Consider the following 135772-nt stretch of genomic DNA (forward strand, 5'->3'; position numbering starts at 1 on the left):
TCAGGTGAAACCTCTAACTTTCTAATGCTTGTAGCCAAGACAGAAGCATTGATTCACCTCTTATCACAAAAAATGAAATTTCTGAAATGTTAAATCATCCCTCTGCTGTATGCCTGTGCTCCAGCTCACACACAGCATTCTTTATTGCACGAATCCTCTTGGAAACTGCATGGTTAAAGTCAAATACCATTGAAGTTATGGTACACAAGTGGCAAAACAACATTTGAACCAGGAATCAAATTTTGTAGTGCAGGGTCCTAGGGATTCACCCCAGGAATTAGAGGGGGCAAGTTCAGGCAGCTCAGAAGACAAGATTTCAGGATTGGGGTTGCTTTAAAACAAAAGAGGAACCTGACACAGAGACAAACTGCTTTCCCACAGGTCTCGTTGCTGAGGTTCTCTCCTGTTACTCATTTCCTGGACAAAGTCAAGAGCAGATTAGAAGCAGAGCTCTGATCCCAGCAAAGGCTCTGAAATAGTTCCCTGTTTGTGAGAGCCCTGGAGAACATGATCCAGCAGGGACAAAAGGGGGCCTGGGACAGACCCCTCACTGGACACTGCCCAGGCTCACCCAGCAGGCTTCTCTCCCCTTTCCCAAGTGAGCATTCCAGGGAAGCTCTTGAAGATCCTGACCCAGGGACAGCAGCTGGTGTGTGTGAGGCAATGTGAACCCACAGTGTGTCTGCTCCAGTGAAATTCTCCAGGCTGTGAAAGGAAAGGTCAGACTCTTCTCTTTCAATGCAATCAGTGTCCCCCTCATTGAGGTGGGAGCTGCTGACTGATTTTGGTGGGGGAATTTCAGTCTGTAGGGTATTAAAGCTCTAAATATTGTGGGGAAAGGGAGAGGGGGAATACTGAAATGAGTGTCCTGCTGAAGGAATCCAGGAGCTCAGTGATATCAACTGACACATGACAATACAGGTCAGATTCAGCCCAAAGACCCTCACCCTGATATCTCCACAGGCAATCCTTTCCGTCTCCAACTGTTTTCCTCCTCCAGTTCTGTGCTATCCAAAGCCAGGAAGGAGGTATCTCCCTGGCTTTTGTGCCAGGCAGTCATACCCATCTCCCACATCCTGCTAACAATCTGCCCTGTCCCTTGCCTCTCCCTCTGCTGCTCCACATGGAAGCTGGGGGTGGGAAAAGATGGGAAAAGCCACGTGTGGGGGACAGCAGTGTTGGTAAGGTGTGTGTGTTTGTCACCCCTGCAGCTGTGTGAGGGGAAGGAGAAGCAGCAGAGGTGTCACAATGAGCACATTGTCCCCTGCCAGAGACAGCCAGCCCTGCCTGCTGGAGCCAGCCCGGTGGGAAAGTCTCCAACGGGAGCTGGAATGAGGACAAGCACTCCAACTGGACCCAGTGTGACAACAGCCACTCGAGCAGAGTCCCTGTCACGCTGCTCCTGTGCCTGTGTGCAATGGTGGGGAACGGGGCTGTCCTCTGGCTCCTCTGCTTCCACACCTGCAGGAACCCCATCACCATCTGCATCCTCAGCCTGGCCATCGCTGACTTCACCTTCCTGCTCTTCATCACCATTGCCCTGGGGATATTTTATGGCCCAGAGAGCTTCTGCCACCAGCTGGGCTCACGGGGTGTGACAGCCTGGCTGAACGTCACCATCCTCTTCTCTTTCACTGCCCGGCTCTACTCTCTGACAGCCCTCAGTGCTGGGACAGCTCTCTTTGTCCTCCCTGTGTCCTGCTGGCCCTGCCACCGCTCCCAGCGCTTCCCGGTGCTGCTGTGTGCTCTGCTCTGGCTCCTCTCCTTCCTGCTCACCGTCACCCCCTGTTTCTGCCCTTTGGTGCTGGTGGCCTTGGTGCTGAGCTACCTCTTCTCAGTGCTCACCCTGATCTGTTCTGCTCTAGCCCTGCTGGCCAGGCTCCTGTGCTGCTCATGGAAACAGCCCCCACGGAAGCTCTGTGCCCTGGTCCTGCTGCCTGTCACCTTCTTTCCCTTCTTCACCGCTGATTTTGGGTTCTGGCTCTTGCTGAGAGCCTTTGACCCCTCTGTCTTTGCCCTCAGCACCTCTGTCCTGCTCGCCTGTGCCAACAGCAGTGCCCACCCTCTGATTTACTTCCTGGCTGGGAGCTGTGCAAAGGAATTCACCCTCTCTGTTAGAGTTGCCTTCCAGAGGGCTTTTGAGGATGTGCCAGAGCCCCGGAATAGGGACAACACAGTGGAATCGTCATAAAGTGGAATCCTCATGAAATAAAATCACTGTGAAATAGAATCATAAAACATCCTGAATTTGAAGGGACTCATGAGGATCACAGAGTTCAGCTCCTGCACCTGCTCCCTGGCTATCCCAACAATCCCTCCCTGCTCCTGAGAGTGCTGTCCAAATGCTCCTGGAGCTCTGTCAGGCTGGTGCTGTGTGCAGCAGGGGAACTCCTGCCTGGGGTGGATTCTGGATGATGTGAGGAATCATCATGGGAAGGTTTGGGTCAGAAGGAACCTTACAGATCATCACATTCTGACCCTTTCTCCATGGGCAGGGTGTCAGAGACTGAAATAGTTCATGCCTCAAACATTGATATAAAGTTTTGCTCATTATAACAAAAAGTGTATAAAGAAGCTACAATCAAAGAAACCTCCCTGAAGATACCTGACTGGGACTTTGGACTGAGTCAAACTGCTGAGATTAGATAAAGGGAAACCCTATTGTTCAATCATCTCGGGCTCAGGGAAAGGTATGCATACACAAAGGCCAAAGCCACCAGCTGTGCTGAGAATCATCCCTGGCTGAGTTTGGGGTGGGGGCAGAGCACAGCTCACAGAAGCCAGGTTGACACAAACTGGCCCAGCTGTGGAACCCCCAACCTCACTGGCCACATCCATGGGACTTTCACATGAGAGGCAGCTGAGGGGGAGTCACAGTCCATCAAAGACCCCCCAGAGTGCTAGGCCTGGCACCACAGGAGTGCAGGTGATGCAAGCAGAGTCTGCTGCTAGAGGCTGCCCCCTCCCCCGGGGGGACATGCCTGGACATTGCCCCTGGCCTGAGTGTATATTAACCCATGGCATCCTGTGCTTTTGGGGGGGACCATCACCACCAAGGAGACCAGCTGGAGAGGATCAACGCAACATTGTTGGGATCCACGATGGTGATATTTTCTCTTTCCCTCTTTCTGTCCCCCCCACCTCTTTTCTTGCTTCTCTTTTTCTCTCTTTTCTTCTCTCTCTCTCTCTCTCATATTTTCTATCAAATAAAACTCAAAATATTGACTGGCATATGGTCTCGTTTGTACCTTAATTCGGGCAGAGGTATTTCTAAAGAACCTTAATAATTGGATCATAACACAGGGACACCTTTGAAAGATTTTGTTTTCAAGTCTTTGCTTTGAATCTTTCCTTTTCCACAGGTCTGAGCTTTCTCAGCCTCAGAAATGAGCTTCCTACCATGTGGAATATTAAAATTGAGTCACCAAGAATCAGACATTCTGCAAATGGATTTTCTTGGTGTGGTTGCTTAAAACCAGCATGCAGGTGGATAAGAAATCTTGGCACAGCAGTGCAGAACAATTCCTGAGTCATTCCTTTCCATCTCCAGCAGGTCCTGACACACGGGACAACTGAGGTGTGGAAAATTCACACTGAGCCCTGTTGCCAAAACGAGTGGGCAGGTGTTTGGGCTTGCCTCTGGAAGGCTTTCCCCAAAATGCACACTGAGTTTGGGGCTGTGGGCTGTCTTGTGGGCTGTCAGGACAAGGGGCTGGAGCTGGAACTGCCTCTGCTGGGTTCTCCCATTTTCTCTGGGCTGTCTGGATGGTTTTAGCTCTGCTCATGTTGCAACTGTGACTTGAAGTTTGGCTCCACTTGAGGTGCGTCTGAGGGAAGTTGTGGCTGCCCCTGGATCCCTGGAAGTTTTCCAGGACATGTTGGATGGAGCTCGGAGCAACATACTTTAGTGGAATAGCAATGTACTCTAGTCCCTGCCTGTGGCATGGGGTCAGAAGAGGATGGTCTTTAAAGTCCCTTCCAACCCAAACCATTCTACATTTCCATGGAAAACAAGAAGCTCAGGTAGAGAGTGGCCTGGGTGACACTGGAGACAAGGAAGGTGCTTGGAGCTAGAAAAATACATGGAAGGATCATGATCCTTCTGCACTTGCCTTGGGAGAAACTCCCTTCATGATGGGAGTCCTTTCCTGGACAAGAGGTTGTACCTCAGAAAGTTTCTACTTTCCAATGGACATGAAAATGGGAGACAGGGAGAGAAAATCCCTCTCATATGGGGAAGTTGCTCTGTTCTGTTAATCATTAACAACTCTGTTAATCAATGCTTCTTAGATGTTTAACCTCACATGTGTCAATGTGGTGGTTTTGATTGGCCCAAAACATCAGGAAAGTATTTTTAACATCTAGTTGAAATTTGGACCCCTCAGAAGCTGTTGTGGTAGGCCTGGGGATGTGTCTGAGGGGTGGGGAGTAACACAGAGATGGCTCCTGTGTGTCCTGAGTGCAAGTTCTGCAAGTTTTTATATCAAGTCCAGCAGAGCCAATCTCTGATGGCTCTGAAGGTGATGGACATGCTGCTGGCCAAGTTTGGGCCAATTGGAGGTGCTGGTTACACCTCTGTGAAAACATATTTAAGAAGAAATCAAAACAAAGCAGGCACACACTTCTTTCACTTCTTTGTAGTTGGAGGAGGAGGAGGTGGAGGTGAAAATATGTGAGGGAGAACAGCATGGAGACGTGAAGGTCAGTGAAGAAGGTGGGGGAGGAGCTGCTCCAGTGCTGGAGCTGAAAACTCTCTGCTAGCTGTGCTGAAGGCCATGGGGGGAGCAGGAGGTTCCCCTGCAGCCCATGGAGTCCACAGGAGTGCAGAAATCCACCCACAGCCCACTCCAGAGGAGCAGGTGGATGCCTGGAGAGGGCAGTGATCCAGTTTGGAGGCTCGAAAGAGTTAAAGCTACAGAGGCCTTTTCAAGGAAGAGAAAGGCCTTGCTCCTGGCATGGAAGCAGCCTGGCCTCAGCTTGGCAGAGTCTGCACAGCAGTCTATGGACAAAGAGACTCATGTTGCAGCAGAATTCGGGCAGGATGTTGCTCATGAGATTGGACCCACGCCAAAGAAGTTCCCAGAGGACTGTCTCTTGTGGGAGGAACCCCTGGCTAAGTAGAGAACCCCTCTCCCTGATTGGACTGACCAGAGAACAAACCCCTCTCAACCTGCCCCCTGTCTGTGTTGTGGGCTTGGAAAGAGGGAAAGGGGGGTGAGCAGAGAGACTGCTTCTTAAGAGGGTGGGGGTGAGAGCAGAGAAACTGCCTGATGAGAAGGAGAAATAAGTATAGATAAAGAGTATTCGTAGTAGAAAAACTGTGGTGATGAATAGATGTATGGACCTGCTCTGTGGACTGAAAAAAATACCCCCCCACCCCCTGCCTCCCTACCCAGGTCTGGTGGTTATAAAAGAGGAAAGGGGGTGAATACTATAGATTCTTTAGGGGGGGGGGAGTGAACAAAAACTGTATGAAAAGTTTATTTTTGCCTTGCATTTATCCTCCAACTCTATTAGGTAATTAAATCACTGTTTGTAACTTTAAGCTTGGAGCCTGCTTGCCCTTTTTCTTTTTCTGTGCATCCTCCTGCCAACCAGTGTCCTATCTCATTTGACTCATGAGACTGGTGTGTATTTTTTATAGTTTTCTTTTTGTAGCAAGAGAGAGTCGAGGTGCCTGGCGTTTAGTCAGGGCTAAACCTTGACAGTCTCCAGAGCATGACTCACCACCCAAGGCTTTCACTCTCCCTTCCCTTTCCAGAAGCAGTGGCACGTTGTCTTCCCCTGGATTTAAGGCAGTGGCAAAAGGAGGGACAACTTCCCCTGAGCAAGAGATGGGTCTGCTGCCCAGATCTCTCCCAGGAGGAATGAGGAGCTCTTGGCACTGTCAACATCATCCCAAACATTGCAGGAATGTGCCTTAGGAAGAGCTCTGGTATGAGACAGGTACCTGCCCTCCTCACACAAGACAGAGGCTTTAGAGTGGGAAAAACTAAGGAAACGAGCAATTTTTGGACACTGTTCACCAGGGATGAGCTCTGCAGTGAATGGATGTTGTTTATTCAACACATTTTGGGGTCAGAGTTACCATGTTGGAAACAAACAAAATGAATAAATCCAGATCTAATTATGGGGTGGTAACAACGTGAAAAAGACCAGTACAACCTGGATTTTGGCTCAAGCTGCTGTGCAGAGTTGCTGTTCAGCTCCTCCTGAGAATGGCCAGGTTCAGGATGGAGGTGCTGAAGGGCTTCCTTGGACATTGGTGCTGGGGAACCAGAGGATGGCCTCATTCTGCAGAACAGCAGCATAACCCCCTAATTTCTGCACAATAAAATGGTCCAAGCACCTGGTGATGTGAATTTCCTTATTTCAAGCTCTTTTTTGGTCACAGGCACCAGAATTCAGTGGAATTCACCATCGTCCCTGCACTTTACTCAGAATGATTTAATTATGGAATGGAAAAATATGACAAATTCCCACTTAATGGGCAAGGGAATGTTGCTGTCCCTCCCCCAGCTCGGCAGCCCTACCTTGGGTCAGTTTGATCTCTTCCCATGAGCAAGGAATACAGGGCTGGCTCTGTCAGACAGACGGGGAAGGATGCTCCTTGAGATCCCTACCTTTCTCCTGCCATCTAGAGGCCCCAGCCCCACAGAGATTTGGGAAATTGCTGCCCTCCCATACAGGATATGTCCCCAGGACTTAACCTGTCACACTCTGCCCAGGCAAGAGATCCCCCAAAACCCCACGAAACTCATCTGCTGAGCCAAAGGAGATGGAGTTTATTCCCTGAGGCTGAGGCAATGAGGGTCATTCAGAGGGAATACAGGAACAGGACTGAGCTCAGAGCCATGTGCCCACATGGTCCCATATTTGTGGGTGTCTTTGAGGTGACACATCTCCAGGTGCCTCATGTCCAGCAGTGCCTCACAGAGCTGTCGCCTCCACCACAGCAGTGTCCCCAGGGCCATGGCTGCCCTCCTCACTCCTGGCTTTCTCCTCAAACAACCTCTGCAGAGCGACTTTGACGGAGCGCTGGAAGCGACGCCGCTGCCAGCTCCCCACCAGCACATAAATCACAGGGTTGAGGCTGCTGTTCAGCAGTGCCAGCAGAAAGTAGATGTTTCCAGGGAATAAAGGGCTAGAATAAGGAAGAGAGAGGAGAACCTCCAAGCAGAAAGGGATGCCACAGGCGAAGAAGAGCAGGACGTTGAGCAGGATGGTGACAAAGAGCCTCCCTGGGTGTCTCCTCTGGGAGCCACAGCAGAGCTTGAGGAACAGGAGCAGGTTGGAAACCAACATCATGAGGGAAAAAGCCACGGAAATGGCAAGGGCTACCCATGCAAGGATGAACGCAGAGTGCCAAATAAAGGTAAAGGTGACATAGAAGGAGGACACCAAAACCCCCATGAGAACCCAGAGGGACCCACTGACGATACCCGAGAGGTGCCGGGGGCGGTGGCAGCGATACCAGATGGGGCAGAGGATGGAGACACAGCGCTCCATGCTGAGGGCTGTCAGCAGCCCCAGGCCGCTCAGGTCAAACAGGTAGCATGGGAACTCAAGGGCACTCACAAAATTCCTATAGTGATCAATAAAACGAAACAAAGACGTGCAAAATATTGCTAAGGTCAGAAAACCCAGTATAAGCAGGAGCAACAGGAGGAGCAGGCAGAAGTCAGCTACAGCCAGATTTAGGATGTAGACAGTGAAAGGGTTCTGCTTCATGTGGAAGCCCAGGAACCACACGACCATCCCATTCCCCACCAGCCCACAGAGGGAAATCCCCAGACCGACCCCAGAAATGGCAATCTGTGTATATGGAATGCCCAAGCATCCACGCATCATAAATTCCTCCCAGCCCAGAGCTCGATAAATTGTAACATTCAAGGTGAAGTTTGTTGTGCGGGTCTCCTCCATGGTGGATGATCCTGTTCCCAGTGGCAGCCTTCTCCTTCTTCCACCACCTTCTAGGGGGACATGGGGAACCAGAGGGAAATAAGGGCCATCAGCATTCCCAGCACTTCCCATCTGCTCACACAGCCCCACACCAGCCCCAGGAACAACCCCCACCCCTGCAGTGCCCAGGACAAACTCCCACCCTGTCTAGTCCCATCCCTAGAAAGGAGGCATCACCCACTGCTCCATCCCTGGACTCCTACCTCCAAGTAGGAACAGCTCTGTCACAGGAACCCCAGGGGAAAAGGATCTGGTGGTGGCTGCTGGGACCACAGGCTCTGCTTCAGCCTCATCCCTCGTGCCTGGTGTGCAGCCCTTAGCCCAGAGATCACATCCCATGGTCAGAGCCTCCCCTCACAATCTCACCACATCAGTGACAGCTTCCCCTCACATGTCCCAGGGACAGAGATCTTGTCAGGAGGAGGTGGCCACGTCACCCCCTTCCTCTCCTCCTGCCATTCTCTGCTCTTGTCCCACCATGTGAGGGGCTTCTGGCTTTCCCTGTGTGGTGGTGGATGGTGGGTATCCATCAACACAGGAGGGGACATATAACATTCCCAGGATGGCAGAGAGGTGAGAGAGATGAGCCAGAGACCTCCAAGAGTGAGAAATCCCTGATGTGCAGACCTGCAACAGCACAAGTTGCTCAGTGCCTCTAGTGACATGTATCTGGCACTCAAAGACTTCTCCCAACTTCCTTCTGGGACACACTTCCAGGAGTTGCACCTTTCTCCATCTCCCTCTCAGGGATGGACCTTGAACTTGTGTTCTCTCCTTGTTTCAAGTCTTCCTCTAGCTCCAAATCCTGCAGCTCCAGGCTGGACACCCTGGAGGGACCATGGACCTTGTGCATTAACAAGGGTATCTTTGGAGCACATCAGTCTGGGGGATGACAAGCACAGGATACAACTCCAGAGGAGATGGAAAATGCATGAAAGAAGGGCAGAAAACAAGCAACAAAATGCCAGTCCCTGTGCTGTGAAAGGCTGAGATTGTGTGGCAGGAACCACTTGGAGATAAGAGCACACTGGCAGCACCATGTACCCCACAAACCTAATCTCAGAGGAGACACATGCTCAGCAGGGGAAATTGGGCTGCTGATTGTGGTTAGATGGGATGTGATGAGAGGCTGTGGGCAAAGCCCTCGTGCACTCCTGTGTCTGGGCACTGGTGATTTCCCACAGCAAGTGGACACAAGGCCAGTGCTTGTCCTCATGGCTGCTGCTCAGGGGCTCTGTTGGCACCCAAGGGGCAGGGACTGGGTTCACAATGAGGTCTGGAATTTCTGAGGGGTTCACAAAACCCTGTAGAAGCTGAAATGACCATAGTGGAGCAGGCTTTCCATGGACAGGATCTTCCCTCACCAGAGGAGTATTTTGCCTCAAGGTTCACAGCATCTGAAGGGACATAATATTATCTGTGCTGTGCTCTCCTTCTTCATTGTCTTAAACCCAGTAAATGGTGTTTAAAATTATAGAACTTGAGTGTCTGAATTAATAGGATCATAGCAGATCAGCAGCTCCTCATGAAGAACTGGGGGGAGGAGAGGAAGGGGGTGATGTGGCCACCTCCTCCTGACAAGATCTCTGTCCCTGGGACATGTGAGGGGAAGCTGTCACTGATGTGGTGAGATTGTGAGGGGAAGCTCTGACCATGGGATGTGATCTCTGGGCTAAGGGCTGCACACCAGGCACGAGGGATGAGGCTGAAGCAGAGCCTGTGGTCCCAGCAGCCATCCCCAAATCCTTTTCCCCTGGGGCTCCTGTGACAGAGCTGTTCCTACAGGAGGTAGGAGTCCAGGGATGGAGTAGTGGGTGATACCTCCTTTCTAGGGACAGGACTGGACAGGGTGGGAGTTTGTCCTGGGCACTGCAGGGATGGGGGTTCTTCCTGGGGCTGGTGTGGGGCTGTGTGAGCAGATGGGAAGTGCTGGGAATACTGATGGCCCTTATTTCCCTCTGGTTCCTCATCTCTCCCTAGGAAGTGGTGGGAAAAAGAGAAGACAATCACTGGGAACAGGATCATTCACCATGGAGGAGACCAGCACAACAAACTTCACCCTGAATGGATCTGTGGACTTGGAGGAATATCTCCCAGATCAATGCTTGAGCTTTCCCTACACACTGATTGCTCTTGCAGGGGTCTGTCTGGGGATTTCCCTCTGTGGGCTGGTGGGGAATGGGATGGTTGTGTGGTTCCTGGGCTTCCACATGAAGCAGAACCCTTTCACAGTCTACACCCTAAATCTGGCTGTAGGTGACTTCTCCCTGCTCCTCCTATTCTCCCTGCTTATCTTGGCTTTTCTGACCTTAGCAGCATTTTGCACATCTTTGATTCATCTTGCTCCTCTCTACATAGATTTTGTATTTGCAGTGGAACTCCTGTACCACCTGTTTGACCTGAGCAGCCTGGGGCTGCTGACAGCCCTCAGCATGGAGCGCTGTGTCTCCATCCTCTGCCCCATCTGGTACCAAAGCCATCGCCCCTGGCACCTCTCGGGTGTCATCAGTGAGTCCCTCTGGGTTCTCACTGGGGTTTTGGTGTCCTCCCTCTACCTCACCTTTACTGAAGACTCAGGGACAGTCCTTGCAGGTGTAGCCCTTGTGATTTCCCTGATTCTGTCCATAGTGATGTTGGTTTCCAGCCTGTTCCTGTTCCTCAAGCTCTGCTGTGGCTCCCAGAGGTGGCAGCCAGGGAAGCCCTGTGTCACCATCCTGCTCAATGTCCTGCTCTTCTTTGCCTTCAGCATCCCTTTCTGCTTGGAGGTTCTCCTCAACCTTTCTGATTCTGTCGAGTTATTCCCAGAAAACTCCTCCTGGCTGCTGGCATTGCTGAACAGCAGCCTCAACCCTGTGATTTATGTGCTGGTGGGGAGCTGCCAGCAGCACTTTCTGTGCTCCATCAAACTCGCTCTGCAGACAGTCTTTGAGGAGGAAAGCAGGAGTGAGGAGGGGAGCCACAGCCCTGGGGACACTGCTGGGTTGGAGGTGACAGCTCTGTGAGGCACTGCTGGACACGTGGCACCTGGAGATGTGTCAGAGACAGCCAGAAGTATGGGGACATGAGGCCACATGGCTCTGAGCCAGAGCAGCCTGGCCCAGCCCTGTTCTCTGGCTGTACTCCCCATGCAATGACCCTCTGTGTTGGTTTTGCTTGGCCCAGTTTTTGTTAGTAGGGGTGCCACAAAGATGGCTCCTGTGAGAAGCTTCTGGAAGCTTTCACCATGTCCAGCAGAGCCAATCTCTAATGGCTCTGAAGATGACATATATGCTGCTGGCCAAGCCTGTGCCAGTTAGAGATGGTGGGTACTCCTCTGTGATAACATATTGGAGGAGAAATCAAAGCAAATGTGCATGCAGTTGTTTCTAGCCAGGGAAGGAGGAAGAGGAGGTGACAACATGTGAGGGAAACAACATGGAGACACCAAGGGCAGTGCAGAAGGTGAGGGAGGAGGTGCTCCAGGCACCAGAGGCAAGTTTCCTCTGTAGGCTGTGGTGAAGACCATGGTGAAGCAGGATGTCACCCTGCAGCCCATGGGGTCCAACAGGGATGCAGAAATCCACCCACAGCCCGTGAAGGAAGTGCCCCATGCCAGAGAGGGTGGGTGCCTGGAGGAGGCTGTGATCCAGTGGAAGTCCTGTTGGGGAGATAGAGAGCCCTTGATTCCAGGCTGGAGCAGCCTGTCCTTGGAGGAGTGCAGCCCGTGGATGAGGGAGCCACAGCACAGCAGTTTGGGAGGACTGACTGCCCGTGGGAGGAGCTCACATTGCAGCAGGATTGTCTGTGCTGCTGCTGCTCCTGAGTTTGGAGCTGCACTGGAGGAGTTCACAGAGATCTCTCTCCTGTGGAAGAGACCCCATGGCAATGCAGGGAAGGACCTCTGTCCCTGAGCAGTTGAAGATCCTGGGGATGAGCTGACCCAAAGCCCCACACCCTGCCCTCCCTGCACTGTTGGTGGGAAGGAGGGAGGGGGTGAGAGGAAAAACAGTGTCTTTAAGGGTTTCTTTTACTTCTCATTATCCTCCTTTGACTCTGTTAGTAATAAATTCACTTTGCAACTTTAAGTGGAGCCTGTTTTTCCCTTGAAGTGTTTTCTCACTGTCCTTTATTTTCACTCATGAACGCTTAACTAATTTTTTTTTCCTCCCCTCTTCCCGGATGTGGCAGGGGAGAGAACAAGCAAGCAGCTGCCATAGGTGCCTGGCATTCAGTGAGGCTGAAACCATGGCTGACACTCAGGAGGATGTGGATGCACAGAAATTAGTCTGAGTTAAGTGATATTTAGATATTAGATAAGAAACAAGTTTTAATGACTATGTATGGTTATAATGGATAAAGCCCCTGCTGTGAAGTCTCACCTCAGACACAGAACAAAGAGAGATCCTCTGTGTGTCCTGTGCAGGTAAAGAATTCCTGCTTCCTAATGCTTCCCAATGCTTCCCATTGTGTCAGAAAGTTTATTCCAGACCCTTTTGGTATCGCTCCCCATTCCTATTTCCACCCCAATGCCCATCCCATCCCATCCAGCAGCTTTCCTGGCCTCTCCCTGGCTCTGAGCACAACCTGCAGCTCTGCTGCTCTCCAGTGAGGACATTTGGGATTGGCAGCATCCACACCCTTCCTGACCCCTCCTGACCCCTCTGACACACCCAGACTCCCCCCGGGGCCACCTTCCCCCTGACAGCCCCACTGCTGCCCTGCTCCAGCCGGGACCAGGGAGATCTTTGCTGTGCCACTCAGAGAGCAGCTGGGAAGGGAATGCTGAGCCCCTGGGCCATCCTGCCCATGCCGGCTGTGCCGCTGCCATCCCAGCTCTGGGCACTCGGGATCATGTTTGCTGCAGGGAGCACAAGCCATGCCTGTGTCCCCTCCCTCCCTCCCTCCCTCCACCCCCATTCCCGGCTGGCAGCAGGAGCCAGAGGAAGGCAGCAAGCGCTGGCAGACGGGGTGAAGGCAGCTCAGGGTTCAGGATGCTGTTTGTTGATATCAGACTGCAGTGGGATGCAGGAACCAGGTGCCAGGGGGGTTTTTGGGATCACAGCTGTGTTGGGAAATATCCCTTTGGTGAAATAGTGTTTTAGGACCTGGGAGGGAGGAGGAAAGCCATGCTCCAATGTGCTCCCTGCAGAGCATCCCTCCCACCTGCCCCTGCTCGCTTCTCCTGCAGGAATACAGTGTGGGAGGGAGATCCTGTGGGTATTTATTAATCAGGTGACTCAAGGAAACCCTCAGCCTCTGTCCCAGGGTCCCTCAGCAGTGCAGTCGAAGGGATCAACAGGCTCAGACTGCTGTGTCTGTGGTGGTGTCTTTTTTGCAGGCAGAGTTGTCTTCCTGCTCCTCAAAAACCCTCTGGAGAGATTCCCTTAGGGACCCCACGGGGCAGGTCCTCCAACACCTCCCCACCAGGAAGTAGATGAAGGGTTTGCTGGTGCTGTTGATGCAGTTGAGCAGGAAAAAAACCTGGGAGGACACAACAATGTAGCCAAGCTGCTGCAGGAAGTTCCAGATGGTGAGGAGAAATGTGAAGAGCACAACGAGGAAGATAACAATGTCACGCTTGTTGAGTTGCTGCTGCTGGGAGCCACATTTGGCATTAATGAGGTTGATTGATCTGGAAATGATGTCGGGTACAGCAAAGAGGAGCAGGATAATGGTGAACATGGAGATGAGAGCCACCTGACATTGCTCCTGCTTGTGTGATGGACACAGGGAAGTCACTGTGGGAATGACAGTGATGAGAGTGAAGAAAGCCCAGAATTGGACACTGTCCATCTGTTATGATCCAATTATTAAGGTTCTTTAGAAATACCTCTGCCCGAATTAAGGTACAAACGAGACCATATGCCAGTCAATAGTATGAGTTTTATTTGATAGAAAATATGAGAGAGAGAGGGAAGAAAAGAGAGAAAAAGAGAAGTAAGAAAAGAGGTGGGGGGGACAGAAAGAGGGAAAGAGAAAATATCACCATCCGTGGATCCCAACGATGTTGCGTTGATCCTCTCCAGCCGGTCTTCTCGGTGGTGATGGTCCCCCCGAAAAGCACAGAATGCTATGGGTTAATATACACTCAGACCAGGGGCAATGTCCAGGCATGTCCCCCCGGGGGAGGGGGCAGCCTCTAGCCGCAGACTCTGCTTGCATCACCTGCACTGCTGTGGTGCCAGGCCTAGCACTTTGGGGGGTCTGTGATGGATTGTGACTCCCCCTCAGCTGCCTCTCACGTGAAAGTCCCGTGGATGTAGCCAGTGAGGCTGGGGGTTCCACAGCTGGGCCAGTTTGTGTCAACCTGGCTTCTGTGAGCTGTGCTCTGCCCCCACCCCAAACTCAGCCAGGGATGATTCTCAGCACAGCTGGTGGCTTTGGCCTTTGTGTATGCATACCTTTCCCTCAGCTTGAGATGATTGAACAATAGGTTTCCCTTTATCTAATCTCAGCAGTTTGACTCAGTCCAAAGTCCCAGTCAGGTATCTTCAGGGAGGTTTCTTTGATTGTAGCTTCTTTATACACTTTTTGTTATAATGAGCAAAACTTTATATCAATGTTTGAGGCATGAACTATTTCAGTCTCTGACAGCCACCCCGTGACTCAAACATTGTAATAAATGTCTCTTTTTTAGCAATCTTCTTTAGCCTATGGGTTGTCCACGGAGGTGATGAAAAAAAAGATAATGGGAGAAAAGATAGAAATAGTAGAAGCAATAACATGAGCAATTATACTAATAGGTACAATAGTTCAAAGCATAAATTTAATTGTAATCATCAATTTAATTTTCATTAGTTAGTACCTCCACCCCGCGACCCCAGGAATTAGTGTTTTTAAATGGGTGGTGGGTGTGAGGGGTATTTTTATATTGTATCTCTTAGATGTTAGCTTAATATGTTTGGAAATTGGTTATAGAATTATACAGCTGGTTTTCATTTTTTTTTGGTATAAATGTGGATGGATTTAGCAGGGATGTATCTTTCTTTTTCAATCACATTTACATATAGTTGGTAGAATTTTATAGGTAATATTTCTTTTTTGCTGGATAATTTTATACATCATGAAAATTACTTTTATGATATAAAATTAACATATAAAACATTTTATAAAAATTATTGTTAAGCAATCTTATCTTTACATGAGGGCTATGCTCTGTTTTTTAAGATTCAGATTATAGCACTGTTGTAATTTAGCCTTGAAACAAATTAGAAATTATAGCTTTACAATCAGTGTAATTAAAAAATGAAATTGATTCCTTTTCAAATTTAGTTGTATGATCTTAACTATTTTTTTTTCTTGCATTTTTGAGGTAGAGTTAAAATACTCACTTAGGATATATGGCAGGAGATTTAACAGCCATTGGTTTGAGAGCTGGTAGAAGGCTTTTCTGTATTTTATTTACGTCATTCTATATAACGTTTGTGTTTTGTTAAGGTTTTTTAATTCACTACTTAGTAAATTTGAAAAATTTAGCCAAATTATAATAATTTTAATTTTTCTAAGGCAGAACCGAGATGATTAGTGCATTTTGTATAAATTCTTATACCAACTCTCAGCATTAAATAGGTTGAGACAAATTATGCATCTATAACAACTTTTGCCACATTATTTTTCAGTAAAAAGACAAAATAAGTTGAACAAAAATCAAACATAAGAATATATAAAACATTTTAACTAATGTTTGATCTTTTAGCATGTCACTTGCAATGACAACACGAATAAATTACAAACATTAACAAACTGACAATGCAAGCAATTGTGGTGACATTTTAAATTTTCACTGGCTCTCATGCAGCATCATTTCATGTGTTGGTAGGTTCTTACAAAAGAAAAGTGAAAATGTGGCCCACCAGGCCAATTATTAGAAGGAAACAAAACTTCTTGTTGCTAACACTAAGCGACAGAGTTTACATGAAGAAAAGGTCATCACATTTAGGCATGATTTTGCTGTTTGCAGATTCTCTGCTCTCAAACTCGTTTTCCTTATCTTCAATGCAAGAGTGTTTGACATTCCTGGAAAAGAAAAGAAACAAGCTTCTCCGGCAATACTTTTTTTTGGACATTATTAAATTTAGTGACAAACAATGCCATTGTTTAAAACATTTTGAAGAATTAATCACCTTTTTAGTAACTAAGCATATTTTTAGTAACTAATTGCTTCTTATTCTACTTTTTCTTGCACTAAGTCTAAGCTAGGGTAGACAGGCAAGTAACAAATTAACTAAAGAAAGACAATACAACATTATCTTTCTACTGGCTGCTTGGGATAGGAATTTTCCCCTAAACTTTTTCTACAGCCTCCCAACAGGGGAAGCTGCATGAAAAATACGTAAGCTTGTACAGGGACAATACTATCTTCACAAGGCAGCAGCTTTATAATGGGCTTCAGGGTTAGAACCAATTCTAGTTTTCCACACAAACCACAGACTGGGGGGGGGAGGGTGGTGGGGGGTGTTCCCTAAAAGACAAGAGTTGCAGAAGTGACTTCAGGAGTGAAACCTGTCAATTCTGGCTTTTTACAACAAAATACACACACACACAAAAAACACAAAGTAGGGGCGTGGGTCCCCTCCAAACAGGAGTTTTTAGGCTCCGCACAACACCACGAACAGGAGCTTTCCAGCTCCGCACAAAGTAGGGGCGTGGGTCCCCTCCAAACAGGAGCTTTACAGCTCTGCACAAAGTAGGGGCGTGGGTCCCCTCCAAACAGGAGTTTTTAGGCTCCGCACAACACCACGAACAGGAGCTTCGCTAGCTCCGCACAAAACACCAAGGTGAGGCTTTTACTACAAACTACAGACAGGAAGGCCTCCCCACGAGACACAAGCAGCAGAATTGGCTTCAGGACTGAAACCTGCCAATTCTGGACTCGCACAACAAAAGACACTAAAGGGAACTAGAACCCCCATATCAGTTTACTATAACTTCTGGCCCCCAGAGATGACACTTTAATTTTCACAATGTACTCAGAGAAAATTGCAGTCAAATTTCTAAGTGTTTAAACAAACTAGAATATGCACAACCCGTCAAAGAAAGTTGGTCTAAGAGAATTGTTATGGATGGAGTTATAACAACTCTTATCACCCTTTAAAAAAAAAAAGGTAGTGTTTATATTTGTTAGTATATAGTATACTAACATAGTATAGTATAATTAATAATTATTATATAGTATAATTATTATAATTAAGTAGTATAAAAGGAAGAACGGGAAATTATTTGATGAGAGAAGACAATAGTATTGTGAAAGGCACTTTGGGTTAGAGAATGTTATCCTGCCGACTACGCCAATAAAATGTTATGATCCAATTATTAAGGTTCTTTAGAAATACCTCTGCCCGAATTAAGGTACAAACGAGACCATATGCCAGTCAATAGTATGAGTTTTATTTGATAGAAAATATGAGAGAGAGAGGGAAGAAAAGAGAGAAAAAGAGAAGTAAGAAAAGAGGTGGGGGGGACAGAAAGAGGGAAAGAGAAAATATCACCATCCGTGGATCCCAACGATGTTGCGTTGATCCTCTCCAGCCGGTCTCCTTGGTGGTGGTGGTCCCCCCAAAAAGCACAGGATGCCATGGGTTAATATACACTCAGACCAGGGGCAATGTCCAGGCATGTCCCCCCGGGGGAGGGGGCAGCCTCTAGCCGCAGACTCTGCTTGCATCACCTGCACTGCTGTGGTGCCAGGCCTAGCACTCTGGAGGGTCTGTGATGGATTGTGACTCCCCCTCAGCTGCCTCTCACGTGAAAGTCCCATGGATGTAGCCAGTGAGGCTGGGGGTTCCACAGCTGGGCCAGTCTGTGTAAACCTGGCTTCTGTGAGCTGTGCTCTGCCCCCACCCCAAACTCAGCCAGGGATGATCCTCAGCACAGCTGGTGGCTTTGGCCTTTGTGTATGCATACCTTTCCCTCAGCTTGAGATGATTGAACAATAGGTTTCCCTTTATCTAATCTCAGCAGTTTGACTCAGTCCAAAGTCCCAGTCAGGTATCTTCAGGGAGGTTTCTTTGATTGTAGCTTCTTTATACACTTTTTGTTATAATGAGCAAAACTTTATATCAATGTTTGAGGCATGAACTATTTCAGTCTCTGACACCATCACCCACAGCAGGCGCTCTGGAAGGTGGCAGCGGCAGAAGTGCTGGCACAGCTTGGACAGGACCATCCCAATGGTGGTGTCTGTCAGCTGCCACAGCCCCCAGTAGTAGGAGACCACAGACATCTGGAAAAGGAAACTCAGGTACACCCGGGACATGATAGTGGAGCAGGACACATCCTCCACCAGGAAGAGCAGGGCAGAGGGGACTGTGAAGAGGAGGAAGAAGAAGTCGACGACAGCCAGATTAAAGATTCCGATGTTAGGGTCTTTCAGGCTGAGGAGGCAGATGACAGCCCCATTCCCAGCCAGCCCACAGAGGCAGATGAGCAGTGTGGCACTGTGTATGGCCATGCTGCTGACATCTATCTCACATGGATCATCTCCTTCAGTGGGTGAGGCGGGAGGTGGGGTGATGGTGCTCTCCTCCATGGATGGATGCTGGGCAGGCAGTGGGATGAGGCCCCTGGCTGTGGTCAGAGTGGATGGGGAGTCAGTGCTTGGAGAATCCCAGGATGGACCATGCAGCTCCTCAGCAGCTCCCTGCAGCAGGAAGGATTCAGTAGAGAGCAGTGAGATGTGCAGGGGAGGAGGGCAGTGGAAATAGTGGGGTGGGAGAGGGAGGTGGGAGGGTTGGGATGTTTGGCAGGAGAATGATAAAGAACACAGAGAATAAAAATTTTCAGCTTCCCTGAAGCGGTTGAAAGACCAGCTGGACAAAAAGATAAAAGGATGTAAAGGTGTGGACTGAGAAGGATAAACGTGGGTGGAACCAGTGGAGAAAGAGATAAGGAGGCCTCCCGTGCTTTTGGGACAAGTTCTGTAACAGGAAGCAACAGCACATGGCCAAAGGAAAAGTTCAAGGAGGGTCACCTTTAATATTGCAGCATTCAGTGAATACTGCAATCCTGTACAGTGAATACAGTGAATACATTCAGTGATGATTATTTATTTGGAAAGAAATACTTTTTTATGACTTTGAATGATTTTAATGGATAAAACCCCTGTTGTAAAGTCTCCCCACACACAGAAAAAGGAGAGATCCTTCCATATGACCTGCACAGATAAAGAATTCCTGCTTTCTAATGTGTTCCATTGTGTCAAAAAGTTTCTTCCACTTGATTTCAATACCAAGATACAGAAGGGAAGCTCAGGGCAGAGGAGGGAGGAGCTGGGGAGGGCACTGCAGTCCCATGGAGAGGGTGGCAGGAACAGAGCAGCTGCTGGAGGAGAGGCAGGTGGGGTAGGGAGGAAGGAAAACATTGCACTGAACTGTTGAGTGTGGGGCAGCAGCAGGCAAATGGTGTCTGTCCAGATCAGCACTGCTTCCTGAAATCTCTTGCTGCTTTGGGATCAATATGGTAAAGTGGATCCTCCCAGAGCAGTAAAATGAAGGACAGAGTGCCCAGATCCCCAGAGATCCCCTCTCCTGTCCCACTGACTCCCCTCTATGCCCTCTCGCAGTGTTGCTCGGTGGAGTCACAGGGCAGTCGGGAATTGCATCATTGGCTACATCTGCGATTCACTTCCACTTTCGGTTTCTTTTTTTTTTTTTTTTTAACTGCAAAGGAAGTGGCTTTTGTTAAAAGCTCCACCAGAACTGTGTGAATGGCTCTTCATTTCCTCTCGATCAGAAACACTCCTTCCCTGCAGAATGACCCATTCTCCAACTGCTGTCCCATTCCTGACAGGTTTCTACCATTGCACATTTCTGTTCCCTGAGGGATCATGGTCCCTCCAGCAGCAGAGGGATGCTGGTGGTGCTGGTGGCACTGGAATGCTGGCAGTGCTGGTGAGGCAGCTGGGTGCTTGTGAGGAACAACTCCCATTTTGGGAAGAGCTCTGGGACCATTGCGAAACCTTCCCTGGACTCAAGGGAGTACAACTGAGACAAGGTTTCCTCTTTTTTTTCATTCTGCTGTAGGCACACTCTGTCCAAGAGAAGGACAGAAAAGAGTTGCTTGCAGCCAGGTTATCAGCAGTTAGACCCCACATTAATTACTGCCAATCCCTTTAATGATGCAATAAAAGTAATTAGAGATCAGATTTTGGAGTGCTGTTATCCCCCTATCAGCCCTTCACCAGAGCTCATCCTCCTCCTCCTCATTCCTGTGAGCATTTGTGGTTGTTTTTACTGATCCCACCCCTTTGCCAGCAGCAACACCTTCCACTAGGCCATGTGGCTCCAAACCCCATCCAATCTGGCCTGGAACACTTCCAGGGATCCTGGAGCAGCCACAGCTTCTCTGGTCAACCTGTGCCTCAGCACCCTCACAGGGAAGGATTCCTCCCCAATATCACATCTCAACCCACCCTCTGTCAGTGAGAAAGCCATTCCCCCTTGTCCTGTCACTCCAAGCCCTTGTCCAAAGTCCCTCTCCAGCTCTCCTGGAGCTCCTTTAGCTCATGGATCAGGAGCTGTTTGCACTGGAAAGGATTGGCCCAGTGAGGGGATGTGAGATTCCATAGCTGGGGACACAAACACAGTGTCAGTGAGGAAGAGAGGAGGCAGTTCTGCTCCCAGGGTCTCCACACACACCAGATTCCAGCAGGAGCATCCCAGTTCCAGGACACATGTCAGTCTGGGTGGGAATAATCTCATTTCAGCTTTCTAGGAATTCTGTGGAATTCTTTGTAGGTTGCTGTCTGACTCCCAAGGGAGTGTAGAAGATGAGTCGAATGAAACCACTAACTTTCTAATGGTTAAAGCAAAGTGAGCAGCATTGATTCACCTCTTATCACAAAAAATTACATTTCTGCAATATTAAATCATCCCTCTGCTGTATGCCTGTGCTCCAGCTCACACACAGCATTCCATTATTGCATGAATCCTCTTGGAAACTGCATGGTTAAAGTCACATAATATTGAAGTTGTGGTATACAAGTAGCAAGGCAATATTTGAACCAGGAAACAAATTTTGTAGTGCAGGGTCCTAGGGATTCGCCCCAGGAATGAGAGGGGCAAGTTCAGGCAGTTCAAAAGACAAGATTTCAGGACTGGGATTGCTTTAAAACAAAAGAGGAACCTGACACAGAGACAAACTGCTTTCCCACAGGTCTCGTTGCTGAGGCTCTCTCCTGTTACTCATTTCCTGGACAAAGTCAAGAGCAGATTAGAAGCAGAGCTCTGATCCCAGCAAAGGCTCTGAAATAGTTCCCTGTTTGTGAGAGCCCTGGAGAACATGATCCAGCAGGGACAAAAGGGGGCCTGGGACAGACCCCTCACTGGACACTGCCCAGGCTCACCCAGCAGGCTTCTCTCCCCTTTCCCAAGTGAGCATTCCAGGGAAGCTCTTGAAGATCCTGACCCAGGGACAGCAGCTGGTGTGTGTGAGGCAATGTGAACCCACAGTGTGTCTGCTCCAGTGAAATTCTCCAGGCTGTGAAAGGAAAGGTGAGACTCTTCTCTTTCAATGTAATCAGTGTCCCCCTCGTTGAGGTGGGACCTGCTGACTGATTTTGGTGGGGGAATTTCAGTCTGTAGGGTATTAAGGCTCGAAACATTGTGGGGAAAGGGAGAGGGGGAATACTGAAGTGAGTGTCCTGCTGAAGGAATCCAGGAGCTCAGTGATATCAAATGACACATGACAATACAGGTCAGACTCAGCCCAAAGACCCTCACCCTGATATCTCCACAGGCAATCTTTTCCTTCACCAACTCTTTTCCTCCTCCAGTTCTGTGCTATCCAAAGCCAGGAAGGAGGTATCTCCCTGGCTTTTGTGCCAGGCAGTCATACCCATCTCCCACATCCTACTAGCAATCTGTCCTGTCCCTTGCCTCTCCCTGTGCTGCTCCACATGGAAGCTGGGGGTGGGAAAAGATGAGAAAAGCCACGTGTTGGGGACAGCAGCATTGGTAAGATGTGTCTGTTTGTCACCCCTCCAGCTGTGTGAGGGGAAGGAGAAGCAGCAGAGGTGTCACAATGAGCACATTGTCCCCTGCCACAGACACAGCCAGCCCTGCCTGCTGGAGCCAGCCCGGTGGGAAAGTCTCCAACGGGAGCTGGAATGAGGACAAGCACTCCAACTGGACTGAGTGTGACAACAGCCACTCGAGCAGAGTCCCTGTCACACTGCTCCTGTGCCTGTGTGCAATGGTGGGGAACGGGGCTGTCCTCTGGCTCCTCGGCTTCCACACCTACAGGAACCCCATCACCATCTGCATCCTCAGCCTGGCCATCGCTGACTTCACCTTCCTGCTCTTCATCACCATCGCCCTGGGGATATTTTATGGCCCAGAGAGCTTCTGCCACCAGCTGGGCTCACGGGGTGTGACAGCCGGGCTGAACGTCACCATCCTCTTCTCTTTCACTGCCGGCTCTACTCTCTGACAGCCCTCAGTGCTTGGACAGCTCTCTTTGTCCTCCCTGTGTCCTGCTGGCCCTGCCACCGCTCCCAGCACTTCCCGGTGCTCCTGTGTGCTCTGCTCTGGCTCCTCTCCTTCCTGCTCACCGTCACCCCCTGTTTCTGCCCTTCGGTGCTGTTGGCCTTGGTGCTGAGCTACCTCTTCTCAGTGCTCACCCTGATCTGTTCTGCTCTAGCCCTGCTGGCCAGGCTCCTGTGCTGCTCATGGAAACAGCCCCCACGAAAGCTCTGTGCCCTGGTCCTGCTGCCTGTCACCTTCTTTCCCTTCTTCACCGCTGATTTTGGGCTCTGGCTCTTGCTGAGAGCCTTTGACCCCTCTGTCTTTGCCCTCAGCACCTCTGTCCTGCTCGCCTGTGCCAACAGCAGTGCCCACCCTCTGATTTACTTCCTGGCTGGGAGCTGTGCAAAGGAATTCACCCTCTCTGTTAGAGTTGCCTTCCAGAGGGCTTTTGAGGATGTGCCAGAGCCCCAGAATAGGACAACACAGTGGAATCATCATAAAGTGGAATCCTCATGAAATAGAATCACTGTGAAATAGAATCAAAAAGCATCCTGAGTTTGAAGGGACTCATGAGGATCACAGAGTTCAGCTCCTGGCCCTGCACCATCCTGGCCATCTCCTGCACCTGCTCCCTGGCCATCCCAACAATCCCTCCCTGTGCCTGAGAGTGCTGTCCAAATGCTCCTGGAGCTCTGTCAGGCTGGTGCTGTGTGCAGCAGGGGAACTCCTGCCTGGGGTGGATTCTGGATGATGTGAGGAATCATCATGGGAAGGTTTGGGTCAGAAGGAACCTTACAGATCATCACATTCTGACCCTTTCTCCATGGGCAGGGTGTCAGAGACTGAAATAGTTCATGCCTCAAACATTGATATAAAGTTTTGCTCATTATAACAAAAAGTGTATAAAGAAGCTACAATCAAAGAAACCTCCCTGAAGATACCTGACTGGGACTTTGGACTGAGTCAAACTGCTGAGATTAGATAAAGGGAAACCCTATTGTTCAGTCATCTCAAGCTGAGGGAAAGGTATGCATACACAAAGGCCAAAGCCACCAGCTGTGCTGAGAATCATCCCTGGCTGAGTTTGGAGTGAGGGCAGAGCACAGCTCACAGAAGCCTGGTTGACACAAACTGGCCCAGCTGTGGAACCCCCAGCCTCACTGGCTACATCCATGGGACTTTCACGTGAGAGGCAGCTGAGGGGGAGTCACAATCCATCAAAGACCCCCCAGAGTGCTAGGCCTGGCACCACAGGAGTGCAGGTGATGGAAGCAGAGTCTGCTGCTAGAGGTTGCCCCTCCCCTGGGGGGACATGCCTGGACATTGCCCCTGGCCTGAGTGTATATTAACCCATGGCATCCTGTGCTTTTGGGGGGACCACCACCACCAAGGAGACCAGCTGGAGAGGATCAACGCAACACCGTTGGGATCCACGGATGGTGACATTTTCTCTTTCCCTCTTTCTGTCCCCCCCACCTCTTTTCTTGCTTCTCTTTTTCTCTCTTTTCTTCTCTCTCTCTCATATTTTCTATCAAATAAAACTCATAATATTGACTGGCATATGGTCTCGTTTGTACCTTAATTCGGGCAGAGGTATTTCTAAAGAACCTTAATAATTAGATCATAACACAGGGATACCTTTGAAAGATTTTGTTTTCAAGTCTTTGCTTTGAATCTTTCCTTTTCAACAGGTCTGAGCTTTCTCAGCCTCAGAAATGAGCTTCCTACCATGTGGAATATTAAAATTGAGTCACCAAGAATCAGACATTCTGCAAATGGATTTTCTTGGTGTGGTTGCTTAAAACCAGCATGCAGGTGGATAACAAATCTTGGCACAGCAGTGCAGAACAATTCCTGAGTCATTCCTTTCCATCTCCAGCAGGTCCTGACACATGGGAAGACTGAGGTGTGGAAAATTCACACTGAGCCCTGTTGCCCAGACAAGTGGGCAGGTGTTTGGGATTGCCTCTGGAAGGCTTTTCCCAAAATGCACACTGAGTTTGGGGCTGTGGGCTGTCTTGTGGGCTGTCAGGACAAGGGGCTGGAGCTGGAACTGCCTCTGCTGGGTTCTCCCATTTTCTCTGGGCTGTCTGGATGGTTTTAGCTCCACTCATGTTGCAACTGTGACTTGAGGTTTGGCTCCACTTGAGGTGCATCTGAGGGAAGCTGTGGCTGCCCCTGGATCCCTGGAAGTTTTCCAGGACATGTTGGATGGAGCTCGGAGCAACATACTTTAGTGCAATAGCAATGTACTCTAGTCCCTGCCTGTGGCAGGGGGTCAGAAAAGGATGGTCTTTAAAGTCCCTTCCAACCCAAACCATTCTATATTTCCATGGAAAACAAGCAGCTCAGGTAGGGAGTGGCCTGGGTGACACTGGAGACAAGGAAGGTGCTTGGAGCTAGAAAAATACATGGAAGGATCATGATCCTTCTGCACTTGCCTTGGGAGAAACTCCCTTCATGATGGGAGTCCTTTCCTGGACAAGAGGTTGTACCTCAGAAAGTTTCTACTTTCCAATGGACATGAAAATGGGAGACAGGGAGAGAAAATCCCTCTCAGATGTGGAAGTTGCTCTGTTCTGTTAATCACTAACAACTCTGTTAATCAATGCTTCTTAGATGTTTAACCTCACGTGTGTCAATGTGGTGGTTTTGATTGGCCCAAAATATCAGGAAAGTATTTTTAACATCTAGGTGAAATTTGGATCCCTCAGAAGCTGTTGTGGTAGGCCTGGGGAGGTGTCTGAGGGGTGGGGAGTGACACAGAGATGGCTCCTGTGTGTCCTGAGTGAAAGTTCTGGAAGTTTTTACATCAAGTCCAGCAGAGCCAATCTCTGATGGCTCTGAAGGTGATGGACATGCTGCTGGCCAAGTTTGGGCCAATTGGAGGTGCTGGTTACGCCTCTGTGAAAACATATTTAAGAAGAAATCAAAACAAGGCAGGCACACACTTCTTTCACTTCTTTGTAGTTGGAGGAGGAGGAGGTGGAAGTGAAAATATGTGAGGGAGAACAGCATGGAGACATGAAGGTCAGTGAAGAAGGTGGAGGAGGAGGTGTTCCCGGTGCTGGAGCTGAAAACTCTCTGCTAGCTGTGCTGAAGGCCATGGGGGGAGCAGGAGGTTCCCCTGCAGCCCATGGAGTCCACAGGAGTGCAGAAATCCACCCACAGCCCATGCCAGAGGAGCAGGTGGATGCCTGGAGAGGGCAGTGATCCAGTTTGGAGTCTCAAAAGAGTTAAAGCTACAGAGGCCTTTTCAAGGAAGAGAAAGGCCTTGCTCCTGGCATGGAATCAGCCTGGCCTCAGCTCAGCAGAGTCTGCACAGCACTCTATGGACAAAAAGACTCATGTTGCAGCAGAATTTGGGCAGGATGTTGCTCATGAGATTGGACCCACGCCAAAGAAGTTCCCAGAGGACTGTCTCTTGTGGGAGGGACCCCTGGCTAAGTAGAGAACCCCTCTCCCTGATGGACTGACCAGAGAACAAACCCCTCTCAACCTGCCCCCTGTCTGTGTTGTGGGTTTGGAAAGAGGGAAAGGGAGGTGAGCAGAGAGACTGCTTCTTAAGAGGGAGGGGGTGAGAGCAGAAAAACTGTCTGATAAGAAAGAGAGATAAGTATAGATAAAGAGTATTTGTAGTAGAAAAATTGTGGTGATGAATAGATTATGGACCTGCTCTGTGGACTGAAAAAAATACTCCCCCACTCCCTGCCCCCCTACCCAGGTCTGGTGGTTATAAAAGAGGAAAGGGGGTGAATACTAATGATTCTTTAGAGGGAGGCGGGGGGAGTGAACAAAAACTGTATGAAAAGTTTATTTTTGCCTTGCATTTATCCTCCAACTCTATTAGGTAATTAAATCACTGTTTGTAACTTTAAGCTTGGAGCCTGCTTGCCCTTTTTCTTTTTCTGTGCATCCTCCTGCCAACCAGTGTCCTATCTCATTTGACTCATGAGATTGGTGTGTATTTTTTATAGTTTTCTTTTTGTAGCAAGAGAGAGTCGAGGTGCCTGGCGTTTAGTCAGGGCTAAACCTTGACACTCTCCAAAGCATGACTCACCACCCAAGGCTTTCACTCTCACTTCCCTTTCCAGAAGCAGTGGCACGTTGCTTTCCCCTGGATTTAAGGCAGTGGGAAAAGGAGGGACAACTTCCCCTGAGTATGAGATGTGTCTGCTGCCCAGGTCTCTCCCAGGAATGAGGAGCTCTTGGCACTGTCTACATCATCCCAAGCATTGCAGGAATGTGCCTTAGGAAGAGCTCTGGTATGACAGAGGTACCTGCCCTCCTCAGACAAGACAGAGGCTTTAGAGTGGGAAAAACTAAGGAAACGAGCAATTTTTGGACACTGTTCACCAGGGATGAGCTCTGCAGTGAATGGATGTTGTTTATTCAACAAATTTTGGGGTCAGAGTTACCATGTTGGAAACAAACAAAACAAATAAATCCAGATCTAATTATGGGGTAGTAACAATGTGAAAAAGATTAGCACAACCTGGATTTTGGCTCAAGCTGCTGTGCAGAGTTGCTGTTCAGCTCCTCCTGAGAATGGCCAGGTTCAGGATGGAGGTGCTGAAGGGCTTCCTTGGACATTGATGCTGAGAAACCAGAGGATGGCCCCATTCTGCAGAACAGCAGCATAACCCCCTGATTTCTGCACAATAAAATGGTCCAAGCACCTGGCTATGTGAATTTCCTTATTTCAAGCTCTTTTTTGGTCACAGGCACCAGAATTCTGTGGAATTCACCATCATCACTGCACTTTACTCGGAATGATTTATTACGGAATGAAAGAATGTGACAAATTCCCACTTAATGGGCAAGGGAATGTTGCTGTCCCTCCCCCAGCTCGGCAGCCCTACCTGGGGTCAGTTTGGTCTCTTCCCATCAGCTAGGAGTGCAGGGCTGGCTCTGTCAGACAGAAAGGCAAGGATGCTCCTTGAAATCCTTACCTTTCTCCTGCCATCTAGAGGCCCCAGCCCCACAGAGATTTGGGAAATTGCTGCCCTCCCATACAGGATATGTCCCCAGGACTTAACCTGTCACACTCTGCCCAGGCAAGAGATCCCCCAAAACCCCATGAAACTCATCTGCTGAGCCAAAGGAGATGGAGTTTATTCCCTGAGGCAATGAGGGTCATTCATAGGGAATACAGGAACAGGACTGAGCTCAGAGCCATGTGCCCACATGGTCCCATATTTGTGGGTGTCTTTGAGGTGACACATCTCCAGGTGCCTCACGTCCAGCAGTGCCTCACAGAGCTGTCTCCTCCACCACAGCAGTGTCCCCGGGGCCATGGCTGCCCTCCTCACTCCTGGCTTTCTCCTCAAACACCCTCCGCAGGGCGACTTTGACGGAGCGCTGGAAGCGACGCCGCAGCCAGCTCCCCACCAGCACATAAATCACAGGGTTGAGGCTGCTGTTCAGCAATGCCAGCAGAAAGTAGATGTTTCCAGGGACTAAAGCATCAGAATAAGGAAGATGGAGGAGAACCTCCACACAGAAAGGGATGCCACAGGCGAAGAAGAGCAGGATGTTGAGCAGGATGGTGACAAAGAGCCTCCCTGGGTGTCTCCTCCGGGAGCCACAGCAGAGCTTGAGGAACAGGAGCAGGTTGGAAACCAACATCATGAGGGAAAAAGCCACGGAAATGGTGAGGGCTACACCTGCAAGGATGGTCGCAGAGTAATCAATAAAGGTGTAGGTGAAATAGAAGGAGGACACCAAAACCCCAATGAGAACCCAGAGGGACCCACTGACGATACCCGAGAGGTGCCGGGGGCGGTGGCAGCGATACCAGATGGGGCAGAGGATTGAGACACAGCGCTCCACGCTGAGGGCTGTCAGCAGCCCCAGGCCACTCAGGTCAAACAGGTAGCATGGGAGCCCAAGGGCACTCAAAAAATTCCTATAGTGACCAATAAAACGAAACAAAGACGTGCAAAATATTGCTAAGGTCAGAAAACCCAGTATAAGCAGGGAGAACAGGAGGAGCAGGCAGAAGTCAGCTACAGCCAGATTTAGGATGTAGACAGTGAAAGGGTTCTGCTTCATGTGGAAGCCCAGGAACCACACAACCATCCCATTCCCCACCAGCCCACAGAGGGAAATCCCCAGACCGACCCCAGAAATGGCAATCCTTGTATATGGAATGCCCAAGCATTCACGCATAATAAATTCCTCCCAGTCCAGATATCCATAAATTGTATCATTAAAAGTGAAGTTTGTTGTGCTGGTCTCCTCCATGGTGAATGATCCTGTTCCCAGTGGCAGCCTTCTCCTTCTTCCACCACCTTCTAGGGAGAGATGGGGAACCAGAGGGAAATAAGGGCCATCAGCATTCCCAGCACTTCCCATCTGCTCACACAGCCCCACAGCAGCCCCAGGAATAACCCCCCACCCCTGCAGTGCCCAGGACAAACTCCCACCCCGTCTAGTCCCATCCCTAGAAAGGAGGCATCACCCACTACTCCATCCCTGGACTCCTACCTCCAAGTAGGAACAGCTCTGTCACAGGAGCCCCAGGGGAAAAGGATCTGGTGGTGGCTGCTGGGACCACAGGCTCTGCTTCAGCCTCATCCCTTGTGCCTGGTGTGCAGCCCTTAGCCCAGAGATCACATCCCATGGTCAGAGCCTCCCCTCACAATCTCACCACATCAGTGACAGCTTCCCCTCACATGTCCCAGGGACAGAGATCTTGTCAGGAGGAGGTGGCCATGTCACCCCATTCCTCTCTTCCTGCCATTCTCTGCTGTTGTCCCACCATGTGAGGGGCTTCTGGCTTTCCCTGTGTGGTGGTGGATGGTGGGTATCCATCAACATAGGAGGGGACATATAACATTCCCAGGATGGCAGAGAGGTGAGAGAGATGAGCCAGAGACCTCCAAGAGTGAGAAATCCCTGATGTGCAGACCTGCAACAGCACAAGTTGCTCAGTGCCTCTAGTGACATGTATCTGGCGCTCAAAGACTTCTCCCAACTTCCTTCTGGGACACACTTCCAGGAGTTGCACCTTTCTCCATTTCCCTCTCAGGGATGGACCTTGAACTTGTGTTCTCTCCTTGTTTCAAGTCTTCCTCTAGCTCCAAATCCTGCAGCTCCAGGCTGGACACCCTGGAGAGACCATGGACCTTGTGCATCAACAAGGGTATCTTTGGAGCACATCAGTCTGGGGGATGACAAGCACAGGATACAGCTTCAGAGGAGATGGAAAATGCATGAAAGAAGGGCAGAAAACAAGCAACAAAATGCCAGTCCCTGTGCTGTGAAAGGCTGAGATTGTGTGGCAGGAACCACTTGGAGATAAGAGTACACTGGCAGCACCATGTACCCCACAAACCCAATCTCAGAGGAGACACATGCTCAGCAGGGGAAATTGGGCTGCTGATTGTGGTTAGATGGGATGTGATGAGAGGCTGTGGGCAAAGCTCTCATGCACTCCTGTGTCTGGGCACTGGTGATTTCCCACAGCAAGTGGACACAAGGCCAGTGCTTGTCCTCATGGCTGCTGCTCAGGGGCTCTGTTGGCACCCAAGGGGCAGGGACTGGGTTCACAATGAGGTCTGGAATTTCTGAGGGGTTCACAAAACCCTGTAGAAGCTGAAAGGACCATAGTGGAGCAGGCTTTCCATGGACAGGCTCTTCCCTCACCAGAGGAGTATTTTGCCTCAAGGTTCACAGCATCTGAAGGGACATAACACTATCTGTGCTGTACTCTCCTTCTTCATTGGTTTAGACCCAGAAAATGGTGTTTAAAATTATAGAATTTGAGTGTCTGAAGTAATAGGATCATAGCAGATCAGCAGCTCCTCATGAAGAACTGGGGGGAGGAGAGGAAGGGGGTGACGTGGCCACCTCCTCCTGACAAGATCTCTGTCCCTGGGACATGTGAGGGGCAGCTGTCACTGATGTGGTGAGATTGTGAGGGGAGGCTCTGACCATGGGATGTGATCTCTGGGCTAAGGGCTGCACACCAGGCATGAGGGATGAGGCTGAAGCAGAGCCAGTGGTCCCAGCAGCCATCCCCAAATCCTTTCCCCTGGGGCTCCTGTGACAGAGCTGTTCCTACAGGAGATAAGAGTCCAGGGATGGACTGGTGGCAGATGACGCCTGTCCTTGTCCTGGGCACTGCAGGGATGGGGGTTCTTGCTGGGGCTGGTGTGGGGCTGTGTGAGCAGATGGGAAGTGCTGGGAATGCTGATGGCCCTTATTTCCCTCTGGTTCCTCATCTCTCCCTAGGAAGTGGTGGGAAAAGGAGAAGACAACCACTGGGAACAGGATCATTCACCATGGAGGAGACCAGCACAACAAACCTCACCCTGAATGGATCTGTGGACTTGGAGGAATAACTCCCATATCAATGCTCGAGCTTTCCCTACACACTGATTGCTTTAGAAGGGGTCTGTCTGGGGATTTCCCTCTGTGGGCTGGTGGGGAATGGGATGGTTGTGTGGTTCCTGGGCTTCCACATGAAGCAGAACCCTTTCACTGTCTACATCCTAAATCTGGCTGTAGCTGACTTCTCCCTGCTCCTCCTGTTCTCCCTGCTTATACTGGGTTTTCTGACCTTAGCAGCATTTTGCACATCCTTGATTCATCTTGCTCCTCTCTACATAGATTTTGTATTTGCAGTGGAACTCCTGTGCCACCTGTTTGACCTGAGCAGCCTGGGGCTGCTGACAGCCCTCAGCCTGGAGCGCTGTGTCTCCATCCTCTGCCCCATCTGGTACCAAAGCCACCGCCCCCAGCACCTCTCGGGTGTCATCAGTGGGTCCCTCTGGGTTCTCACTGGGGTTTTGGTGTCCTCCCTCTACCTCACCTTTACTGAAGACTCAGGGACAGTCCTTGCAGGTGTATCCCTTGTGATTTCCCTGATTCTGTCTGTAGTGATGTTGGTTTCCAACCTGTTCCTGTTTCTCAAGCTCTGCTGTGGCTCCCAGAGGTGGCAGCCAGGGAAGCCCTGTGTCACCATCCTGCTCAACGTCCTGCTCTTCTTTGCCTTCAGCATCCCTTTCTGCTTGGAGGTTCTCCTCAACCTTTCTGATTCTGGCGAGTTATTCCTAGAAAACTCCTCCTTGCTGCTGGCCTTGCTGAACAGCAGCCTCAACCCTGTGATTTATGTGCTGGTGGGGAGCTGCCAGCAGCACTGTCTGTGCTCCATCAAACTCGCTCTGCAGACAGTCTTTGAGGAGGAAAGCAGGAGTGAGGAGGGGAGCCACAGCCCTGGGGACACTGCTGGGGTGGAGGTGACAGCTCTGTGAGGCACTGCTGGACATGTGGCACCTGGAGATGTGTCAGAGACAGCCAGAATATGGGGACATGAGGCCACACGGCTCTGAGCCAGAGCAGCCTGCCTCAGCCCTGTTCTCTGGCTGTGCTCCCCATGGAATGACCTTCATTGCCCCATCCCTAGGTAATAAACTCTGTGCATGAAGCAAAGACTGCAAAAATGGGCAGAGCAGTGGGTGCTGCGTTGGTGATGGTGGAATTTGGGGTGTAAGGAATTCGAGACAGGGTAAAATTACAATTTAGGGGGAGAGAGAAAGAGAAAAATGGGAGAGAGAGAGACAGAGGGGAAGGGAAGGGAAGGGAAGGGAAGAGGGAAGGGAAGAGGGAAGGGAAGAGGGAAGGGAAGAGGGAAGGGAAGGGAAGAGGGAAGGAAGGGAAGGGAAGGGAAGGAAGGGAAGGAAGGGAAGGGAAGGAAGGAAGGAAGGGAAGGGAAGGAAGGAAGGGAAGGGAAGGGAAGGAAGGGAAGGGAAGGGAAGGGAAGGAAGGGAAGGAAGGAAGGGAAGGGAAGGAAGGGAAGGAAGGAAGGGAAGGGAAGGGAAGGAAGGGAAGGAAGGAAGGGAAGGGAAGGGAAGGGAAGGGAGGGGAGGGGAGGGGAGGGGAAGGGAGGGGAGGGGAGGGGAAGGGAAGGGAAGGGAAGGGAAGGGAAGGGAAGGGAAGGGAAGGGAAGGGAAGGGAAGGGAAGGGAAGGGAAGGGTATCCCCAGAGTGCTAAATCCCCACGAAAGGTTGAATCAGTCCCACAGTGGCTGGTCCTGCTTCCTCTGGAATAATTGGAGGAAGTGTTTTTCACCTAAGCACACAAAACACCTGGAATTAGCCCTTATAAAACAAACTTAGCTTTTCTGTCCTTTTTCAGTTGACACTGACTGGAAAGCTCTTCCTGTGCCTTAAATAAAAAAATATTTATCTGAGTTTATATTCTGTATGTTTTTATCACCTGATAAATCAAATAACAACAACAACGACAACTTTAAATACAATTTTCATCCCTTTGGGAAAAAAAAGCAACTTCTGGTCTTTTTAACAGTAACAGAAATGTTTCATTTGTCCCAATGATAAAATCATTTGAGATATCAAAAAGATAACAGTTTGAACATGAATCTGTGAGTTTTTTCAAAGCAAATTACCCATATTGCCTTTTCCCAAAAATTTTGGTTAAAAGAATAAACGTTAGGTAGTCTGATAGCACACATAATCCCATTTTGCCCCTCAAAGGATTTGGTCTAGAGAATAATTGTTGCAAATCATGGAATTTATTTACCTTGTTCTGTTTCCTGTATTTTTCCTACTATCCTTCAATTTATTTCTATTGGTAAAGGAGATTTAAAAGCCATAGATTCTGATCCACCCTTTCCAATGAGAAATAATAACTCAATGCATGCTGTAGTTAAATGCAGAGACTGTGACCAGGGCTGGAAGAAATTAAAATAACATGCAACAATATAATAACACAAAATAGTAATCTCCAGTCATGTATTTCATTGAAATAGAAGAAAAGGGAGGATGAAACTCAGTGAATAAATTTTTTAAGCAAGTTGGAAGGAGTTGGAGCCCTTTTCTGCTCTGTGGTGTAAAAACATCCCTCATTCAGAGAAGAAATGAACTTGTAAGATGTGAATCCTTTTAGTCCCTGATATGCTCTTATTAGGAAGCACAGAATGGCTCTGTGAGCCACAAAAGGCTGTGTGTGTGCTCAGACATGGGAATTCTAAATTAGCTGGGGTAGATGGACTCTTCCTCCACTAATTTTATATCTGCTTTCAACAAGAGGAGGGCTGGCTCTCATCTCATCTTCAGAGATCTGGGTGAAAAGCAACACTGAGAATTTATGAATTACAAGGATTTACTGAGTGAGATGTAAATCCTGAGCAGGATTCCTTCCATGAAATTCAAACACCAAGACATTCCACCTTATCAAATTAATATTACTTAAGTCACTGGAAAGATACAGGCACTTTTAATGTGGCCCAAATACAGGTCAGGAATATGCTGTGGTCCAAGTGCTTATGTGCTTTCACCCACCACAGATGGGACTTAAAATAATGGCTTAAAATATATACAAAGTGGGTAACTGAGGGCCAGGTGAGATGAACCTTCCCCAGTACCTCCGAGTTCTTCAGTTCTGCCAAGGAATTCCCGACAGGATTTTAGGAGGACATGGTTATTGTGTCTCGGGTTTCCCGCTCATCCCCTGAGTCTTGGAAGGCCCTCTGGAATGCCAGTCTGAGCGTGAGCCTGAATTTCCGATCCCTGTAGCTCCCCACCAGGAAGTAAATGATGGGGTTGAGGGTGCTGTTGACGCAGGACAGCACGAAGCCGATCTCCGGGGAATACAGAAACTTGTGGCCCAGGAAGTCCAGGAGGATGAGGATGCTGAGGGGCACAGCAAAAATGAGGAAGAGGAGGATGGTGAGCATGATGACGGTGAAGAGCCGGCCCGTTTGGAAGGGCTGGGAGCTGCACTTGACCCGCAGGAAGAGGGTGAGGCTGAAGAGCACCATGAGGGGCGCGCAGACGAGGAAGTCCAAGGCCCCGATGGAGATGAGCAGGCGCTGGCAGACCCTGGGAGAGGGGCGAACGGTACACAAAACATATCCCAGAGTGTTCAGGAGCAGCGACAGGGCCCAGAGCAGGCCGGACACCACGGCAGACAGGTGCTTTGGGCGGTGTGTCCGGCACCAGATGGGGGAGAGCACGGACAGGCAGCGCTCAATGCTGATGGCCGTCAGCAGGTACAGGCCCGTGCCGTACATGAAGAGATCCAGGAAGAGGAATATCCCAAACTGCACCCCCACGTTGAACTGCATCAGGTACTGCACGGTCTCCACGGCGATGCACAGCAGGTACCCGAAGTCGGCGGCCGCCAGGTTCAGGATGTAGACGGTGAAGTGGTTCCTGCGGATGCGGAAGCCCAGGTACCACAGGACCAGGCCGTTCCCCACCATCCCACAGGTAGCACTCAGCAGGCAGAAGCTCTCCATGAACTTGAGGACGGCATAGGATGGCTCCGGCTGTCCCGCAGTCCCGCTCTGGTTGGTCCCCAGAGCCTGGATGGCTGTGGTTGAAAGGAGGATTGGTGTGGTTGAGGGTCTCATAATGGGTGAGTCCAGACCTGGGAGAAGAGAGGGGAGACGTGCTAACTCCAGGGTGACTTCCCATCACGGTGACCTGGAGGGGTTCCTGGGTTTGTTCTAAGGCTTTGTAGCCAGAACTTGATTTCATGGAATCCCAAAATGATTTGGTTTGGAAGGGACCAAGACCCTGGAGTGACAGGACAAGGGGAAATGGCTTCCCACTGACAGAGTGTGGGTTTAGATGGCATATTGGGAATAAATCCTTCCCTGTGAGGGTGGTGAGGCTCTGGCACATGCTGCCTAGAGAATCTGTGGCTGCCCCACCCCGGAGGTGTCCAAAGCCAGGTTGGAGCAACCTGGTCTAGAGGAAGGTGTCCCTGTCCATGGCAGGGGGTCAGAACTGGATGATCTTTAATATCTCTTCCAACCCAAACCACTTTGTGATTCTATGAGAACAACTGGTAGTTTTTTATATTGATGACTGATTTCTATTTTAATAAAGTTCCATTTGATGTGGTTCTCCTGGGTCCCACGTACCGTGACAATAAACATTTTGGTCTGGCAGAGCCCTCCGCTTCTCCCTCAGAAACTGCAAGAACCACATGTGCGAAACCACAAAACATCTCCTCCTCACAGGATATGGGAGTTGTGGCTCTGATAGCTTATTCACCCCATTCCCTGAGTTAGGTCACTGTTTCCTTCCCCATGGTACTGAGATCTGACTGAGAATCTTGCGCGTGGAAAAAAAGGCTTTTAACACCTTTGTTTGGGTCTGATGAGAACAAATAACAGTGGTTCTTCTGCTGTCTCCCAACTAGGTGTTAATTTGGAAACACAAGGCAGAGAGGCACCATGAAGAATGGGTTAAAAAGAGGAGAGGAACAAAAAATGGGGTTTTCTGGGAAGACGTGAATCACTGAACCATGTAGCCAGCATGAATCCTCTGTTCTCTCTTTGTGGTGCAGCAGCACACATGGAGACAGACTTCCAAACCCACCCAGAATGTGACAGACTTGAATCACTGCTGTTCCATCCCAGCACCCCAGGCACACTGACCCCATGGATAGAGGGAGGAGAAGTGTGTGGTGCAGTGAATTTCAGGGCCAGGTTGGACAGGGTTTGGAGCAACCTGGGCTGGTGCAAGGTGTCCCTGCCCATGGCATGGGCTGGCACTGGATGGGCTTTAAGGTCCCTTCCAACCCAAATTATCTGAGGACTCTATGATTTCCTTTAGGGCTGATTGACACCAGGAAACTTCTGGCTCTGCAGAGCTGGATGATCCCATCCTCAGCTCTTATGTACCTTGAGCAGTTCTAACATGAAGATTCTGGAGATCAGCCCTGTGGCTGTTTCTCCCTCACAACCTGCTACAGGGCTACAAATGATCACATTTTTGCAGAAATTAAAACAACCTCAAGTTCTGAGTAGCTTCTCTGCTGCAAGAAGAGAGGAAGGCCCAGTGGTTAAGTGGTTTCCTAGCCTCTGTGCAACCAAATTTCCAGCCTATTTGAAGAGGTTGTGAACATCTGAGTGTTGCTTAAGCTCTGTCTTAGCTCACTGCACCCTCCACAGGTGCATCTCTCTCCACTCAGGATTCAGGGAATGACAAGTGATTATTTCCCAATGTTAAATGCCATGACTTTGTGCCATTGGTCATATCACAAAATCATGGAATGGCTTGGGCTGGGAGGAAACTTAAAGCTCATCCAGTTCCAGTCCCCTGCCATAGGTAGAGACACCTTGCACAGACCAGGTTGCTCCCAGCCCTGTCCAACCTGGTCTGGGACACTTCCATGGATGGGGCAGCCACAGCTTCTCTGGGAAACCTGTGCCTCACCTCCCTCACAGGGAAGAATTTCCCAATGTCTAATTCAAATCCATCATCTTCCAATTTAAAATAATTCCTCCTTGTCCTGTCACTCCAGGCCCTTGTCCAAAGCTCCTCTCCAGCTCTCTTGGAGCACCTTTAGGCATTGAAGGTGCTGTATGTGCATAAAGACTGTCAGGAACAGAAATGGCTGCAGTGGATAAACGACAAAACACCAATAAATTTGCCTCCTGCTTTAACAGAAGTGAAGAAATCCTTCTCTGACTTCTGCAGTGGAGAACACTGCAGAAGTCACTAACCATTCTCATTTATTTATTATATTTCCTTGGAAAGACTGAATTCCTGTCTCCAAGACACATTCAAGATGTGAATCTACTTCCTTCACATACCTAAGACGTGAAAGCTCTCCTCAAACAGCACCAGCCTGAGCCTAGGTGGTCTTTATCTCCCTTGAGATTAAACATCCTCCCTGTGGTTTGCCTGCAAATGTTGCCTGTAGTTCCTGAAGCAGAACAACCCTGACCCCACAAAGATATCTCAGACTACAGACAGAAAGTTATGCTGTTGTAACACCAGGTCTCTGAAAAATGACATTTTGTATTACAGAGGTGCATTTAGAGCAGTTCAAGAGCACTTGTTCATGGAAAAGACCCCCTGGAATGAAGCTTTCCATTTACTGAAAATGATCATGATTGATTCCTGACCTACAGCAAATTTCTATCCAACAGAAGTAAATATTTGAACGTTTTTCCTCCCTTGTATTAGTTTCTGCTCCCTTCCCCAAAGCTTGACAAAAACCATCAGAATGCAACGGCACAGACCCATCTCTGAATTTCTCACCTTTTTGTGGGTTCCTGGGAATTTCAGCACCTGCACCCGGAAATGTTGTCCCCTGGATTGTGTGACATAGGCTGCAGCCTGAGTCCCTGTGTCATTCTGCAGCGCTGGGCTGGGCAGCCACTATTTAAAAAGCCATGGTGTTTTCAGCGTGACCAGCCAGGCAGCCAATCACTCATGGGGGGAAACACCTCCTCTGTGTGTGTATGATCACCCAGATTTGAACCACTTCCCCCTCCCCTCTTTGCAATGTCATGGAAACATTTTTTTACTACTTCTCCCTTCCTCAGCCACTCTTGCAAGAACTATCCATACAAGCCTTGCACTGGTGTTGTGTCCTACTCGAGGCCCTGAGATGCTCTGGATTCACAGCCCCTGAAGGTGATGTTTTACTGCAGCTCAGGAATTGCCAGTCCTCTTCCAGAAGATCTTTGCTGGTCATTTTAGATCCTCCCTCAGCACTTCTCACTCCCTGCTGCCCCTGCCCAGCTGTCACACACACGTCACCACAGTGTTGTCTTCTGACCCACAGCCTCTCCCAACACATTTCAGCACCTTATGGAGTCTCTACTGCTTCATCCAACCTTGCACCCAAACTTCCCACCTCAGCAGTTCCAGCTGCTTGTGCTGCCCTCAGTACATAACTCTGAAGTCAGGAGCTCTTTCAGTGCACCTCCACACCCCACAGGCTTTCAGCACAGTCCTTCAACACCTGAGGTACTTCTGATTTCACAAAATCCCTCCAAGCCTCATGCCTTTCACTTCCAGTTTCACAACTTCCCCCTGAACAGAGCCTCAAACTCAGGGCTCTTCCCCACCTTGTGTCTCCTAAACAGAAGCCACCACCCACCCACAACATCCTACTCCTCTCTATGCACACTCCATGGCCACGAGCCAGCCAGATCCACCTGCCAAAGGGAATGGAAACAGAGGAAACACCTTTCTCCTTTCCTGGCATCCTCACAGGGAACTATTTTGCAACAGGGGAAACACCAGCATTAATCACCCCTTGTCAGTGCTCTGGGCCAGGGAAGCAAAGGGACAGGAGTGTGACACCACCCAGATTGCTGCCATGTGTGTCAGTGGGCACAGGAATGAGCAGCTCAGGCCCAAATTTGCTTAGCAGATCAGAAACACATTTGTTCATCTTCAGCTTCCGTTGTCATTTGTCCTTCCTCTTCCTTTCCCAAAGATTGTAAGACCGTTTTTACTTTCTTACTCAATCTTATTTCCTACAGTGGTTACTGGCAACCTTTACTAATCTGGCCAGGACTCCAGGCTATGGTGTAAAATGATATTTAAATTAAAAGAGTGTTTTCACCCAGAGCATTATTTAATCTCCCCATTAATTTGAGGGTTTCCATTTTCTCTGCATGGATTGCTGGCATTTCATGTTGGGAGACATTCAAAATGCCTCCATAGTTATGGGGCCATTCTGAATTTCAATAAATGTCAGCCAAACAAAGGTATTGGGTAGTGGATGAAACTATTTATTGATGCCCATAAATCACAAGTTGAAAATACACAGCAAACTTTAGAGAAGTGATGAGTTGAAGTGATGCACAAATTCATCAAATTTTGGGATAGTTTGGGTTAGAAAGACCATAAAGCTCATCCAGTTCCACCCTCAGCCATGGGCAGGGACACCTTCCATTATCCCAGGTTGCTCCACCCTGGCCTCGGACACTTCCAAGGGTGGGGCAGCCACAGCTTCCCTGGGCAACCTGTGCCAGGGCCTCACAACCTTGCAGGGAAAGATTTATTCTCAATATCCCACCTAAACCCACCTTCTGTCATTTAAAGCCATTTCCCCCTAATTGATCAGGTGAATAGATCCATTTCTTTCCAGAGGAAAGCCTGGAGTGGTAAAGGCTCAATTGACTTCCAAGATGTACAAGAGCTGACTTCCTCCTCTCTCTCAATTTCTTCTCTGGGCTACCAGTGACAAAATTTCATGGAAAAGAGCGACTTGGAGGGTCATCAAGAAGTGACCCAAGCCATTTTCTCTTTTCTACTTACTACTAAAATCTCTCCGATTATTTTTTTTAATGAGGATTTGTGAGGTTTTTTTGAGATACACAACAATTTAAACGTCCTGGTTTATTACTCACAATGCTACAAAGTTGTGGATCTAAGGGGCCTTTACACTTGGAAGAAAGCATAAAATATTAATTAATGGCAGACTCTGGGAATATTAACTGTACTAGGTCAAATCACATGCTTGTCCAATTTAATATTCACCTGTTCCACTGGCTGTTATTTCCAAGAATCATGGAATGGTTCAAGTTGGAGAAGGCTCCAAGATCAGTGAGTCCAACCATTCCCTCAAGCACTGCCAAGCCCTCCACTGAACCATGTCCCCAAGTGCCACATCCACACGTTTTCAATCCCTCCAGGTTGATGATGACTCCACCACTGCTCTGGGTAAACTGTGCCAGGGCTGGACAGCCCTGTGAGTGAAGAAATTTCTCCTAAAATCCAATCTAAACTTCCCCTGGCAGGATAGGATTAATTTCTCCTCCTTCCCACCTTCCTTTCATTGAGCATCACACCTCCCTCCTCTACCCCAAGAGCCCTTAAGCTGGGAGATTTCCTTGGAGACAGTGGAAGAGCTCTGTATAAACAAGGAATTAAGCCATGGGGAAGGGAGATTTCCTTGGAGAGGGCTGAGGAGAGTTACTTAAACAGTTTTTTTTCTCTCTGCTTGTTGGGCTGTGTGTGCAACCTTCAGTGCCCACAATCCCTCCAAGCAGCTCTAACATGGGCAGGAAAAGCCAGGATACACTTGGTGATACAGGAAAGCAAGGAATTAAATGAGGTGGGATTAAAAAAGTAAAAGGCAACTCCTAAGCAAGTGTTGGAAGCCTTCCAGAAGCTGTTCTGTGTTCTTGAAAGCCTCTACCAGGAAAGGCAGGTGTTGGGGAGATAAAATCTTACAACCTTTATACAAAAAATTAGATCTCCAAACGCAGAAGAGGTAAGTTTTCCAGGATTTTTTCCCTTTCCTCTTTTCTTTCCTCTTCCTGATTTCCTTTCCTCTTTTTTTTTTTCCTTCTTCTTGAACAAATGTGAAAGTACAAAAAGAAATTTCTCCTGAAGTTATCAATCATCTCTGGCTTTTTTTGTCTGGACTCACGTGCAGAGCTGGATCTGCAGTCCCAAATTAGGTTCTTTAACCCTTTTTTCCATTAACCACCTGAGGTTTTAGGGAAAAACCCTTGCAATAAGGAGATGGTACAATTCCTCATCCTTTTTTTTGAAATTATAAAAGTCCACATTGTATTTATTTCATACTGCAATTGATTGCACTGTATCACGTACCTCTAGTCAGTGACTAAAAAGATGATTTTAGAGGTGAGACCCCCTTTAACCGCCTTTCTTGAGTATCTTTTACCTCCAGCCAGTAAAACAGCAAGCACAGGAAAAGTCACAAACTTTCCCAACTTCCTCTTTAGGCTTCACTTTTTTGAGTTTGAGAGCAATTTTGTTTTTTCTCCATTTCAGCATTTCCTGTGCGTGCTTGATCAGCTTTTTGCCTGCACAGGAGTTTCTGATTTTGCTGTATTTTTAAATCATAAAATAGAAGCTCAGGTCAGATGGATCCAACCCCAGAAGGGTCCTAGTGGGTGGCATCCCTGCCCATGGCACAGAGGTTGGAACTAGATGGTATTGAAGATCCCCTACAACCCAAACCATTCCAGGAGTCTATGGCTGAGTCTCATGTAAGGGAAATTAAATATAAAGAGGGGAAGAGCAACAAAAAACCGGACAAAACCCAAAAGAAACAAAAAATGCACTTGATAAACTTAATTCTAATGCTATATATTTCTTAGTGAGGATGTACTTTTGGTAAAGAATTAATTTTTAAAAAGGAAAAAGGTAATGAATTGTTTTGTCTTTATCTTTCCTCGTTTCCAGACTCTGCACTGCACATTGCCCAGTAAATTAGCATGGAAAACTCCAGCAGCGTGAAGGAATTCATCCTCCTGGGCCTCTCAGAGAACCAAGGAGTGCAGAAAATATATTTTGTGTTGTTCCTGCTTTTCTACATGTTCACAGTGGCAGGAAATCTCCTCATAGTTCTCACTGTGACGAGCAGCCGGAACCTGAACTCCCCCATGTACTTCTTCCTCTGCCACCTCTCCTTTGTAGATATTTGCTACTCCTCTGTCACAACTCCCAAAATGATCTCTGGCTTCCTGGTGGAAAACAACACCATCTCCTTTGCAGGCTGCATAGGGCAGCTCTTTGGGTTTCATTTTTTTGGCTGCACAGAGATTTTCATCCTGACAGCCATGGCCTACGACCGCTACCTGGCCATCTGCCGGCCCCTGCGCTACCCCGCGCTCATGTCCCGCCGCCTCTGCGGCCGCATGGTGGGATGCTCCTGGGCAGGGGCCTTCCTGCATTCCACCCTCCAGACCCTTCCCACCGCCCTGCTCCCTTTCTGTGGCCCCAACAGAGTCGACCACTACTTCTGTGATGTCCACCCCCTGCTCCACCTGGCCTGTGCGGACACGCGTGCCGTGGGCCTGGCCGCGGTGGCCAACGGTGGGGTGATATCCCTGGGCTGCTTCCTCATCCTGGTCATGTCCTACGTGGTCATCCTGGTTTCCCTGAGGGGCCAAGAGGCAGCAGGGTGGCACAAGGCCCTGTCCACATGCGGGTCCCACATCACGGTGGTGATTCTGTTCTTTGGGCCCTGCACGTTTGTTTCTGTCCGCCCATCCGGCGATCTGTCTGAGGACAGGAGCGTGTCTGTGCTCTACACACTCATTGCACCCATGCTCAACCCACTCATCTACACCCTCCGGAACAGGGAGGTGAAGGGAGCCTTGAGAAAACTGTGCAGCAGGAAAGTGGGAAGTGGAAATGGGAAGGTGTAGGGCTGTGGTCACTTTCCCAAAGGATCAGAGAAAATCAAGCATCTTTCACTATAATGTCCCAAGACATTGTGCCTTTCAAAGGACAGCTGGCTGTTGGCTCCTGATGTAATTAGGAAGGCACTAAATGTTCATTTATTGATGGGAAAGACATTGGGAACTCTGGTATTCTCTTTCTATTCCTTGTCAAACAGCACAAGTCCAGACCAGAAGTTCCTCAGGAACTGCAACACCAGTGCTTAAATAAATACTGTTAAAAATATTGAAAATGTTGTCCAGCTAGAGTATCCCACAAGAAAAACCCCTACAAAACCCTGATATTAACTAGTTGGGTGGTTTGCTGATGCAGGAACAGGAGGAGAAACTTTCCCCATTCCTTTTTTCCCCAACACAACAAATCCTTTTTGCCCTGCTCCAAGCCAGGCTGGACAGGGCTTGGAGCAACCTGGTCTAGTGGAAGGTGGCCCATGGCAGGGGTTGGAATGAGATGGTCCTTACAGTCCCTTCCAACCCAAACACTTATTCTGCAATTCCATAATTATGCTATAATCCTATCTACTTCTATCTCTGCCCAACAGAACACTATAAAAAATAAATGTATTTTTAAATGTTTTGGAGGTGAACACCAGTGGGGTTTTTTTGGAGGTCTCACTTCTGAGAGCTTCTGTAGTTTACAGAAGGTGTCACTGGAAACCGTGTCAGGCTTCTCTACACTTTGCCAAGAATTCTTACAAGAATTTCATACTTGAGCTCAAAAATTGCTTCTGTGGTTTGCATTGTGTCAGTAAAAATAACCTGCTGAGCAGGGAAGGCTCACCATAAACCTTTATACAATTTTTAAAGTGATTTCCTGTGTTACTTCTTGTTTTAAATTTGTAAGTCAGCTATCTAAGGCATAACATTTGTGATACTTTTTTTTTGTGCTGTCAAGGTGTAATAGTAAGGGCCAGTTAATAAGAAATAAGACTGCAGATGAGAAATATTAGGACAGAAATCAGAATTTATATCCATTTGTATGAATTCATATAAATGTCATATGTAAGATACATCTTTACGCTGATGTCTCTCTCCAGGGACTACACTAATAACTACCCAGAGAACAATTTTAGCTCCTTGCCCACTGATGATTTCTGACAAAACTCCCTTTGCCTCCGGGATCTCATTACTCCTGATAGTCTTGTGCTTCTGCTGTGTGATTTACTTGAAGTATTTCTGCTACAAAAATAATACAGAAATAATTGCACTAGTAGATGCTGCTGGAGGTTGGGTTTTTTTTTCCAAATGGCAAATGCAGAAGGCTGAGCTGTTCTTTTCAGTGCTCAGAGTTGGCAGAGATACAGAGCTGCTTTCACAACTTCTGAGCAGCAACTTGCAGCTGAGAGGTTCTGTGGAATCCCTTGAAGTTGTTTGGGGAGATCACCAGTGGAGCAACAGCAAGTGAACTCTCTGTGGAAGTGCTCTGGAACTGTCCCTTTGTTTTTCTCAGGCTCCACTGAAATCCTGCCATTGCAAAGCAGCATTGCTGGTGAGTGACTCTTTTGAGGTCTAGTTTAAGATTTAGGGAAAAAACATAAAAAAATCAGTTATGGATTTAGAATCCCAGAATCGTGTGGGTTGGAAGGGACCTTAAAGCTCATCTTGTTCTGAGCCCCCCCTGCTATGGGCAGGGACACCTTCCATAGACCAGATTACTCCAAGCCCCATCCAGCTTGGTCCTGAGCACTTCCAGGGATGTCATGCACTAGTGATCCTTGTGTGCTGCATGGGAATGCTGCAAAGGTGGATTTGTGGGTGTTTGTCAGTAAAGGAGGGTCACCAACAGCTCATTCACTACCCCAGTGTCACTACAGGTGTATTGATGAGGTGTTCCACATGACATCCAGGACCTGGGTGTTATTTCTACCACCCTCCTCAGCTAATAATCAGAGCTTGTCATATGTCAATGACACATTCTGACTAGGATATCATTGTTCCTTCAGGGCAGTATTGACTTCAAATTGAAACTGAGCAGAACAAATACACTGAATATTCAACACACAAGAGGTCAGTGTGTGTGTCTGATAATGGGCTCTGTCTAATGATATGGCCATCTGGATCCTTTGGATCCTAAAGCAGCTTTATTTATTTATTTGGCATCATAGACATCTGCTTTCTTACTTACAACCTCCTGCTTGCTGAGTTATAAACTCCTCAGCAGAAATGAGCAGAGAAGGAATTTCCAGGTAGGACTATAAATGGAAAAGTGCATTCCTCTGCTGGTCGCACTTTAACCTCCACAGGACTGTGAGTGTATTTGTCTACTGAAGAACTTTAAAAATTCCTTTAAAAAATAAAGAAGTAGAAAAACAGTGCAGGGGTTTTGCAGCTTCTACTGTGTTAGCAACTCCAATTTCTGCAGTGAGAAACCTCCCAGACCTGGCTTCTGTGCATGTATTCCCAGTTTAAGAGTGGATGAGCTAACTGGAGAGCCCTTTCCTCAATTTACAGGAGTGCTGCTAGGATTAGGACATGGAACAACTCATGCTTGAGCATGGCAGCCTTCGCTTCCTTCATGGCACCTCAAATTCCCAGCAGATAAAAGAACAGTTCAGCATTGTTATCTTGTTATCTGAAAGCAGGATGTGCTTGAATCACTATCCTGGATGTGGCGCCTGGGGACATGGTTTAGTGCAGGGCTCGGCAGTGCTGGGGGGATGACTGGACTCAGTGGTCTTACAGGGCTTTTCCAATCTTAACAATTCCATGATTCTGTGATTTCTCCCTGACAAAATGGGGGCACACCAACTACAATGCAGGAAAATATTGGTCAGAGTGTGTTTGGGGGTGAAGGTCAATGTGGAGGGGCCAGAGACCTGAATAGGGGCAGAAGAGGGGGGGTGAGTGCAAACTCTGCTTTCTGTCATTTATGACATGACACTGTGTTTTCTGCAGCAGCAAATGTATCCTGCTCACACCATCCATGAGCCTTGGAGCTGTAGCACATTGCCTTCCCTTCCTGGTCAGCCCCACACCTGTGCCATGGGAGCCTGAGCTGCCATGATGGAACGGGGCAACTTCTCCCGGGTGACTGAATTCATCCTCCTGGGGCTTTCCGACACCAGGGAGCTGCAACTCCTCTTCTTCACCCTCTTCCTCCTGGCCTATGTAATGGTCCTGCTGGGGAACCTCCTCATCATCGTGACAGTCAGGACTGACCCCAAGCTCTCCTCGCCCCTGTACTTCCTCCTCTGCAACCTGTCCTTCATCGACATCTGCTACACCTCTGTCACCACTCCCCGGGTGCTGGTGGCCCTGCTCTGGGGGCACAAGGCCATTGCCTTTGAGGGCTGCATGGCCCAGCTGTTTTTCCTGCACTTTGTGGGCTCCTCGGAGATGTTCCTCCTGACGGTCATGGCGTTTGACCGCTACACAGCCATCTGCAGGCCCCTGCACTACACGACCATCATGGCCCGCCAGGCCTGCTGGGCCCTGGTCGCTGCCTGCTGGGCCGGGGGCTTTATCCACTCCATTGTCCAGACTCTGCTCACGCTCCAGCTGCCCTTCTGCGGCCCCAACACCATCCACAGCTACTTCTGTGACGTGCCACCAGTCATCCGCCTGGCCTGCACCGACACCGCCCTCACCCAGTGGCTCATGGCGTCCAACAGTGGCCTCATATCCCTGGGCTGCTTCCTGGTGCTGGTGGCTTCCTACATGCTCATCCTGGCCAAGGTGCGGGCTCGCCTCTCCCAGGGGCACTGGAAGGCACTGTCCACCTGTGCCTCGCACGTGATGGTCGTCACCTTGCTCTTTGTGCCCTGCATCTTCATCTACCTGCGGCCCTCTGGGACGTTGCCCTCCGACAAGTACGTCTGTGTCATCTACACCACCCTCTCCCCTGTGATGAACCCCCTCATCTACACCCTGAGGAGCAAAGAGGTGAAGGAATCCATGTGGGGACTGTGGAAGCGCTGCAGAGCTTTCTGAGACAAGTTGGGTTGGCAGAACCCTCGAGTTCCACCCTGTTGTTGCATTTTACTCTGCTCCTGTACACTAATGGCTCAGTGGCTAAAGCCTACAGACTTCAAATTATGTATAAATACATTTATATACACATATAACTGTTAATATTAAAAATATTAAAAATATTAAAAATATTAAAAATATTAAAAATATTAAAAATCCATGCTGAAACCCCCAGACTTTTCTAAACACTTCCACCCGTGTGAGATCATAATTTTCAAATAAATAAATGAATCCAGGATGAGGCTTGTCTCCCTTTCTGACGTGCTTTTCCTGTGGTGTGACAGCAGATGGCAGAGGCGCATGCATCAAGTATCCCCAAATTCACCCACCGACACTGGAAGGTAGAAACGGTGCAGATGTTGCTTGCAGGGTTTTCCTTAGACATGTAAGAACATTTTGAGTCATAATTCTCTCACAGATGCAAATAATTAAAATCTTACAAGTGACAATATATAGAGGAAGGAGAGGGAGTGGGGAGGGACTTTAGACAAGGGCCTGGAGTGACAAGACAAGGAGGAATGGCTTCACACCGACACAGGGTGGGTTTAGATGGGACACTGGGAATTAATTCTTCCCTGTTATGGTCTGGCACAAGTTGCCCAGAGAAGCTGTGGCTGCCCCATCCTGGGAAGTGCTCCAGGACAGGCTGGAGCAAACTCAGCTAGTGGAAGGTGTCCCTGCCCTTAGGAGGGGGTTGGAATGGGATTGTCTACAAGATACCTTCCAACCCAAACCACTTCTTGATTCTACGAGGAAGTAACCCAATCCAGCATTCTCCCTGGGGAGTTTAGGGAAGAAGACTGAGGAAAAGGCAATAGGATTTTGATCTGTGATGTGGTTTTCATAACCAACATTTCTGCCTGACAGTAATTAAGTTTCTGAGCTTCTTCAACCAGTTTTATCCTCTATGAGGGCAGCATCACCAAATCCATCAGGGATAGAAGTTCAGTGGCTGCCATCAGAACAGCATTAAGAACAACATTAAGTTTTCTTAATGATTTAGGATTGGATTCATCCCACCTAATCAATTGTAATCATTAATGTTGGAAAAGCCCTCTAAGATTATCAAGTCAAATCATTCCGTAGCACTGCCAAGACCTCTACTAACCCACGTCCCCAAGTGCCACATTCCCATGGCTGTTAAATCTCTTCAGGGTTAGTGACTCCACCACTGCCCTGGGCAGCCTGTTCCAGGGCTGGACAACCCTTTCCATGAAGGAATTATTCCCAATATCCAATCTAAATTGATGCACAGAAAGTGGGAGGCTTTCCACTTTCCCTGTCTCCACACTGTATTAAATTAGCCCTCACTCCCACACTAGTAGGAAGAGGAGGATCAGAAGCATCAGTGAGTCATTGATCCTTCTGGTTAAGAAAAATTTCCAAATCTCTCTCATCTTTGTGCGAATGAAGTTTCTTTTCAATGGTGAATTTCTACTCAGGATCATCATAGAATGGCTTGGGTTGAAAGGGAGATTTTTTTTTTTTTTGGTATTAGAGAGAAATGTTGAAAATTAAATGTCCTCCAGGTGAATTCAGGGTAAATTTCAATTCAGAAAAATAAAAATGTAACATAGTGAGGATTTTTTAAATTTCAATAAAGCTTTTATAAATATTTTATTTTCAAATCAATAGAAGGCCAATGGGATCTGTGGTCCAGTTATTTTGCTGGTGTCAATTTGTTCACCAGGTATAAACTGGGGATATCAACAATGAATTGATTTGAAGCAATTGTCCCATTTTTCATAAAATAAATAAAAATTCCATATTTTTGGGAGCTGGTGCCTCAATGCAAGAATGGGGCTTGGGGCAACCTGATACAGTGGAAGGTGTCCCTGCCCAAAGCAGGGGGTTGGAACAGGATGATCTTTAAGGTCCCTCCAACCCAAACCATTCTGTGAAGACAAACAATTTAATATAATTTATTTTTCTCCCCAGGAAACACCTTGGGATGACTTTAACAAGGCCTCAGAAGATGCTGTTAAAAAGTTGGTGCCTGACAAATTGCAAAGGTGCAACTTGGCAGCTGAGTTTCTCTGTGTGTGTAAATTGGCTCCAGTGCGCACCATTAAAATCCCGAATTCTCTCCCTCCTGGAAATTATCAGCTCTCTGAGCTCACCCTCAGATTGATTGCCCTCATCTAGAGGACAGTGAAAAATGGCCTCAAAGGAAAAAAATCCTTTGAGAACTGGCGGGATCTCTACAATGTTTTTATTAAATCCCAAGAAACCTGAAGAGATCCAAAGCTAATCAATTTTATTTACAGACTGTGGGACTGAAACACAAATGGACATCAGAGAAAAGGGAGCATTTTCAACAGACTGTAATTAATCTGGGGTCATCATAAGCATACATGGAAATATGGAAATCCGTGTTTCTCCTATATGGAAACCTCAAGGCTTGACAAAGCTGGGTAGTTCCAGAAATCCCAGAAGTAGCCAAAATCAGATCACTTTGGTTGTGTTACACTGGGGATGGCAGGGAGGAGTGGGCAACAGGGCAAGAGGGGTCTAATCCAGCATATCATCAATTAGTGCACATCTGGATTTTGCAAATAGAGTTATTTTTGTTGGTGGTGGTGATTTTGGGTGTGTTTTGGGTTTTTTAATGACTGTTTTTATAACAAAATATAATGCAATATAATTTTATTTATTTACCCTGAGGCAGAACACTTATTTCAAAGACTATCCTGTGTGTCTACTTCTAATAACCCAATTAAGATTATTGCTGCAAATACACAACTTAGATGTATAGCTGAGAGCCAGCAAAGAATAGTCCTGCGTGACTGGCACCTTTAAGGGACCAATGCATCTCGCCCTAAAGAAATTTAGGATTTATGAGAACAGGATCACAGAATGGTTCAGGGTGGAAGGGAGAGCTGAGGGATAAATCTCTTTGTTGTATCTCTTTCTGGCATCTGGGTTTATCACAAACCTCTTTATTGCAAAACTCCATGGGAAGGATGATGTCTGAAGGTCCAACTGCAGCACCCAGGGAAAGGTCTGGACCATGGGGATTTATTCCAGCCACAGCTCTGCACTCCCATGGCAGGATAGGCCTGTGCTGTGGGAGCCTTGGAGAATGCCAGTTTATAGAGTCCTGGAATTATTTGGGTGGGAAGGGACCTTAAAAGTCGTCTAGTTCCACCCCAGCCATGGGCAGGAACACCTTCCAGGGATCAGGTTACTCCAAGCACCATCCAACCTGGCATTGAACACTTCCAGGGATGGGGCAGCCACAGCTTCTCTGAGCAACCTCTGCCAGGGTCTCCCCACTCTCACAGGGAAGAATTTCTTCCTAATATCCAGTCAAAATCCCTCATCTTTTAGTTTAAATCAATTCCCTCTTTTTTTATCCCTGTTTCCCTGTGCAAAATGCAGAATCCTTGATTTTCCAGGAGTCACACCCTGCAGACACAGCAAACAGGCTGAAGAAGTAATTGACAGCCAGAGTCATTTTTGTGAACAGTGCAGAAGTTATGTATTCAAGTATCAAGTATTGCTGGAATAGGAACAAGCCTGTTCCTAATCCTGGACATCACAAGGGAAGTGCTGCTCCCATAAGTAATACGTGGATGCTTAATGGAACCAGAGGGGAATTTTGGTTAGCTCTTCAAAATAAGTGCTGGTCATTTTGGTTCTTTCGATTTCCAGCTCCCTTTGGCAATATTGTGAAAAAACCCTCCTACATGCAATTAAGGGAACATCCAAAAAAGCTTCAGAGACACTCGTCCCCAGACACTCCCTCATATTTATAAAACCTCATTAAAGAAGAGAGGTGCCTAGCCCTGCAGCCAAGCCAGCCCTTGTGCCAGTGCTGGAGTGAATATTCCAATGCTGCTGAATCGGGATTCATCTCTTCCTTAAGAGTGAAATAATTTTTATGTCACATGTAGATAGAAGAAAAATTATTGTTTCGTCTCCTGGAGATACAGACAACTATAAATCACCTGTAATAAATTCTGGGCAGCAGTGAGTATTTCTGTGTTGTTTCTGTGCTATTTCACCTGAATGAGACCCCCATTTTATGAACAAGTGATATCCCTTTTATTTCTGCTCAGTTAAATATTTCTAATGTACTTTAAACTCTGACTTTGGTCCTTCTCAAGTTTCTAGGAGAACGTGAGACCACAGAGGAGCTTGGCTCAGATGAAATATTTCATCAATCTATTTATCTCTGCATCTCTTACAAATGAGAACCAGGTACAATATTCCCACCATCTCAAAATCAATCTCAAAGTCTCCTAAAAAAGAAGGCATTTGGACTGAACTTTGCTTTCACTCCCTATAGGGCTGGTATGTAAATCCTTAATGTAAATACTGAGCTACATTCCATGGAGCAACACATGATAAATGGGAAGGTCCTTTATTGCTCAGTTTAGACTTCTTTGAGTTGGGAAGAGGGGAGGGGGTAAAGTCCAGATAGATCCTAAAAGTACTAATATTATTATGGAGTAAAATGTATAGAAAAAAGTGGGAGGTTTTTAATTGGATGCCAAATTATAACTTTTTTTTAATGACAGAATCATAGAATGGTTTGGGTTGGAAGCACCTTGGAGTTCAGCTGATTCCAACCTCCTGCCATGGGCAGCAACAGCTTTCACTAGATCAGGTTGCTCCAAGCCCCATCCAAAAGCTGAAAAAATTCCCCCAAAATGCATTTATCTGCTGATCACCAGGGATTGAATTCTCCTCTGACAACATCACTTCCTTAAAAATAAGTTTTAGCTTCAGTTACTAATCTAGACCACTTTGGTGATATTATTAATACTAAGTATTTTCTAAATTCTAAATACTAAATTCATTTCAAGATCAATAATTTATGTTGAAAGGAATTTTAGGAATCTGTACCTCACTCCCCTTGCTCAGAGAACCTACAAAGCCCCTCATGTTGCCTGGGCTGTGTCCAACCAAGCTGAACACCACAGGGAAGGTAACTTCAACTTTCAGCTCTTCTGTCTGAGGTGGCAACTTGCAAGAATTAACATTTTGGATTAATCACTGTGAAGCTTAATGGCTACATTTTGCCTTTTTCATGAGGACTATGTGGGTAAAATAGATTTTGAGTGTGGCAATGCTTGGAAATGGTTTTGAATTTCAAAACAGGCAAAAAAAAACCCTTAGAATCTTTAGAATGGGGATGAAATTGTGACTAAGTTGTACTTTCTTTATTCCAGGGAAGCCTGTGCCTCATTCCCACAATAAAAGACAAAATGCAGAGGGTCAACATTTCAACAGTGTCCGAATTTGTTCTTGTGGGCCTTTCTGATGCTCCAGAAATCCGTTTGCTTCTCTTTGTTCTGTTTCTGCTCATTTATTTGGCCACCCTGGCTGGCAACATCACACTCCTCATTGCCATTTGCACAGACTCCCACCTGCACAGCCCCATGTACTTCTTCCTTGGCAACTTATCCCTGCTGGACATCTTATGTCCCACCATCACCGTGCCCAAGATGTTGGGGGCCTTGCTGCTGGAGAACAGGGAGATTTCCTTCTCTGGCTGCCTGTTCCAGCACTTTTCCCTCATTGCTGTGGTGGGCACGGAGATTTTCCTCCTGGCTGTGATGGCCTATGACCGCTATGTGGCCGTGTGCCACCCCCTGAGGTACCTGAGCATCGTGAGCACGAAGCTGTGCATTCGCCTGGCCGTGGGCACCTGGGCAGCAGGGCTTTTGAACTCCCTGCTGCACACCTCTCTGGTTTTCACACTCTCTTTTTGTGGTCCTAACAAAATCCAGCAGTATTACTGTGACATTCCTCCTGTGCTGGCTCTCTCGTGCTCGTCCACCCACAGCAGGGAGTTGGTGATCCTGGCAGTGGCTGGGGTGCTGGGGAGCAGCGCCTGCGTGGTCACTTTGGTGTCTTACATCTATATCCTCCTGGAAATCCTGTCCAAGAACTCCCCTGGAATCTGGCAAAAGGCTTTCTCCACCTGTGGTTCTCACCTGACTGTAGTCTGCCTTTTCTATGGGACCACCATCTGCACCTATGTCCGCCCTTCCTCCACCTACTCCCCTCATCTGGACAGAGTCGTTTCCATGCTCTATGGAATGCTCACCCCACTCCTAAATCCCATCATCTACAGCCTCAGGAACAAAGAGGTAAAATGTGCCCTAAAAAGAGTGATCAGCCGGGTGAGAAGTGCTTTAACAAGATCAGAAAACCTCGCCCAGCCTCTACCATCAGCTGGGTAGAAACTGCAGTTTGTGCCTGATCTTCTCTACCTTTCAGCCATCTAAAAATTACATGCTGGATTCCAAATTATTTTTTCGGGGCTCAAAACTTCTTCTCTGGGCTGAAAACTCCTTCTCTTGGCTCCCTCTGCAGTTAGAAGGGAGAGCTGTGCACTGCCACAACTGGGTGGCACAGCTTTTGGTCATTTTCACAGGAGACGAAGACTCCAGCTGGGAATGTGGTTCTCCACTGAGCACTGAAGAAGCTTAGGTGAGAGCAGGCAAGTGTTGCATGCATATTTTAGAGCAGGAATTCTGGGAATTGGTACTTAGGCACACTTAGATACACTGTACTAAAGCAGTTTATAGGACCATTGCCTCTTTCTGGCTGCATCACGCCTGCACATCCTTGTGGGATATCAACGGGAAGGAAAGTTCCTTTGCCACCATTTAAAGTTGCAAATGGATGAGCCTCATCCATTCTTGGCTCTCAGTAATGTTGGAAATGGGTTCAAAAGTCAACTGTAACAATTCTGGACTTTCTGGGGTTTTCTTTTGTTTCATTGCTTGAGTTGTTATTACTAGTAGTAGTAGTAATATTTAGTATTATTAAATATATTCAATGTCTTGACCTACATCCCCTGTTGGAATTCAGTTTTCTAAGCCCAAGTTTTAATTGCATGCAAGGTGGCCCATGGAATCTCTCCTGCTCCACAGTTCCTGCTCCATAAAAAGTACAGAACCCTCAGCCCCAGCACTGAGTGTTTCTGCTTTGCCACCCACACACCAATTTTCCACTGAATTCACTGGATCTGAACCAAACAGGCAGAGCAGGAAAAAGGAAGAGCAGGAAAAATGTGAGGCTCCACCTTCCTACACTGTCCTTCTAACCCAGTCTGGGATGTTTTCGTCAGAATTCCCTCTCACCTCTATCCTGCTCAGTCCTACAATGTCTGCAATTCCATGGAGAAAATGCTAGAAACAGAGGTCTCCACCTCATCTGAGGTGGAAACTGGAGATAAGTAACCATGATTCCTTTCAAAATCAAACTCCAAATATATTAAACTATGTTTTACAGATCAGCCCTGAAATCTCTCTCCTCTCTCTGTCTCTCTCCTTGTTGGGTGTATATTGTTTGCTGGAATCGCCAGAGTTCCATCTCTTGAGCCATGTTTGCCACTACATTTTTCCCTTTTCCCGTTTTTTCTCCTTGCTGCATCCAATCCTAATGGAAAGAGAGGTGATGTTGCTTCCTGCAGCTCAACCCTCTCTTCACCACCTCTCGTCTTTGTAGAGAAATAATCAGTCATCCTGTAAAAATGCTGAGATTACCTTCATTTGGTTGATCCCAAAGGTTTCTGATTGGATTTGTTTAATAAAATCTCTTCTATTTAGCTACAAGTGGCTCTGGACTTTTTAAATACTTTAATTTTCTGATGAGACTTTGTATTAATTGCAGCCTTAAGGTGTCTGAAATGCAGGAAAAATTGTCAGTGTGAAGATTACAACTTAGAGCAGGATATTTACAAAGTATTTCATCTGCCTAAAAAAAATCCTAGTTCCAGCTCTTCCAGGTCTCTCAGTAGCAGCACAACCAGGGCACAGCAGCTGGATTTGTCTTTATCCACAACTTCCCTTCTGACTAGAACCCCTGGAACCTGGAATCTGGTCCATCACCTGCCATGGCTGTTGATGGCCCCCTTGGGATGTTCCAGGCACTTTGACAAGGTGCTAAGAAATTTCTGCTGACCACAAGTTGTTGGCCAGGAACATCTGCTGGTGCTGTGGTGGAGGATAATGGTGAAGGATCAATCATCCTTCAAATTCCTGCCACAACTTCTGCACCAACCTAGTGCAAGAGAGGTGTTGGCCAAGCCATGAACTCTCCAACCAAGGTGTGGAGAAGTTTTGACAAACTGAACTGCTTTGGAAGTTCTCACTTCCTTTAACAAGGAGGAAAGGTTCCTTCTCCTCAGTGCCGGTGAAGTTGTCCTCAGGGACTTGTTAGAAGGGTGAGGGAGGTCCACCAGGAGCTTCCTAAGAAGGTTTCAAGATCATTACAGGCTTCTTCAGGATGCCCAGAAGGGCTTGTTAAGCTGAAGGGCCTTGGGTGGCTGCTCCCTGCAGGACTGAAGAGTACTCCTTTGTCCAGAGGTGATGGAATCTAAATGTAGCTGGGTGGACAGATGCCTAAGGATGGGTATCAGCTCGTGTGCAATTCCAAACCCTAGACACCTTTAAAAAGAGGCATCTGAATTCTAAGGCAGCAAACTAGAAGCTGATTCCCAACCTGTGTACAGATGGGAGATTTTGATGCTTTTCCTGCCTTGAAAGATGGAGAGGTTGGATTATCAAGCTTACTTCTGCTACGGTTCCCTCCCTCTCCACCCACCAGAGCCATGTGTTCCCAAAAAGATCCACTTTAAAGAGCTGTCTGCTGCCAGTGGACAAAACAAGGCTCACTGGGATGGAGTTATTCAGGAACTTAGTTCAATATGTGAACAATATGTGAGCAATACGTGCATTTTCCCATTTCAACAGCAAAAAAGAATATTGAGGATGATGAGGCTCTGGCACAGGTTGCCCAGAGAAGCTGTGGCTGTCCCATCCCTGGAAGTACCCAAAGCTAGGTTGGACAGGGCTTGGAGTAACCTGGGACAGTGGAAAGTGTCCATTAGAGGTTCATTCTTTATCCTCAGCTGGACTGAGGACCTAATCCCTAAATATTCCTCAAAACTGAGACATCCTCCTTTATCTTCCCCATGCCCAGTAGTCTCTAACACTAGAAAGAGACAGCTGTGATTTTCTTTGACAGCACTGGAAAAATTTAGCAGGGAAGGATCTTAACGCACTCACCCAGTTCCTGATCCTGTTTCCCTGCACGTCTATTTCTGGCTGCTCTAGGAAATCAATACCCCTGGACTGACTCATCACCACAGAGCTCCTCTCAGATTCCTAGAAGTGGAGCTGCCCTGTTAGAATGGGAGTACAGACAGCACCATCATCCAAAGAAATTGAGAAAAAACACCCTGTATCAGTGAAATTCCCTTATGAATTATCCTCTGTGCATTTACACTTCGCTTTTGCCACTGATAATCAGATGTCACCTATTACTTGGCTAATCTCATGTAACTAGTAAGGGACCACTTTCATTTATCTATTCCTAAATGCAAAGGATTCCTGAAATTCTTGATGTGCCCTCAAAAGAAAAGAAAAAAAAAAAGGAAAAAAAAGGTTGTTTTTTTTTTTCCTTAAGCAAAGTCCAGCTATATTATTAACATGTGGATTTCATTGCTTGCCATGCAGCCAGGGCAGATTTTCCCCCCTCTTTTTTTTTTTTTTTCTGGTAAGGTGCTGCCAGATATAAAAATACACAACATAAAAGAGGTTGTGGATTATTTATTTTTCTCCTCTAAAAATAGTATCCACTCATAAAATTCAGGTTAGGCTACAGTTCTGGCTTTAAAACTCCCATGATTTTGGGAATCAAAAAAAGTTGCATTCAGTGTTTCAGTGTCATTTTCACCTCCCTTACCTCCATATTTTTTAATTCTGTGTACAAGAGACAGAATCAGAGAATGAAGGCTCCTTGTGAAGAGACTTTGTCCTCTCTGTAGTCATCTTTTAAACACATGGCTTAAGTGGCTTTAAACTGAAGGAGGGAGGGACTAGATTGGATATTGGGAAGAAATGTATCCCTGTGGGGCTGCTAAAAAAATGGTTGTTTATTAATCCCATTTTAGTTAGATTTGTGTTATCTCACTCAAGGGTAACTACTTAAAATTTTTGAACTTATTCTGGTCATCCAGGCTTCCTTTCTCTGCCCTGCCTAGAATTTATCCTGGCATCAGCAGAAATGTGTGTTAACTTTCGCAAAGTTAGGGTTAAATTATGTGCTTTTTCTTGAAAGGTTAAATTAACACCCAGAATTAGTTTTGTAGCAGACTGAGTCTAGTTCAAATTCAAGTAATAGTTTCAGGTTTAAAAATAAAAAAAAAGTGTGGGGGAAATTGCTCGTAAAATCTAAAAATATTTGGATTTGAATATTTAAAAACAATGCTCATGGCTTGCTTTTCATCAGCTGCTTAAGAATTCATCAGCCTCAGGAGAGTAAGTACACAAAATTTTGTAAGAAATCTCAGAATGAGGTGCAGCATTTGATTTTGAACTTGGAAAACTAAAAGCTTTTGTACAGGGAGAATACTTCCCTTATTTGGCAGCCATATCCTGTCTAGAGAAAGGAATCTCATTTTTATATATATTACTATATTTTTATGGCCTGTTCTGCTCTCACCAAACATCTTTCAGGCCTGTTCTCATCCTGCTTTATTGACAATTTCACTGCTTTCATATATTTTTCCATTATCTTTGCCTTTAGACCACAAGCCCTTGTTCCCCTTCCCACAACACAATTAGGTTTTTATTTCCGCTTAATTGTGTTATGAAATGCTTGTTGGCGGTTATGAGGCTGGCGGTGTTACAAAATACATACACACATTGATACTGAGTTTGGCTTGGCTTGGGGTTCTTTTTCTTTCTCTCACATATCCAAAGAACACAGAACTAACAGGCTGGGAGAGCTGGGAATGTTCAGCCTGGAGAAGGGAAGGCTCCAGGAGACCTTAGAGCTCTTTCCAGTGATGAAAGGGGCTCCAGGAGAGCTGGAAAAGGACTTGGGACAAGGGTTTGGAGTGACAGGACAAGGGGAATGGCGTCAAACTGACAGAAGGTGGGTGTGGATGGGATATTGGGAGGAGGTTCTTCCCTGTGAGGGTGGTGAGGCCCTGGAATGGATTTTCATGGGAAGCTGCCCCATCCCTGGAGGTGTCCAAGGCAAGGCTGGATGGGGCTTGGAGTAATCTGGGACTGTGGAAGGTGTCTCTGCCCAAGGAATGGGATGGTCTTTAAGGCCCCTTCCAACCCAAACCAGTCCGTGATAATCAGGGGTTTATTTAAACACCGGAAATTGTGATTTCTCAGAGGAAGAAAACGTTGTGTGTCCGCCTGTTTCTTATAAAATTGAAGATGCAATCTAGCGCTTCTGTTGCAACATCTGACCGTGGGTTTGGCACAGGTTCCACTGAGATTATCTCACTGTACACTCCTCTTTACACATGCCCTGCGCACCGCCCGCCTCCCTCCCCTCAGGGCTGTATGAGGGCGCAGCCCCCCCGCCGCCATGACAGCCGCCCGCTCCTCCCGCTGGCGTCATCCCCACGCGAGACCAATGCCCGAGCCCCGCAGTGCCGCATCCCGGCAGCGCCGCGGGATGACGGAAAACACCCTGCAGGCCCCCGAGTGCCCGTGAGGAGACATGAGTGCGGGGGCCTCCCCCGCCGAACCACGGCAGGGCCCCCGGGGGGCACCGCTCCGCCGTCCCGCCGCGCCGCGGGGACTACAACTCCCAGCGTGCCCCGGGGCAGCGGCGCACCGAGCGCGCTGATTGGCCCGCGGGTAGCAGCGCAGCGCGGGCGCCCCCACGTGGCGGCTCGGCCGGGACGGGACAAACAGGGACTAACCGGGACACACGGGCAATGCAGGGATAGCCCGTCACAGCCCGGGACTAACCGGGACTAACCGGGAAATACAGGGACAGCCTGGCACAGCCCGGGACTAACCGGGACAAACGGGGAATGCAGGGATAGCCCGGCACAGCCCGGGACTAACCGGGACAAGCGGGGAAAACAGGGATAGCCTGGCACAGCCCGGGACTAACCGGGACAAACGGGGAAAACAGGGATAGCCTGGCACAGCCCGGGACTAACCGGGACAAACGGGCAATGCAGGGATAGCCTGGCACAGCCCGGGACTAACCGGGACAAACGGGGAAAACAGGGATAGCCTGGCACAGCCCGGGACTAACCGGGACAAACGGGCAATGCAGGGATAGCCTGGCACAGCCCGGGACTAACCGGGACAAACGGGGAAAACAGGGATAGCCTGGCACAGCCCGGGACTAACCGGGACAAACGGGCAATGCAGGGATAGCCTGGCACAGCCCGGGACTAACCGGGACAAACGGGCAATGCAGGGATAGCCTGGCACAGCCCGGGACTAACCGGGACAAACGGGCAATGCAGGGATAGCCTGGCACAGCCCGGGACTAACCGGGACAAACAGGGAATACAGGGATAGCCTGGCACAGCCCGGGACAAACAGGGACAGCCCGGCTGCCCCCCGCTCCACAGTCATCCCGAGCCACCGACCTCTGCAGGGCTGCCTGGAGGGAGCCCGTGCTGGGTCTGGTGGCTGGGAACGGGGCCAGGTGCTGCGGCGGTTCCCTTCCCTCTCCCCTTCCTTTTCCTCTTCCGTTCTCTCCCTTTTCCCGTTCCCTCTCCTCTCCTTCCCTCCGCCGTTCCCTCCTCCCTTCTTTCTCCCTTTCCCTCTCCCTTCTCCCATTCCCTCCTCCCTCCCCTTCCATTCCCTTCTCTTCCCAGTTCTGATATTCCCTGTCTTGGAAAAGGCTGTAAAAGGCAAATGGCTCTAGATACCTTTCCTTTCTCCCTCTCCCCTTTTGCAGCTCTGCCTGTCTCCCGACATTCTAGGTGCAGGATTTTCCCTTGTACCCCTATTTCTCTTGGTCGTTTCCCTCTCCTCTCCCTTTCCCTTCCCCTCCCACATCACAGTGGGCTGGAGGAGCTCTGGGACACAGCAGGGAGATTCCTGCATTTCCAGGCAGTCTCAGGCAGGCAGGTGAGGTGGAAATGTCACTTGGAAGGGTGCTGGGAGATGTGACCAGCCTCTCAGTGCCTTTCTTGTTGACTCTAATCTACTAAGATTAGATTAGCTGGAACATGATAGGAAATGTTAACAGAATTCCTGGAATCTTCATGGAGAAAGCTGTAAAGGACAGCATCCCTCACAGGGCAACTGAACTGAAATTACAGCTAATTAACCTTTCATTTATTCTCTGATTTATGGTATAACACATGATTTTGCAGGTGAAAAAAAGATGCTTTTTAAATGCGTCATGACTTTCTTAGTTTGGTTATTGTAAATAATCAGGCAAAGCACATTGTCTGAAAATGAAATGTTACCTCATTCTCAAGGAGGATGAGTAAAAGTCATGAGGTGGTTGGGAAGAGATCCCACCCACTTCCCAATTCATCTCCCTCAAGGTTTGGTTGCTTCTGTAGGTGCTGTTGCTCAATCCTGGTCCTCCCACCTGATAGGAAAGCAGGACCTGCCTGAAACGGTGACATCTGTCTGGTTATGGCCAAGAGTCATACAGGGAAAGGGGTAGAACTGTCTCCTCCTGATTACTTCTGGAAAAAGACACTTCTGAAGGACCTGGAACAAGAAGAGAAAGTTTCCAGCCGTTCTGAAGTAATAGTGGTGTCACTTTCTCTTCCCATTCCTCAGCCTCTCCATGCACTGGTGGTTCTCATGCTGGATGTGGCTCTAAAAACACAGAGTAAAACCACAGATTCTCAGTCCTCTTCCTCCTCCTTTTCCAGTCCCTGCAATTCCCAGCTGTGCTCCCAGTTTGTCATCCCCATCACTGTAGGCCTGTGTGTGGCTGTGTTCTCTGATGTGACTCTGGGCCAGTAGGGTTCAAATGAGTTTAGAAAGTGCTCCTTTGTCTGGATTGAGCTGTTTTCCTGCCCTCTGGACCACAGCAAGGAGGGATTGAACCCTTCCCACCTGGGGAATTTTGCAGTGACATTTTTCACCACAGCAAGGCTGGCGATTCACAGAAGGATTTCCAGCAAAAAAACTCTGGAAGTGGGAGTTTCCCAGGCTGACAGCCTCCCTGTTCCTCTTCAAATGTTCATATTTATGTGGAGGGAAGTAGGGCCTGGTGATTCCAGAGTAGAGGAGAGTAAACACGGACAGGGAATAAAGCTGGAATTGCCTTTTCCAGGCAGAGTCCACTGCTAGTTAAACCTGGCAGAGGCAGGGATGCAGGCACTCGGGAATTCCAGTAAAAGCCTGGTAGCTTTTTATGTGGTCATGCTGAGCCTGCTGGTGTTGGTTGAACAAAATTTCCTGGATTAAGTAACAATGCTGCAATTCTGGCTTCTTTTTCTTAAGCCCAGAGTCACAGACACTCTGTTTTCCTTGGTGACCTCAGAGATATCCTCGTGGTTTTGCATCCCGCTGCTCCCTCCCAGGCTGTTGTTTCAGCTTGTGTCAGCTCATTGCTCAACCTGCACCTCCTGACAGCAGAAATGCTTTGTCAGAGAACTCTTCCTTCCCTTCTGGGCCTGACTGAACATCCTCCATGCTCCTCAGAGTCTCAGCATCTTGGCCAAATTCTCTGTGATCTACCCTTTGCCCTTGGGTCTCTGAGTTCCTCTGTGTTCTTGTGACTCTGGAACTTTCAGAGCCATCCAGTGGCCAGGCCAGCCCTAGAAACTGGACAAAAATGCTGTTTCCTGCCAAGTTCATGGCCTGCAGAGACACACTAAAGGGTCAGCAGGGTGGCTGGAGACAGGGAAAAGAGACAAATGAGGTGTTTGTGTGAAGAAGGCAGTCTCCCCATTTTGGCTTTGGGGTTATTTCAGCTGCTTTGCTCTGAGTCTGCTGTAGTTTGTCTCTTCTCAGAGGCTTTTAGAAGGAACCAAGAGCACCAAACACCAGGCAAGGAAGGGCCCGGCCTTTGCTAAGTGTAGGGTGGAAATTTTTTTTTTTTTTTGGTCAGACTGGAAAGTTCCTGATTTGAGTTTCAGTCTTGGTCATCGCTGCCTATTTAGACAGGTTTGTGGCCATGCATGACTGAGCAAGCTACTCATAGAGCAACTGGGTGGAAGAACTGATTCCTTAGGCCAGGCAGAGCATTCCTCTGGCTGCTGTCTGAGGGGAATCTGAGGGCTTTGCCTCCACAGCTTTTAGTGGGAACATCTTCCCAGGACACACTGACCACGACCTCAGGTGGTCAGGGTGGTCTGCCTGAGGTTAAGGGTTCTGCCCAGTCCAGCAGAACATCTGAAGCAGCCACATGTGATTGCTGAGGACTCCTGTGGCTGCCCTTCCCTGTTATCTCCCTGCCCCATGGAGTGGGTGGCCTGTCTGTCACTGCTTTATTGCCTGCTGGAGTGCTGATATCTCTGGGCATGGCCCAACACCTGCTGAGCTGAGCACAACGACTTCAACGTGATCTTCGTGTCCAATCCTATTTAAAGTGTCACAGCCGTGGCTGGCCCCAGTAGAGACAATTTCCCCTGTTTTATTTCTCTCTCTGTGTAATTTCCTTGCTTTTTCCCCCTTCACAAGTAAGTTTCAAGGAGGTTTTTCCCAGTTTGTTCAGTGTGCAGGGAAAGCACCACTGGATCACTTCCCCACCTTGAGGAATGAGCTGTGGCTAGCTCATCCAGAGGTGACTTTGCAGGGACAACACTCCACGCTCCAGCACTGCCTGGCTGCTCCAACAGAGGACCAGGTCTAACTTGAGCCCCTTGAGCTGCTTTTCAGTATTTCAGCCTTGATGCCAAGGAAGTTACACCCAGCAGGGACGGTGGATGTGGGTGTGGAACCTGTGGAGTTGTGGCTGCATTTTGGCATGAGCCACACCGGTGTTTTCACTGTCCCTTCCCAGCACAGCACAGCAGAGAAAACTCGCCCTGTGCCTCACCTCTGCTGAGAACATCCCTCTACATCGATTTAATCCCTTCACTTCCTCTGAATAAACCATGGAATGAGTTCCTGGAGAGACCTGCTCAGCAGTTTGGGGGTGCCCCCCGCCCATCCTGCCCGACAGAGATCAGCCATGGGCCACTGCTTGCTTGTTTTTGTGGTGTTTTATCAGGCTGCTGCATGTCCTTTAACTGCCAGCTCCTTGTGAAAGCTTGTTTCATCTCCTCATGCTTGAAAACATTTGCTGCAGTGCCTTTTTGGGTGGCTGAGTATAGAAACAGCCTCCTCTGGAAGGTTTAGTGTCTGCTCAAACTCAGTGCTGCACTAAATCCATGGAAGAGCTTTGTGCATCCTCACAAAATTAACTGGTGGCCTCAGGGGAGACAGACCTATTTAAGGTTTGTTTCTTTGATTCCCAGATGAAACTTTTTGAAAAAAAACATTTCACCTATGCATCCCACTCAGAATGAAAGCTGCCTGGTCATCCATGAGGGCTTGAACACTCACCAGTGCTTTCCAGGGGAATTTATACTAGGAAGGAGGTGATTTTTGGGTATATTGAGAAATTTTGCTGTACTTGTTGACTTTAGATGGGTGGTTCTATTTGCAATTTTTGTACAGTATTTGAAGAGAAAGTTCAATACAGAACAGAAACAGGGGATAGGAATGGTCCCCACCCCCTGTTTTTAACACTGTAAATCTGAGGGTGGGGGGAAAGGGTGGATGGCACCATGGGATGATTGTGACAGTAGGGCAAATGTTGTGGATTGTGGCCTGTGGTGGAATGTCAACATCAAAATTATTGAGGCTTTTGCAGCTTGGCAAATCCATGTTGTGAAAGCTCCTGTACGTGCAGCTGGTGCACAGGCTGCTTTTGGAATCAGTGATGGAGCTTTTCCCTCACTGACAGTGGAGTCAATCTGGAAATTAGTTTAAAAAGGGCTGATACATCCAAGTCAATTCACCAGATCCTGCTTCTGGCCATGCTGACAGAATTGCTGTGTTACTAACATTGTTCTTCCTCACTCTCTTGGCTCTAAGTGTATTTTTACAAGGCTTATAAGAAATAAAAATAAATTAAAGGGTATTCTGGGCAAATCAGAGAATCATAATCTCCTACAGCATTTTCTTTAGACTGTGTGTAAAAATACTCCGGAGAGGAAAAAATTCTGTATCACAATTTAGAAAAAAATTGTCTGTCAAAAGAAGGTTTTATATTCCTTGTCTACAAAATCCTGTAGTACAAACTGCTACAGATTATTCTGTGCTTGGGACTTTCTTTTCCTTGCATCAGAAGAGCTTCGTGTTCGGTCTCCAAAGCGAATTTCCCAGCAGAATTTCAAACATCCTTTGTCTCTCTCCCTTTGGAGAGTGTTTCCAGGAACCAGCAGCTCTGTGTGCCCCAGTCATTTGCATTCTGTGCTGTCAGTACCCAGTGAAAACTTGTTGCCTAAATCCCGGGTTTTCCACTTGGAAAAATTCGGGCACCTAAAAGAAACAAACTGAAAAGTTTGCGCCGAGTGCTCTTCCCAAGGAGCTACAAGAAGGAGTTTTCAGTTAAACTGCCAGAGCTAGTGGAGCCCAGATGTTTTTAGTAAACAGCTTTCAAAACTCACAGTTGAGACCAGTGTCAAATTTCCAGACACATGATCAACCTTGGAGCCAAGTTTAGAGTTGCTTTTGTGTTTACATAAAGTCTGAAAGCTGGATGACACTGAAGTTTGTGGATGGAGTGCAGGTTCTCCACAACAAATATTTGACTGGATGCAATTTCTCTTATTTACAGGACTTTGAGCTTTGGGGGGGAAAAAATTACTGTAATTTTGTTGATTTTACATTTGAGGCATATTCAGCACTTTCTTGCTCATTGGAATTGGAACAGTTGTTCATTTTTAAACTGGGGTCTGTTATTATTCTGGCCATTAAAACAGCACAGCAAAGTCAAGCCTTTCAAAGCTAGAGGTGAACCATTTCTACAGGTCAGAAATTAAACTTTGTGCACTCCTGAGCATTCTGACTCTCTGCTCACACCAAGGCAGCCCTCTCACTGAATGTCTAGCTGGATGCCTAAGCCACATGCCAAGGTTTTTGCTCAGGGTCTGCATCAGCAAAAATCTCTCTCAGCATTTACTTTGGGCAAATACTGCCCAGTATTTGTTTAGGAGTCCTGTTTTCAGCCCATCTGGAAAGGTCCTGCGTGAGAAGGGCACAGGTAGAGTCAGGATAAATGATATTAAAGTGGGTGTAGGAGTCATGGAAACTTTCCCTTTGGGTATATCTTGATCTGTGCCTGAATAACCTTCTCTATCATATGCAGACACTCACCAAAGAAGCTCTGATTATTTCTGCATGCTTAAAGCTCAGCTTTACTACCCCTAAATGGGCGGATTTTGGGGTCTGTGCCCTGTGTACAGTAGCTGAGCTGTAAACAACAAGAGAGCTTGCTCCATTGTTCCTGATGGGATATCATCCAAGGGAAAACAGGGGTTGTCTTCAACAATTTGGAGCTTGTGTGGGCAGACAATACACTGATTTTGCCTGTGGGCAGCATGAACATGCCTCTACTTCAGCCCAAGAAAGCAGCTGAGAGGGACATGAATTCAAAATCCACAAATGCTGCCAAGAGGATGGGGAAGGCCCTGGGCAGCTGGGAGTGTTGGGGAGGTAAAAAGGTACTAAAAGAAGGAAAATTTCTACCTAAACAGTAAAGAATTCCTTCCTAAAGAACTTCACAGGCATTCTTGGGAAAAAGCCTGCTAAAAGCATCATCTCACCCAGGCTGGGCTCTCCATCAAGTGACATTCACATTTAGGAAGAAATTCTTCCCTGGGAGGGTAGGGAAGCCCTGGCACAGATTTTCCAGAGAAGCTGTGGCTGCTCCATCCTGGAAGTGTCCAAGGGCAGGTTGGACAGGGCTTGGAGCAACCTGGGATAGTGGAAAGTGTCTCCAGGGTGGAACAGGGTGATGTTTAAGGTTCCTTCCAACTCAAATAATTCAGGGATTGTATTTTCAATGGATTTTCGTGAAGAGCAGCACAAGCTAAAAGGAAGCCTGAACCAGGCCATGAGGAAAAAGTATGAAGTTAAGTCAGAATTAAAACAGCAGTTTGAGACAGGGAGGATCTGGGTATGGCTGAACCTAATCTCCTGTAAGAGCAGAGGGGTGAATTCTTCACCTTGGTTACCAAGACATGACCCCAATGGCTGTGCAACCCCGTGTTTCCTCTCCTGCCCACGAAAATCTGCTGTCATCAAACACAATGCACATTGTGCAACTCCAGAAAGCAGAATTTGGGACTTCCCTAATCCTACTGACGTGCTGTCACGGGTGGCACAGACTGTCCGAGCTGCAGAGGAAATATTCCTGATACAAACTTCGCAATTAGGGAGGTTTGTTTGATGTTCCTGTCGTGAAGACACTCCACTGTGAACACAGGAATAAAGAAAAAAAAAAAAGAATTAAAAGAGTCTGCCCAGCAGCTACAATTTTTTTTTTTTTTTTACATAAGCATTTATGTGGGAGGAGAACAGGAGATTTGAAATGTACCTTACCTGGCAGCCTGCTGAAGCATAGGTATGACCCACGTTATCTTATAGATCTTAATTACTTGTGATGGTTAACCGACAGGAGCAGCAGAAAACCCTGAAACAAAGGGAGGCTGAGGCTCCCTGTTCCCTCCAGGGCGTTTGGAGTGTCTGGAAAAGTGCTGTGGTGCTGCCCTTTACCCACACACAGCACTGGTGCAGTCACGCATGGGACATCCCACAGTGCTGGAAAGGGTCAAAGACCTGATAAAAATGTGTAGAAGGAGCTGTGAGAGGAAAAAAATTATTTAATCAGAGTTTATGGTCTCGGTACATACAGGAAAAATTATTTAATCTGGGTTTACGGGCTCAGTACATACAGGAAAAGTTATTTAATCTGGGTTTACAGGCTCAGTAAATTGTATTTCTGATGGATTTCATCAGGAACATTGGCCTGGGGAAAGCCAGGGTTAAACATTAGCTTGGGAAGAGGCAAGATTTTGGGAGTTCAGTGATATGGGATGATTTCAGTTTAAGCAGGAGGTTTCCAGCCACTTGTAACCTATTCAAAACTTCAGAAAGCAGAAAGTAAAAGACTCCAATGTTTGTTTAAATTAGTAAGCGAACTGAATGACTGAAGAACCCGATGTTTATTGAAAATAAATGATGGCACACACTGAATGACTGGGCCAGCACCAAAAGCAGCTGAAATAGTCATCCCACTACCAGAAGGCTCAGTTTTTTACTTTTGGCCTTCAATTTCTGGATTTAACAAGGACTTCAGAAACTTTTTCCCCCAGCAGAGTGCGGTCAGGCATTGGCGCGAACAGCCCGGGGCAGCAGCAAAGCCCTCGATCCCGCACGGGTGTGGGACACGGTTTGGCGGCAGGCTGGGCAGAGCGCTGGGGGGAAAAAGGGCCGAACTCGGTGATTTTGGGGGATTTTCCAACACATGGAGCCATTCTATGATGGACGGAGGGAGGGAGGGCGGGAGGGCGCGCGCGTGGCGGGAAAGGGCGCGCGCTGGCCCCGCCCCGCGGTGGGCGTGGCCTGGGCGGGTGCTGAGTCACGCCGGGCCAGCAGAGGCGCGCCGGGAAGTCCCGCCCCTCGCGGGGGCGCGGCCTGGCGCGCGCCCCTATAAAAGGCGCGTCGGCGGGCGGGCGGCCCTCACAGCGCGTCGGCGGCGGAGCGAAGCGGGTTCCTGCGTCAACAGTGCTTGGACGGAACCGGCCGCGCTCGGGCCCGCCGCGCCCCCCCATCACCACCGACAGCACATTCACCGCAAGACTCACCGGAGCAACCCAGCCATGGCAGCGCCCCCCTCTCAGGTGCGCCAGAACTACCACCAGGACTGCGAGGCCGCCGTCAACCGCCAGATCAACCTGGAGCTCTACGCGTCCTACGTGTACCTCAGCATGGTGAGAGCCGCGGGGGCAGTGGGCTCGGCGGGGTGAGGGAAGGGTCCTGCGCGGGATAAAGGGGCCGCAGAAGGGCCTGGCCCGGCGGGGGGTTCCTGGGTGCCGGGCGGTGCCTGCGGGCCCAGCTCCTCCTCCTCCTCTTTCTCCACCTCCTCCTCCCCCCTCCGCCTCCAGGCCCGTCTGCGCCGTCCCCTGGGTGTAGGTGAGGCCCTTTTATCTCGGCTGCTCCGCGGGCCCCGCGGCCCTTGCCCTTGGCGGCCCCGTTATCAGCCCAGCTCAGCGCCTCGCCGCCGCCTCTGCCCTTGGGGCCGGGCTGGGGAGCGGGAGGTGCCTCATGAGGCGCTTGGCACCTTTCCCGCAGTCGTGCTGGCCTCCCAGGCACGGGTTTTCCTCCAGGAATCGGTAGGAATCCGTGGTTTCGTTGGGCCCTCTGTTTGCATGTCTCCTTTGGCCCGAGGCGCACGTTTTAGCCATTCCGTGACCTCTGTGCAGCAATCCTGGTGCTTTGGGCGTGCAGGGACATTTAGGCTTTCTAGTGACACTGCGCTCTGTCGTGGCACTTCACACCTTTTTTCTATGCTAATTTGTTTCTGAGCCCTCTTTTGAGCCTGTTTTGGTGGGTGATAGTGGTGCACAAGCACCAGTCTCTTGCCTTGAACCTCCAGGCCGCTGGTTCAGTATGAGAGAATTCTGCAGTAGGTTGGTAAATAATTGGCAGTAGATACAGAACTTTCCATTGAATCCTACTAATGGCTCTGACCAAGAAATAAACAAGCTGTGTGATGGCTTCTAACTGCTGTTAGGTTTTTTTGCTTTCAAAAATGTATTTACTGTTGAATTTATATTTTAGTTCCGCTCACCTTTTGTATTTTAAATGTAATATTAATTTTTTCCCTAAAAATAGAAAGCATATTTCTTAATCTTGTCCCTGGAAAGTCTAGAGGGCTTTATTGCACAAGTACCTAAAAGTTCTTGGCTTACCCTTACCTGGTGTTGCAATGTGATCATTGTAAACAAGCTTGGGCAAACAAAGGGAAGATTTCTCCTTGAAAAAGGCTTTTCAAGGCTGCAGTTTAATGGTGCTCAGACCAGGTATTGGAGTGTCAGGGTGGGGTTTTTTTGTATCTTCAGAGCTGAGCCAAGGACACAAACACCATTTATTTGTGCCCTTGGTAGAGATACAGGTTAAAATTTAATACTAGCTGGAAAAATCGAACGGTACTAAGGGCAGAGTTGTTCCACACTGCCTTGCTGGCCTGGCCTTGGACTGCAGCCATCCTGAAGCAAGGTTTTTGAGCCTGTGAACACTTTATTTTTCAGTCCTACTATTTTGACCGGGATGATGTGGCCCTGAAAAACTTTGCCAAGTACTTCCTGCATCAGTCCCATGAGGAGCGGGAGCACGCTGAGAAGCTGATGAAGCTGCAGAACCAGAGGGGTGGGCGCATCTTCCTGCAGGACATCAAGGTCAGTAGTGGATTTGGGGACTGTCCCCATGCTGGAAGGGGATGAATAGCCCACCTCCTGTGGATTCTCTCCCAGAGGGAGCAGCAGCTGACACTGGAGAGGCACAGTAATGTGAGATGTGTAGTAATTTGATAATTGGTGCTGATGGACTAATAAAAAGTACTTCTAGTATAAGGAGAGGGCGCTTAGCCCCAGTTTGTTTGCTGTGTTATGAGGGCAGAACCAGAAGGCAGATGGTTCATCAGTTGTTAAATTTAACAGAGAAGTGCTCTGTTCTTATTAATTCTCTTTTTTGAGAATTCTCTTTTTTGAGAAGTGGGACTTTAAAGGTTCACTCAGTTCTGTTCTGAGGGTGCACTTCAAATTCTTGACTTTGCATAAATGCCTAAACTTGGCCTAAACAGGCCTTGAGAGTGGTCTAAAGACTCCACACCCTACTGGTCTGTGGGCTCTTACAGAAAACATGTCCTGTGCTTTCCCCTGCCAGAAGCCAGACCGTGATGACTGGGAGAATGGCCTGACTGCCATGGAGTGTGCCCTGCACCTGGAGAAAAACGTGAACCAATCACTGCTAGAACTGCACAAATTGGCAACCGAAAAGAACGACCCACACGTAAGTGGATGCTGAAAACCAATATGGCTGTCCAAGGATGTGTCCTAATTGTGTGGGTTTAGAGATCAGCTGTGTGTTCCTGGTGTGGTTAAAGTTAGAAAAAAATGAACCGGGGTGCAGCCCTTCCAAAGTCCTTTTTTAAAGAGCATTTTTAAGGTGGCATGGACCTGCTTTATTCCCTCTGAAGTATCTCTGAACAGTCTCTATGGAGACTGTTTCTGAGGGGGTTGAGTTCCATCTTTTTAAGGCTTTTTGTCACGAGGCTTTTTTGCCACAAAATTCTGGAGTTGCTTCAGAATATTAAAAGCCCCGATGTTTCAGAACAGTGTCTGAAAACATGGAATTCTACACAGATGAAAGGTTTTGGCAAGGCTGGTTTGAAGTTGCTTAATATCAAGAAGGGATTAGTACTTGTGAGAATCCAACCACTCTTAGGAGTTTCCTGCCTAAGTTAGAGGGACTTTTGAAAACAAACACAGAGGTATCAGTCCTCACTGCTGTGAGTGTGCTGTGTGGTCAGGGAGTCTAAATCTGTTCAGGAGCTTGGCTAATGCTTCCTGCAGTGAGGAAGAGGAGAGGCTTCCTGAGCTGCCTGGCTCTGCAGGGTTCTGGAGCAAGTGAACCCATGTAAGCCTGGTTCCCTTTGATCTTGTTGTGAAACAAAACTAGAGGCTGCTTTCCTCTCCTTTCCCTAGTGAGCCTTGGTAGGATTTCAGGCCTGAATTTAAACCTCTGGTCTCCCTTTCAGTTGTGTGACTTCATTGAGACCCATTACCTGGATGAGCAGGTGAAAGCCATCAAGGAGCTGGGTGACCATGTGACCAACCTGCGGAAGATGGGGGCCCCCAAATACGGCATGGCAGAGTATCTCTTCGACAAGCACACCCTCGGGGACTGTGACAATAACAGCTGAAGCCTTGCCAAGAGCCATGCTGTGGGTTTCACTGGGACTCCTACTTACTGTCCAGCCGTGCATGCAGCTTCAGCTATCTAGATAAACAGTTCCATACTCTGTACCAAATATCCCCCCTCTCTCTTTGTGTTTTATGTACTGCCCTCCAGCCAATAAAGTGACTTGGTTCCAGCTGGCTTTTCCTGTTTAGTTTGGAGGGAGAGCAAGCAGCTGTAGCAAAGGCAGTGGGAGGTCAACTTGTGACATTGGGGGATTTGCAGCTGCTGCTGAAGGCAGAAGTAGGAAAATCTCTGGTTTCTTTAAATTCCTTGCAGGGAACTAAAATGAGGAAATGAAACCAAGGTCCTGGGCTTGAGCCTCACTTTTATTTTCTGAGTGGTGTCTGCTGCCATCCAGCTTTCTCTGAGCACTGTCAGATCTGTGGCAGGGGGGATGTGGAACTTCATAAGGAAGTGATGTGCTGGGCAGATGCTGCAGCTGCCTGTGCTGGTCGGTAGGCCCTTACCCTGCCTTGTTCCAGTACTTTCTCAGTACTGGAAAACACCAGCCAGACAGGCCTGGAAGAAGCACTGTGGGTCTGCATCACACATGATGTGACTTGCTTCAGTCCCTTACTTTCCCTGGAGTATCTCTTTAGGAGTGCAAGTCCTGCCTGAGACTTGGAAGCTCAAGTCCTCATTCTTGCTGTGAGGAGGGAAGTGTCCACATTAACTGTGCTTCTGTTCAGGGCTACACCTGCCTGGTCAGGCTGGTACCTGCAATCCTTAGCACTGAAAGTCTTATTCTTTTGCTAGAGTGTTCTAAGGGTTTTTTAGTGCTTTTGTTCTCGTTGCAACATGAGTTGTGCCTGCTACTGTAGCTGAGGCCAGGAGCAGTATGTCCTAGTCCTGGTTTTAGCCCAGGCTGGGCTCCAGCTGCATGTCCAGCACTTCTGTTTGGGTGAGTGCCAGGAGTGAGGATAAGGCATGTGTCCCAAGGATCCATGGGGCCTCCTTTAGCTGTATTGATCCATCTGCTCCTCCCCTGGGCTTTCACTGGCCTCCAGGATCACCTCCATCAGCCCCACATAGTCACCCTCAGCTAGGGAGATGCCAGAGTCGTTGGGGGATGGACTCTCTGCTCTCCTGGGCTCTTTTGGAGCAGGGGGGTTAGTGCTTCCATTCCCAGTGTCTCTCATGTTCCTGGAAACCTCGGGGTGCTGGTCTGGAGCACTGGCTGCATCTTCCAAACTCAGGCTGCGAGCCTCAGGGCCCAGGTTGCCCTTGTGGGACCTCTCCAGCACTGGAGAGGTGACAGGAGTAAAGGAGAAGCAGAGGGAGGTGCTGCCTCCTGGGGTTTTGTTACTGGGGGTGTGAAAGGCACTGGAATGCTCTGAATTGGGAGTGGCCGAGGCTGTGCTCTCCAGGTTTAGCCAGGGTGGGTGAGAGGCTCTGGAACTCTTCAGACTCTTGAAGCTGCCTTGCTTCTCATGCTCAGGGGACTCTGCCAGGAAGGGGAATTTTGGGCTGTTGGATGCTGTGGACCGCGCTCCCGGGCTTCCCGTGGTGGCGGCTTCCCTGGAGCTGCTCTTTCCTTCTTCTACTGTCACAGCCATGGAGTCGGGACCTTTGCTCCTCTCTGTGGGCCAAACAAAGGTTTCCTTTGCAGCAGAGCCCAGGGAGCTCTGGCTCTTGTCCATGTCGCTGGCCCTGGAAGGGGAGGCGTTGACGATGACATCCCGAAGGGAAGTGGAGCACGCGGCGATGCTGGAGAGCGCCGGCGGCTTCTTGCGCCCTGGGCGTCGGGAAGGGAAAATCATGGGGATGGAGCTGATGGGTGTCTGTGGAGCGCTGTAGAAACCAGGCCTCTCGTAAAAGGGGGTGGACATGAAGGCATCAAACTCCCTCAGTTTTCCCTCTTCACTGTCCCACTGCTCCTGGGAGTCTCCCCTTGGCTGATTGATGCCACAAGGGCTTCCAGCCTTCCCCATGTCGTGGTAGGTGTAATGGGAGAAGGGTGACGTGGGATCTCCTCGCCGGCGCAGCAGGTTCATCCGGGAAGAGGACCTGGAGAAGCTTGGAGACTGGACACCCAGGAGGCGGCCCAGGTGTCCCAGCAAGGGAGTGGAGTGGTTGGCCTCTTCGTTCTCTTTAATCTGCTCCAGGGGCTGGAACTCCATCTCTTCCTTCTGCATGCTGGGAAAGGCAAAGTGAGCTGTTACACAACCACAGGGGGGGAGGATCTCCTGGAGAGGCTGGCAGCACTAGGAATGCTGCTGGCAGCACCGGGAATGCTGCTGCCAGTGGCAAGCCTCTCCCTGTATTGTTGTTAGATATTAGTCCCCCAAAAGAGGGATGCTCATTGCACAGGTGAGTGGAGGAAGGAGGTCAGAATTATCCTTTTCTATGGAGGATGCTGGCTGTTGTGGGTGAGCCTAAAAGCTCCTGAAGTGTTATATCCTGCACAAGACCTGATGCAGATGTTGTGACATTGTGTCCCTACACTCACCTGATGTCAAAAGTGGAGCCCAGGAAGGACGGGCGCTTGTACTCGGCGGTGGCTGCGGTGTAAGGAGGCTGGGGATCAGGCTCATTCCAGTACAGGTCCTTCTCCAGGATGGGTAAATCCTGGTGCATCTCATCCACTGCCATGAGGGACACCTGTGGGGGACAGCAGGAATGTCACACAGGGTGAGTATCTCTTGTGTGTCGGAATGCAGGGCTGGAGGAAGCAGTGCAGCACGGAAGCTGGGCAAGTGGCTGGGGTTGCTGTGGTTTCCTGTCACTTGGGTTGTTTCTCACACACAGATTTGATTACTGGAATGGAAATGATGTTGACGGAGGCAGGAAAGCAAGAGGCTCACTAGTACAGAAGGGCTGGAGGTGCAGAGTTAGTGCATGGCAGAAAGCAGAGGAGGCAGTTTTAGATGGACACAGCATGGGAAAGGCAAGGAGAGGCAGGAATGATGTGTCATTCAAAGGCAGCTGAGGCTGTGTGACCTGGATGCATTCCATGTGCCAGAGCATGGACTGAAGCTGCAGTTGGCCTCTGTGTACAAAGATATGCCAAAAGGCCCAAATTCCCTGGTGTGGATTCGGGGGATCTCTCCCATCACAGGCAGCGAGGTGGGGGGCAGAGGTGTCACAGGAGAATTTAGTCACTGCACGAGTAGGGCTGGCTAAACCCCCTGAGCAATCCTGCCTTGGTGTTCCTCTGTAGGTGAGGCTCAGCTGGAGGATCTTCCTCCCCTTTACCTGCAGGTTCCTGTCGATGAGCCAGTTGGTTTCAAAGTCATCATCATCTTCCCCAAAAGGGTTGATGAGTTGCTCGGCCACCTGCATGTGGAGAGCACACAGCAAAGGTTACCACTGTCATTCCTGCCCCTTTCCCTTCAGGGAGAAGTCAGGTGTGATGTCCCTTGAATTTCAAGCCATGTTTTTCCTCCCAAAAGGGGGTGGGTTAAAAGTGGAGGCATCCCAGGGGCTGTGAGACAATTGAATTCACAATAACTCCCCCCTGCTCACACAGCCCTCTGCAACTGCAGCCTCTTTTCCCCAAACTAGCCAGGACCAAAGCTTAGGAAAGGTGCAGCTGGTGTCCAGAATGAGACACTTGGAAAATTATAAAGTCCTGGCACATCCCTGAGCCCCTCTTGGCTTCCCATTGTTGCCCATAGATCAAAGAACACAGCTGGGTTCCTAGCAAGCTCACACTGGGAAAAACCCTTGGCTGGGCCAGATTCCAGCTCCAGCCATGTTTTTTGGACTTACCTTTAACCAGCCAGCATAGAAGAAGAATTGCAAAAACGTAAAGACAGGCACAAAGAGATCCAGCTCATGGCCAGGATATGCTTTCTCTGGATCCAGGAATTGCCTCCCAATCAGACAGGCCAGGAAGAAGCTGTAAACAGCCACGGTCACCACCTGGGAAGGATGCCAAGGGACACACGAGCGCAGCGTCAGTTCCCAGCATCTCACTTCAGTTCCACCCCACACAGCTCCAAAGGCAGGCTCTGTAGCCTCTGTTAAATCTTGGATTCAGTTGTGACAGGCTTTATGCAAGAGGTTGCACTTCCCTGCAGAAAGCTACAGATACTCCCTTTTCCCTTCAGCTTTTACGTACGCTGGGTGCTATTTCATGCCTTCCCTGGAATGACATCTGTGCAGGTGTCACAGGCCAGTGGCAGCAACAAGCACGTGACATCCTGGATGGACTGGAACCTGTTTCATGGCTCAGTCCATGCTGGCAGGCTGCTTCCAAGTCCGGGAAGGAAACCCTGGCATTGCTATTTCTTCCTTCCTGTTCCTCATGCTGAGCTTTTTTTAATATTTGCCTGCTTGGATTTCAGGCTGTGCTGAGCTTTGTGCTTTTCCCTGTCACCACAAGACTGGAAACTTCCCCTTTTCAAGTTAAAAGCAACCAAGACTCTCATATGTTCCCTTGATACAAACAAGGGGATTCAAAACAGGAATACACTTTCCCAAGGTGTTCTCTGGTAACCTTCAGTGCTGCCCAGAGCAGCAGCAGTTCCTGTTTCACGGTGAAGGACATCCATGTTATCTGAGCAGCTGGATTGTAGGAGACAAAGGAGCAAGGTGGTGCCAAAGTGTCTGCCTGGGCTGTTAAACAACTGAGTACCTGCCAGCCACAGCCTTCCCAGGACCTTGCCTGGGATGTGATCCCTGCAAGGCAGTGCTGGGAGTGGGTCTGTGTGGATTTGTTACCCCTAGAGAGGTGGATGTGTCTGAGTTAGGGAAAGGAGGCTGGGCTGGGCATGTGCTAAGCTACCTATGGAAGGGAGATGATGTGTGCAAGTGGGAATGAGCCCAGGATTCAAGAGTATCCTTCATTTTCCACGGGTGAGTCAGGTATGGAGCACTTCTACAAAGATGGGCTGAGAGAGCTAGGGTTGTTCATCCTGGAATTGAGAAAGTTTTAGGGGGGGAACTGTGGCCTTCCAGTACCTGCAGGGAGCTTAAGGAAAGGAGGGAGAGGGACTTTTTGCACAGGCACAAGAGACAATGGTTTTAAACTGATAAAGGGCAGGTTTAGATTAGATATGAGGAAGGAATTCTTTACTAAGAGGGTGTGAGGCCCTGGCATAGGTTTCCCAGAGAAGCTGTGGCTGCTCCATCCCTGGAAGTGTCCAAGGCCAGGTTGGACAGGGCTTGGAGCAGCCTGGGATAGTGGAAGGTGTCCCTGCCTATGACAGGGGGTGGAACTGGATGAGCTTTAAGGTCCCTTCCAACCCAAGGAAGGTGTGCTTGTAAATGGGGAAGTGCACAGGCAGTGGTGGAGCAATAGGAGTGGGGATTCCCTTCTCACCTGGGTATAGACCAGGGGGATGCTGATCCAGTCATATCCGTAGAGTCTCCCACACTGGCTGCGCAAGGTGTTGAGCTCCTGCAGCAGGGAAAAGGAATGGCCTGTCAGGATAACTCCCCACCCCCTTGCTGGGGATGCAGAGCCTCTCTGACACCACTGTCCTTCATTGCTCCAGCCCTTTCCCTTCTGCTGATACTTCCTCTGGAGAGGGGGCTCAGTCTCAGCCTTGGAGGAATTCCCTGCTCCCTGCATGTCTCCCCTGAGCCCAAGATCCCTTCCTAGCTCACTGCACAGCAGTTTTCCCCTAACAAAATGAGCAGCCAATAGGTGAGGCAAAGAATGCCCTCAGGAGCACCCATTTCTCTCTCCTGTCTATAGATAAATACCCCAGAGGGAGATTTCTCTCTCTCTGGGCAGATGAATCCCCCTTCAGGCCACAGAAACCACGTGACTTTCTCTGTAATGAATACCAAGAAGGATGAGCTGCTCCAGAGTCTTTTTCTGTGCAGCTGGGCAGGGATTGTTGCCAGGTCTTGCCTGTGGAGCATGGCCTGTTGCCCAAAACTATCCAAGAGTTTTTAACAGCAGTGTTTTCTACAGAACCTCAGTTGTTGAGGATGTTTATGACTTCTCCTAGCCTCTTGCAGATACATGCTTCCTTCTGGCTTTCCTTCTGGATCCTAGAAACCTCCACTGGCATTGGCTGCCCTGGAGTGTGTCAAGGACCTGCAACACAGGTGTCTCCCATTCCCCAGGATCTCAAACAGTTGCCTGTCACCTCTGTCACTCACATTCAGGATGCCTTGGAGCAGCACGCTGTCCCGGATCCTCCCGTCATTCCTCGCCTTCACAGCCAGGTTAGAGAACCACACGCAGGGGATCCAAAACTTGTTGTGGGGGGAATTCAAGCTTTCAAACTTCTTGTGCTCTTCTGGTGTCATGAGGCCTGGGTAGGGAAGAGCAGATGGGAGAGGGATGGACATAGAGGGCAGAAAGGAACTGATCTGAAATGAGAATATCTGAATTTCAGGTGGGTGCCTTAGCTCTCCTCGAAATTTACAGGAAAGACTCAGAGCTTTGGGAGACACACAGAAGGACAAGTCTCCTTGTTAAAACATTGAGTCATAAAGGCAGGATATTGGGATTTCACTTTGGATGTCTGCAGCACATCAGATCCGAGTCAGCAGGGAGATAAAGCACTGCTGATGTGTTCATAAACACTTGTTGAGAATGGGATAATTTGTGTCTCTGAAGTGCCTTTTCTTTTTAGGAAGCCAATGCTGTCACATCTCTATGGATTGCCAAGGGAACCCAGCTGATATGGGCAGACTGGGAACTGCTGCACCTTGAGAAGCACCTTCCAAGGAGATTCAGGGAGCCCAACAGTTAAGCTCGGAGACCTGGGACTCAAATTCCCACCTGCCCTGAGGTAGCAGCACTACCCCATTTCCACAGAGCCTTTCCCAAGGCTGTCTGCCCCTAGAGGAGCAGCAAGGAGCAGGACTGACCTGCCCTCACGACGTGCTCCATGCTGGGGAAGCGCTTGTAGACAGCGGTGCTGACAGAGCGCAGGATCAGCACGCTGACCAGGTTGCTGTAGCGCATTAGGGTGCGGCGCAGGAGCCTCCCGTACTCGTCCTCCCCATCCACGTTGCAGGACACCAGGTTCATGATCCTGTCTGGCCACGGGATGCTCTCATACTGGGCCCACCAGCGGGACACCACCAGGGCCACGTAAAAACCTAGAGGGGAGCTGAGAGAGTCAGGCATCCAAAAAGAGCTTCCTCCTCCCATTCCATCTCCCCCCTTTCTCTTCTGCTCATACAGGGGTGGGTGCAGGAATGTCTGGAGGGGAATTCAGTCCTCCATGCTAAAAAGAGTTTGGATTTCATAATTTGCTTCATAGAATCACTAAATAGTTCAGGTTGGAAAGGACCTTAAAGATCAACTTGTTCCAACCCCCTGCCATGGACAGGGACACATTCCACTAGCCTGGTTGTTCAGAGCTCCATCCAGCCTGGCCTTGAAAACTTTCAGGGATGGAGGCAGCCACAAGTTTCCCTGGGTGTATTTGGTGCCACCTGGAGCTGACAGAACCCAGAGCATGCACTGCCAGCCATGTGCTGGGGTATATGAAATGATGTGCTGGGGGATATTCCATCTGAGGAGTTTTACAAAGGAAGAGGGAAGGATCTGCTCAGTAAATCCCACCTGCCTGCAGAGCTCTACCAAACCAGGGAGAAGAAATGCTGTCCCATTCCCCTCCTTGTTGGATCCCAGACAGCTCCTTACCCAGCACGAAGGACACAGGGATTAGCTCAGCGTAGCTGTTGCAGTACAGCGCCAGCTTCTCGAACATCAGCCTTTGGCTCTCACTCAGGATCAGCCTAAAAGGGCAAACAGAAGCAGTTCTCCCTCTCCCTTCTCCTCTCCCCTTCCCTCCTGTGAACAGAGTCTGGTGAGTGCCTGTCCAGCAGGATCTCTGCCCCAGTCTCATGTTTCTCCCTTGTCCTGCTCCAGGCCAGGCTGTGCTGCTGTCAGGCTGAGAAGGTGCTCACCTGTAGACAAGACTGATGGTGAAGTAGAGCGAGATGAAGATCAGGAACTCGGAATAGAGCAGTTTGTAGATGCTGCCTTTCCATTGGAGCAGGAGCTGGGAGAAGGTGCCCAGGCGGGCATCAGCCACGCGGTTGGTGTAGGTCACTGTCATCACAGCTCCTGTGCAGGCACACAACAAGCAGGGCTCAGAGCTTGAGCAGGAGGAGGATACAGGGACATCCCAAGTGTCCCACCAAGCAAGATGGAAAGGAAGGAGAAAACAGAATGAGCTGAGATCAAAAGCCAGGTAAGATGAAGGCAGTGGCACAGAGAACCAGGAGGAAATCTATGGCAGGCAGTTAATTTGAGTTTCAAATTTTTTCCCTGTCCTTGAGCTACACCAGAACTGGTTACAGTGATAAAGGATGTATTTTCTGGTGAATCCTTTTGTTTTTAGTGTTTGATTGTTAGCATTCAAGTAGGACTGGCTGGTTGGAGAGGACAGAGCCCATGTGCTGCCCCCTTCTACAGAACACTTGTGTAAGATTAATCTCAGGGTCACAAACTCTGCAGTTTATGCTTATCCCAGTAATTTTCTTAATACAGTTTTTGTTCCAAATATGTAAATCTACTTGTTGGGAAGCATCTTCCTGGAATACTGCCGGAAAAAAAAAACCCAACCTAAGAAAAGGAAAAACCCCAGAAAGATTTTTTGGGACAGGTCCAGGTGAAGGCATCCCAACAAGCAGAGCTGTCTGGACTCTGCTGATCCTAGTCCTGCAGGCAGAGCAGCCTTCCCTGTTGGAGATCTGCAGGATGGAGTTTGGCCAGGCTCACAGGGCCCAGATTCCAGCAGCTCCACCTCCCTTCTCCTTCAACCATATGCTGCACAATAAATTACAGTGGATGAAAAAAAGGCATCCAGGCTCCTGAAATGCTCCCCAGACATGCAGCATCCCCACTGCACTTCTAGTCTAACTTGCATAAATAATTCCTTATAATCAATTAATAATCTGACTCATATTTGTATAAAGCTGAATTTGTGAAAAAAAAAAAACAACCCTACAAACAACAAGACACCAGTATTATCCATTCCAGGCAGACTGGTGAATGATTCCTTGGGTTAGAAATAATTATCCAAGGTGAAACTATTGGTATTTCTAAATCCTAACATGTCACCAGGCATTGCTATTTAACAGAGGTAATAATGTTAATGATTATGGGGCTCTCCTCTGAATGTTGGGGGTGAAGAAGCACTTCAAGGGACAGTTCACGCCCTGCAGCAGCTGAAGGCAGATAAGTTTGGGCCCATGTTTCTCATTTAAGCATCCTGGTGAGATACCTACACTTTGGTGGAGACAACTCAGGTCCCAGTGAGCTGCTGCTGTGAAGAAAACCAGCAAAGTCTGGATTTCTGGCTATTTCAACCAAGCAGCATCTTTGTCCTGGGTTTGGCTTTTGGTGCTGCCCCTCCTTTGGGACCTGTCATAACTCAGGTCCCTGAGTCCCCTCTTTAGGGTGATACAGAGGAGCAGAGCTGTCCCTGTCCCCAGCTGCAGAAATGCCCATTTCACTAAATCCTCGTGTCCATTCCATATAGATTTCTGGGCACAGCACTTGTAACAGTAGGTTTTAACTGCCCCAGAGGCTGCACACATGGGCTGCCCAGAAGAGAAGAGCATGCCCAAAACCCCTATATTTTTGGGGCCTCTTACACGAAGCTGCCTCTTTTCTCTGGGCATTGGGGCTCGAAAGCGCTCAGGGAGATTCTTCGTTGCGTAATTCAAATACAGATTCACTTTTTTACCAAAGAAGGAAAACTCCAGCTCTTGTCCATGTACATAATGGATGTCTCCCACCTCTACTCTGTTCTTCTCCCATATGGAATATGGGGCTTTTCCCAGTGCTTTTCCCTCCAGCCCTGAATGATTAAGGCACCTCCCTGCCCACCTGCCAGCCTGTGCTGGGCTGCCCTGGGATGTCACTGGGCAGCTGGCATGTTCCATTTGGGGCTGAGGTCTGTGGAGGGAGGTGACTCACTGGCACACTGGAGTCGGGATGGGCAGGAAGAGCCCACCCAGGGAGCTGCTGCCTGCCACTGCCTGCATTCATGCCCCTGCTCATCCCTCTGGATTAACCATTACACCTGGAAGTCAACTGACCTGGAATGCAGTTGTGAGACCCCACAGCAAGCAAGATTCAGGGACATCAGGTGCATCACCCACTGCAAACAGATCCAAGCAGTCTAAGCAGGTATCACAAAGACAACAAGCAGACAGAGCAGAGGGATGGAGCCAGAGGACACAGATAGGCAGGAAGATGCATCTTGGAAGGAGAGAGTGATCCCCCTGCTGCTGTTAGGAGGACCAGATACTCACAGTCATGAGCTCCTGAGCCGCGCTGGAGGCTGGGGAGGTTTGGTCCCGCACGTGTCCCCGCTGGGTCCTTTGTGGCCCGGGCCACCGCCCGCCTCCTCGTGCCCCCTTGGCTCATGGGGGGATTGGACCTGCCCCACACGGTGTGCTAAGGAGCCTGAGACCCACTTGGGAGCTGCAGCCGGTCACTTGATGCCATAATCCCTCCTCATTACAAAAGAGACTCTGTTGTCCTTTGCCCTGTTCCCTCCTAATCTTCTGAGTAAGCCCTGCGTGTTTATAGAGGCGGCCGGAGGAGGGGGAGGCAGGGCTGGCTGCTCTGCTGCTGCTAACTCCTGGCACAGCCATGGTGGCTGCCAGAAGAGAGGCATTTTTCCTCTAATTCTTTCCTGTTTGGTCCCTCTCTCCGTGTCACAATCTTACAGGAACCCCAGGAGATTATGCAGGGCTGGAATTTTCCACCAAGGCTGTAAAGCGCGGCATGCTCAGGGGCTGCCATCTCTTCCCTAGGTCAGTCAAACACCTGGTATGTGCTCTGCCTGGCTCTCACATGATGTTCCCCTGTCATCCCTCACTGTCCCTGGATGAGTTTGCCACCTCTTCCAGCTGTGGTTTGGATGCTGGGGACTTCCACTCTGCCACTGGCTCTCTGAGACTTTTTCTATGTGTTCACTTTCTTTTCCTCTTGTTTCTCCAGCAGTGCTTGAGAGCTGTCACTGTGCTTCCTTGCAGGACATCCTGAGAAACATTGATCCTTGCCTTGTCCTCAAACTTCCACCAAGCCAGAGAACTCCTTCCCTCTGTTTTTCCAGGGTCCTTAGTCCCTTTTTTGCTCCCAAGTCATCCCTCCCAGTTGTGACCATCCTTCCCTTCCACCACCTCCTCAATGCATCCTGTCAATTCTTTAGGACATTCCCCTTCCACGAGGCTCTGAATTAAAACCTTTCCTTACTGAATTGATGTTCCATCATTTAGGCACCTGTGGGACACTGTGGAGAAGGGAGCACAGGTCTGCTCCCTGCAGGTAAGAGCAGCTGGAGATCCAGGCTCCTGTAATAACCAACTTTCCCTTGTGCTTTTGTCTTTGACACTTACTTAACATCAGCAGTTGGGATCCATTTGTCCTAGCTGTAGTTTTCTCCTTCCTGTGGCTGATCCTTGACAAGTGGAGTGGGTTGTTTCACTGCTCCTCTGGGGCAGGTGCTGCCTGGCATCTGTCTAATGTGGGATTTCTGGTGCAGTCCTGGGAACTGTTGCCAGTGGCAGGAAGATCAGTTTAAAACATGGGATTCAGTGCTCTGTGAAAGGGGGTGAGAGCAGGGGAACCCTCCCTGAAGGGAATGTGGTCCACATCCAGGGAAGGAATTGGTGGATGGGCAGGCTGAGAGAGATCTTGAGGGTCTCGGATGGGCAGGCTGAGAGAGATCTTGAGGGTCTCGGATGGGCAGGCTGAGAGAGATCTTGAGGGTCTCAGTGCCTGAACTGTCATCCCCACACATAGCAGGGAGACAAAAAGTCATCAGGTGAGACTGGAGTGGTTGGAGTGCCCCTGGGGACATGGAACAACCCCCTGAGTGTCCTGCTGTTTGTGGAGGGATATGCTGGCATCTGGGGGCCTCTACTGTCCTCCTCTGAGAGCAGCTCCATTGGCAGCTCATATGCTCCACAGCTGCCTTTGGGAGAGCAGGAAATATGTGTGGAATTTAATATTAAAGTAAATAACTGAGGGGCTACCAGCGTGGCAGCACTGCTTGGATCCCTTTCCACATCCCCTTGGTCTCAGACCTGGAGGAAGAGGATGGTCTGAAAGCCTGCTTTGCTCAGAAGCAGAGCAGGCAGCAAAGAGGTGCTGGCATCCATCCTCAGCCTCCCAGCCCTGGAATCATCCTCATTTTCTCCATGCTAAAGATGCAGAGATTTAATTGCTGTACTGGGAGTTGAATCCCTGCTTTGGGAATGCCAAAGGGCCACGCTCAATGCTGAGGCAGCAGCGGCTGGCTGGGAAAGGCACAGTGCCCTCCTTGCTGTCTCCCAGAGAATAGTAAGTGTTTTCTGGGACAGTGGGTCCCAAAGCTTGATGAAATCCCCTCCCCTTCTCCAGTTTCAGTGCTGGGATAGACACAGAGGCAGCTGGCATCCAGGGCGTCTCTCAAAATTACTTTCTTCCCTGGAATCTGATGTAATTTAAAAGAAAAATAAACTGGGAAGTGTCTGGGGAGATGCTGTTTTTCATGGACAGGATTTACTCAAGGATTTGAGCTGGCCAGGAACGTTTGAAGAGGATGCAGTGACCCTGCAGTGCTTTTGTGAGGACCCCCATGCTTGTCCCCCTTATGCTGCAAAATTCCTCACTAATTCTGTGCCATCCTGGGCGGCCTTGGGAGCTGGGGGTGCCTGTCCCTGTGCCAAGCTCCATCTGACCCCTTGCATTTTGCTTTTAGAGGCTTGGAGGGTGACAAATCTCTCCCTTTTCCTCTGATTTTCAGTGTGTGCAACATGAAAATGAGGGAAGGCTCCTTAGCGAGATTCCCCTTCTTTTGCCTCAGGAATTGTGGTAGGGATTAGGTGCCAAAGGGAGGATCAAAAGTGTTGGTGTTGGAAATCAGAGATCCCAGAGGAGCCTTGCTGCACCCTTTGCAGCCAGCTGAGCAAATATGTGACACAGCCAAGGAGCCAGCCAGGAGGGGGTGGATGGAGCCTGGAGTTTTAGGCCATTTGTTTTCACTCTGCTTTCCGTGGCAATAACATCCGGTTTGGGTTTGCTGGGTAAGGGGCATCAGCAGGTCAGATCCTGCTTTCCAAGATCCGAGACAATCCCTGTTCTTCCTTCCTCTCCCAGCCTCCATCTGGCTTTCTTTTTTCTTCTTCTGTTTCTTTTTCCTTTTGTCTTTTTCCTCTCGTCTTGTCTCCTTTCCCCCTTTCCTTTCCCCCTTTCCTTTCCCCCTTTCCAGCTCCTCTTCAGGGAAGAAGAGGGGAGCACATGCCACTCTCCCCCTTGTGACAAGTTATTTTTTCAAGTGGCTGGGATTCAGCATCTCCAGCACATCCCCCTTAAAGCTTCCTGTCAGCACTATCACTTCTTATCCTTCCTGCCTTTGTTGGCTCCTCGAAGCACTTCCACCTTTCTAATTCGAGGATCCTCTGTTGCTGCCAGCCAAGCCTTGGGAGTTAATAATTACAAAGACTAATCACTTCTGGTACTGCCTTGCAGAGCTGAAGATCTTTCCCCTCCTCCCAAAAGCTCCCTGAAGATAGCAAAGGTTGCAGCCAGTGACACAAACATCCCTGTGGATCCTGGCCATGAGGCAGGGCAGGGCTGGAGGTGACACAGACACCCAGGAGATGCTGGGACAGAGAATTGCTCCCTGTGTGGTATCCACAGCAAAATCCTGCAGTGGACACAAGGATCGCCATGTCTGACTCTCCTGCCTCTGGCATTGGGTCTGTCCATGAGGCAGAGGATGGACAAGCAGAGAGCAGGGCAGGAGCTGCCCCTGTGTGCAAGGGCTCCAAGGGGATACAGCTGCCTGGAGAGAAGCCCGGGGCAATGGCAAGGTAGGATGTGATGGGAAACGTCCTCTGAGGGTGGCCTGCGAGGGCAGGGGCAACTTTTGGTTCAATGGAGACACTGTCACCAAAATTCCAGTGCTGCCAGTCCAGAGGTGGCGATGGGATTTGCTGTGGGACTGGGATAACAGTGGAGTGGTTTGCCTGCTTGGTTCCCAGCCCAGTGCTCTCCTTAAATGCTGAGTTTAAAACACTTGAAATCAGCAGCCTTTCTCACCCCAGCCAGATTTCCCCCATCCTTCCACCTTCCTGTGTATTATCCCTTGTTTACACCCCAGGTTTCCCCTCTATAGGGTTTGTGCGGCATGGTTTTAGTACCAGGGGGATGGAGATACAGGGAAGCAGAGATCCAGCTGCAGCGCATGGATGAGCCCATGCTGGAGCAGGGATGCCCGGCGGAGGCTGTGACCCCACAGGGAGCCTGTGCTGGAGCAGGGTCCTGGCAGGACATGTGGAGAGAGGAGTCGGCGCTGGATCTGCCTGTTCCTGAAGGATTAACCCCATGGAAGGAGCCGAGGCTGGAGCTGCCTGTTGCTGAAGGACTGACCCCTGGAAGGGACCCACCGGGGGCAGTTCATGAAGAACTCGCTGCAGAAGTTCATGGAGGGCTTCTCCCGTGGGAGGAACCCCACGCTGGAGCAGGGGCGGAGTGAGGCATCCTCCTCTTGAGGAAGAAGGAGCAGCAGAGCCAGCAGCCCCATTCCCCATCCCGCTGTCGGCAAGGAGGCGGAGGAAGCCAGGCGCGATTCCGAGCGGGGCACGAAGAGCGGAGCGCAGGGACTGTTGTTGGACACTTCCTTCTAACTCCTCATCGTCCCGCGGTGAGTTGATGGGTGACAAACCACGCTAATTCCCGACTCCAGCCCGTTTCGCCCGTTCCGCCGTTCGCCCAGCGACCCCTCCGCGGCCCCGGCGGCTCAGGGCGCAGTCGCGCCGGCATCACGTGGGCGGCGGGGCCGCGGCGGCTCGGGATCGCTCGGGACCGGCTCGGGATTGCTCGGGACCGGCTCGGGATCGGCTTGGGATCACTCGGGATCGGCTCGGGACCGGCTCGGGATCACTCGGGACCGGCTCGGGATCGCCCGGGATCGGCTCGGGACCGGCTCGGGACCGGCTCGGGATCACTCGGGACCGGCTCGGGATCGCCCGGGATCGGCTCGGGACCGGCTCGGGACCGGCTCGGGATCGGCTCGGGACCGGCTCGGGACCGGCTCGGGATCGCTCGGGACCGGCTCGGGGCCGGCTCGGGATCGGCTCGGGATCGGCTCGGGATCCCGTGGGAACGGATCTGGGTCTTGCTCCTCCGGACACGGCTCCGGCTGCGGCTCCGCTTCTGAGCCCTTCGGGCACGGCTCCGGCTGCGCCTCTGGTTCTGATCCCTCCGGCCACGGCTGCGGCTCCTCCGGGCATAGCTCCCGCTCCGCCTGCGGCTTCTCCGGGCGCGTCTCCGCCTCTCTCCCCGGCTTCTACCCCGGGCACGGCTCCGGCTTGTCTCCCCGGCACGGCTCCGGCTTGTCCCCCCGGCACGGCTCCCGCTCCCGCTCCCGGTGCGGCTGTCCCGGGCATGGGGGCGGCGGCGGGCGCGCCTCCGCCGTGAGCAGCAGCAGCAGCAGCAGCAGCGGGACCCAGCGATGTTGCGGGGGTAGGTGGTGGCAGGGTCTGGACGGGGAAGGAGTGGCGACAGTGCCGGGGCTCCGTGTCTCCGTAGAATCCTGGGATGGTTTGGGTTGGAAGGGGTCTTAGAGCAGGGACACCTTCCACCAGACCAAGTTGCTCTAAGCCTCGTCCAGCTTAGACGAGGCTAAGCTTCCAGGAATGGGGCAGGCACAGCTTCTCTGAGAAATCCACTCCACCACCCTCCCTGGGAAGAAGTTGTGTGGCAGCCAGGGAAGGAGATGGAATAAGGAGACCGCAGCATCCCCAGGCACAGGACACGGCGTTTCACTGCTGGGGCAAAGACAAGAAACACCACTTGTGTGTTCTGCTATAATATAACATAACAGTGTAACAAACCACCATCAGATGCTTTCCCGAAGCTTTTGAGGGATGATGGGGTAGTGAGCAGCTCTGTGCTGATGCTGGCCCTTGGGGATGGAAAAGTCAGGCTCTGCTCCCAAACCCGCTGGTAAGAGTTTAACCTGGAGAGAGCCAGAGGCTGCTCGCACGGGAAATAACCCTGTCGGATCAGCACTGCAGGAAACATGTGGGGCCCGCTGGAAAAAGTGCAGATCCTGCACATTTTTTTTGCTTTTTCCACAGAAACCAACTTTAGAAGGTTGTGGGGTGTTGGGTTTTTTTGTGGGTTTGGTTTTTTTTTTGTGTAGGTTTGCATTTCTTGTGTCATTGCGTGACTTTGAGGATGTGATCCATTTTTCCTGGAAAGACAGCTACCAGTCAGCAAGAGAGAGGGAGTGTTTGTGGGGTTTCCTTGCTCTCTGGGGTTGGATTTCAGAGCCCCACCTGGACACTGAGCAGAATCCAGCATAGCCAAGGCTTCCATGGGGATTGTGTTTGCGTGGCGTGAAGAATGAGTTATTCCATCATAGATGATTTTCCAGGATATGTTTTTGGCATTACAGGGCGTGGGTGGGACTGTTTAATTCCTTCATATCCTCCAGTTTTCTTCCTTAGTGTGTGGAAATATGCTGAAATATCTGTCTCCCAAGGCAACTTTCATCTGAGAATTTGGGAGTAATGAAATAACTTTCTTTTTTTTTTTTCCTGTGGGTTAGATTGGGTGCGTTAGTATCAGTAGTTTGGCGAAATGTCCCTTTTCCCTTCTGCTTGTTTTATTTATTTTTTTTATCCTCTGAATTCCTTGCTCCTTTCTGGTGTGATTTCTTCCAAGGGTTCAGAGAGTTCTCCACGTGTGGTGGTGGGCGAGGAGCAGTGGTGAGGAGGAGTGTGGGAGGAGGTGTGTGAAGAGAAGGGCTCAGCTGAGGCTTGTGAGCCACAGATAAGCAGCAGCAGGTTAGTCTGCAGGGCAGTGGCTGTGTCTGGGCAGGATAGAAAATTTCCATGGGGGGAAGGCTTGGACACACTCCCCCTGCCTTCAAATGGAGGGTGATTCCATGAGGAGAGTTCAGTGAGGAAGAGGGGAAATGCAGTGACAGCAGTGCCCTCCCTGCATGCAGGCACTCAAATGATGTTTTCCTCCACTAAAACCTCGCCAGCATCTGTGTTAATATGAGAGTTGACAAAGCCCTGTTGAGCACTGGTGACTCTTCTGGTTTCTTCTTTCTAGGATACCTGTGCTTGCTGGCCACTGAGACTGAAAAATAGGGCTTTGCCCCAGCTCAGGGAAAATGCACTGGTTTAGACAGCTCTGTGGAGGATTTTGGTGGGAAATAGGTGGGAAAATAAGTTAAAATAGGTTCAAAATAGATCATTTCCCTCTGAAGCAGATGCAGAGGGGGGGTAGAGGAAGGCTGGGTTGCCAGCAGAGGGGATTGGGGTCTGAATATTAGGAATGCAAAAGCTGTATTCCTTTTTTTTTTTGCTGCTTCAGTAGGGAAGTCTGACCTTAGGTTTACTGGGAATCTTAAAAGGGAATAGTGGAATCTTGGAAAGCCATCTCCAGGGTGTTTCTCTTGGACAGCAGGTGAGAATGGGATCCCTGGAGGAGCTTTCAGGGATCCCATTAGTTCTCCTGCCTTATCCTGAGTTTAGTGAGGACACCATGCCAAAAGGGTGAAGCATGTCCATAGGGATGCAGGGCAAAGGACCTGGTGCAGCTGTTGCTGCCCAAATTCTGCCCCATCACCCTCCCTGCCTCATTCCCATTGCCTGTGCCTGGATGTGTAGTGAGTGTTGGAGGAAGGCTCTGGATCACCCCCACGTTCATTTTCCCTGTGCTGTTACCCCCCAGCCAGGTCAGTTTGGAGGAAGAGAGCCAGAATCCACCCGCTGTGGGACACTGGAAGCCCCTGATGCCATCCAAAGGCGACAAGGAGGAGCCAGAGAGTGGATGCCAGGATGCTGGAGGTGTGGATGAGCCCCAGTCCACGGAGCAGCTCAACGTGTCCCGGCTGCGCAGCTCCTCGGTGGAGATCCGGGAAAAGGGCTCTGAGTTCCTGAGAGATGAGCTGCACAAAGCACAGAAGGTAAAGCCCAGAGGTTGTGGGAGCTCCTGGGAAGGGTGGCAGGGATTGGAGCAGGGGGGTGGTTTCCCAGACCTAGGGGGTGGTCTGGGAGTCTGGAGGAGGCACAAGAGGAAAGAGACTGAGCTGAGGTTCTTTGGAGCAGGACAGCAGATGCTGGATGTGCCAACATCCAAATTAGTCCTGGAAACCTGCTGCAAGGAAGCAGCTTGAGGCAGTGCCTCCTTGCTAATGCCAAATGAGCAATTCCAGCCTGAAAATCCTGCTGCACTTTAGGGAGTGATGCCTTTGGCAATGTGGAGTGTGGTGCTGGGTTTAGTGACAGGAATTTTGGGTCGGGGGTCTGTGTCGTGGTGGGGAGGAAGGGCTGGGGGTGACAGGCTGGGGCAGGGCATCAACACTCCTGTCTCCATTTCCTCAACAGGAGCTGAAGCTCAAGGACAAAGAATGTGAGAGATTGTCAAAAGTCAGGGAACAACTGGAGCAGGAGCTGGAGGAGTTAACAGCCAGCCTGTTTGAGGTACCACCCTCTTCCTTTTCCCATCATTTCTTAAGCTAAGCTTACATCCAGCTCCTTTAAGACAGGCTTTCTCTGGACTTCCAGCCACCTCCTCCCACAATTTCCTCCTCTCCCCTGTTGTTCTTTCCCACTTGGAGAAGCAGAGCTGGGCAGTGCTGCAGGCAGAGCCTCGGAGCAGGTTCCTGGGGAGCCTTTACCTGGATTTCTTTTCCCTTCTAGCAGCTGTGGGGTGGCATAAAGAGCACAATAGTTACAGTGGCAAAGTGTGGGAATGCCTGGAGCTGGAGCCAAGCACAGCTCCCTGTCCCTCTCCATGCCTGCTCTGTAGTCTGGGCAGCTGCTGTGTAATAGAGATGATTCCCCAGCTCATCCCAGCCCTTGCTAGGGGTGGGAACATGCTGGATGTCCTCATCCACTCTGCTCCAGTGAGTGTCCAGAAAGCCTGTTGGTTGTTGGCTTGGTTTTGTTTTTTTGTAATGTGATTCTTGCCAAGCTGTATCCTGGCAAAATCCCATTTAACAGCAGCTCTGATGTCTGGATCTGTCTGGGTAGTGAGGAAAGCCAGAGCCCATCTGTACCTTTGAAACACAGGGCTGTGAGAGCCAAGGGAGCATCCCCCTCCCGAAATTTGGGCTGCCTGAGCACAGGGTGATCTTGGAGATAATGTAGCCAAGGGCTGTCCCCTTTCTTTGGTGGCCTTGGTCAAGCACTGCTTCCAGACAGCGCTGCAGGGAGGCCCCAGCTGGGACTCATCCTGCTCCCCTCTTCCTGTGGGAGAAGCTGTTAAGCCAGTTTCCACCATTTGGGCCCCACCTGAGCTCCAGCTCCTGCTGTGTCACAGCCATGCCTGGAGCAGTGGGGACCAGCTGCTTGGGAAGGGAAGTGGGAGCAAAGTGCAGTAACAAGGCAGGCAGGAGCAGTGCCCTCACCAAGATGTGGAGCAGTGAGTCTGGATCAGGATCAGAGCCACACACAGCATCCAGGGTCAGGAATCAGTGCAGGGATCACCCAGCAGGGCTGCAGGAAGCCAGGCTGAGGTGGGGTCAGAGTCACAGAGGTGTTGGAATAGGGGCACACACAGCTGGGGTGTGGTGCAGGTGGGTTCCAGTGTTAAAGCAATTCCCAAGGGCAAGCAAGGGCAGGTCCTTGCTTCTGGCATTCTTCTCAGCAGCCTGTATCAGTGAGAGATGACCTTGGCCAGCTAAACTCTTTAACTTACCCAGCTACACTCCTAGAAGGTAGTGCACTCCAGGCTCTGGCACTGGGAGCCTTTTCCAGGAAATTCTGAGGGAAGGCTCTGCACAGCTGATGGAACAAGTCCCCTGGATGTGGCAGGGATGTCTGTCTCCTTGCCTGGAGCACGTGATGTAGCAGATCTGTGACCTGCCTTGTTGGCTGTGTGAGTTGGGGTGCAGCAGGTGGATTAAAACTCTCTCTGGTGCAGGAAGCCCACAAGATGGTGAGAGAAGCCAACACCAAACAGGCTGCAGCAGAGAAACAGCTCAGGGAGGCCCGGGGCAAGGTGAGTGACTCTGTGACTTCATTTTTGGGGTGGTGTGGTGGCATCCCTGTCCAGCCTGCCCACAGGGCTGTTTGTTGGCTGAGGAGAGTGCAGTGCAGCTTGATCTCTCCAAGAGGCTGTGATGCCTTTCCAGCAGACACTTGAGAGAAGGGGAAAAGGCCTCACAGACATCCCTGCAGTCTCCTGCTGATCCAGCTCTCATTTGGGAAATGGATGAGAGAAATAATGGGTTGTTTAATTGTCACATCTGTGGGATGGATGGATGGATGGATGGATGGATGGAGCAGGGACCCAGGGAGTTGGAATTTCCTGACACAGCTGCACCACAGGGCTGCTCAAGTGGCTCCATCTTGAGGAGAGAGAATTTTCTTTGGAGATACTGTTTCTGAAAAGAACCTGGGACAAAATGTGCTTATTGAGGGGCAGAGGGATAGATTCCCAAACAGCTGCTGTTTAACATTCGGGATGATGGTGGGCATCAGGAGGATGGGGAGTGGCTTCATGGCTGGGCTTGTGATTCCCTGTGGTCCCAATGTTTGATGGGGTGCAGCAAACTGGAGCCCAGCAGGTGCTGAGGGTGACTCCTGCCTCGTGTCCCCAGATTGACATGCTGCAGGCAGAGGTGACAGCCCTGAAGACGCTGGTGATCACATCCACACCGTCCTCCCCGAACCGGGAGCTGCACCCTCAGCTGCAGAGCCCTTCCAAAGCTGGCTTCAGGAAGGGCCACGGGCGGAACAAGAGCACCAGCAGTGCCATGGTGTCAGCTGCCAGCCAGAACGTGCCTCCAGAGCCCGTCAGCCGCGAATGCAAAGAGGTGGGTGAGGGGTTTGCTGCATCCTCCCCAGAGCTGCCGCTCCGGGTTTGGGCTTCTCCGTGGTCTTGCTGAGCAGCTGTTTGTGTCTTGTTCCCTTAATTTGTGCTGAGGCAGGCACTGGAGGGTTTCCTTTTGAGGGGATTTCCTCTCTGGGAGGTTGTGTCAGGACAAGAAGCAGTTGAGAGATCCTGGGGAGTGGGGCAGGTCCAGGGAGTGCCAGTGCTGTGAGTGGATGTCAGGAGCTGCTGAGGAGAAGCCAGTTTCACTAGCCAGATGTGGACACAGCTGTGCTGGGAAGCAAATAGGAGGCACTTGGTCAGGAAGAATGAAAATTAGTAAGAATGCTGTGGGGCATCAATAAGAATGTGTCTCACAAGTGATTTTTTTGGGAGCTGCAGCCTCTGCAGTCATGAAGAATTGTTGAGGGAGCACACAGGCACTTGCTTGTTAAAGATTTGGATCTGTAATTTCTTCAGGGAGGCAACTTCCACAGTTTGCAGATCTCCTGGGGTTTCAAATCTCAGGGCTCAGTTTCCAGAGTGCCCAATAATTTTATGTTTCAAGGATGTGATGGTTTTTTGTCCCTTGGAATCCTTACTGGCATGTGTGAGAGATGTTAAAAGGAAACTTGGAATTCATAGAGTTGATGCTCTATGGGAAAGTTCTTAAATTGAGCCTAAAAATGGCAATTTCTGTTCCCTTTTTGCACCTCAAGCTGAAGTCCAAAGATGTGGCCCTGTGGTGCCTTGAGGACCATGCTCAGTTCCTGGAGGGGAGGATTTGAGCCTTTCTCTGTATCTCATGTTTTTTACCTCCCTCCTTGCCTGTCTCTCTAAACCTCTTCCTTCACTGTCTGTCTCTCCCTCTGCCCTCCAAGTCTGGTTTCCCTGCTCTCCTCTCCCTGCTCCTTTGCATCCTCCCTGGGAAGGCTATCCACATCACCTATGAGCCAGGCTGGCAGGCCTTGGGAGCAGATGCTTCCTCCTCCTCCTCCTCATGGCAGGTAACCAACCTCTGGGCACGGGTGGGACCCACCTGCCTCTCACGCTTCCAGCCTTTCAGTTCCAGCTTCCTTTTTTATGCTAATCTCCATTTCTTTTCTTTCATTTTGTTTTTTCGCCATTTGTTTTTCCATCTTGTGGCTCTGAAGCTGTTCCTGGTCCCAGGTGAGCAGTCTCCATGGCACAGAGGGGGTGTGCTGGAATCCCAACTTGTCCAGTTGTATTCACTCATCCTCTTTGTGTTGCTCAGCTTAGTTTTCTTTTTTCCTTTCAGCAGCTTTTGTTGGGCTTTTGTAGGAGCTGCCCTGTCAGTCAGGTTGGTGCTTTGCCCTGTGATCCATCTGGGATTTAAATGCCAAGTCCCAGAGAGTCTGCTATGGCTTCTCAGCTGATCCCATCATTCCTGCTATCATGGCTTGGCCAGGCACTTGATCTGTTCAGTGCTTGTGTGGTGGCTTTCCTGCAACCACAGGAAGGAGGAAAAACCACCTGGAGGAAAATGGGATAGAGAGATGCCTGCAGTTTCTGGCACACACAGAACTGCTGCTGGGTGGGAAATGAGAGATCCTTGGAGCAAGGCAGCTTCCCTCGGACACTTCCACGATGTCTGAGCCTCTCCAGATGCCAGAGCAGATGTTTCATAGGATTCCTGCACAGTAACAAGTACCTCCTGATGTGATATTCCTCTTCCCCGTCCTCTGGGGACACTCGCTGCAGGTGGACTCCATTTTATTTGCCGAGTTCCAGGCCTGGAAGGAATCTCCAACTTTGGACAAATCCTGCTCCTTCCTGGACAGAATCTACCGAGAAGATGTAGGACCTTGCCTGGACTTCACCAAGCGGGAGGTGAGGGCTGGAAAAGCAGGACCAGCTGGCAGCTCCAGAGTGTCACCTGTCTGGAATTAATCCCTGCTCTCCCTTCTTTTGCTGCAGCTGTCGGAGCTGGTGCGAGTGGCTGTGGAGCAGAACACCCTCACCATCGAGCCAGTGGCTTCCCAGACTGTCCCCGTGGGGAAGGTGGCAGCAGAAGAGTATGGTGGCCCCAAGTAAGGAGTGTGTTTCCCCTCCCTTGTCCTCTCCTTGCTGCTGGTTTGCTCCCTGTGCTGGAGTGGTGTGACAGACAGCTTGGGGTCACCTCAGGGTCACCTCACACTAGCAGGAATGATGTGATATTCCAAACCCAGAGGAGGCATGTTATTCAGATATTAAATTTAAGGTCTTTCCAACCTTCCAATGTGTCCCTGTGATAGCAAGGGACATGCAGAGTTCCAACACTCTCCTGCAAATTACTCCCCAAACAGCCCATCCTGTGTTTATCCTTATCAGTTTCCTTTTGATTTTTTAAATTTTTTTTTTGTCTTTGCAGTGGCTTCCGGTCACAAATCGTAACGTAAGTGAAATATTTCTTGTTCAGCCAGTGATCAAAGATCTCTGGAGCATTAACAAGTCACTAACTCAATGCCATGTGGCAGCTTGGAGGCTTTTGCTGAGCTGACCTAACTCTTTAACCCTGTTTAAATTCCAGCCAGGCAGGATGGGAAGGAATCCATTGGCAATAAAAGACCCAAAAGGAATTTGTTCCCCTTTTTACCAGATGCAAAACACTGATTTTTATGGCAGCTTTGGTTAGCTGTGGTTGTGATAGCTGTGGTTTTACACCAGGTGGTAGCAAGCAAGCAAGAGTCACTTTTTTCCAGGATGTTGCAATGCCCAAATACGTGGCTCCTTACAGGTATCTTGTTTACAAAGGTTTTGGTCATCCTGCACCTCCTGGGAATTTTAATCTCCTTAAGTTGTGTTAATATTTGGTCAATGATTACTTCTGCTTGCATCTGGACACTTGGAACCCGTGCTTCCACTCTTGGCTAATGTTTGCCTTGAAAGCAGTGGAAAACAAGCCCAGGGACAGGAGGGCTCAGGAGCTCTCTGAAGCATCTGCTCCCCTCTGCTGTCACCTGCTGTGGCTTCCCAGAGAAGTTTTTTGTAGTTTGGTAGTGATGTTCCTCTTCCCACTGAGTCCCTGAGGAATGTGGTGATAACAGGGCAGTAGAAAATTCTGCTTGATTGCTTAAAGTGGTGATGGGAATCATCTGTCTTGCAAATAACAGGAGAAAACAGTAGAAAATAAAGGCATGCTGCACTCTTGGTGATGATGGTTTGGAAATCATCATGTTTTCACACTCTGAAATCTCAAAATTGGGAAGCCAAGCTCCTTCCCTGTGTGTCCAAGGAGGGGTTGGCTTGTTTTGAGTTCATGGTATGTGCAAATCCTGCTCAGATGCTGGATTTACCTGTTTTGAGGCCAGGTTTGGTCTCCAGCCAGTGTGTTTGCATCTCACCAGGAAAGCTGATACACTTGAGCCTGCCCTGGAATGTGGGGGACATGTGCAGAGACCAGGGGACATTGGTTGTGCTCTGCTCCAGCCTCACCTCAATATTTCCTGTGGTTTCCTCTGGGGCTGTGTGGCAGGGAAAAGGTGCTTTCACCCAAACTTGCCATTTATGGAATATTTCTAGGAGCAAAAGAACATCAGCCATGGGATTCTTTTTTCCTTCTTCACACTGCCTGACCCACGTGAGGCTTCTGATCTCTCACTTCCATCTCTCCAGGTGGCTGAATTCCTGATCTCTGCTGTGCCACTGGATTGCTGAAGTGCTTTTTCCTTTTCCTGCAGGAAATGTGCTCTGAGTGGCCTCCCCAGGACCTGCAAGCACCGGATCATGCTGGGGGATTCTGGAAATTACTACTACATTTCCCCTTGCTGCAGGGCCAGGGTGAGTTCTTCACCTTCCCAGGGTGCTTTGACCTTCCAAAATTATTCCATGTTCTGCAGTGCATGTGCTCCTGAGGTTCAGCCCTGGAACTGAGGAAGAACTGTGGGACTTCAGGTCATTCCTGAGGTCCAGGTTGGCTCTTGGTTGATGATTAAGGAGGCAGATCCAGCTCTTCCTTCAGTGTGTTCACTTCCCATGATTTCATTCAGTACAGGGCTTTGATTGTTTGGCTTTACTGTTATTATTTAATTCCCCTTTGTAAAACACAGTAATTTTCTGCTCTTTAAAGGCTGTTGCTGTTCCAGTCAGATCCGTGCCTGGCTGCAGGAACAAACTGTCCTTTCTGTGGAGGGGAGGGAGAAGGTGGATCGTTTGTTAGTGTTGTTCTTGGGGCTCTGATTCAGTGGAGGATTTTAGAAGTTAATTCCTTCCTGAGCTGCATTTTAGAAGAGCTGATCCCACAAAAAAGTTGGTTTTTTGTGCACAGATTTGACTCATTTTCGTCACTTGCACCAAAGCAATGTCTCAGATCTTTGTTCCTTTTTTCCCCCCTCTTTTCCTCTCTCCCTCACTGTGCACAGATTTGACTCATTTTCTTCACTTGCACCAAAGTAACGTCTCAAATCTTTGTTCCTTTTTTTCCCCCTCTTTTCCTCTCTCCCTCAGATCACAGCAGTGTGCAACTTCTTCACCTACATCCGCTACATCCAGCAAGGCCTGGTGAGGCAGGATGGTAAGAGCTGGCTCCAGTGGGGTGCTTTCCCTGGGGGCAACTGGGAGCTGCTGTTTGGAGTGACAGGAATGGGGTCATGGGGGTGTCTTTGAGAAGCAGATAAATGACAAAAGAAAGGCATGAGGGGAGGAGTGGAGCATCTCTCCCTTGCTTGGTGGGAGCTGGTAAGGGAGCTGGGAGCCCTGGGGTGGAGCTGGTAAGGGTGACCTGATGGGCCTGTCATGCTTCCCTCCCCTTGGGAATGCTGGCAGCACAGCAGAGCAGGAGCTGGTGGCCAGCTGTGCCTTGCTTACTGATTTTTTTGGTGTTTTTTTTTCCCCTTCTCTCCCCTCATTGTGCTTTGCAGTGGAGCTGATGTACTGGGAGGTCATGCGGCTCCGGAGGGAGATGTCTCTGGCCAAACTTGGATTTTATCCCAGTGAGATGTAAGCAGAGCTCTGAGCTTGGAAGGAAACTGCTCCTGGAGGAAGGGCTTGGAGTGCAGTGCCTGTCCTGCTCCCTCCCACCTTCCCTCTGCCTGGAGCAAGGAGCAAGAAGCACAAGCTCCACCTTCAGCTGTCCCACTCCTCCCAGTGTGACTGGAATGCAGCTGCCATGCTGCCCCCAGAGCTGGGCTGGCCCTGGCTGCTCTGGGATGGCCATCTCTGGACTCTGGAGTCTCCTATATGCAGTGTATATCCATTTTTAAAAACTTCTTGGTTTTAAATGCATCCTGCTTTGGCATAACCCAAGGCCAGGCCTGTGCAGGGTGAGAATTCTGGACTTTCCTTGTGAGCCAGTCTGTCAGGACAGATGCTGGCTGGCTGCTCCACTTGTTATTTTGGGATGGAGGGTGCTGTGCCCGAGGTCCTGCTGACCACAGCAGCCCTGAAAATGCCAGCAGAACACAATGCTCTTAGGGAGAGCCATGAACAGTTTGTTTCCAAGTACTTCCTTGTTCCTTTTAAAGGAGCCTGCAAGAGAAGCTTGTTGCCAGCAGAGTCACAAAGAGGGATTTGTTCCTGTTTTTAGCTGGATGTTTGGCTCTGGGTTATCCAGCCTGGGGAATGGCTGGAGCTGTGCACCTGGGGCCTCCAGCAGAAGAAAGGGAGCAGGGAAATTCCATAACTCCCAGCTGGCTGCAGGATGTTTTCTCCTGGACTGGGGAATCTGCTGCAGTTGTCAGAAGCAGATGCCACAGACCCTGTGTGTGACAGTCCCTGGTGGAAAGTCCCCCACGATGCTCCTAAATACAAATGTCACCCACAAACATGCCTTGGAGCTGCTCCTGCTCTGAGGGAGCTTTGGGCAGTCCTGTTCCCACAGTTCAGGCAGAATCCATGTTCCCAAGCTGGCTTCTTTGTGTCTCCAGAAGGAGCATGCCCAGGCTGGGCAGTCCTGAAGCCCAGAGATTCCTTCTCAGTGTTACATCAGACCTGGAGCTGCCTGTCCACTGGGAATCCCAGCTTTTCCTGGGCTTTTCCCTGCTGAGGGAATCTGAGACCTCTTTCTGTGCCCGTGAGGGATGTGGCTGAGGTTGCTGCATGCCCCAAAATGTGCTGGGAGAGAGGGATGTCACTGGAGCTGTGGGAGTGCACAGGAGTGCACACATCCTGAACTCAGACCCAGGTTTGTTAAAGCCATGACAGTATTTTGTAGCCAATTTAGCCCTTTTTTTTCAGTGACTCTGAAATCAGCTCAACCATCACCCACCCTGGGGTTTTCACTTCTGACTGGGTTGTCACCCTGTCCCTCTGCCAGCCTCAGCAAGCTGGTGCTCATCCTCAGCTCCATAATTCCATCCTCTCCTGAACGCTATTTTCTTCCACTGAGCTGCTGTGGTTTTGTCCAAGGGAGAGAGAACTAACACAGGGAAGATAAAACCTTTGGTTTCCCCAGCTGCAGATTTCAGCTCAGGTGAATTCCACCCCTGGAATTTCTCCCTGCATCTGTTCTCCCTGTCCTTTTGATCTCTCCATGTCTTCCTGTGCCATGAGCTGCTACATTGCACAACATTGCAGCATTGGGAATGAGATGATCTCTCTGGGTAGGAGATGTTTTGGTTTGTGGGATATTTTTCCTCCTTGGTGTCACAATGTAAAAGCACTTTGAGACAGAAGGAACTGGAGCAATGCCTTGTCTGAGGTTGCCTTGCATATCAAACGAAGCAGAGAGAACAATTTGTGAAGGAAAATGAAGTCACTCCGTTAACAGCGGGATGGTTGCACCCTGCTCTTTCATAAAGGAAAATAAATGTTTGCTATTAACCTCTACAAGCCTGGTTGGAGTTGGGGGATTGGGGTGCTTGGGGTGCAAGAGAAAATCCTACAGGATTGGGGTTTTGGATGCTATTATTCATCAGAGCAGGTCCCTGTTCTTCCTGAGGGAAGCTGAGGCTTCTCCTTGGTTTAGTCTCCTTTTATTTGCTGCTTTGAAGCACTGCATGAGTGCTGGGTAAATCAAGGATCTTCTTCCTCTTTCCTGAGCAGTCTCCCCCCTTTCCTCTCAGCAGGCAGAGGTTTTGGGTCGCTCTGGTTTCCCTAAAGTCACTTGCTCTCCACCCTGCTCAGCTCTGGACATTAACGTGGAAGACCTCATCCCCTCTAGGAGATGGCAGTGGGGAGATCTGTCTCCAGAAAGTGATTTAACTTCATTTTCAATTAAAAGGCTGTGCAAGAATCTGGTTGTGCAGCACAGCCAGGCAGCCACGAGAGGGCAGAGGCAGCCCAGGCAGGAGCTCTCCTTCCCTTTTTCCCTCTTTCCCTCCTTCCCCTCCCTGGGAGAATGGAGCATCTCCAGGTCCCACCGGCTCCTGAGCCTCTCCTGCAGCCTCTTGACAGGGATTCCTGCAGCTTCCCTGCGCTGCTGGCAATGGGAACTGGGCAGCTGGAGAGTGGCAAGGAAGGATTTGGATTTCTGTAAGGGTTGGTCAGGTGAGAGACCTGCAGTGGTTTGCTGTGCCTGGGTCTCTCAATGTAATGTCAGCAGGGATTTTTGTCAGAAGCTTCCCTGTGACATTGGCTCCTAAACTCCTACAGTGTTAGAAGCCATCCTGTCCCCTATTCCCGACCTTTTCCACCAGAGCTTTCCTGCTGTTTTTCCTCTCAGAAATAAACCATGGTCAGGTTTGAGCAGGGTCTTTGGGTCCCCTTGTACCTCTTGCTGGATGAACAGCAATTTTCCTTGCACTTATTTATCCCACAAAGGGCCTGCCAGCCTGTCCTGGGTCAGAATAAAGAGCTTCAGATGGATAGGAGTTCAAAAATCTGCTTTTGTAGATGTGTTTTACTTGCTTAATTTTGTTTTGAGCCCTCCTAGTCCTTTTTCCCCGTGACAAAGGGTGAGTTTGAGAGAGAAAAGGGATATTTGGGTTATGGTAGGGGTTAGTACTGTGCACAACAAGGTGCTTTTAAGCCTTTGGAAATTAATATATGAGAAACTGAGATTTAGACCAGAGAGATTTGGTTGCTCCTGGCAATTCCCTGTGTCTTCTGGCCCTATCCCTTCCCTGCCTGTGGAATTACTCCAGGTTTGCTCGGGGCTGTAAATCAAACTGTCGTTGCACAGCCAGTCAGGCTGTCCCCACATGCTCACAGAGATGGATTGTTCCTGCTCCCAGGAACCAACTAATTAAAGGGTTTTTTTTGTTTGGTTGTTTTGTTGTTGTTGTTCAGGTTTGGGTTTTTTTTTTTTTATTTGCTCCAGGTGCAATCAAGGAGAAGGGAGAAGATAAGCAGCTGGCCTCAGAAAAGTCAGGAGTTTCCAGGCATTTGTGGCTTTTCTGCAGCATGAATCCATCAAAGCAGTGAGGGTCACTGCAGAGCAGGCAGCACTGGGTCAGCCATGGGGAAATTCCAGTCATTTCGGACATTCAGGGAGTGCAGCACTGCCAGGAAAAAAATCAGATGTCCTGGCACCCCTCTCAGTGTGCACGTGGCACTGAGGGCAGCTCTGCCAAGGCAACACGTTCCTAATTGGAGCAAATCCCTGTGGTGCCACCAGTGCTGGGAGCCAAGAGGTCAGGTTTGCTGTTTATCATGTCAATATTCCCATGTTTGTGTGAGGCTCTCGGGGCTGAGCTGGAAGGTTAACTTTAGCCAGGCTGAGAAGGCAGCTGGACTTTGTGCTGGTTTGTGTAACTTCCAAGAGACTGTTTCACCTCCTTTGGGGGTGGATGAGGAGGGAAAGGGAATGTAGAGAAAATGAGACTTGGCCTAGTTGTGGGCTGGATGGGAGGGGAAAAAAGGGAAAATGGGTTTGGAACAGCCTTCAAATGAAGGAGGGTAAATTTGGATGAGATATTGGGGGCAGAAATTCTTCCCTGGGAGGGTGGGCAGGCCCTGGCACAGGATTTCCAGAGAAGCTGTGGCTGTCCCTGGATCCCTGTAAGTGTCCAAGGCCAGGTTGGACAGGGCTTGGAGCAACCTGGGGTAGTGGAAGGTGTCCCTGCCATGGCAGGGGGTGGAATGGGATGAGCTTTAAAGTCCCTCTTAGCCCAAACCATTCCATGATTCTGTGATAAATCTGAGCTGCCAGTGGTGTCCTGGCTCAAGAGATGGGGTAGCACTGGCTGCTGAATGATGGAGCAGAGGGACAGCAGGGAAAGTTTGGGAAGGAAAAGGTACTCCTTAGCTTTCATTTGGCTTAATCTTGAAATTATTCTCCTTGTAGGAGAAGACATCAGCTGCATGGGAAAAGCTGAGTCACTGGTACAAATCTGGTTACTTAGAAGTGACTTCAGTGATGGAAAAGCCATTTGTGCAGGAGTAGAAGTCCCAAAACAGCTCCCCATGGGACTGTCTCAGAGAGGGGAGCTGGGAGGAGGAAGCTGAAGCTGGAGGTGTTCCCCAGGAAGCTTTGCAGTGCAAACCCCAGCAGTCATTCCTGTGCTGCTCACAGAGCTCCCAGGGATATCCACCTGGGTACACAGAACATCCTGAGCTTTTAACTCTGTTAATGCTTCCAGTTCCTGCTCCCACCCTGCTTGTGGGGCTGCAGCCTTCCCTCTGGCAGATGTAGCCACGGGATTGGCCCAAAGACAGCTCTCTGCCCTTAATTCCCCTGTGCTAATTCTGCTCTGTTAATCACCTTAGAGTCAATTTAAGGTGCTTCATGCCAATGGACACGTATGTGGGTCACAGCTCAATGACACCTTTGCTCTTTCTGCATCAGCACCTGGGCAGACGTGACTTGTCCCCTGCCTTTGGTGACCTTCCCCTTTGTCAGGTGTCATGGTTTGACTCTGGCCAAACACCAGGCACCCATGATATCTGCTCACTCCCTCACCCCTGCCTCAGCTGGGCAGAGGAGAGGGGGAAAAAATTAATAAAGTGGTCCATGAGTCAAGGACTGGGAGAAAACACTTCTAGGGGAAAACAGGTTCAACTTAAGGTTGCAAAGTGAATTTATTACTAACAGAGTCAGAGGAGGATAATGCCTTGTGTCAAAAATCTTGGCAGCTCTGGCTGACATTTGTCCTAAAGACTCTTCTACACCAGGAGCATTAAGAGAGGGAACCTGAGCTCCAAATTTTATTCATCTCACACTGGAATACTGTGTGTGTGGAGAAGACCTCATGAGCTGTGTTTTTGAGTAGCACCTGATCCATCTGAGTTTGGAAAATTTTTCTGTTGTCAGCAGGGATGTCACTATTTTTTCTTCATGATGCTGGTTTTACAAGCCTGGCTTTGCACATTCAAAAATCACAAATGACTTAAACCCTCTCTCTTACTGCACTTGTGGACTCATCTCTGTCCCAATACCACCCCAGCCAGGAGAGCCCCTTTAATAGATATCTCAATAGAGACTTTAAAAACAGTCCCTTTCTGTTTAGAGAGACATTAGAAAGGAAATTGCTTCTTAATCTGTGTCCTCTGTTTTGTCGGTGATTAATTTGTGCATCACAGGGCAGAGCAGGCTCAACATCTCTTTGCTTTTTTATTTCTTTATTCTATTTTCAGTTATGCCAACAGAAGTGTTCCCAGGGAGATGGTTTTGGTTGGAAGGGATCTCTAAAGACCATCCAGCTCCTGACTTGCCCAGAAGCTCCTGCTGTACCCTTCAAGCCCAGACATTCTGTTATTGTGGAGCTGTTGATTTTCTGCAGGGATGTGGAAGGAGTCATGGTGCTGGAATGCTGCTGGAACACTGTGCCTTCACCATTCCTTGCCCTCTAGTGCTGTTGGATTCCGTTTCACTCACATACCTTCATCAATTCAGGTGTCTAATTTAGCTCTTGGTGAGCTCCAGCATGATGGGGAGACAAGAATGAGCAAGGCATGGAACTGGAATTGGCAGCAGCACTTTGATTTCTGCTCACACTTGATTTCCCCCTCCCCTGGGTGATGGTGAAGCACAGGCTGTGCTGCTCTGCTCCGTTTGGGGTTGTGAGCATAGCCTAAAGGTTTGGGGACTTGCAAAGGGTGATAGTTTCAATTCAGAGTGATTTACCTGGAGATGCTGGAGCAGGAACTGGCTCCAGCTGAGGAACCAACAGCATCTTCAGCTCAGAACCAAATTCCCATGTTTTGTCAGGCACCTGTAAGCAACAAGGGAACAAAACACACAGGGAAAGTGCAGCGTGGCTCCTGTATTTTATTATAAAAACCAACTGCTGCTTAATGAAGGCCAGGTTCATTGAGGCCAATTAAATTAATGAGGCAAGTGAACAAGCCACACCCATTCCAAGGAGGATGGGTGCAATCACAGGCAATTACTGTGATTAATCACTGTCATCCCCACAGCCAGCACCTGGCCCACAAGGTGGGGAGTTACCTAACTGTGCTCAGGAGGATGCTGCAGGCGAAGGTGGTGCTTCCAGGTGAGGATCCTCCTTCTCCTTGGCCTTTTCCCACTCCTGCCTCGAATTTCTGCTGAGCCTCCCTTCACCTGAGCAGCCTGGGCTTGACCTCCGAACCTCAGTGGTTGGCAGAAGGTGGAAAAGCTCTGAATCAGGATATTTTAAGAAACATCTTCATTCATCCCAGTGAAACTTACATTTGCACCCTCCAGCCTCTGTGGGGGTAGATAACACCTATCTTGCTATTTTATGTTATTATTTATATTATTTATATCTGTATTATTTCTATATATTTATATTCATATATTAGATTTTGCTATATTTTATGTTATGCTGGGGGGAAATGTTTCACCTCCTGGCTTGCTCTGGAATTCTGGGTTATTCCCTTTGTACTCTTTACTACATGGTTTCCAAATGGATGAAGAGTACATGCCTGGAAATGTGAATGGAATATTTGCCTTACAGCAGCTCCAACAATGTCCTGTTCTGTAGAATCCTCAGCACAGAGGGATGGTGTGAAGACAACTCAGTAAGGAAGTGTTTTGATGTTATATTTCAGGTATTCAGACTAATTTTTCAATAAAACATATAAGCCAGCACTCATAGTGGATAAAAATTGAGTTTTTTCCAGAGGCTGAGCTTGCTGTTGATTTTTTATGTTTTTTAACAGAGTTTTTAAAACCTGCTGCAAGAAGGAAGCTCACAAATGTGGCTGCCCTTTTCCTGGAAATGTTCAAAACCAGGTTGGAGGGGGTAGAAAACTGCACATCTGGACACCATGAACCTGTTTCTTACCATGTTGATGCCACACTGAAATTATGTTGTGAAGCAGTTTCCTGAGACCTCTGGAACTGGACCCCTGCAGAGTAAGTAAACCATGATTTTTCTGAAAGCAATACTGTTCATGGATGAAGACATCGATTTGTAATGGTTAATTTTTGTGTAAGAACCCCCTGTGTTTGTGTTAGGGGAACCTGTTTGCTCTGGGATGAAATGAAAGCCCTAAAAATGGGGTCATTTTCTCCTCTGAGCTCTGTGACACCTCGTGGCACCTGCTGCCTGGGCAGGACGAGTTTGCCTATGCAGCAATTCCTGTGGACTCTGGCAAGCTGCGGTGTTGGTTTTAGGGGACACATAAGGATAATCTGGCAATCTTTGTCTCCTGACCCCAGACAGCCTGTGAGCTTCCCTTGTGTGCTCCTCCAGCTGCTGAGAGACGTTTCAATGGGTTCCTTTGGCAGAACCAGCTCTGTTAAAGCCTCTGGGCTGACCTCAAGATAGTTTTGACCCAAAACCCACTGCTGCTGTCGACCCCAAACCCACCAAAGCATCAGGTCAAGCTGTGTGCTGGAAAAGCTGCTGGAAGGTGCTCACCACAGCCTGGCTTGAGCCATGAATGGGCACCAAATGGACTTTTAGAAAACTGTAAAATGCTTCTATGATGTTTTCACAGCAGTTTGGTTCTCAGCTGCCTCCTCAGGCAGCCTGGAGGCTGAGTTTGTGTGGCCAGGCAAATCTCTGACAGGAAAACCTCCTTTCCTTTGGGGCTTGTTCCCAGGATGAGGGGAAGCAGGACCAGTGATCCTGAGATTGTGAAGGCTGATAAAGAAATCCATTTGTGCTATTAGAGTCAATGGTATCAAAGTAACTCCACCAATTTCACCACGTGAAGTGGGAAAAGGACTTTCTATACTCATTGGCTAACAGCTTCTCCATAAAAAATAAACAGGAAAACCAAGGGAAGCCATAATTAGCAAGTCTGATCCCAAATCCTTTTTTAGTTGGCTTCCACAGTGTTCTTGGCTTGGAATCTGATTTTGAACTGCTAAAAACACCAGTTACAAGGCTAAATGTGAAATTGGAGCTTGAATCACCCTTCATGTCAAATCCTACCCTGATTCTTTACAATTCTGAATTTGAACCTATTTTTGATCTCAAAGCAAAAGCTGGATGGTGAAATTCCTGCCCAAAAATGTCCCAACTTGCTTAGTTGGCTCCTCCATGCCACCTGCTTGGGGTTTGTATGGCAGAAAGCTCTCCAAGAGGGAACAGATTCCCTCAGCACCAGAGACTCTGGATGTGACTGGAAAAAAAACACATAAAGCATTTTTATGGTCAACAAATAGTTACGATTTTATTGAGTGGTAGAACACACAAGAAAAAAAAATTGTTCTTTTTGAGTTACTGGAATATTATTTTATTTTTTATTTAAGAATGAAAAAAATCCAGGAGCTGTCCTATAAGGAATGTGGGTTTGCTGTTTTAACGTTGGAAATGTTAGGGCTTTGTTAGGAAGGCTTTCTCAGGAAAGCATCTACTAAGGAAAAGGATGTCTTTGCCCTAATGAAGACCTCAAATCCAGCCAGAGAGCAGCAGAGAAGGATGGTGCCTGGAGAGAGGGTACTGATGAGCCTCCCAAGCCCTGTTCCAGGGAGCAGTTGGGATCTAGGCTCCTCAAATCTATGTTTGAAAAGAAAACTCCACGGAAGCCCCCTGATTCCCATTGTGCCTGTCCCTGGCAATGTGGGGCAGTCAGTCAGCCCCTGCTCCCAGAGCTGCAGGAGGTGGGGCTCAGGGTGAGATCCAGCTCACTCCAAGGTGCCTGGGATGTCACCAGTCCTTGCCATCCCCTCTGGGCTCCTGTCCTGCCCTGTGTCTCCAGCACAGTCCTCCAGGCAGATTCCAGCCATGCTGAGAGAACATGGGACACCTGATTCCAAATTTCTTTTCCTCCTCCTTCACCCCACTCTGTATTTTTTCTCCCACTCTCATGCATCCCTCCCCAACCCCTGACCTTCCCAAACTTCTCCCATCTCTCTCCTTCTCCTCCCAAAACACACCCATCTGAGGCTTCTCTTTGCTGCAGTTTGTGCTTTTCTCTGCCATCCTGCTCCTCCAGCTCCTACTCCAGACCCCACAGTGAGGGAGGAGAACAAGTCCAGTCCTTCCCTGACTGTTGTTCCATTCTTGCCCTGAAACTAGCCCTCTTTCCAGCTCCCTGTTGCCATGTGGTGTAGCTGGGTTCAATAAACCCTGGCAGGCTCCCAGCACCTCTTACTGCTTTGTTGGTTTTTGTTTTTTTTTCATGTTTGTGTCTCATTTCAGTGCAAATGAATGACCTTTATCATGAGAGAACGTGGACAAGATTTCCCCTCGTTATTTTCAGAGAAACTGGTTAGTTAAGAGTCCTCAGAAAGCTGGGCAAAGCTGAAAATTCTGTGTTTCGGTCATTTTGATGGCAAATTTTAACCTCTCACTCATTGCTGCCTCGTTGGAGACAAAGCCAAGGAAGCTCGTGGGAAGTTTTTATCCATCTACACTTGCAGTTTTACTGAAACTCCTGGAACATCTCCAGAGGAACTTAATTTTACTTTGAGAACAATGATGACAAAGCAGATTGATCCAGACTTCCAGGGCTCTTTGCCAAGGATCTGTTTGGCCTGCTCCTGTTAAGGGTGGAGAGTTTAAAGAATCCTGGAATGCTTTGGGTGGAAGGGACAATAAAGATTGTCCAGTTCCACCCTCCTGCCATGGACAGGGACACTTTCCACTAGACCAGGTTGCTCCAAACCTCATCCAACACGTCCTGGAACATTTCCAGGGATGGGGTGTCAACAAGGCATCAAGGCACATAGGAAACAGCCCAAATTCCAAGACAGAAAGCTGGAAAGAGGGGAAAAACTGTACGAGGCAGAGAAACTTTGCTTGAAAAATCTGTGATTTTTTTTTGGGAGGGGGAAAAATGCCCATTTGATTGAGAGTTGATCTTTCCCCAAGGCCAACCCAAACAGTTTCCCAGGAAGAAAGGTGAGAAGAGAAGGGGACTGGGCTAAGGAGGAAAATATTTCCTCTGGAAATAAGACAAAAAACCATGGGTTGTCAGAAGAATAAGCTGGATATTCAAAAGCTTGCACTGTTGATGCCACTGTGCTCGTGGTCATCCTTGCAGGAGCATAGTGAGGTACATTCAAGGAGTCAGGAGGGGATGCACAAATTAAGGCAGTCCTGATGAGATTAGCCAAATTCCAGGCTAGCTCCTTGCTACCTGCCTGGGAAATCACAGCATCCAGAAGGATGTCATTTATGTAGCTTTTCACCCTAAATATTGCTGGTGGTACTTGGGTGGGCAGGAACCCCAGAATAAGCCCTTTACCAACCCTAAGTATCACTGGCTTGCTGAAGTTGCAAGATGCTGAATTCCCCATCTGTAAGCAAAGATAAAATCTCATTTTATTCTCCAAAGAAGGTGGGAAGGGAATACAATTTTTTTTTTTTTGCAATGCTGGCCACAGTCCCGGAGTCGTCTCTGATCATGAAGCACCTTGCTGATTCTGTGGGATGCTGTTAGGATTCAGGGATTTGATAAAGAAGATCCAGTTTCAGAGCTGAGGGAAGTAATGAGGCATGCAAGATAACCAGTCTCCCTCCTGGTGTTTGCAGGCAGCACTGAGGTGGATGCTGGAGCTGGAAGCTGCTTTAGGAACCACAGCCCTTTGTCCTAAAACATCTCTTCTGCTGTGTTGCAGCTGAACCTGAACCCCTGGATTGATTTGGGGTTAGGGTGCCTGCTCCAGAAGCACCTGGAAGCTGTTCATCCTTATCTCCTGATGAGCCATTAGTGGATTTTGGTAATTACGGTGCTGGGCAGAAAACTGAGTTTCAGACAAGATGTAAGAGGGTTCTCCAAAGGTTTCCCATCAGCAGCACAGCCTGGGCAGTCCTGATTCCAGCCGGGATTGACTGTTTGGGCACCTCCTCCTTTTGCAGGGAGAATTCCTCTTCTCCTGTGATTGTTCCCAAGGGCAGGGTGACCAGTGCCATGGCTCCTGGCCTCTGGCAGGCAGGAAGAGGCTCGGTGCCTGCCAGGAATGTGCAGACAGGCAGAGCCCTGGCTTTCTGTCTTTCTGCAGGGCAGGATGGTGACAAGGCTATTTGTGGTTCCCCTGGAGCACTGAGGAGCAATTAGCACGTTTTGCTTCTGTGATTGTTTTGGTCTTTTTTGTGATCTGCTGACAATTCGCTGTGCCAGACCTGCTGCTCATTAAAGAGAAAACAGACCCTTCTCCTAAAGGAGACATTTTGCCGTTTAAGCCCAGAAATCTGCTGCAGAGCCCTGGGAATAGGGGCTGGTCCTAAAAACAGAGCTATGTTAACCCTGCTGTGGTTAGGGGTTAGGTGTGCAGGGCCAGCATCACAGCTTGGACTGAAGGGATGCTACGATTAGGGGAGGAAGGGAGGCAGGGAGAGGAGAGAGCTTGCTCTGGACAGGGCTGGAAGCACAGTGCAGCAGCTGCTGGTCCCATGGACTGCAATTCCTCTTTCACACAAACATGGGAAAGAGGCATGAGCTGACTGAGCTATCCCTGCACTGCAAACACTCACTGAGACCTAAAAACCCTTAGGTGTGAATCAGGGCTTGTGTGGTTTAGGCAGAATGAGACCGAATCTTGTGAAAGGAAGGTCAGATATTAATGCCCCTTTTTTAAACATTCCTCATCATCCTCTCCCAGCCTTCTGTTCCCTGCTCTGCTGGCCTCACTTTCCACCCTCTGAAGCCCATTTTAAATCTGCCTGGATTAAACAGGTTGCCTGGGCCTGCAGCAGAAGCAGCTGACAAGACAGGAAACTCCCCTCCAACCGTGGATTTAGACTGAGATCTGAGAGTAAAAGACACAAGTGTGATTTCCCCCCCACACCCCCCCATCCCTCCCGGTCACTCACACCTCCCCAGAAAGATTCATGATCACTTATGGAGATAAGCATCCAGCCACAGATGACCAGATTTCTTTAGGGACCTGTGGGAAGAGAAGGAGGAGAAGTTTGGGAATCTAGCTTCTGTCGTGTTTTTCCTGCAATGAAGTCTGTTACTGAATTTTAATAGGATCACAGTCTTAGTGCAAAGCCATTCCCCCTTGTCCTGTCACTCCAGACCCTTGGCTAAGTCCCTCTCCAGCTCCTTTGGAGCTCTTTTAGGTGCTGGAAGGGGCTGTAAGTTCTCCTGGGAGCCTCCAGGCTTCACCCCACTCTGCCTTGGTACTGCATGGCCCTGTCCTAGCTGGATTTGAGGACAAAAGCAGGTTTGGAACTAGTTTTCAGCTCTTCTGCCCACTGTGGCCACCCCACTGTAATCTGCCTGTGCTCAATGGCTTGTGCAGGAGGCACCTGGACTGCAGAGCTTTCTCATGTTCCTTGCCATGAATTATTCCCCTCAGAGTAACTGAGACAGCAACATTAACACATTGTCCTGCTGCCAAGGACTGTGAGACTCGTCTCCAGCTCTGTCTGCAGGGAATTGCCTGTTGCTGCTGGCAGAGCTCTCAGGGGACATGCAGGGACTGTAACCTGACCAGTTTCCCTTTGATTCATCTCACTTTGCAGCAGCAGATGTGCTGGCAGCTCCCAACAGCAGGAACCACCAGCTGTCAGAACAGGGCGGTGTGAAAATCAGAATCATTAAGGTTGGAAAAGCCCTCTAAGATCAACCCCAACACTGCTGAGCCACCATGTCCCCAAATGCCATGGTCAGGTTTGAACCCATCTAAGGTTAAGTGTTTGGGACTTTAACAGCAGCAACACAAATTTCTAAAAGGATCTGCCATGTCCTGAATCCCCTGCGCTAGAAAATCTCAGGTGTCCCTGGAAAAATGAGGTGCAGGAGGGATCAGCAGAGCCTTACCCAACAATGTCTACAAATGCTTTCCCAAGGGGCTTCTCCTCATACTGGACTCCATACTTGGCACATAATGACTTCACCAGAGGCTTCACCTTCCAGAAGTTGTGCCGTGGCATTGTTGGAAACAGGCTGGAGAGGAGAGAGAGAAAACAAAGCTGAGAAAGCTCACGAGACAAGCGCCAAGGGATGTTTGCGTCCTCAGGGGTTCATTTTTGGTGACTACTCCTCAAGCTGTACAAACAAAGGAAGAGAGGCACAGACACATCCATGTTTTACACTCCTCTGTCTCAAGGAGGTGGTGTAAAACTGATGTTTGTCATGCCTGAAAGCAAAGCCATACTCAGGACACACTGAAAGCCAGTTCATGCAAGAAGGGACACTGTGAGTGCAGTGGGAAGGCAGCAGGAGTGAGGGAGCAGCCCCAGAAAGGCCACCCATTTCCTTTGGGAATAACTGTTTCTTGCTGAATTGAATTCCCAGTGAGCCCCTTTCCCAACTCTGGAAGCAGGCAAAGAAGGATTTGGGGGGCACCTTGCCATGCACTGTTCCATGGAGATTTCGTAAGCTGGCTTCCAAACCAGCCAGCCTCACCCTAAAAACCCTTTCTTTTACATTTGCTGTTGCCACTGGCAACAGACTGTCCATATGGCCCTGGTTTCCTTATTTTTTCTGGAATCAGGTACCCAGCAGCCTACGCAGTCCCACTCTCTATAAAACACGAGGGGAGGGGAGCTTTCTGATGTGGATGTTTGGGATTTGAGCCCACAGCCTTTGCAATGGTAGATGCATAATGGCAACTCCTAATTAAACCCTAAATGAAGGCTGTGAGAGTGTGTCTTGGGGTGATTTCATGATGCTACTCTATTCCTGATTGTCTGCTTTCTGCCCTGGAATGGTTCCTGTAGCTGTAAGCTGGTCAGGAGAGGGTTGGGAGCCAGTTCTGGCATGGGCTTGGTTCAAACTCTCACTCCTGCATGCATTGTTGCTTTTAGCTAGCTTGGTTTGTGTCAGCTGAGGCAAGAGTTTTTCCCTGGGCTGCAGTAGCAATTCTCAAGTGGCTTCTGTTGTCTTTTCTGGAGCTGTTCATCTTAGCTTCCATCCAACATCACACCATCAGCGGGAGCTGGCTGGTAAAAAGCCTCAGGAGAAGCTGAGCCAGCAAAAGGAAAGACTCTAAAATCCACCAGCTCTGTCTGCAGCAAGGAGTAGACCAACATCAGAAGTTCACCAGGTTCCCTTTTTATTTTTCTTCCCCAAGCTGCTGCATGGATTTTTTCTTCCATCCCTGAGGCAAAAGCTGTCTTTTTGTCCTTTCTTGCCACCTGCTAGGCAGAGTTTTTTTCCTTTCCCCTGGTATTTTGTGTTTGTTTGTTCTGCTGTGGGTAGGGGGGTGTGTGTGGAGGGTAAAGTTCTGATGGTTCAATACCTAACAGTTATTCATTTTCTCCCCTGCCATGAGGGCACCTTGGTTGTCAAATAAACAGGTTTTTGTCACTTTCATCGACTGGAAATTCATTTCATATGGGCAGGAAGGGATTGCTGAAACCCTTCTCTTTAGAGGAAACACTAATTCCAGAGCATTTTCTCCTAAACTTGTCTCTAAACCGAGACAGAGTGAAAGCTTTGAAGCAAGAGGGAAAAATGTCATGGCTGAAGCAGATTACCATGGGATGGTTTGGGTGGGAAGGGATTTTAAAGCCCATCCAGTTCCACTCCCTACCATGGGCAGGGACACCTTCCACTATCCCAGGCTGCTCCAAGCCCTGTCCAGCCTGGCCTGGGACACTTCCAGGGATAGGGTAACCACAGCTTCCAGCACAATGTAGTCTGGAATTCCCTTTCCTTGGCATGTGTTCCTGCCCCACCTCATCATTGCCTCCCCTGGGCTGTGACAGGCTGGCAATGCCTGAGTGACCCCAGCTCTGTACTCACTGGTGCTCGATCTGGAAGTTGAGGTGCCCAGTGAACCAGTCGTTGAAAAAGGACTGCTCGATGTTGCAGGTCGCTGCCATCTGCCAGGGACAGAGCGAGATGGGAGGGTTAGGGGTGGCTCTTCCCAAAATCAGGGTGGAATTCCTCTTCCCTGAGCTCTGGGAGTGCAGAGCCTGCCGTGCTGGGTGCTGCAAGGGGAGTTTAATCCTCCCTCAGGGCCTCAGGTAATCAAACTCTGACTGGTGGTGCAGTGATGGGGCAGTCCAAGCTCAGATTCCTAAATCTCAGCCTCTCCCATTGGAGATCAGATGGTTGACAGCAGTACCAAGGTGGAAGACAGGAGGAAAATGCACAGACACAAAGCTTCCCCATCCCCCTGTAGTTATTGCCCAGCTTGCCTTAAGTGCAATATTCTGACAATATTTCTTAGCTATTCTTGCTATTAATGATCATAAAATTAGTTATTTTTTCTTCAAAACCTTAAAATTTAATTCAAATCAAATTTTTGACTGGGTTCCTCCCTAAGACATTTTACTTGGATTTGCAGGGAGATAGAGCTGCCAATACATCCAGAATATGGTTCTAGAATAAAGAAGAGGAAAGGGAACACTCAGTCACTAATCTTCCAGAAAAAATGGACAAAGGCAGGCTCCAAATGAAGAGCCACCACTTTTTCCTCAGCTGTTTCACTGCTGGGGTCTACAGGCCTGGCCAAAACACCCAGGAATATTTTTTTGTGTTTGCAATCACATCCAGGTTCAGTCACCACAGTCACCCCCTCTCTCGATTTGCCTCCAGGAGCAGGTAACATTTTGATTGTCAAATTGATTGCAGAACTTTGATATTCCATGTCTTTGCCCAGCACTGCTGGCTCTGAGAAGAGTATCTTTATGGGAGAAATCATGGACACTCTACCCTAGTACCCAGGGGTGGTGATAACCCATCCACTCTTTGAGTAAATGCCATTTTGGGGTGACTTAGGGGGTTTTTTCTCCCCCTTCCAGTTACCTGGGAGCTCAGCCAGTCTCTGTGCTTCTCGGAATCAATTTCCATTGGAATGTGATTCATCTGGGTGACCCACACAAACCAGTGACTCTCCAGAAACCTGCAAAACCAGGAAAAATCATGACAATTTCTACTGGAGATGGGGACATCAGGTAAGCAGAGGGAGCAGCAGACACTTAGATGGATGTTGATAAGGAATTGGGTGGAATCACCCTTGTTCAAGGCTTGTTTTCTGCAAGAGCAGATGATCTGATTTTGCAATTTCATTTTTTTCCTCGCACTTTGAGCTTCATCAGAAAATTTGGGAATAATGGGCTGGTTGTGATAAGTTTTCCAGCTTTTCAAACTGGGAGCATGCAGAGTTACTTCCAGAGTCAGCTGGGAAGAGGGTGGGATGAGGCACTCTGGGAGGGTCCAGCTGTGATCAAAGTGGAAATCAGCAGTGTGTGAGAACAGGGAATAAGGAAAGGGAGGAAATCCTGGCTGGAGCATTGTGGGGCATGGGAGAGATGCAGGAAGACTGCCAGAGGAGCTGGAACTGGGAGATGCTGAGGGGGAAGTGAAGCAGTGGGACACAGCAGAGCACAGGCCTGGCTCAAACAGCACTGGAGGGACAGGAGAGCAGCAGGGATGTCCTTGATCCCCTACCTGACAAAGGTGAGCAGACACAGGGATCCCAGGATGCCATAGAACGGGATGAAGGTGATGAAGTAGCGCAGGTAGTAGCTGATGGCCCAGGCCAGGTCCTGGGGGCAGAGAAAACACCAGGCATCACTTTGCCCACCTTGCATAATGTGTCCTTTGCTGGTGATGTTGGGAACACTGGGTAATTCCTTCCTGCCCACTGGCCTCCCTCTCTGCTCCAGCTTCCAGACCCCATAAGGATGGAGGGGATGTTTCACTCACCGCCCAGAACCTGCGCCTGATCATGGTCGAGATGATTTGGATTTGGAAATACACAGGGATGAGCAGAGGCGGGAAGACTGCAAGGCAAAGGGAAATGGTTTGGCCATCAGAGAGGTGGGAAGGTGTGTGGCATGAGGGACTGCTTCCATGGAACTGGGAACATGCAGTTTTTCCATGGAACCTCTCACGTGGAGGTTATTCCCAATCTCAGTTGTTCCCTTTGCTTTACAGGGCTATGTTCCAGCTGCTTGGATATCCCTGAGCTGATTTTGGGACCTGCACAGGGGATGGTGGCCCTCAGGAAGGGTGGGATGAGTTGGGATTGGAGGAGTTGCTCTGTTCACACAGTGAGGGCTGCAAAGGATGAGTGGCATTCCAGGAACAGGGAAGAGAGGAGGGTGGATACTCACTGAGGAAGAAGTACTCGTGCTGGTGGTTGTAAGGCAGGTACTTCAGCTTCTTCTTGCCGTACTGCAGGACACAGTGAGACAGCTCAGCCTTAGACTGGGACACTCCCAGGGAAAAGCAGATTCTCTGCCATAATTCCTAATTTATTGACCATGGAGTTCTGACTGAATTCCCACCAGTGGGTGAGACATAATTTGGTGGGATTAAATATCCTGACTTTGGCATTGCATTAGGTGTAAACTCAATGTTTAAAGATAATTTCTATTTCCTTGATGGAATTTTGATGTGCTACCTTCTCCCATCCCTGTGTCTGTGGTAAGAGCTGCCAGCACCTCCATCTTTACTAATATGAATGTAACAGGCATGAAGTCTGACTTTTTGGAAGGGAAGGCTTGAAGCACAAATAAATCAGGCACATCTGTCCCTCTGGGTTGAACTCTGCAAGGCTGTGTGCTTGGCATCATCTGGAAAAGGGTTATATACCAACGTGAGAATATTGGGATAGACTGATCCTGGCCTAATCTCAGATACTTTGAGGAGGAAATCCAGTTTTCCTTGTTATCACAAATATTTAGGTTTTCCTTTAAGTGATAGAACCATGGTCTGCTTTCTCAATAATCTAAAATCTGGCTGAGAAACGATTTTAAGTGTTGTATGTCCCTGTGTTGTCTTTGCTGCTTGTCCATTTTCCTTGGGTTTTGTTTTTAAAATTAGAAATCCTTGTTCCACTGTGAAAAACACCATGATTTAAGTGCTTTGGGTAGTTTTTCATAAGCAGGCAGTAAATATTTTGGCTCTGGAGGGACAGATTGCATTAAAATTAAAGTCACTTGATGCTGGAAGATATTTGCTATGGAAATGGAAGGTCAGTTTTGAAATGCTCCTGCTGGAATACTGAGGAACACCATCATTCCCCCTCATGTTGGCATTTCAAGCCAGCAGGAAGAAATTGCTTTTAGTGGCTTTTTGCTTTCCCTCCAATCCCATCTGCATTATTTTTCCCGAGTTACCCCAGGACACTTTCTCCTGTGGTCAGCACAGGAAATGGATTGGGAATTAATAGCCAGTGCTGCTCCTCAGCCCAAGGGTTGGCTCCAAACTCCTGTCAGACAACGTAGCCAGACAAAATCCCTGGATGAAGCATTTCCTTTCTAGCATTCCTGGAAGTCCTGCCTGTGTAAGTCATGTCTAACAATGGGAGCCAACTCCTGGATTTGCGCAACCACTCTCCGAGGCCCTCTCACACAGCAGTTTTCCATGTTTTCCCCATTTTTCCATACCTCAACAGGCTGTGTGTCCCCAAGGACAAAAATGTGCAGCATGTTCACATCTGGGTCCTTCTTGAAGATGTTGGGCTTGGCGTGGTGCTGGAAGTGGCGGTGGTTCCACCAGTTTGCAGAGGCACCCTGGGCAAGGAGAACAAGGAGTTTTCATCCTTGGGGAGCTGCTCCAAAGGTGGGATTACACAATCATTCATTGGAACTGCACTGGTGAGTCTCAGATTGTGGCCAAAGTGGGATTTGTTTTGGAAAGAGCGGCGAGCAGGGAGTGGTGGAGTTGTTGGTTGCTATGAGACTGCTGGTTCCAGAGGGAGTCCTAAGGATCATCCACATTGAAAGAACATGGAATAAATACACTCTGAGTGAGTTACAGGTCACTGTGTGTTCCCACAGAAAATCCTGGAATGGTTTGGGTTGGAAGAGACCTTAAAGCTCATCCAGTTCCAACTCCCTACCATGGGCAGGGACACCTTCCAGTAGCCCAGGCTGCACTGTGGGCAATGGTCACCAACTTTTTTTGTGCCTCTGCTCACTTTGGGAAGGTTGAGAGCTGCTCTTTCCTACTCTGACACAGCCCAAGTGATGCATTCCCAGAATTCCCTGGCTCCATAATTCCCTTTACCTTCAGGTGTCCAATGACAAACTTGTGGACAATGTGGTTCCAGGAAGACTTCTTGAAGACAGAGAGGTGTCCAAAATCGTGTTGCAGCCAACCTGCCTGGGCCTGGGATGAGGGGAAATCAAATAGTTAGGAAGCTATTGGGAATCAGAGCTAAGCAGGAAAGAAAAGGTGATGGAAGGCACATTGGGAGTGTGAGGAAGAGAAGGAATTAAGGAAGGGGAGATCTTTGTTTGTCACCTGAGAAGTCGCAAGGATGCAGGCGAGGATGAGGGTTGTGATCCAGCCAGTCCCAAAGTAGGAAACCATGAGCCAAGCCAAAACTTCCATGGCAATGATGTGGCCCAGGTAAAGGGAGAAGAACAAAGGGCTGGCTCGGAACAGGTTCATGTCCTCTGCTGTCTTCCGCAGGGTCCGGAAATCCTCCACCAGCTGGGACTGCAAGGGGACAGGGAAGACCAGAGAGTGGCTTGTGAGAGAGTCTGAATGAGTTGTGTGAGCTCCATGGTAAGGACCCTGGCTCCATATTCCAACTTTCTGCCCTGTATTCCTAGGAATAAACATCCTGGCTGGTCTGAGCCCACATCCCAACCTTTAGGACCTGGAGCCAGGAGAGTAATCCAAGCTCTGTTGAGTCTCCCATCACCTGACAGCTCTTGTCCAGATGAGCTTCCCAAGCAAAGAAAAGCTGGAGCAAGAGGGAATTCAGTGCTCGTCCCTTATTCCAGAGCTCTGATAATGAGCAGAGCTCCCATCATCCATTCAATCCATAGGCCAGTTCCCATGCAGCCACCCATGAGGAGCATTCCTGGGTCACTGGGGCCAGCACTGTCCCCTCTATTGTGAGTGACACAGATATATCACAATCATGGCCAGCCACAAACAACAGGGCAGGATTGAGTTTCCTGGCCAGAGCCAGTTGTGCCTGAATAATGGATGAGCAGGGATACAGAGCTGCCCTGAGGATGGGGAGTGGCTGGGAAAGGCACTTGCTGGGCTCTGTTCCTGAGCATGGCCACCAAAATGAGACACCTGGGGACTTGTGTTTTGGAGCTTGGTCACCAGCAAAGCAGCAGCAAAAGGGAGCCCAGTCACCAGAGCTGGTGCACATTTCCCAGTTCATGCCTCAGTTCCCATTTCCCTTCAGGATGGGATCAGTCCAGCCTGGGTGCCTAAAACTGGCTGTTGGTGGGAAAGGAAAGGTTTGTCCAGCCAAAAGTGTGATCCCCTCCCCACACACATTTGAATCCATGATGGGATGCAAATACTGCTGAGTGGAGATGTTCAGTCACTGAGAACTTCTCTCCCTCACTGGAAAACATCCCAAGAGGGAAAAAATGGTGGAAATAGCCACCCTGAACCCCAGCTGAGGAACAAATACTCACATTTTTGTCTCGGTCCTGGCTGGGCTCCCCTGGAGCGAGTTCTCCGATAAGCAATGGCTTGAGAAACTTCTGCACCAAGGTGGGATTGATATGGAAAGCCTGGAATGCATCCTGAAGAGGAAACAGGAGGAGCTGTGTGAGCTGCAGGAGTGACCTGTGTGTCCATTCACTGTGACATTCCCACCCACCTCCAGCAGCTGTGGAACCTGTGGAAGAGGGGGGCCAGGTGACCTCCTGCTCTGTGATCACTGTTTGGGACATTAATTCCACTAAAGGCTGATGAATTTGCTGCCCTGGGTGAGACCTGGGATGGCATCCAGCCATATGGTGAAAGGCACCTCGAGAAGTTCTTTCTAAGCATCTAAATTCTTAAATCCTGTTAATTCCCTTAGAAGGTAGGCAGAGAGGAATTTGTGCAAATCCCTCCTAGGATATAAATACCCTTGGAAAGTCTGCTCCTGGAGGCAAGTCAAGAGAGGGGGTGACTGTGGTGACTGAAGCTGGATGTGACTGCAAACACAAAAAAATATTCCTGGGTGCTTTGGGCAGGCCTGGAGATCCCAGCAGTGAAACAGCTGAAGAAAAAGTGGTGACTCTTCAGAATAATGCCTTGATTGTGGAGTCATTTTGATCCAGGCATTCATGAGTTTATCTGACTCTTCTTTTTCTCTATTCCTTCCCCTTTCCACATATTTTTGTCTAGCTGTATCCTACAGGTGCCTGATGCTCCTAGTGAGATCTTGGCCAGATCCTTTCACATGGCACAGTTGGAATTTTAACCCCAAGGACAGCAGCAGGGACAGCAAGCTGGCCCAGATCAGAAACCCTCACTCTGTCCTTGTCCTTTCCTCACTGCACAAAAGTGGACTTAACTCTCAGAATTCACCTGGGAGAACTGGAAAGATTGGTTCCATGAAGTGCTTAGAGAGTATGAAAAAATAAATAACAGTTAATAACAAGAGCCAAGAGTGCCACGCTCCAGCCTTTCCACCTTTGTCCCACTGCCTAACAACTGTAGGGACCAACAAAAATCTCCCTCCTGGCTCTAAAGGGAAGGGCAGACTGGAAAGTGCTCCCTGTGTCCAGCTGACCCTTCTGGGAGCTGCCCTACATCAAAAGCCTGGGGTTCAAAAATGCCAGGCAACTACCTCAGCTCCAAAGTCCACAAAAATCAATAGGAACTTGGACCCATAACTGTGTCACTGCAATGTTGACTCTGGTTCCTGGTTCTCTTCTCTGGCACAATTTGCAGAAGGTGTGAAAGAGGAAGGAAAAGCAGAGTGAGGGGGGAAGTGAATAGCTGACTGTTCCTACTGAAAGGCTCTGCAATTTTGGTGGAGAAAAAAAGGGGAAGAAAGGGAAAGAGGGAGAGGGTGGCACACAAGAAGCAGTAAAAATGTTGATTCAATATTTTAACTGCTGGGAATAAAAAAGTCTTTGGAGGTCTGACTGGGTACTCACTGCCTAGAGATCCTGCAAGGGATGGAAGGATTAATTTTTAATAACTGTATCTCATGCAGCTCCTGTACTAATAGGTCCTGAATATAAGACAGCACCTGAATTTTGGAATTGTCCTCAGTTCTGTACTACAGGAGGTAAAAAGCTTAAGGGAAAAGATAATCCCTGGGAAATGCTGTGTGATATTGGCACTTGACCTCCCAAGTTTGTGATCTACTGACCAAAAAGGCTGAAGTGTTTTATGGGATGTGGGAATTATTCCAGTCACTTTTGGTGGGAAAAAAAGCTTTGTATAATTGAGATATGAGCTGTACCTGAGCATTGGAAGTAGAGCATAGAGCAGCATAGAGCAGTCAGCACAAGGATTTTCTTTTACATCCCTGATCACCTCTGGGACACAAAGTGTTCACTGCCTTGGTGTTCTGTGCATGAGGTGACACCTGAACAGGGTGTCCCAGACTTGTATGTTGTGTTACAAAAATCACAGAGCCATGGAATGGTTTGGGCTGGAAGGGACTTTAAAAATCATCTTATTCCACCCCTTGCCATGGGCAGGGACACCTTCCACTATCCCAGGTTACTCCAAACCCCATCCAACCTGGCCAGGAACACTTCCAGGGATGGAGCAGCCACAGCTTCTCTGGGCAACCTGTGCCAGAGCCTCTCCACCCTCACAGGGAAGCATTTCTTCCTAAAATTGAATCTAAACCCACACAGGGTCAAGGCCAAGCCTTTCTCCCCCTGAATGAGAGAGTGGTTTTTGGCTGTAAATGGTTATTCACCACAGGCAAGATGCAAAACTGATGCCAACCCTGGTTTGGTGCTCGGAGGGGTGATTTAACAATTTCAGAGCCTTTCTTAGGCCATCCTTCATGGCTTGTGGGATGTAACATAGGGTGGGGAGGTGGGAGGAGAACCCAGCAATTGATTCCAGCAATCCTGGAAGCACCAACCTATGTTTCAGCCTCCCTCTTCAAGGATTCCAGACAACTGCAGTAGCAGATGCTTTTTTGGTTGCTAATGGAGATACCGGAGTTAAATTCTTCCTGTTTCAGCAGCTCTGTGTTTAAGGAGTTGAAAGCAAAACCTGGCCCATCTTTTTGAGGGAGAAAGCTTTTCATTCAGAAAGCTTACTGAAAAGGGACAGAAAGGCCAAAATGCAGCTCGGTGCTTCAAGGAAAAGAATGGAAAATAACCATGGGACGCTGGGAAATGGGGGCTGATGGAAAGGGAAGGATCTGCCAAATAATTCTGTCACATGTGGAGCTTCCTCCCTGCTAAGGTGTCAGGAGCTGTGGGAGACCAACAGTTCCTGTTCCTGCTTGGTCTCTGCACGTTTTGAGAAGAGCTCTGAGGCAGCTTGGATATTATTAACATGCCCTGGGGAGAGAACATGCACTCTGGATGCACTTCTGAGGAAGGTGGTTTTGAGGGAAACTCCAGACAACAAGCAATTTATTTCTAATTTGTTCCTTTTTCAGCGTTGGGGGGTTTTTGTTGTTGATGTTGTTTGGTTTCTTATCTTTTAAGTTACTGAAACCTGAGAGGTGGCTGAACCCAGCACAGGAGCAGCTGGAGCAGCAGCAAATGGTTTGCTGCATTTTTTCCCCTCCTCTTTTCTGTAGCAACCTGTAACCAAATTCTCCAGAGAATTTTCTCCTGGGGAAAAAAAAGCTAAAAAAGCTCCTTGTCTTCAAACCTCCTCCCAGAAGCAACTTTGAGACACAGCCTGGCCTCTCTTTAACCCTCCCTGTGCTTGGCTGCGTGACTCCGCATGTCACAAAGCTGGAAAAGGGGAGATTTGGGACACTCTGCTCCCGAATTCAGGGCTCGAGGCACGGCACAAGCAGCAGACAAAGGCAAAGCGGCAGGATTTAAGCAGAGCAATCCCCGCCAGCCCGTTTTGCAGGCTCCGGGAGGAGCTGCATCCACCCGGACCAAGCGGGGAGCAGCGAAAGGGCTGAGCCGGGTGTGCAGCAGGTGTTGGGGACACGGGGACAGGGGACAGCTGGCTCCCTGCAGGGAGGGCAGGAGCTGTCAGAGGATGCTGCTGGAGCCGGGAGAGCCGCGGGGTTCGCTCCTTACCGTGGCATCCTCGCCGGCGCAGTGGCTGATCACTCGCTGGCCCCCCGGGTGTCTGTTTGCCCACTTGGTGACATTGTAAACCTTTCGCTCTATCACCAGCCACTTGTCCGTCCTCAGGTTATGCTTCTGGATCTCCTCCCAGGTGTAGAAGCGGATCTGCGCCGCCGGCTCGCCCGAGTCCCCCCCTTGCTCGCCCCCTTTCCCCATGGGGCCACCGGATTCTTTGTCTTCTTGCCCAGAGGGGGAGAGGAAGGGGGGAAGACCTGTCCCTGCGCTCCTTAGGGGTGTGCCGGGGGCGAAGAGCTTTCCTGGCGGGGTTGAACTCAGCTGATCCCCTGCTCCCTCCCTTCGCCTTGGCTCATGTCCTCCCTTCTCTTTGTTTCTGGCTTCCCAGCCCTTGGAATCTCTCCGCCTGCTCGGAAGTGCCCCCTAGGCTGGCTGTCCCCGCACTGATGCACTTTATCCTCGCACATAGCCCTGCGTTTTGCGGGAAGCTCGGCCCCTTCCCCCCCTCCTCACCCCCCCTCCCGAGCATCCTCCTCCCTCCCCCCGGCATTCCCCTCCCTCTCCCAGCATCATCCTCTCTCCCATGCTCTCCCCTCCCTGCCGGCATCCCCCCAGCCCGGCGCTCGGCATCCTCCTCCCTGCGGCCATCCCCCCGCCCGGTGCCGGGGCTCTCCCGGCGGGATCAGCCGAGCCCCAGCGCCAATCCCGGCTGTCCCGCCGCCCTGCCCCGCCTGCCCATTGGCCCCGGCCGATCTTTCGAAGCGCCTGCGGGCCGGGACCGCCCGGGGGACGGGGGACGGGAGCCGCTGGCCTCCTTCTCCTCCTCCTCCCGCTCCGAGCTTCGTGTCCTCGAGACTTTTTGGCTCCTGCTGTAAAGAGCTGCCCCCGCTTTTTTTTTTTCCTTCTTTTTCTTTTTTTTTTCTGTTTTCCCGCGTTTTCTTTCCCTTCCCCTTCTTTACCCCCCTTCCTTTTCCCTGTTTTATTTCTTCTTCATTTCTTCATTTCCTTTTCTCCCCCTTCCTCCTTCCTCCCTTTTTTCCCCCTCTCCTTCCCCACCTTTCTCACTTTCCATCCTTTCCCCTCTTTTTCCTACGTTTTCTTTCCCTTCCCCTTCTTTCCCCCCCTTCCTTTTCCCTGTTTTATTTCTTCTTCTTTTCTTCATTTCCTTTTCTCCCCTTTCCTTCTTCGTCCCTTTTCTCCCCCTCCCCTTCCTCACCTTTCCCACTTTCTCTCCTTTACCCTCTTTTTCCTCTCTTTATCCCCCTTTTCCTCCGTCTCCTCTTTCCCGCTTTTCTGGCCTTTCACCCTTTCCTCTTTCTTCCCCCTTTCCGCCGTTTCCTTTTCTTCACCCTTGCCCTCTTACCCATTTTGTCCCCTATTTCCCCTTTTCAACCCCCTTTTCTGCAATTCCCCTTTTATCCTCCCTGCTCCTCTTCCCTCCTTCTCCCCTTCCTGCCTTTTCCCCTTCCACTCCTTTTCTCCTCGTTTCTCCCTTCACCCCTCCTCCTGCTTTCCCCCCTTTTCACTGCTTTCTCCTTCTTTCTGCCTCCTTTTACTCTTTTCTACCCTTTTTTACCTTTCTTCCCTTCCCCCCCCTTTTAAATACATTTTTTTCCTTCCACCCTCCCTTCCTTCTGCCTTTTTTCCTCCAACACTTCTCACCCCACTTCTCACCGCTGAGATCACAAAGGAGCTGTTGCTGTTCTGCCCAAAATCTGCATTGTTTTGCTCTATTTTTGCCAGGCTGCCGCTGCTGGCTGCCAGACTTCACAGCTTTCCTGTGTCACAAGCAGAGCTGCTTGAGCCCAGCCACACTCTCCTGCCCGAGGCCATGCATTTATTAACAGGTGGGATAATGCCATCTTTCCCATCTTTTCCTTGCCGTGGGGCGCTTTACTGTACGCAATTCCTGTCGTTAGGTTACGCAAGGTGAGGTGTTGAAAGGACAAGAACGGCACAAGGCACACTCCCTGCAGCTTTGCTCCCCTCTGACAGGACCTGTGGCCACATTCCAGGGCCAGCCAGGTGTGATCTCCAGCCTTCCTGGCAATAGGAATCTTTTCTTGGGATTACTTTGCATAAGTAAGTGGGAGGATTATTAATCCTTTCTGTAGTGGCAGAGGCTGGGCTGAAGCAGGGGAAGGAATCCACAAGGTTAACTATGCAGTCACAGAAGGGTTTGGGTGGGAAGGGACCTTAAAGACCACCTGGTTCTAATTCCTTGCCATGGACAGGGACATCTCCCACTACCCCAGGCTGCTCCAAACCCATCCAACTTGGCCTCAACACTTCCAGGGATCCAGGGGCAGCCACAGCTTTCCTGGGCAACCTGTGCCAGGTCCTCACCTCCCTCACAGAGAAGGATTTCTTCCCCATGTCCAATCTAAATCTCTCCCCTTCAGCATTGTGCCAATCCATGCTGGAGCTTTCCTCTGTTTCTGCCTGGTGTTAATGCTGCAGGATGGCTTCAGCCTATTAAACAGTCTTTGCCTGTGGTGTGGGGTGAGGAAAGTCAGAAATGACAGGAATGTTTTGTTAAGACTCACTAGTTTTCTTTAGTTGGGTTCAAAATAGCCCTGTGGCAAGGATCAGACTAAATTACAGCCAGACACTGCATTAAGGCAGACCTAAAACTTGTGGCTTGTGATGAGGGAAAAGTTTGCCGAGTTCTCTGAATTTGGGGGTTTTAATCCTGTCGGTGTGCCTGGATATGTACAATTCAGGGCCTCCTTCCCTGGGAGGGTGGGGATGCCCTGGCACAGGTTTTCCAGAGAAGCTGTGGCTGCTCCTGGATCCCTGGAAGTGTCCAAGGCCAGGTTGGACAGGGCTTGGAGCAACCTGGGATAGTGGAAGGAGTCCCTGCCTATGACAGGGGGTAGAATGGGATGAACTTTAAGCTTTTCCGGCCCAAACCATTCCTGGATTCTGTGCTGAAATCACCTGATAAGGAGGTTGGTTCATTTTGCAATTTACCTGTGGATGGACAAAGAAGTAAAACCGGCACCCTGAACTCCCCAGCTGGATATTTCCCGTGGAAAATTGCATCATAACTTAATGACAAGCCATTGAAAGATGCCTCTAAAGAAATCCCTGCTGCTCTCAGCCTCCAACAGCACAGCTAGCCAGGCTGTCAGGCTTCAGGCAGCGCTTGTTCCGAGTTTTTTTTGGCTGCTGGGGCACAAATCAGCCCCGGCAAAGAGAGGAGAACAGGCTCTGCTCTATGGCCAAGTGGGTGAAAGGCTGCAGTCGCTGCCCGGTGTAGCTTTAGCAGCACAAAGAGCTTGTGTGAGGGACATAAAAGCCCTGAGTTTAACCAAGGAGTCACGAGATGCAGGCAGAAAAGGTGAGGAACATGAAAGGGAAAAAGGCATGGGAGAGGGGATGTGGAAGTGGGAGAGTTTTTGCAGGGAGCACAAGTGGAAGGGACATGTCTGCCCTCCAGAAATCCATAACTTAATGAGTTAGTGAAGGATGTCTGACTGGAATGGTGGAAAAACATGGAAAATTGGTGGTTCAGGTACCTTTACACTGTCTCATGCATTGGTTTAATGTAGAAGAAGTGGAAAGCCAAAAATGTAGCCAAAAAAGAGACATTTTCCTTGTTTGTTGTCTCATCCCTTTGTTGAGTTTTATGTAGGAGCTGGCAAGGTCTCACATGTTTATTTTAATTTGATTTTTAGAAAGGACTAGACTTTGACAGCAGCACCCAGCCTGGCACCAGCACATGGAAATGCCCTGTAGCTGTGCTTTAATCCTCATGGATGCAGGGAAAACCCTCCTTTTCCCCAGTTTATAAGTAGGAGATCCATCCCTTGGTAAGGCTGGATGGCTCCATGGGATGTGGTGGGAAAAGGAGGCAAGCAGAAGAGGGCAGTGAGCTAGGGAAAAATATAGAGCAAGTATGTGAAGGGGGAAAAGGCAGGAACTGAGGATAATGGGAGAAAAATGGAGTGAAAATCAGATTTAGCTTTAAACTTTATGATACCTTTAATAGACTTTTTGATAGCTTTGTCCTTTCTGCCAAGGAAAAATACATGTAAGGAGAAAAAGGACCCCAGGCTTTCCCCGTCTTTCACGAGAGGGAAAGGCTAAGGAGCTCTGAACTTAAAAATAAATAATAAATTGAATAATAAATTCAAACACAGTGGGAAAGAACTGGGCTGGGAATGGGGGGATGGAGCCTGAGGTAGGGGAACCCAGTGATTAGGTGGGAATGCTGTAGCAGTCCATGTATTTCAAACAAAACACTACCAAAGATGTGCTTGATACTTTTTACTCTGGATATTTTTCACTCTGACATACTCCACTTCTTTTCTAGTCCTGGGAGAGTGGCTGAAAGCTGAGGAACTTTCTGAGGGAAGCAACCAACAAAGGAACAGAAATCCCCATTGTGCAGCCGTGGCTGGCAGGGATTCCACATTCTGCAGTGGATCTTGGGCTGCCCATGGGATTATCAGGGCACAGACTGCTCTGGCTGCCAGCAGAGCAGAGGATGGAATCACACTCAGGAAGCAGCAGATTCTGCATCAGGATGGGAATAAGGAGAGAAATGCTCTGTTCTGATGCTGCTTTGTAATGATTTCTACTGAAAATCCTGCTGGTGTTCCCCTGTTATCAGCACTTGTTTTCCTTTGTTTCCTTACTCAGGTTTTGCTTTCAGAAGTGTAAAGCTCCAGACAATCACTGCCTCACTCCCTCAGTTGCTAATCTGAGTTTGTCTTGTGAAGGACAAAAAATAAGCTCATTTTTGCCTCATCCCTTACACAGGGTGTATTCCTGGGTGCTTTTTCTGGCAATATGTAAACTCCTCCCAAAGCTCAGTCTTTTTTTGCATCTAAATTTTAACGGTCAGCTGAGCTGTTAGGGCACAGCACTATGCAAATATTCCATGGAGTTAGACTGTCTGTATGGAAAATCAAGAATTTATTGTGGGTATAAAGAGTTAGCAACACAAAGAAAGAGTTCTGGGTACAACACTAACTCATTTAGGCCAAGCTATCCCAGTATTCCAGCTCATTCCCAATAATACAACAAGAATAAAGGAGATATTTCCAGTTTCTCCCCATTCTGCTGGTGTCACACAGATCCTTGCAGAATCCTAAGCCTGGTGTTACAGGGAGCTGTCAGGAGCTTCAAGCTCTTCCCTGGTAGTAACACAATGACTGAATTAGTGGTTTCCTGCTGCATTTGCTTCATCAGCGTGGCTGTTTTAATTACACTGATGACAGAACCTTGTAAATCACGCCACCACAATTCCCCCGTGCCCAGAATCTTCAGCTTTTCTTAGGCTGAACCAAAGCCAAGAGCTGAGTCTTCCTTTAGACTCTGCCCTTTTAAACTGTTTTTCAGCATTTGTTAGTTTTCCTTTAATTTTTTTTCTTTGGTTTCAGACCTCACCACCTATTGCTGTAACTCATTTTTTCTAAAAAAAGGAAAAGAAAGGCTGCTGTCCTTTCAGTCCATCTCCCTCTTTTCCTGACACCTGGTTTGGTCACCAGATGCCCAAATGTTTAGTGATCCCTCACCAACCAGGTCACTTGGGTTTTTTAAAGTAAGTTCCAGCCAACTCATGGCAGTGAAATAAGGAATGTTAATATATTTTCCTCCAAATTCTGGTGATCGCCAGTCAGCTAAGGTCAGAAGAGCAAACCAAAGAGCATGTCTTCCCTCCCCTCGGATTTTTGGTGGTTCCTGGTAACCTGGGGAGTTGGGTCACAGCGAGATGATGGCAGCAGATATGCAGATGGAAGCAGTGAAGGTGAAAAAATGGGTCAGGGCATTGAAGGACACGTTTTACCTGGTTAATTTTTTTCCAGCTGGGATTGATGCCAGGAGTCCCAGCTGGATGTGGGATGCTGGTGAGTCTATAACAGCAGCTGGTTTTTTTTCCCTGGTGGTTTTTATGACAAAGATCCCATTCTTGTCTCTGAGACACCCATTGAGATCCTGAGTGTGGCAAGGGCAGGGGAAAAAGCATTGCTGGCAACTGGAAGGACACAGAAAGCTTCACTGCTTAGGGGTGGGTGATTCCAGGAGCCTCCATGGCTTAACTTGAATCATCTGCTGCGGGGAAAACAACCACAGCCAGGGATTTTATGTCAGAAGGAGCTTGGAAGGGAATTCCACGGGCTGTTGTGTAATTTGTCTGGGAAAATGTGTTAAAAAGGTGTTAACATCCCTGGTAGCTGCTGAAGCCAGAGGAGGCATATGAGGGGAAGAAGAGTGGATTTTATCAGGTTTAGTGGTGCTTTTTTGCCTGTTAAGATCCCTTGAAGCACATCTCCAAAGGTTTAACTTGTGTAGGAAGATGGAATTTTTTTGCTTTTAATGTAGTGTGTAGGAAAAAGAAAACTGACCTCTGTGTGTCCCCCACATTCATGATAAAAGGTCATAAATATCAACTAAATTTAGGATAAATATCCTGTTGTGCAATAGATAATGGGCAAGGGAAATGGAATTTGAAATAATTGCTGCACTTTTCTGAGTATAATTGTTACATTTTAGAAGAGGCCAAACATGTATTAATGCCTATTAACATGAATTGCTGAAGGGAGGGAAATGAAAGCATTCTATCCAGTGTTTTTTCAGGCACAGAACTCCAAGATGTGATGTAGCCATCAGGTGATGCTCGGAACGCGAGGGGATGCAGCCTGGTGGCTCTTTGTTTCTATGGTTACCTTCGACTGGAATTGCTGTAACTAGGTCACATTGGAAGGTGTGAATGGAAACAAAGAAATCCAGAATCAATAACGAGAGTTCAGGGAGAAGGCTGGTGCTACTGTGGAAAGGGAGATAGATGAGTGTGGGGAGAGGAATTTTAATTTGTGGCTCATGTGGATCAAGTCCCACACAGATGGCTGGGCGTTTTTCAGCATCATTCACTCTTCCAGCCTTATTCATTAGTCTGTTGTCCGAAAAATCATCTGCAGGGTTTTGATTTACCTGTGGCAACACCTTCCCTCCCTCTGGCTGCATATCCAGGCATGAGCAGCTGAAAGGAGCCCTAGGAACAGGAGAGGCTGAGGCAGCTGGAGGGGAGAGGCAGAACAGATGGAAGACAGAGAAGGATCTGCTGGAAAGGGGAAGCAAAACCAAGGGCGGGGAAGTAAAGTCATCTTCAGCCCAGAAATAAGGAGAAACAGGTTGTAAAAGTGGCTCCAAAGAAGGAACTTCAGTGTGGGAAAGGGCAACTTGTCCTGGAAGGACAGTGTGGCCAGGTGGGGCTTGGTCTCTTCTCCCAGGTCACAAGTGCCAGGGCAAGAGGAAAGGGTTCAGGTTGTGCCAGGGGAGGTTTAGGTTGGATATGAGGGGAAATTGCTGTCAAGGCTTGGCAAGCCCAAGACCAGACTGTCCAGGTGGGCAGTCAGTCAGGAGTCACCAGAGGGATGATCTGGAGGGATTTAAAAGCCGTGTGGATGTGGCACTTGGGCACATCTTTTCCGTGGTGCCCAGCAACAGGACGAGGAGCAATGGCTGTAAATGAAGCACCAGAAGTTTCACCTCAACGCGAGGAAGAACTTTTTCACGCCGAGGGTGGCAGAGCTCTGGAAGAGGCTGCTCAGGGACCTCAGGGAGGGTGCGGAGTCTCCCTCTCTGGAGTCTCCAAACCACCTGGATGCATTCCTGTGCCACCTCTCCAGGGGACACTGCCTCGGCACGGCGTTGGGCTGGATGATCTCAGGATCCTTCCAACCCCAACGATCCCGTGATTCTGCCACTGCTGGGCTTGGTGGTGCTGGGGGACTCGCCGCTCTCCGAGCGCTTTTCCAACGGCGGTGATTCTGGGAACCATCCCAGCCGCACAGCCCGTTTCCCTGTGCCCGAGCCCCGCAGCATCCCGCCCGCCCCTCTCCGGCCCCGGGGGCGGGAGCACGGCGAGCCAGCCCAGTGGGCGGGGGGGACCGGGGTGGGACCGGCTGGGCGGGGGGACCCCGGGGAGGCGGAGCCGGGCCGAGCCGAGCCGAGCCGAGCCGAGCCAGGGCGAGCCGATCCCGGCCATGGAGGGCTCGGAGCCCGGCCGGGCGGGGATGCGGCGCTTCACCTGGGAGGAGATCGGGCAGCGCAACGGGAGGGGGCCGGCGGCGCAGGAGCGCTGGCTGGTGATCGACAGGAAGGTGTACGACATCAGCCACTTCTGCCGGCGACACCCGGGGGGCTCGCGGGTCATCAGCCACTACGCCGGGCAGGACGCCACGGTGAGCGGCCGGGCTGCGGGCAGGGAGGGAGCAATGGAGTGGAATGGAATGGAATGGAGGAGGGCTGAGCGCGGAGGAGGATCCCCGGGGATGGCAGCAAGGCAGCGGGCTGTGTGTGGCACGTTTGGATCCTTGCTGTGCGCCGGGAATGCACGGAGCGCTCGCTCCGCCGCCGGTTGTCTGCGGTTGTTGTTGCGAGGAAGCCTCGCTGGAGGAATCGCTAAAAACCGCGTGTGCAGCCAGGGGGAAAACACCCCAAACCGCTCGGTAGTTTTTGCACACACAGGAATATGAGATGCTGCGGGCTCACGCGTGTGGCACACGCGGTGACACGGTTGTTTGCCAGCGCACGAACCCTCCGCGAACTTCCCAAGAGGTGGCACGAGTGCAGGGTAGGGCTGCAAGTCGTGTTTCAGTCACGAAAAAGAAATGAATCACTCGTGTCTGAGCGCCAGCAGCTGTTGCAGAGTGGAATCAGTGCTGCTGGAGTTGGGTGTGCGGTGGCTTTGCCAGTGTTCTTTCCTTCCTTTGTCTGCTTGTGTCTTTTCCATGAATTTCTCCAAATGTGTGTGTTTGCACCCAAGGGTAGGTATAGGGTGTGAATCCACCTGTAGGATGGTTATGATGGACAGTGTTTCACTTTTCAATGTTTCATGGGGTCTCCACATGAAGATCCCGTTGTATGAGTATCATTTAAAGCCAAAAATAATTGGTAAATTTGCAACATTTCGTGCGGGCAGGGTGCACGTGTGCATTTTCAAAGCCCCATCACTAGAACAAGTTGTCCAGAGAGGTGGTGGAGCCTCATCCCTGGAAGTGTTCCAGGCCAGGTTGGATGTAGTTTGGAGCAGCCTGGGCTCATGGAAAGTGTGCCTGGCAGGGGGGAATGAGACGAGCTTTGAAGGGCCTTTCCCACCCAAACATTCTGTGTTTCTGTGGCCAGAAAAGGGTCAGCACATGGCTGGATGGCGGGATTGCAGCCAGCTGCATTCTTTAGGTGATGATATCAGTGCCACTGCTGGGTGCAGTTGAACTGCTGACTGCTCAGAAACTCCCTGCCAAGTTTTACTTTCCAGTGGTTTTGTCGCTGGGGGTGAAAAGAGTGAGACTCCTCAAAACCGGGGGGAAATGGGATGTAAAGGAAGAACTCTTCTGGTTTGCTGTTCTGATTTCTAGAAGGTGCAATGGGCTGTCTCCTAACCTCTGGTCGGGATTACACTCCCAGGTTTTACAGCCTCCATGGAAAAAGGATTGGTCTAAATGTGTGGTGCCATCCTCCCCTGCTCTGCCCACATACTCCTCCCCATTGTTTTTTCCCCTTTTCCAATGAAAAAATGCAAATGTTGGTTGCCCTCTCTCTTTCCCTCCTTTATTCAGTGACCCTGAGCAGGGAGGATGCTACAGCTGATCCAGAGCTGGCAACAGCAGCCAGTTTTTTAACCCCTTTCCTAACTAGAGATCTTTTTAAAGCACATTTTATTTTAAAAGCACACAATGGTGGCCTAGTAATTATAGTGATAAGCAATGCATGGTGCAGGAATCTTACAAAGTGATGCCCAGCAAGCAAATATTTAAAAACCCAGATAATTTAAAAAACCCACATCCTTAGGCTGAGGGAGATTGTAAATATATTCTAGTTTGGGCACCAGGAGAGAAATATGGAAAAGGAGGTAAATGGGAGATCAGGAATTAGATGTCAAAGTGCTATGTGTGCTCAGAGGATTTGTAATTTAAATATAGGGACAGAATCTGCAATGATAACAACCACTAGTGATCTTTTTTTTTTTCCACCTGGTTGCCATGGAGATTGACACTACATTTAAATAATAAAAGTAACTGATTTCCCTAACAGGGATCTTTTGGATGGTCCAGCATATCATGGAATACATTTCCATTACTGCCACCTGAATGATGTTTTTTCTTCATCCTGTGTCTGTGTTTCAGGATCCTTTCATTGCTTTTCACCTTGACAAGGCGCTGGTGAGAAAGTACATGAGCCCTCTCCTGATTGGGGAACTGGCACCAGATCAGCCCAGCTTTGAGCCCAGCAAGAATGTGAGTGTCTTAAAAACCTGGAATTTGGGTTGAAATTGTGCTGTTTAACTTCTCCTGCTGGTGGGCAGAATTCCCTGTACATCACATCATAGGATCTCCTGGAATCACTGTTGGCTGAAGCTTCATTTCGTGCCATTATTTGTAGTGTTAGCAAAGATTTGCCTCGGGGTGACCCTCAGCTTTCCCCCTTTTCATCCCTGAGAGGGAAAACTTACACTCCTCTTTGTGTTCCTGAGGTATTTTCCAACCAGTGGGTGATTTTGGGTGTCCCCACAGAAAAAGCTGGTGGAGGATTTCCGTGAGCTCCGTGCCACCGTGGAGAAGATGGGACTTCTCCAGCCCAACCACACCTTTTTCTTCCTCTATCTCTGTCACATCTTGCTGCTGGATGTTGCAGCCTGGCTCATCATCTGGTATTTTGGAGCATCCTTGGTGCCTTTCCTCCTCTCTGCGGTGCTTCTGGGCACTGTCCAGGTGAGCAGCCCCACAAAACAAGCGCCCAAAAGCCAAATTTAGGACTTAGGTGCTTGTTTCAATAAGCAGGGGAGAAATCTTATCATCCTGGACTCCCCCAAATCCTGCTTCTCTCCAGATTCCACCAGAAATGTGTAGAGCAGGCTTTGCCTTGCTTTTTCCTCCCTGTGTTCCATCAAAGCCTTCCTTCTTGCAGCGTTCCCTGCAGGATGAGGGACGTGCCCAGCTCCTGAGCTCCAGCACTGCCAGAACTCCCAGGCTGTGAGCAGGGGCCAAGCCACCATGTTCCCATGGGAACTCGCAGGGAGGGAGAGGAGAGGGCAGAGCAGCTCTCAAAGCCCCAGCTATTCCTCCCCTGGCCGGCTGATCCCCTTGGAATCACAAGTACTCGGAGGAGGCAGCAGCAAGCTGCTCCTTAAAGGAGACTTTGTTGCCGATTTCAGAGCGGTTTTGTGAGGGAGTAAATGCTGGTTCTCAGCTCCGTGGCTGGTTTTTTTCCCATGATGTTTTCCTTCCTCATGAAAACAACTGTCCAGGACTAAAAGTCATTAGCCAGAGTGTGGAGTTCACTGGTTTGTAGTGAAAAAAGAGAGTTTGGATTGGGTCCTGGCAGTGGGAGTGCCCTTGCTATCCAGGGATACGTTGTGAGGAGCGTGGGAGTGGGAGAAGAAAGCCCTTTGTCAGATACAGACCCTCCTGACAGCTCTTTTTCCCCAGCAGCACTGCTGTTTTCTTAATTCCAGGCCCAGGCTGGCTGGCTCCAGCATGATTTTGGACACCTGTCAGTCTTCAGCAAGTCCAGGTGGAACCACTGGGTGCACAAGTTCGTCATCGGCCATCTGAAGGTGGGACTGGCTGTGGGGAGGGAGGGAGGGAGGGAGGGACTGCCAGAGCCTTGCTCTGCAGCCAAAACCAGCCCTGGGGTAAGGAGAGAACTAAGGGCAGAAGATCCACCTTCCTTAGGGCGTTTTCTCCTCCTCCCTTCCCACAGGGAGCCCCGGCCAGCTGGTGGAATCACCTCCACTTCCAGCACCACGCCAAACCCAACTGCTTCCGGAAGGATCCTGATGTCAACATGCACCCCTTGTTCTTTGCTTTGGGGAAAACCCTCTCTGTGGAGGTGAGAGGAAGCTGGGAGATGGCAGCAGGAGGAGAGTTCAAATCAGGGAAGCTGCAGAGAGCTTGGAGACTGGACACCAGTTAGTTTGATTTTATACAGTGCTGCTTTGCCTTCCACTAGTCCCTGATATTCCTCAGGAATATTACAGTAATTCTGAGATCTTTATATTCTTAAAATTTCACTCCAAGTTCTTTTTGCAGTGTTGGGAGATAAGAATGAAATATTTGCCATGATTACAAGTTCCTATTTCCCTTGATGAGAGACTTGCAGTTTTATGAAGATCAGAATTACATGTTCTGTTTTACCAAGATCAGTGTGGCTAATTGTAGTGATCTGGGGTGGAAGCAGCAGATGACAAGCCAGGGCTGCCTGGAACTTTTACAATTCCTCATCAAAGAAGCTATTTTGGTGGTCTCAGCCTGGCAGCAGGATGTCAGAGTGGCTCCCATCTGGAGTCCAGCTCTATTCCTGGTACAGCTCTGAAGTTAATTGGGTGGCTTTAGCACTTGCTGGTCCTTTAAAACAAGTTACATAAATTCATAGTGTCACTTTAAATGTTCTGATTTGCATGGGAATGAAGGGATGGGCTATTGGGAATTAGTTTGAACATGTACAGGGATACAATGGCATTCGTCAAGGAAGCCAGTGGCATGACCTGATATGTTTATACAGCAAACACTGAAAAATGAGCAGCCTCAGGAAGAGACCAGTCTATTCACCCTCATTGCCATGGACGCAGTTTCATGTCTAGATGCTCATTTCTCTGCTTTCCAAAATAATTGCAAGGAGGTGGGAGTTCCACACACTGTCATCTTCATTAACAGTATCATAACAGTACCACAGCTTGGGGGTTTTTCCTTCTGAAGCTCTGCTTTGCCAGCAAACTATTTGTGTATGTTTCGTTCTCAGTATTTTTAGGCAACTTGTGCCCTCTGTAGGGGCAAAGCTTCCTGTGCAGGTCACTGTGTGTGTGCAAGGCACCAGGGCAGGGTGAAAACTCATCCAGGATGAGGTTCCAGGGCATGGTGGATGCTGGCTTGGTTGGAGAGGACATCTCCTGGAAGTTTAGGAGTGTGCATGCCTTCAGAAGCATAGGAGTGTGTGCACAGCTGCCTTCATGGCCTGAGTAACTCGTGTATTTTAACAGCTTGGTGTGCAGAAGAAGAAATTCATGCCCTACAACCACCAGCACAAGTACTTCTTCATCAGTGAGTAACCTCTGCAGTTCCATGCAAAGCAGTCACTCTGCCCCATCCCATCCCATCCCATCCCATCCCATCCCATCCCATCATCCCATCCCATCCTGCTGGGATAATTCACTCCTGTGTTTCTCCCCCAGTCGGTCCCCCGGCGCTGGTGCCGCTGTACTTCCAGTGGTACATCTTCTACTTCGCCGTGCAGCGGAAGCAGTGGGTGGTGAGTCAGCCCCAGGGAGCCAGGGGGGAACATTTCCTGGATTTAGGGGTGAATTCCAGTGCCAGATTTACTGGGAGGAACTCTGGAGTTGTGTGTGTCTGCAGCAAAGGATGTGAGTGTAGGATTTGGGAAATGATGTTTGCCAAGGGGGGATCTTCCACACAGCCGTTCTCTGTGAAAGATCCTTGAGGTACAAAAGATGTTCTCTGGTGTTCTGGGGTTTGGTTTTCTCACTGCTTGGTTCGTTTATAGATCCAGAGGATAACGTGGTGTTCAGAGCATGGCCTGGCTGGTGTTCGCCCTCTGCTGGGCTCATGGACCAGGATAATTCCTGAACACGGGAATGGCTGGTTGCTGTGTGATGAGACCGGGCAGGAAAAATTCATCAGTAAAAGATGTTATGGGAGGTTTTAAAGGGAGTGATGGTAAATTCAGAAGCCAGAAATCCTTCCTTGTAATGAAGTTTTCCCTGTCCCCTGCCCTACAGGACCTGGCCTGGATGCTGTCCTTCTACATCCGATTCTACCTCACCTACTTGCCCTTCCTGGGCCTGAAGGGTACCCTGGGGCTCCATCTCTTAGTCAGGTATCATCCAACTTGTAGTTCCAACATTTTCTTTACCCAGTTTGTATCAATCCTTCCTGTCAGCTTTTCTCCAGCTTCCTGGTTATTTTTCTCACCACTTGCTGTTCTTCTCTCTTCTGATCCTTTCTGTGGGACAGGGGTGGTTTCCTGTCAAGCTGCAGGAGGTGGAAGTTGAGTGTAGGTCTGATCTGATCAGATGCTTGGGGTTCCTGGTGTTCATTTTGTCAGGCAACAACCAGCTGGTGTGTGCACAAGTGTTTTGTGCTGACTTGTCAAATCAGGGGGGTGTGATCTGTGATGGTTTTTTCTGTGTCTTCACAGGTTTATAGAGAGCAACTGGTTTGTCTGGGTCACGCAAATGAATCACATCCCCATGCACATCGATTATGATAAGAATGTGGACTGGTTCTCTACCCAGGTGAGACCTTATTTATGGAGATCTGTGGCAGTTCTGGTCATGTACAGTCTGTCTATCTCCGCTTGGCCACTTTGTGTTGGCTGGAAATAAGTCCTGGAGCTGTTGTGTCCAGCCAGAAGTCCTGTGGGGATGAGAAACCTGTGTTTGAGAAGGGGCATTGCTAAAATAATACTTAAAACAGGACTTTTTTTTCTTTTTTTTTTCCTCAGCTCCAGGCAACCTGCAATGTTCATCAGTCCTTCTTCAATGACTGGTTCAGTGGCCACCTGAACTTCCAGATCGAGCACCAGTGAGTGGAAGCAGGGGTTGGGAATAGTTCCAAGGAGTGCTAGTTACACCAGGGCTGAAGAGCCTGCAAGGTCCCTCCAACAGCTGATAGAAGAGCCAAAGATAACGTGGGTTAATTTTGTGCTCTTTGTGTGGGCATGGAATGGGAAAAAAGAAAATTTTTGGAGCAGCAGTGAGCAGTCCCAGAGCTGGGCACAGCAAGGGGCAGGAATTCCGTGGGGTGGTGACAGATGCCATTGAACCACCATCTCCTTTTCCCACAGCCTTTTCCCTACGATGCCACGACACAACTACTGGAAGGTGGCCCCTCTGGTGAAGTCCCTGTGCTCCAAGCATGGCATTGAGTACCAGTGCAAGCCTCTGCTCACAGCCTTCGCTGACATCGTGCAGTGAGTATTGATCTGCTGTGTTCCCAAGCCAAGGGCTTCCCAGTGTTGTGGAAAAGCAGGAGGGACATGGAAGGGGAGGGACAGCCTCTGAAGGTCCCTTCCAACCCAAACCATTCCATGATCTCCTTTGCTTCAGCTGTAGATGGGAATTCTCTGGGTGGAACAAGGAGTTTGTTATGTTGTTTCTAAGGAAGTGTGGTTCTCTCTTGGCAGCTCTTTGAAAGATTCAGGGGAGCTCTGGCTCGATGCCTACCTACATAAATAAGCAGCAGTGGATCTCTGCAGAATTCCCCAGCCTTGCTGCCTCCTGTGGTGGTCACCCTGAAGATCCTGCACTGAGGAGAGCTGGCTAAGCCAGAGGTGGGGAGGTGGTGCCGCTTAGTTCCGTGGATGAATGTAATTAATAAGATTTTTTTTCTTTTTGGTTTTTTTTTTTTTTTTAAAGATGTGCTCTTAGGTTTTTCTTGTGCTTCTTTCATTCCTCTTCTCTGGTGCTGAGTTTTTGGGAACAGATGGATAGAGGAGGTTGTGTCCCACTGAGCTGGGACAGGCTTTGGGACTGGGAACAGATCCCTTTCCATCTGCTGATCCTTCATTTGCTGAGTATATAGGAGGGAAGTTTCTAACCTAACATAGGCTTTTTGGGGTGGCTCTTGTTGTGAGTGTAGTAAGAAAGCTGAGGCAGCATGAAATCAAGGAATGTGGGAGTTAGGGAAATGTGGAAGCTTCTAGGGAATGGGGTAGGTTCAATATTTTCAAATCCCTGTTTGTAATAGGGAGCTCCCAGACCAGTTTCTATATATGTGATTGAGGTGGAGGAGGTGCAGGCAGCAGTTCTCTAGGAATAGGATTCAATTAGACCTCTAATTGAGGTAGGGAAACAGGAAAGTGAACATTTTTCCACATGCCCTGTTCTGTGGGAATGCTGCTCTCCACATCTCCTCTGGAAGCCTCTGGGTTATTTGTCCTCTGGTGACATCCCATGGGGGATCTGCAAGGGGTTTCCACAGAGCCAGATTTTAGAGTGTTATGAACCCATTGCT

The 135772-nt window shown here is 49.3% G+C and overlaps 12 protein-coding genes, 2 long non-coding RNA genes and 1 pseudogene across 22 annotated transcripts in view; 10 read left to right on the forward strand and 5 right to left on the reverse strand.

Moving 5' to 3' along the window:
* The first annotated feature begins 909 nt into the window (after positions 1-909).
* Positions 910-2202, forward strand: LOC146436899 (mas-related G-protein coupled receptor member X2-like). The gene is made up of 3 exons (XM_085063857.1): positions 910-921; positions 1001-1028; positions 1272-2202. The coding sequence occupies exons 1-3, from the start codon at positions 910-912 to the stop codon at positions 2189-2191; spliced, it is 960 nt and encodes a 319-aa protein (XP_084919983.1). The 3' UTR covers positions 2192-2202.
* Positions 2203-13242: 11040 nt separating this feature from the next.
* Positions 13243-18469, reverse strand: LOC146436900 (mas-related G-protein coupled receptor member A8-like). Its single transcript, XM_085063858.1, has 2 exons — positions 18048-18469; positions 13243-13573 (listed from the first exon to the last, which is right to left on the reverse strand). The coding sequence occupies exons 1-2, from the start codon at positions 18467-18469 to the stop codon at positions 13243-13245; spliced, it is 753 nt and encodes a 250-aa protein (XP_084919984.1).
* Positions 18470-21927: 3458 nt separating this feature from the next.
* Positions 21928-22919, forward strand: LOC146436901 (mas-related G-protein coupled receptor member X2-like; annotated as a pseudogene).
* A 4737-nt stretch (positions 22920-27656) lies between these two features.
* LOC146436902 (mas-related G-protein coupled receptor member H-like) lies at positions 27657-28649 on the reverse strand. The gene has a single exon (XM_085063962.1). The coding sequence runs from the start codon at positions 28647-28649 to the stop codon at positions 27657-27659; it is 993 nt and encodes a 330-aa protein (XP_084920088.1).
* A 4051-nt stretch (positions 28650-32700) lies between these two features.
* LOC146436903 (proto-oncogene Mas-like) lies at positions 32701-38092 on the reverse strand. The gene is made up of 2 exons (XM_085063294.1): positions 37433-38092; positions 32701-34802 (listed from the first exon to the last, which is right to left on the reverse strand). Exon 2 carries the CDS (start codon positions 34783-34785, stop codon positions 33838-33840), a length of 948 nt encoding a protein of 315 aa, XP_084919420.1. The 5' UTR covers positions 34786-34802; positions 37433-38092; the 3' UTR covers positions 32701-33837.
* A 3185-nt stretch (positions 38093-41277) lies between these two features.
* Positions 41278-42973, forward strand: LOC146436904 (olfactory receptor 4S2-like). The gene has a single exon (XM_085063295.1). It carries the CDS (start codon positions 41380-41382, stop codon positions 42313-42315), a length of 936 nt encoding a protein of 311 aa, XP_084919421.1. The 5' UTR covers positions 41278-41379; the 3' UTR covers positions 42316-42973.
* A 2286-nt stretch (positions 42974-45259) lies between these two features.
* LOC146436905 (olfactory receptor 4E2-like) lies at positions 45260-46861 on the forward strand. The gene has a single exon (XM_085063296.1). It carries the CDS (start codon positions 45349-45351, stop codon positions 46276-46278), a length of 930 nt encoding a protein of 309 aa, XP_084919422.1. The 5' UTR covers positions 45260-45348; the 3' UTR covers positions 46279-46861.
* A 4663-nt stretch (positions 46862-51524) lies between these two features.
* LOC146436906 (olfactory receptor 5V1-like) lies at positions 51525-52580 on the forward strand. The gene has a single exon (XM_085063963.1). It carries the CDS (start codon positions 51531-51533, stop codon positions 52509-52511), a length of 981 nt encoding a protein of 326 aa, XP_084920089.1. The 5' UTR covers positions 51525-51530; the 3' UTR covers positions 52512-52580.
* Positions 52581-66752: 14172 nt separating this feature from the next.
* Positions 66753-70173, forward strand: FTH1 (ferritin heavy chain 1). The gene is made up of 4 exons (XM_085063311.1): positions 66753-67009; positions 68330-68476; positions 68964-69089; positions 69838-70173. The coding sequence occupies exons 1-4, from the start codon at positions 66899-66901 to the stop codon at positions 70000-70002; spliced, it is 549 nt and encodes a 182-aa protein (XP_084919437.1). The 5' UTR covers positions 66753-66898; the 3' UTR covers positions 70003-70173.
* On the reverse strand, positions 70086-81586 carry LOC146436908 (bestrophin-1-like). Of its 2 annotated transcripts, XM_085063297.1 has the most exons (10): positions 80223-81586; positions 77865-78024; positions 77599-77693; positions 76815-77048; positions 76098-76252; positions 75307-75384; positions 73752-73904; positions 73236-73316; positions 72490-72641; positions 70086-72176 (listed from the first exon to the last, which is right to left on the reverse strand). In XM_085063297.1, the coding sequence occupies exons 2-10, from the start codon at positions 78014-78016 to the stop codon at positions 70997-70999; spliced, it is 2280 nt and encodes a 759-aa protein (XP_084919423.1). In that variant the 5' UTR covers positions 78017-78024; positions 80223-81586; the 3' UTR covers positions 70086-70996. The 2 variants fall into 2 exon arrangements, with proteins under 2 accessions (XP_084919423.1, XP_084919424.1); XM_085063298.1 differs by lacking the exon at positions 80223-81586 and having other exon boundaries at positions 77865-79246.
* Positions 81587-83456: 1870 nt separating this feature from the next.
* On the forward strand, positions 83457-97509 carry RAB3IL1 (RAB3A interacting protein like 1). Of its 6 annotated transcripts, XM_085063310.1 has the most exons (12): positions 84917-85428; positions 87655-87889; positions 88311-88406; positions 89851-89928; positions 90530-90745; positions 91623-91748; positions 92464-92592; positions 92680-92792; positions 93113-93136; positions 94422-94521; positions 95188-95254; positions 95601-97509. In XM_085063310.1, exons 1-12 carry the CDS (start codon positions 85418-85420, stop codon positions 95681-95683), a joined length of 1278 nt encoding a protein of 425 aa, XP_084919436.1. In that variant the 5' UTR covers positions 84917-85417; the 3' UTR covers positions 95684-97509. The 6 variants fall into 6 exon arrangements, with proteins under 6 accessions (XP_084919431.1, XP_084919432.1, XP_084919434.1 ...); XM_085063305.1 differs by lacking the exons at positions 84917-85428; positions 91623-91748 and adding an exon at positions 83457-83774; XM_085063308.1 differs by lacking the exons at positions 84917-85428; positions 91623-91748 and adding an exon at positions 84372-84607.
* Positions 97510-100820: 3311 nt separating this feature from the next.
* Positions 100821-105167, forward strand: LOC146436910 (uncharacterized). Its single transcript, XR_014852780.1, has 2 exons — positions 100821-102561; positions 102703-105167. It is a non-coding gene; the product is annotated as an uncharacterized LOC146436910 (long non-coding RNA).
* LOC146436911 (acyl-CoA 6-desaturase-like) lies at positions 105102-120264 on the reverse strand. Of its 2 annotated transcripts, XM_085063303.1 has the most exons (13): positions 119784-120264; positions 116241-116351; positions 115096-115293; positions 114859-114960; positions 114237-114362; positions 112959-113019; positions 112549-112625; positions 112291-112388; positions 111646-111742; positions 110638-110717; positions 108709-108834; positions 107754-107827; positions 105102-105695 (listed from the first exon to the last, which is right to left on the reverse strand). In XM_085063303.1, the coding sequence occupies exons 1-12, from the start codon at positions 119988-119990 to the stop codon at positions 107776-107778; spliced, it is 1335 nt and encodes a 444-aa protein (XP_084919429.1). In that variant the 5' UTR covers positions 119991-120264; the 3' UTR covers positions 105102-105695; positions 107754-107775. The 2 variants fall into 2 exon arrangements, with proteins under 2 accessions (XP_084919429.1, XP_084919428.1); XM_085063302.1 differs by lacking the exon at positions 105102-105695 and having other exon boundaries at positions 106239-107827.
* A 623-nt stretch (positions 120265-120887) lies between these two features.
* On the forward strand, positions 120888-124551 carry LOC146436912 (uncharacterized). 2 transcript variants are annotated; one of them, XR_014852778.1, is made up of 3 exons: positions 120888-121814; positions 123470-123604; positions 124108-124551. It is a non-coding gene; the product is annotated as an uncharacterized LOC146436912 (long non-coding RNA). The 2 variants fall into 2 exon arrangements; XR_014852779.1 differs by having other exon boundaries at positions 120888-121636.
* A 3162-nt stretch (positions 124552-127713) lies between these two features.
* LOC146436913 (acyl-CoA (8-3)-desaturase-like) overlaps positions 127714-135772 on the forward strand; it is a 9002-nt gene continuing 943 nt past the window's right edge. Inside the window, exons 1-12 of the mRNA XM_085063304.1 lie at positions 127714-127984; positions 129929-130039; positions 130316-130513; positions 131257-131358; positions 131505-131633; positions 132781-132841; positions 132973-133049; positions 133537-133634; positions 133956-134052; positions 134262-134341; positions 134604-134729; positions 134943-135772. The exon at positions 134943-135772 is cut by the window's right edge and continues 943 nt beyond it. Coding sequence (XP_084919430.1) covers positions 127787-127984; positions 129929-130039; positions 130316-130513; positions 131257-131358; positions 131505-131633; positions 132781-132841; positions 132973-133049; positions 133537-133634; positions 133956-134052; positions 134262-134341; positions 134604-134729; positions 134943-134994 — 1329 coding nt within the window. The 5' untranslated portion in view covers positions 127714-127786 and the 3' untranslated portion in view covers positions 134995-135772. The remainder of the gene's footprint in view (positions 127985-129928; positions 130040-130315; positions 130514-131256; positions 131359-131504; positions 131634-132780; positions 132842-132972; positions 133050-133536; positions 133635-133955; positions 134053-134261; positions 134342-134603; positions 134730-134942) is intronic.

This window comes from Lichenostomus cassidix, chromosome 5 (genome assembly GCF_008360975.1).
Source record: "Lichenostomus cassidix isolate B80296 chromosome 5, HeHo_3.0, whole genome shotgun sequence".
Classification (NCBI taxonomy): Eukaryota; Metazoa; Chordata; class Aves; order Passeriformes; family Meliphagidae; genus Lichenostomus; species Lichenostomus cassidix.

Coding starts and splice junctions, on each gene's coding strand:
- LOC146436905 (XM_085063296.1), top strand. CDS start 45,349: ATGATGGAACGGGGCAACTTCTCCCGGGTGACTGAATTCATCCTCCTG.
- LOC146436902 (XM_085063962.1), bottom strand. CDS start 28,649: ATGGAGGAGACCAGCACAACAAACTTCACTTTTAATGATACAATTTAT.
- FTH1 (XM_085063311.1), top strand. CDS start 66,899: ATGGCAGCGCCCCCCTCTCAGGTGCGCCAGAACTACCACCAGGACTGC. Junction 67,010..68,329: donor CCTACGTGTACCTCAGCATG/GTGAGAGCCGCG, acceptor TTTATTTTTCAG/TCCTACTATTTTGACCGGGA. Junction 68,477..68,963: donor TCTTCCTGCAGGACATCAAG/GTCAGTAGTGGA, acceptor TTCCCCTGCCAG/AAGCCAGACCGTGATGACTG.
- LOC146436904 (XM_085063295.1), top strand. CDS start 41,380: ATGGAAAACTCCAGCAGCGTGAAGGAATTCATCCTCCTGGGCCTCTCA.
- LOC146436899 (XM_085063857.1), top strand. Junction 1,029..1,271: donor TATCCAAAGCCAGGAAGGAG/GTATCTCCCTGG, acceptor GTCCCCTGCCAG/AGACAGCCAGCCCTGCCTGC.
- RAB3IL1 (XM_085063305.1), top strand. CDS start 83,632: ATGTCTGACTCTCCTGCCTCTGGCATTGGGTCTGTCCATGAGGCAGAG. Junction 89,929..90,529: donor TCAGGGAGGCCCGGGGCAAG/GTGAGTGACTCT, acceptor TCGTGTCCCCAG/ATTGACATGCTGCAGGCAGA. Junction 90,746..92,463: donor TCAGCCGCGAATGCAAAGAG/GTGGGTGAGGGG, acceptor CACTCGCTGCAG/GTGGACTCCATTTTATTTGC.
- LOC146436903 (XM_085063294.1), bottom strand. CDS start 34,785: ATGAGACCCTCAACCACACCAATCCTCCTTTCAACCACAGCCATCCAG.
- LOC146436906 (XM_085063963.1), top strand. CDS start 51,531: ATGCAGAGGGTCAACATTTCAACAGTGTCCGAATTTGTTCTTGTGGGC.
- LOC146436911 (XM_085063303.1), bottom strand. CDS start 119,990: ATGGGGAAAGGGGGCGAGCAAGGGGGGGACTCGGGCGAGCCGGCGGCG. Junction 115,294..116,240: donor GCCAGGACCGAGACAAAAAT/GTGAGTATTTGT, acceptor GTCCCCTTGCAG/TCCCAGCTGGTGGAGGATTT. Junction 114,363..114,858: donor TTGTCATTGGACACCTGAAG/GTAAAGGGAATT, acceptor CTCCTTGCCCAG/GGTGCCTCTGCAAACTGGTG.
- LOC146436900 (XM_085063858.1), bottom strand. CDS start 18,469: ATGGAGGAGAGCACCATCACCCCACCTCCCGCCTCACCCACTGAAGGA. Junction 13,574..18,047: donor CACCTTCCAGAGCGCCTGCT/GTGGGTGATGGT, acceptor CATCATTTCCAG/ATCAATCAACCTCATTAATG.
- LOC146436908 (XM_085063297.1), bottom strand. CDS start 78,016: ATGACAGTGACCTACACCAACCGCGTGGCTGATGCCCGCCTGGGCACC. Junction 73,317..73,751: donor TCTATGCTGGCTGGTTAAAG/GTAAGTCCAAAA, acceptor CTCCACATGCAG/GTGGCCGAGCAACTCATCAA. Junction 72,177..72,489: donor GGCTCCACTTTTGACATCAG/GTGAGTGTAGGG, acceptor TGCCTTTCCCAG/CATGCAGAAGGAAGAGATGG.